This window comes from Lithobates pipiens, unplaced genomic scaffold (assembly GCF_037356315.1).
Source record: "Lithobates pipiens isolate NorthernLeopardFrog02 unplaced genomic scaffold, aLitPip1_a1.2 Scaffold_3, whole genome shotgun sequence".
Classification (NCBI taxonomy): domain Eukaryota; kingdom Metazoa; phylum Chordata; class Amphibia; order Anura; family Ranidae; genus Lithobates; species Lithobates pipiens.
The window spans coordinates 15,018,101-15,162,279 of record NW_027507790.1 but is presented as its reverse complement, the minus strand read 5'-3'; the positions used below and the strand labels follow the sequence as shown (position 1 = coordinate 15,162,279).

The 144,179-nt window shown below is 43.7% G+C and overlaps 2 protein-coding genes across 6 annotated transcripts in view; one reads left to right on the top strand and one right to left on the bottom strand.

The window, feature by feature from the left end:
* Positions 1 to 52,671: 52,671 nt before the first annotated feature.
* Positions 52,672 to 91,799, top strand: FOXN4 (forkhead box N4). The gene is made up of 10 exons (XM_077461315.1): positions 52,672 to 53,484; positions 53,813 to 53,898; positions 75,960 to 76,123; positions 76,211 to 76,311; positions 76,393 to 76,503; positions 77,913 to 78,037; positions 78,135 to 78,231; positions 81,096 to 81,303; positions 82,283 to 82,666; positions 87,017 to 91,799. The coding sequence occupies exons 2-10, from the start codon at positions 53,816 to 53,818 to the stop codon at positions 87,265 to 87,267; spliced, it is 1,524 nt and encodes a 507-aa protein (XP_077317441.1). The 5' UTR covers positions 52,672 to 53,484; positions 53,813 to 53,815; the 3' UTR covers positions 87,268 to 91,799.
* Positions 91,800 to 140,589: 48,790 nt separating this feature from the next.
* The window catches only part of ACACB (acetyl-CoA carboxylase beta), a 165,551-nt gene continuing 161,961 nt past the window's right edge, over positions 140,590 to 144,179 (bottom strand). For all 5 annotated transcript variants that reach the window (XM_077461310.1, XM_077461312.1, XM_077461311.1 and 2 more), the window contains one exon: positions 140,590 to 141,285. In XM_077461310.1, coding sequence (XP_077317436.1) covers positions 141,159 to 141,285 — 127 coding nt within the window. In that variant the 3' untranslated portion in view covers positions 140,590 to 141,158. The remainder of the gene's footprint in view (positions 141,286 to 144,179) is intronic.

Here is a 144,179-nt window from a genome sequence, read left to right as displayed (position 1 = left end):
GTGTGATTCCCACCCCAGAACAACAACCACCCCCCCCCTGTTCTCACCACTTTGTGCTCTGCACCTTCTTCCCCCCTCCCCTTTTTTTTTTCTCTCTCTACCCCTCCCTCTTTTCCTTACACCTCTCTTCCTCCCCCTCCTCTCTCCCCTCTCCCTCATTGGCCTGTCCATACACCACCCTGGCCTGTCCATACACCACCCTGGCCTGTCCATACACCACCCTGGCCAGTCCGTATACCACCCTGGCCAGTCCATATACCACCCTGGCTATATACCACGCTGGCCAGTCCATACACCACCCTGGCCTGTCCATACACCACCCTGGCCAGTCATTACACCACCCTGGCCAGTCCATACACCACCCTGGCTATATACCACCTGGCCAGTCCATACACCACCCTGGCCAGTCCATACACCACCCTGACCAGTCCGAATACCACCCTGGCCAGTACGAATACCACCCTGGCCAGTCCGAATACCACCCTGGCTATATACCACCCTGGCTATATACCACCCTGGCCTGTCCATACACCACCCTGGCCAGTCCATACACCACCCTGGACAGTCTATACACCACCCTGGCCAGTCCGTATACCACCCTGTCCATATACCACCCTGGCCTGTCCATATACCACCCTGGCCTCTCCATACACCACCCTGGCCTGTCCATACACCACCCTGGCCAGTCTGTATAGACCCTGGCTATATACCACCCTGGCCAATCCATATACCAACCTGGCCAGTCCATTTACCACCCTGGCCAGTCCATATACCACCCTGGCTATGTACCACCCTGGCCTGACCATATACCACCCTGGCTATGTACCACCCTGGCCTGTCCATACACCACCCTGGCCAGTCCATACACCACCCTGGCCAGTCCGTATACCACCCTGGCTATATACCACCCTGGCCTGTCCATATGCCACCCTGGCCTCTCCATACACCACCCTGGCCAGTCCGTATACCACCCTGGCCAGTCCATATACCACCCTGGCTATATACCATCCTGGTCAGTCCATATACCACCCTGGCCAGTCCATATACCACCCTGGCTAGTCCATATACCACTCTGGCTAGTCCATATACCACCCTGGCTATATACCACGCTGGCCTGTCACAACCCCCTGGCTATATACCACCCTGGCCTGTCTATATACCACCCTGACTATGTACCACCCTGGCCTTTCCATATACCACCCTGGCTATATACCACCCTGGCTAGTCCATATACCACACTGGCTAGTCTATATACCACCCTGGCTATATACCATCCTGGCTAAATACCACCCTGGCCTGTCCATATACCACCCTGGCTAGTCCATATACCACCCTGGCTATATACCACCCTGGCTAGTCCATATACCACCCTGGCCTGTCCATATAACACCCTGTCTATATACCGCCCTGGCCTGTCCATATACCACCCTGGCTATATACCGCCCTGGCCTGTCCATATACCTCCCTGGCCTGTCCATATACCACCCAGGCTATATACCACCCTGTCTATATATCACCCTGTCCATATACTACCCTAGCCTATCCATTTACTATCCTAGCCTGTCCATACACTATCCTAGCCTGTCCATGCACCTGTGGACCAAGGCTGATGTGAGGAAGCGAGCTGGTGTCACCACTATCTCCACCCCGCCACCTCCACTGTATACATGGGCAGGGACAAGGGGGTGGAGCCAGGGGAGGAGCCAAGGGAGGGGGCAGCAAAATGAGGTTTTGCCTAGGGTGTCAAAAATCCTTGCACCAGCCCTGATTACATACATCTCATGCATCACATACATCACATCACATATAAGTACATGGGCTGGATGCGAGCGAGAGTTGGATCAGCAGGATCTGTGTGCCAGGACAGGTAGATGTGTCTCATCTCTGCTTCCTTTCACCACTCTGCATATCACAGATGTGAAGAGGGTATAGCAGTGGAGCGGATGAGTAGGAGGGTACAGCGGTGGGGAAAATGAGCAGGAGGGATTCATAGGTGGGACAGATGAGCAGGAGGGTACGGCGGTGGAGCAGATGTGCAGGGAGGTAGAGGGGTGGCAAAGATGAGAAGGGGATTAAGTAGTGGGACAGAAGAGCAGGGGGCTACAGAGGTGGGGCAGATGTGCAGGGGGTTACAGTGGTGGGGCAGATGAGAAAGGGGGTACATTGGTGAGACAGATGAGAAAGGGGGCACCTTGGTGGGGCAGATGAGAGAGGGGGTACATTGGTAGGGCAGATGAGCAGGGTGGTACAGTGGTGGGGCAGATGTACAGGGGGTTACAGTGGTGGGGCAGACAAGCAGGGGGTTACAGTGTGGGGCAGATGAAAAAGGGGGTTACACTGGTGGGGCAGATGAGCAGATAAGTTCAGTGTTAGGACAGATGAGAAGATGGTTCAGCGGTGAGACAGAAGAGCATGGAGGTACGGCGGTGGAGCAGATATGCAGGGAGGTACAGTGGTGGGACAGATGAGAAAGGGGGAACATTGGTGGGGCAGATGAGCAGGGGGTTACAGTGGTGGGACAGAAGAGCAAGGTGGTACAGTGGTGGGACAGAAGACGAAGGTGGTACAGTGGTGGGACAGAAGAGCAGGGGGGTACAGAGGTCGAGCAGATGTGCAGGGGGTTATAGAGGTGGGGCAGATGTGCAGGGGGTTATAGTGGTGGGGCAAATGAGAAAAGGGTTAAATTGGTGGGGCAGATGAGAAAAGGGGTACATTGGTGGGGCAGATGAGAAAGGGGGTACATTGGTGGGACAGATGAGCAGGGTGATACAGGGGGTTACAGTGGTGGGGCAGATGAGAAGGGGGTTACAGTGATGGGGCAGATCTGCAGGGTAGTCCAGTGGTTAAGCAGATGTGCAGAGTGTTACAGTGGTGGGGTACATGAGCAGGCAGTTACAGTGGTGGGGCAGATGTGCAGTGGGGACAGTGATCTGAGGTGTGGAGTTGCAGGAATTGGGGCTGATCTAAAGTGAGAGTGCAAGATGTTAATTTCTAACTACTAAAGTAGTTTATAGCATTTCCTTTATAAAAAAATCCTTTTTGTGATTGAGAGTGTGAAGTTTACATTTATTTGTTATAAAATCGGATTCTCAATCTCTTTGAAAACATTTTTCGGCACACTGTTCTCAAAAGGTTGCCTACTCCTGGTGTACTATATAAAAATGCACACCAAAACAGTTCTGCTTCCTCATTTTGGATTCCTTTAGCCTCGAAAGTAGCTCTGAACTGCCAGAAATTTGGAGGCTGTAATTGCTCAATTCTCTATATGAAAATGAAAGCTGCCTGGCTATCAGGCTGATCCAGTGACTACAATACTCAAAGTGGTTCTGAAGTCAAAAGTTTTTTTATTTAAATTTTTTTTAAAAGGTGTTTATTCGTAATTTTCATTATAGACAACACAAACAAAACAAGAAAATGTCATCTACATGCTGTTGGCAACAGTAATGTTAGCTACGCAAAGCCCATCAAAAGAAAAAAGAAAAAATATATATCAGGATAACTTGCATTGGACCAATGCGGAATAGCACACCACACCTAAGACAAGAAGCCTGCTCAGTCAGTCCCATACGAAGGTACCATCCACATATACTTGAGATAGAAAAATGATGACCTTCGATATCCACCATGATGTATCAGGAGGGTTGTAAAGTTCCTTAAAGTTAGTGTTGCGCCATAATGGAGCATTCAATGCGGGGAGATCCTCTCCCCCAGATAGAAGTTTCTCTGCTGTAGACCATGTTAAAAAACAGATATCCACGGGGGAGAACTTCCCCCATAGCGATGGCTTCCGACAGTGGACTTCATCCCTGAGCCCACTGAAAAGAGCTAGCAGCAAGGAGATGGAAGGGTCTGGATCATCCTTTGGAACTAGTTATGCACATAGGTCAGCTGAGAGGCTAAGAAATAATTGTAAAAGTTAGGGCAGGCTAGATCGTCCCTCAAAGTGGAGGCTTGAAAGGAAGCCTTAGCAATCCGTGGATGTGATTTGTTTCAAATAAACTAAGATATAAGAGAATCTATGTGTCGGCATAATGATTTTGGGAGAAAAACTGGGGAGGCTCGTAGGACATAAAAAAGTTTAGGGAGAAAGATCATTTTTTATATATAATTATTATAGGCAGAGATGCCCACACATCAAGTATTTTTTTTCCATAGAGGACACTAATGGGGAGATATTCAGGGATTCGTATTCCAGAAAATCTGTGTCAATATTAATCCTCAAGTATTTAAACTTAGGGAAGATTTGTAGCTCAGATGATTGTAAATAATCATAAAGTATAGGGGGGCCTATAGGGAATGCAATGGATTTGTCCCAGCCGACTTGAAGGCCCGGGACCACTCCAAATCCCTCCACCACCTGCATGGGCCCACGGAACGAAGCTTCAGTGCCATTATGAAACACCATAGCATCATCCGCATACAATGAGATTTTCTGCTCCAGCAGGCCCCAGCAGATTCCTCCCGCCTCTGGGGATTGTTTTATAGAGATAGCCAGCAGCTCTATAACCAAGGCAAATAACAGAGGTGAAAGGGGGCAGCCCTGCCGGGTGCCACGCCGGAGGGAGAGAAGTGGTGATACATCCTGGTTCGTACGGACTCTTGCAGATGGATTTACATAGAGAATCTGGATTCATTGGATAAATTTGGGTCCAAAACCAAATCTAGACAGGGTTTCCCATAAAAATGACCACTTAACAGCATTGAATGTCTTCTTGATGTCTAATGCCACGTACACACGAGTGGAATTTCCAACAGAAAAAGTCAGACGGAACCTTTTCACCGTATATTCCGATCATGTGTATGCCTCATCTGACTTTTTTTTACAAAAATTCTGACAGACCTAGAAATAGAACATGTTTTATATCTTTCCAACGGAACCAATTCCTATCGGGAAAACCGTTCATCTGTTTACTGTTCCGATGGACCAAAAACGATGCATGCTCTGAAGCAAGTATGAGACGGAAGCGCTTGGTGTGGTAAAACTACCGTTCGTATTGGAGCTAGCACATTCCTCACACTGCTAATTCTGTGTTCTTTTAATGCAGCGCATTCTTTTCTTCTTTAGAATGCTGGAAGAATGAAGTTGTTTTGCTGCTCAAATTCACACAGAGTTCTCACAAACTTCTTTCTTCATTATTTATCCTCATCTCATGACTAATATTCTATTTTTCTAATCCCTCCACCACCTGCATGGGCCCACAGAACGAAGCTTCAGTGCCATTATGAAACACCAAAGCATCATCCGCATACAATGAGATTTTCTCCTCCAGCAGGCCCCAGCAGATTCCCCCCGCCTCTGGGGATTGTTTTATAGAGATAGCCAGCAGCTCTATAACCAAGGCAAATAACAGAGGTGAAAGGGGGCAGCCCTGCCGGGTGCCACGCCGGAGGGAGAAAAGTGGTGATACATCCTGGTTCGTACGGACTCTTGCAGATGGATTTACATAGAGAATCTGGATTCATTGGATAAATTTGGGTCCAAAACCAAATCTAGACAGGGTTTCCCATAAAAATGACCACTTAACAGCGTTGAATGTCTTCTTGATGTCTAATGCCACGTACACACGAGTGGAATTTCCAACAGAAAAAGTCAGACGGAACCTTTTCACCGTATATTCCGATCATGTGTATGCCTCATCTGACTTTTTTTTACAAAAATTCTGACAGACCTAGAAATAGAACATGTTTTATATCTTTCCAACGGAACCAATTCCTATCGGGAAAACCGTTCATCTGTATACTATTCCGATGGACCAAAAACCATGCATGCTCTGAAGCAAGTATGAGACGGAAGCGCTCGGTGTGGTAAAACTACAGTTCGTATTGGAGCTAGCACATTCCTCACAGTGCTAATTCTGTGTTCTTTTAATGCAGCGCATTCTTTTCTTCTTTAGAATGCTGGAAGAATGAAGTTGTTTTGCTGCTCATATTCACACAGAGTTCTCACAAACTTCTTTCTTCATTATTTATCCTCATCTCATGACTAATATTCTATTTTTCAAAAGCCCGATCTCCATAATAATGTTTACAATTATTTTTTATACTCATCTTTTATAATTTTTTATTTCATCAAGATTTATTTTACGATTACTTAAAAATTATTTTCTAGTGATTTCCATATAATTTGTTTTTTGGAGTGTCAAGTTACCACAATAACATTATTATCTTATATTTTTTTTATTAATCTTAAGGAGGTTGGTGTCCCTTGTTAATTTGACATTGTATTTTTAAAATGTACCTGCCTATTCACAAAGAAACTGTCCTTTTTGAAGAAAAACACATAGGAAAGCATTTTGTGCAAAGAAAATATTTATTCTGGGTAACAAAATAAAGAGGAAGTCAATACTGGACAAACTTTTGGAATTTGCGAAGCCTTTTGACCCATGGCACACATCAAGTGGAGGAGCTTGAGGAGTCCATATAATAGGGAGCACAATCTGGTCCAGGAATCCCAGAGATCAGGACCAGCAGCAGATGACATACTGTATATGTCCCTAGTTTGTGGTACTACAACAGTGTACGTCTTCTGTCAGACCAGACTGAACCCAAGCCATCACTTTCTTCTCTTCCCTGCAGACTTCCCTGCAGACTTCCCTGCAGCCTTCCCTGCAGCCTTCATTGGAGGCTGTGGCTCTGGTGGTGGACTTGTGGCACGAGGAGGAGGAGGAGGAAGAGGAGGAGGATGGGCGAGCTCACATATGTGGCTGTTCTCAGCTGGCCCCTCAACCCTTTCTGAAGGGCATCATAAATAAATGCCTCACACAGGAGGCGTTGTCTCTTCTCCAATTCCAGCAACCTGGTGGCTAGATAGCAGCCATAGGCCTCTTCAGCATTGGGGGTGCTCCTGAGGAAATGTCTGGCTTCCTTAATGAGGCCCATAGCTGAGTCCTCCGTCATTGTCCCCTTCCTGGGCCTTTTGGTTGTAAGGCAGAGGCGAGGCACCTGGGATTGGGTGAGGCTCCTACTGGGCCCAGCCACCTCCTGGCTGCCACTGGTCATGGCCTCCTCCTGGCTGACACTGGGCACGGCTTCCTCCTGGCTGCCACTAGGCACGGCCTCCTCCTGGCTGACGATTGGCACGGCCTCCTCCTGGCTGATGCTTTCCAGACCCTCCTCCTGGCTGAGCTCATCCTGTGTATAAAAAAGGGACATAGTTGTAGTTTTTGCTTCATCAATCACACATAATTTTCAGCTCATGACTTGCAAATTGAATGTTAATAAATAGAAAAGGCTATCATTCTGATCCCAGCATTTTTCAAGCTGGTCATCAACATTTTTGGCCACTACTGTCTAGTGATATGTATACATCATTTTTGGAAAAAAAATCTTTGATTTGTAAGCAATTATAACATCTAGTTAACATCATTAATATTAGGACAATAAATATGTCTAAAAACTAATATACCTGGCTCCAGCTGGGCACATCCACTTCTTCCAGGATGGAAGGCACAGGTTGTTCCTGGGAAGCCTCTGCTGGGGTGGAGGGAAGGCTGCAGGGAAGGGTCGAAAGAGATTCCCTGGCTTCAGTCTGGTCATCCAGAAACCTCAGTTTGTTGAAGTACCACAGCCTGGGGACATAAACATTCTCTGCTGATGCTCCTGATCTGAGTGAAGCCTGGATCTTATTGTGGTCCTTCTTATACATGTTCCTCAAGATCCCAATTTTATTTTTCAAAAACGTCATGTTTGCTTCGGGGATCCAAGTCTTCATAAATACCAGAAGTTTCTCCAGCGTTGCCTTCCTTACTTGTTTATTGTAATATAAACTGTGTTTGACCTCCCACAGATTCCTCATCTCTCTGTATTTATCAATAAAAATGGACAGAAATTCTGGGTCCTTAAACTGATTAATTTTTTCTGTAAGACAATACACAAGACAAAAACACTAATGTCAGTCTAAACTCTCATAATCTTATCCCAATATAGGCCTCCAACTTGAAGCAGTATAGGCCATTGTGATGGGCCAAGTTAAAATTTTACCTTCGTTTAGGATGCTTGCCACTTCCGTTTGTCCTTCCCCCACACACACAGATCGGACGTATGATGCATGTTAGCTTGATAAGACAAAAACACCAATGTCAGCCTAAACTCATAATTTTATCCCAATAGGCCTCAATCTTGAAGCAGTATAGGCCACTGTGATGGGCCAAGTCCAAATTTTACCTTAGTTTACCTTTGCTCGCCACTTCCGGTTCATTCGCCCCACACACAGATCATACGTACGACAGATGCGTGTTAGCTTTATATACACTGCGCATGTGTCAAGCTCCGCCCGCGTCGCCTACCCCTGACATTCTTTTTCAAGAATATTCCCCTCCCTGTCTCTCTTCGGTGTGCAGTAGGAGTAGAAGGCTCACTTTTCCACTAGCGAGGAGGAAAGCCTGGAGCCCCCAACATCCAGATTCAGGAGGAGGAGATTGAAGGCCACCAACATGGCCTTTGATGAAACAGTCGAAATGGTTGGGATTTTGCGGAAGGAGGATTATGATGGGAAACATGGTCTGTATACCTATCCCAATCTGCAAAAGGACGAGATCATGACGACTGTTGTCAACACCCTGGAGCACAAGTTTGGGGTACGATGGTCCAAAGACCAATTAAGGAAGCGATGGTCCGACATAAAACTGAGGGAGCCGGATCAGTATAGCAAAATAAAGAAGGTGCTCCAAAAAAGTAAGTACTTGTCGTGTGTTTCTATTACGATAATTAACTTGCATGCTGCTCCATGTGCTTTTCTTTACTGTTGTACAGTTTCAAATGGCTACTTTCATGTTCTTGGGCATAGTAATCGTTCGTAGGAAACATCATTCGTAGGAAACATTGTTCGTTTGCCAATAAATAGTATGTATTTAGCTGTTACAGGGTTATACCTACATTTTGGTCATGCTAATTTGTCCTATTAACAGAAGTTTAGGACATTGTTGTCTAGATGTCTTTGAAACTAGAATGAATTGCAAACTTGATTCAGTGTTATGTAAGGAGAGGACACTGAGCAGCTGTTTACACATCTGGACTCAGGAGCACTAGTGTGGGACACCAGAGCACATTTTTTAGGGTAACCCACACAGGTGCTCCAGTGAATACTTGGGGTGTCTCCATCTGTGAAACTTCGCCAAAAAAGGTAAGTATTGCAGCTTGGTAAAAAGGGAATTTTAATCATGTCTTCAACTTGGATCTCTTGGCAAACAGACAATTGTACACCACTTCAAAACAATGTTTCATATTCCTTTTTCTGGACTCAAATATCTGTGTGTTAAGTATAACTTTTGTTTCATTATCAGGGGAGAAAAGACTCAGACAACAGTCAGAGGATCCCAGGGACCCCCGACTTCGCCAGCCTGATTGGGAAGTTAGCCTGAGCCCTCCCGAGGATCTGGATGAAGGAGAGGTGGAGGAAGTGGGCGAGATGGGCACCCCACCAGGTGAGCGTCTGACACCCCAGCTTCAGGTTAATCTATGCATGCCTGCATATTTCTAAATACATGTTTTTTCAACAATTTTAGGTGATGTTCTGGTTGTGGAAGAGGAAGCAGCAGGACATTTCAGTAGGGCCAGAGCCCAAACCCCCATTCAACAAATCATGGCGTGGAATGGGGAGATAGACACAATGCACAATCACCTTGACATCATGCAGTAGAATAAAGAAGAAAAAAACCCTCCCCTCCGGGGTGAGGGTCCTTTGGGGGAAAGGACTTTGCTTGCCCAGACCGAAGGCTTCATCTGCAATAAAGTCCTTCCACGTTGTCCACGTCAGATGGCACTGCCAGGCCACCAGTCTGGAGACGCTGGTAAAACTCAGTCTGGGAAAAGACTCCTCCATCCTCCATCCGGCTATTCTGGGATGTTTTGGGGAGAATATAATCCCTTTTTCCCTCAAACAAATCCCGTCATGTTCTTCATTTTCTTTTTAGATTACCCCAAAAAGTTTTTGTTATTTGTACATTTTAAAAGTCAAATTTTGAATATGCACACGGTGTGTCAACATGTGCTATCTGCCATCAGGGGATCTCAATGTACGTGTTTTGTGGGTGCAACCCCTTCCTCATAACTATAGTAGGTGAAAGGAAGGGAATGCACCCCCAAAACACATCCATTGATCCCCCATGATGGGAGATAGCACATGTTGACGTTACCCATTTGGACTCCCAATTTGTGTGCATCTTCAAAATGTGGCTTTTACAGGGGTGACATCACCCCATCATCATATTTACGGCAATATCAAGACATTTTTAACACTATAATGTCTGATATTGCCTTCAGTATTTATACGTTGAACTTTGTAAGTTCCAGAGTTGTGTATGTTATGTTTTAAAACATGCCTGTTTGTAAAAAAAAATTAAAATAATAATATATTGAGGAAAAAAAATAATATTGTGAAAAAAAATTATATTGAGGAAAAAATATATAAAAAAACATATTGTGAATTTTTTTAACACATTTTATATAAGCACATGTGTGAATGTGCACAGAGTAAACATTTTGAAATACAACAATATGTGGCTTCTTCTTTCAATACTCAATACCAGTTTTGTAAGTAATTTTGTGTTTACAGTGACAATGGGGCTTATTTACTAAAGGAAAATCCACTTGGCACTACAAGTGTACTAGGATAACCTAGGAGACAACCAAAAAGAAAAGCAAGCAATTAAAAAATTCTAGATTTTATCTGAAAAAAATTTGAATTACTAAAAATGTTATACATTGCCTGGCATTGCAATGACCCTTAACTGACAATTGCGCGGTCATGCGACATGGCTTCCAAACAAAATTGACGTCCTTTTTTTCCCACAAATAGAGCTTTCTTTTGGTGGTATTTGCTCACCCCTGCGGTTTTTATTTTTAGCGCTATAAACAAAAATAGAGCGACAATTTTGAAAAAAACGCATTATGTTTTACTTTTTGTTATAATAAATATCCCCCAAAAATATATAAAAAACATTTCTTTCGCTCAGTTTAGGCCGATACGTATTCTTCTACATATTTTTGGTAAAAAAAATCGCAATAAGCGTTTATTGATTGGCTTGCGCAAAAGTTATAGCGTTTACAAAATAGGGGATAGTTTTATGGCATTTTTATTAATATTTTTTTTTTTTACTAGTAATTGCGGCGATCAGCGATTTTTATTGTGACTGCGACATTATGGTAGACACATCGGACATTTTTGACACATTTTTGGGACCATTGTCATTTATACAGCCATCACTGCTATATAAATGCAGTGATTCCTGTGTAAATTACACTGGCAGTGAAGGGGTTAACCAGTGGGTGGCAGTGTAGGGGTTAAGTGTTCCTAGGGGTGTGTTACTAACTGTTGGGGGCTGGGCTTCAATCACATGGAGCAGAGATCAGCGTCACTAGTTCCTAGGCAGAACGGGGAGATGCTGTTTACAATGGCATTTCCTCGTTCAGCCTCCCCGTGAGACGATCGCGGGTATGCCCGGACTCACGGGGGTCCCGACCAGCACGCGAGCGCGCCTCCGGTAGTGCGCTCGCGATGGCAGGAAGGCAAATTTAAAGGGTCGTACAGGTACGCCCATTTGCCTGCCCGTGCCATTTTGCCGACATACATTGGCGTGCGCTGGTTGGGAATCGGTTAAATAATTGTGCAGGATGCAGCAGCACAGGATGATATGGTTGATTTTGTAGTCCGCCATATGGATTGCTGTCAGAAACAGGTGGAACCGGCTGGCCATTATCCCAAAGATATTCTTAACAACTCTTCTCGCTCTGGCCAGTCGGTAGAAAACCTCCTCTCCTTTGGGGGAAAGGCCTCATCAGTTGCTTGCCCAGACCGAAGGCTTCATCTGCAATAAAGACGAAGGGGAGTCCTTCCACATTGTCCGCGTCAGGTGGCAATGCCAGGCCACCAGTCTGGAGACGCTGGTAAAACTCCATCTGGGCAAGGACTCCTCCATCCGACATCTGGCTATTCCTCCCCAGGTTCACATAGAGGAACTCATAGTGTGCCGATACCACCGCCATTAACACTACACTATTAAACCCTTATAGTTATAAAAGTAATGGGGTGGTGGCACAATGTGGATATGCTTCCCATCTATAGCCCCTCCACAGTTGGGAAAGTCCCAACGGTCAGCAAAATGGGAGGCCACAGTCTGCCATTCCTGTGGCGTTGAAGGAAACTGTGGAGTCAAACAAGAAAAACAATATAAGTACTTTTGCACATAACATTGCAAGCAGATTACACAAAAACATTCCTGCACAACATCAGTATAACATTTATTTGAAGGAGCATTTAAAAAGACAAAAATATAAGGCCCACTTATCAGATTCTTTACCCTCTCTGATGGCCCATTGATATAATTGTATGGGGGGGGGGGGGGGGTTTGAGGTGACTTTGGGAGCCCAAAAAAAAGCCTCTAGCACTCTGCCTGAATTTAAGAATTTAAGGACACACATTACATTTGGACACATTTTAGGGGGTGGGGGAGGGTTATACATTAACTTAAGGACACACATTACATTTGGACACATTTTAGGGAGTGGGGGGAGGGTTATAAATGAATTTAAGGACACACATAACATTTGTACACATTTTAGGGGGTGTTTCAGGGAAAGCAGTACAATGGAGCTGACAATATACATTGTTAAAGTGACTAGGCTATAGGTGTATATGGGTGCAAGATAGCATGCTGGGGAGGTTAGTGAAGGCAAATATGCATGTAGGCCAAACAAGGAGTATTAGAAAAGCTTCCAGCATGCATGAGGATAAAGGGGACATTCACAGCATATTCCAGTCATGGTAATTAGGGAATGATGAAATAAATACAATACATTAGCAAATATTAAATACATATAATGTAATGTTAAAGGATAAAACTTAAACCCTAATATAGTCCTTCTGCAGGACCTGAATGATGGCAGACCAGGTCTCTGGAATAATGATCCCCAGAGCCTGGGGGGAAATGCCTGTTGAGAACTTGAGGTCCTGTAGGCTTCTCCCAGTCGCCAAGTACCGCAAGATGGCAACTAGCCTGTGCTCCAGAGTGATGGCTTGCCGCATGCAGGTATCCTGCCTGCTGATATAAGGGGTGAGCAAAGCCAACAGACGGTGAAAAACGGGGTCCGTCATCCTGAGATAATTCCAGAAATGATTAGGATTATTCTCCTGGATCTCACGAAGCAGAGGCATGTGCGAGAAATGGTCACGCTGGAGTAACCAATTCTTGGTCCACAAACTCCTCTTTGCCCTGTTCATGGACTGGGTTTGGGTCATAGTATGAACCCCAACACCAAGCTCCCACACAGCACAAACACTACAATGAGTACGTACCCGCACCATGGTTTCAAAATGGTCGGCTCGTCAGAACAAACTTAATAGAACACACTGAAGAACAGCAAGGCCTGTGAAGAGTGAGCTGAAGATCAGTAACAAGCAGACCAGAACTCACCGAAAAACTGATACGAACTGACTACACGCACTGAAAGCCAGATACAAACCCACAAGCACAAACTGAACAGCAGTAAAACGATTGGAATAAGCTGGAGTCTGAAAAACGCGAATCATCAAACTTCTACTAACACGAGATCTTGAACTTCCTTTTTCTAGTCCTATCCTATGTGCTGTACGTCACCGCGATCAGACTTTGGTGTGATCGTGTGTACGCACAACAGTTTCCGCGGAACTGCATCGGAAAAACCTTTGGAGTTTATTCCAACGGGATAACTGGTCGTGTGTACGCGGCATAAGTCTAACAGCAGTCCGCTTTGTTTATGATATATAATATGGATATACAGAATTCTAATATTGTCAAATGTGCTCTTACCTGGCATAAAGCCAGATTGATCAGGATGCACAGCAGATAGAAAAACCTTGTTTAGTCTAAGCAAGAGCAATTTAGCCAGAACCTTAATGTCACAGGTCAGGAGCAATATGGGGCAATAAGAGCCACACAGTAACTCATCTTTGCCAGGTTTTGGGAGTACTACTATAAGTGCCTCTGACATAGAAAGTGGAAGTCTGCCCTCCTTCACAGCACCAGTGTACAGTTTAAGCAAATATGGGGCCAGAAGGTCAATATACACCTGGTACCATTCAGCGGGGAGACCATCCAAACCTTGAGTTTTATTAGCTGGAAGGGAATGGTTCGCACCCGTGATTTCCTCTATTGCCAGAGGCTTTTCCAGAAGTTGTTGATTAGTGTCAGATAACTGTGGAATATTGAGAGGATCAAAAAAGGAATCCAACAGCTCCTTGGGAGGTGTAAAGGGGCTGTATGTAATTGAAGAGCCCTATGGGCCGCTACCAGAGCACCATGAGAGGAAGGGGATGGATATTTGACAAATTCAGAGCAAGCAGAGTCAAACTCCATCTCTAATGAATGTAAACGGGCCCGATATGCAATGGGAGGCAATATGGCTAATATAGGAGCCACGAGCAACCGCCTTAAAGGCATCCCAAGCCTTAGTTACTGAGGTTGAATCTGCATTGGGCGTCCAAAAATCAACCAGATCCCACTTCACTCTCTCAATAATCTCCTCTGAAGAGGCCCATAAGGGGCTCAGTCTCCAGATCTTAAAGATAGGTCTTTGACTTAGTGCCAATTCTAGTTTCAAAGGACAATGGTCCGATAAAGTCTGAGGTAAATAGGAAACAGTCCTTACCCAAGGAAATATGGCAGAAGAAGCTAAGACATAGTCAATTCGGGACATGATTTGATATGTCATGCACTGACAAGAATATTCCCTAATATCAGGGAATTTCCAGTGCCAAATATCCACATATCCATAGGCCGCACACCAGTTAGCTAATGTTTTACTGTCATTTGACGTGGGTTTCAACCTGTCCAGTTTGGGGTTCATCACTGCATTAAAATCCCCCAACAGGATTGTGGGTCAGTGAGGGAGAGTGGCTAAATGGACAGACACTTCTATAAGGGTTGTATTCACCGGCAGGGCATGCAGCTCAACTAAAATATGTTTTTTAAATCTTAATGCATTATATGCATTAAGATAAAAAACTTTCTGTGTGTAGCAGCCCCCCTAATACTTACCTGAGCCTATCTCAATCCAGCGATGTTGCACTAGAGTCTTGGCTGCCCGGAGCTCTCCCTCCTCATTGGCTGAGACAGCAGCGGGGCACCATTGACTCCCACAACTATCAGTCAAAGTCAGTGAGCCAATGCGAAGAGAGGGGGTGGGGCCAAACCAAGGCTCCGTGTCTGAATGAACACATCGAGCAGAGGCTCGGCTCAGGTGCCCCCATAGCAAGCTTCTTGATGTGGGGGCAATCGGCAGGAGGGAGGGGCCAAGAACGCCAGCAGGGCACCTGATAAGAAGAGGATCTGGGCTGCTCTGTGAAAAAATACTGCACAGAGCAGTTAAGCATGTTTGTAATTTTTAAATAAAAAAATGAGTATCACTTTAAAGTAAAACTATAGGCAAAACTTTTTTGATTTTTGATGGGTAATATGTCAGTTTTTGTTTTATTTTTCCATCTGTGTCCCATTGGGAAGATTTCTCTTCACTTCCTGTCCTATAGCCAAACAGGAAGTGAGAGGAAACAAACAAAATAGCGAGGGTGAAAAGGGGGCACAGACATCAATAGAAACTGACAGGTGTTCTAATTCCTCTCCACGCTGTCCAAAACGAAAAAAAAGTTTTGTCTTTAGTTATACTTTAACCACTTCAATACAGGGCACTTAAACACCTTCCTGCCCAGACCAATTTTGAGCTTTCAGCGCTGTCACACTTTAAATGACAATTGCGCGGTCATGCTACACTGTACCCAAATGAAATTTTTATCATTTTTTTCCCACAAATAGAGCTTTCTTTTGGTGGTATTTGATCACCTCTACGGTTTTTATTTTTTGCGCTACAAATAAAAAAATACCGAAAATTTTGAAAAAAAAATGTTTTTTTTTGTTTCAGTTTCAAAACTTTGTAAATAAGTACGTTTTCTCCTTCACTGATGGGCACTGATGGGGCTACACTGATGGGCACTGATAAGGTGGCACTGATGGGCACCAATGTGGCACCAATGAAGTGGCACTGATAGGCGGCACTGATGGGCGACACGGATGGGCGACACGGACGGACACTGATAGGTGGCACAAATTGGCACTGATAGCTGGCACAGATGGGCGGCACGGATGGGCGGCACGGATGGGCATGGATAGGCGGCACAGGTGGGCATGGATAGGCGGCACAGGTGGGCATGGATAGGCGGCACAGGTGGGCATAGATAGGTGGCACAGGTGGGCATGGATAGGCGGCACAGGTGGGCACTCATAGGCAGCACAGGTGGGCACTCAGGCGGCACAGGTGGGCACTCAGGCGGCACAGGTGGGCACTCATAGGCGGCACAGGTGGGCACTCATAGGCGGCATCGGTGTTATAGTAATGGATGCCAATCAGTGCCAAACAATAATGCATGCCAATTAGTGATGCCCATTGTGGCCACTGATTGGCATCCATTATGGGCACTGATTGGCACCCATTGTGCTGACTGGCACCCTGGTGGTCTAGGGAGGATTATGGATTTTTATTACCTTTTCCCTGGTGGTCTAGTGGTGTCCCTGGTGGTCCAGTGTGGGCATCCTCGGGGGGGCTGTGCTGATAATCGATCAGCACAGACCCCCCCTGTCAGAGGAGCAGCCGATCGGCTCTCCTCTACTCGCGTCTGACAGACGCGAGTGAGGGAAAGCCGATCACCGGCTCTTCCCATTTACACTGTGATCAGCCGTGATTGGACACGGCTGATCACATGGTAAAGAGTCTCCGTCGGATACTCTTTACCGAGATTGTAGTTGCCGGGTGTCAGACTGACACCCCGCAACAACGATCGCCGCGATGCGCGCCCCCCGGGGGCGCGCAGCGGCTCATAATCCTAATCACGTCATATGACGTCCGGTTAGGATTATGAAACCACTTTGCCGCCGTCAATTTGTAATAGGGCGGGCGGCAAGTGGTTAAAGTGATTCTGTCAGAAAAATAAGAGAAAGAGTCCCTGCATAAAAAAGCAATCCTTAGAACTTGTTTCAAGATAGAATTAAATCTATGCTTAACCTATCTAGTGGCTCACCAATTGCGCTGTGCCTTAACCCCTTGCCGACGCTCTATAGCAAAATGATGGACACAGCTGATGACAGATCAGGGTAAAGAGCCAATCACAGTGGCTCTTTACCATGTGATCATCTGTGTCCAATCACACCTAATCACAATGTAAACACACTTGCCAGTTATCAGCATTCCTTTCCTCATGCTGTCACAGTGTGAGGAGAGGAGAGAGCCGATAACCGGCAAGTGTGAAAGGGGACATAAGCACTGATAATCAGGGCACTGATCATCAGTGTCCTGATTATCAGTGCAGCCTCAACAGTGCATATCAGTGCCAATCAGTGCCCATTAGTGATGCCAGTGCCCATCAGTGCTGCAAATCAATGCTGCCAATCAGTGCCCATCATTGCAGCCTATCAGTGCCCATCAGTGCTGCCTATTAGTGCTCATCAGTGCAGACTCATCAGCACACATCAGTGAAGGAGATTGCTAAATGAAAAAAATTATAACAGCAAGCATTCAATCATCCGCAGCACTGAACGGTGTATTCTGATGGAAGGGGGGCAGGGGACGGAGTACCACTGTCAGAATACAATAGCACAGCAGGGGAGACTCCCTGCATCCACACTGCTTGTGTGCATGCATGAATCTGAAAGGTTTTTTTTTTTTCAGTCTAATGTTTGAACAAAAAAACAAAAAATCAGTGTCAGGCCACGTACACACGCGGGGACTGTTCGCCCAACTTTGTCCGTCAAACAGTTTCGGCAAACAGTCCGCTCAAAATTAGCATGGACGGACATGGCCACACACGACGTACGAACAGTTTGCTGAAACCGTGCGCGATGACGTGAACGGCACGTACGACGGGACGAAAAATACGACGTCCTATACACTGCATTATAACTTTCGGCGTGTAAAGCCTTTCTGAGCATGCGCGGAACTTAGTTTGTCGAACAAGCATACACACGAGGGAACTGTTCGCTGAAACAAGGTTTCAGCGGACAGTTTTTCGGAAATTCCGAAAAACCTTGTTCAGCGGACTGTTCGCTGAAACTGTCCGCTGAAAGCCCACACACGAGCGGACTGTTTGCCGAAACACTGTTCAGCGGACAAAGTTGGGCGAACAGTCCCCGCGTGTGTACGCGGCCTTAGACTTTAGGCATCCTTTGCAACAGAAATTGGATTTTTTTTGTTATCCACTGGAAAATCCCTTTCTCTGAGTTCATTGAATAACACATCTGATCAGTATTCTGGACAATAGGGTTATAGCCAGGGGCAGCCCGTCCCCAGCCCAGGGTTGATGATCCTCCCTCATTTCTCCATGCCCAAGCCCAGACTCATATCTGATCTGTAAGTACAAGTGAGGGACTCATTCCTCTATATCAACAATTTCTCTATAGAATTACCCAATTTAATATCTTTTTTAACATTTTATAGACATCTTTCCTGCATCTGCTTCTGAAGAGTGGCATTACAGCCACAAAATGCGTTGAGATATTAGATACTCCCCATTGATATACATTTCTCAACTGTTACCATTACAATGCTTCACTGGATCATACCAATTTATATTATGTTTTATTGTGGAGATATGCAGCAATCAGTCTGGTGTGTTTTTATTATGCTACTATTATGTTATTATGCCATTATGCTACCATGTTACTATGTATTGTTGTGGAGTAAAGATTTCCTATTTTACTATGATTGGTTATTATGTTATCATGTTTAGCTATATGGTCATAATCACTGGTTTACTCACCAGACATTACTATAGTATTATGCTGAGATGTCTACCTGGCTGCATGTTTCATATAAAGTTCCAAATCCTGTTCTTTTATGTTTCCATATTTCAATATCGGGGATGGAGGTACATTTATTTGGCCTCATATAAAGTCCCAAACTCCTTTTCCCCTTTTCAACCTTATCAAGTTGATTATTATTTCCAAGAACAACTGATTCCAAGGACAATAATGTGATAAGAAAATCTTGACTTTTACAGGAAACGCCAAGGCTGATCCTTCTCATTCTCTCCTCCTGGGTCAGTATTTGTGCAGCATTTATTCAAATGCAATTTAAAAAAAAAAAAAAAACACTTTTTTTAATTTTAATGCACTAAAATACACTATATTGCCCAAATGTCTCATGAAATAAAAAATATGATCTTATGCCGAGTACATGAATACCAAACACGACATGCTTTAAAATTGCACACAAACGTGCAGCGGTGACAAACTACATACATTTTTTAAAGCCTTTAAAATCCCTTACAGGTTACCACTTTAGATTTACAGAGGAGGCCTACTACTAAAATTACTGTCCTTGATCTGACCTTCATGGTGATACCTCACATGCATGGTGCAATTGCTGTTTACATATGACACCAGACCGACGCTTGCGTTTGCCTGTGAGCACAGGGGGACAGGGTTGCCTTTTTTTTTAATTATTTAATTTTGATTTTTTTTTTTTATGTTTAAACTGTTCCTTTGATTTATTTATTTATTTATTTTTATCATTTTTATTGTTATCTCAGGGAATGTAAATATCCCCCATGATAGCAATAGGTAGTAAAAGGTACTCTTTTTTTGAAAAAAATTGAGTCTATTAGACCCTAGATCTCTCCTCTGCCCTCAAAGCATCTGACCACACCAAGATCAGTGTGATAAAATGCTTTCCCAATTTCCCAATGGCGCTGTTTATATCCGGCGAAACCTAAGTCATGAAATGCTTGTAGCTTCTGGTTTCTTAGGCCATAGAGATGATTGGAGCCACTCTGGTCTCCGTTCAGCTCTATAGTTAGCTGGCAGAACCACCGGCTGCATTCTCGGATTCCCTGCTGGGACAGGAGAGCTCGAGAAAATCATGGAAGATGGTGGGAGGGGGGGCATTCCCTTCCACTGCTTGTAAAAGCAGTCTAGAAGCTAATTACCCACTAGGATTTATTTTACATGAAAGTAGACCGCTGGCTGAAAAGAATGATACCAAGATGATACCTAAACCTGCAGGCATCATTCTGGTATAACCACTCAAAGTCCAGCAACATACCTGTATGTTGCTGGTCCTTGTTGGGCAAATATTGTAATGTTTTTTTTTTTTTGCAGCCTGTGGGCTGAACGAAAAAAGAGATTGATCGGTGGGTATGCCCACCATTAGAATACTGCCCTTCATCCACCCACTTCTAATGTTGAGTAATGTAATGATGAGTATACATGCACCATTTTTTTTAATCTGTGGTGGTGAAATCAATTCCAACAGCACTGGAGTCGCTGATTTACGTATCGTGAGAGCAAACACTGTTGCTGTCAAGATAAATAAATCAACACTGCAGCTGAATGGCTTACCTGCTAAGAAAATGATGGTTAACAATAAAACAAAATAACATTACAGTATAACAGTAAGACATACCATACCTGCAAAGCAAATACAATAAAACATGGTAAAAATAAAACAATTTTTAATGCAATCTGTGCCTAAAAAATATATGCCTATGCATGGGGGCAATCCACCCCTAATGTTATGAGCAAATCGCTCCTCCACCCCGGCCCCTATGCTTCGGCATATATGCTCTTTTCTTTTAACTGTGGTGGTGAAATCACCTCATACAGCTCTGGAGTCACGGCTTTACGTATCATGGGAGCAAACGCTGTTGCTGTCAGAATAAATAAAACCGTGCTAAATGGCGTACCTGCTAAGCAAATGATGGTTAACAATAAAACAAAGTAACATTATAGTATAACAGTAATGGCCCATACACACGGTTGGAAATTCCAATGGAAAAAGTCTGATCGGATTATGTTGTCGGAAAATCCGATCGCGTGTGGGCTCTATCAGACTTTTTCTGTCGGAATTTCTGACAGAAAAAGTTTGAGAGCTGGATCTAAAATTTTCTGACAACAAAATCCGATCAGACTTTTTCTGATCGTGTGTAGAGAGTTCTAACGCACAAAGTGCCACGCATGCTCAGAAAAAATTTGGAGACGAAAGCTATTGTCTACTAGCCTCTACGTAGTCCCGTCCTACGCTTTGTATGTCACCTTGTTCCGAACTATTGGATTTTCCAACAACTTTGTGCGACCATGTGTACACAAGACAAGTTTTGACCAAAATCTGTCGGAAAAAATCCGACTGAGTTTGTGGTCAGAATATCCGATCGTGTGTATGGGGCATAAGACATACCATACCTGCAAAGCAAATACAATAAAACATAGTAAAAATAAAACATTACCATTCTAAAATACAGGAACAATAGAGAGAGAACAATAGATATAGAACAATAGAGATCAAACAATAGAGCGAACCTAAGAGCGAGAACAATAGAGAGAGAAGAAAAATAAAACCACATCTATTTTTGGCTTTTTTATAAAATTTTGTGTTTTGTGGGGGTTTTTTTTTTTTTGCACTTTAATATAAACTATAAACGTTCCAGATTAGGGTCTCTCAAAATGTGATGGCCATCTAATCTTTCGATACCCTGTGTAAGTGTGACTAGGACTGTGTAGTGCGGTACCCTAAGCTAATACTCCACTACTGTGTTGTAGCGTTTGAAACAGTCACCGATGCAGAAACCGGGTTGGTCAGGACAGGAGGGACAACAAAAGCGGGAGTGTCAGGAAAGGCTTGCTGAGAGTAGTAGTCCCGTGCGTGCATTTGCGCATGCGTGCGAGCGGGCGCACGCCCATTGGCACCAGAGGCGCTATTTAAACCCTGTCATGTCAGATCTACAGCGTTTCCTGAGAGTTTCCTGTGTTCCTCATCCGTTCCTGTGACTACCCGCTTGTCTTGTGACCATCCTTGCCATCCGCCTGCATCTGGTCCCGGCTTGTCCAAGGCCTCTCTTCTGCCTGATCCTTTGGCTTATCTGCACCAGTCTGTTACCGACCCGGCTTGCCTAGTGACCTTTCATTTGCCTTCTGCACCTGTTCCAGTACTGCCTTCCAGTGTATGACCCGGCCTGCCTGACCTGCCTGTGTCTCAATCCTTGGGATCATCCATCCGAATCCTGTGAGTGCCTGTCTCCCAGCTTCAGCTTCCAATCTGCTGCATTCCACCTGCTGTTCTTGCTGTTTCAGCTATGTCCGAAGCATCAGACCTGCATACCAGCTGTTGATCCTGCTAGGCACTCATACTGTCCTGCACTCCTGTGCCTCCTGTCTGCTCTACCAGGGGCCGCGAGTCAGGACTGTAAGGGAGGCCTCCCTCTGCATATCAGGCTCAATAACCAGGTGCATGACAGGGAGTCACGCCTAAATCCTCGTTTTCTGCAGGCCCGACATCTTCTTTGGGGTGTTCTGTGGGCAGAGGTACAAGGAAGGGCATATGGAAAATGCCTTTCATGCAGCAGGCTCACTGCATTTGCGTTGGGAAGGTGGGCCATAGCACCATCTGGAAACAGAAGGGCTGTGACAATCTCTTCCTGGAATTTTAGGAAGGATCCAGTTCATCCTGAAGCTTTCTATAGTACAAAAGCATTCAGCAGAGCCAATTGGAATAAATATACAGACACTTTTTTATACTAGCGTCTGGCCTTACGGGCAATTAAGTACGGTGCCAACAACTGGTCATTGAGGTCCAACCCTCCCATGTTAAGGTTTTATTCGTGGACACAGAGGGGTTTCTCCACAACACCAGTTGCTGTAGGAATTTGGACTGTCGTATCTGCGTGAAGGGAGAACAGAACGAAAACATCCTGTGAATCCCTCCACTTCACCGCTAACAAATTATTACATTTCAAGCAGGCTATCTCCCCCCAAGCCATTGGGGGAAGCCCCAGCAATTAGATCACAAAAAGGTGACTAAAAAGTGGCACGCTTGTGTAATAATTGTCCATGTACAAGTGGTACCCCTTTCCGAATAAGGGTGGCACCATGTCCCACACAATCTTACCAGTGCTCGCTATGTAGTCTGGGCAGTTCTCTGGCTCCACGTGACTATCTCTTCCCTCATGAACCATAAAACTATATGTATAGCCTGTTGCCCTGTCACAGAGCTTATACATCTTGACCCCATATGTGGCATGCTTGCTGGGAAGATACTGTTTGATAGACAAGTGGCCAGAAAACGTAATCAGGAACTCATCAACGCAGACAACTTGATCGAGATTAAACAAGGCTGCAAACTGCTGGTTAAAGTGGTTTACAAGGGGCCAAATTTTGTGGAGTCGATCGTATCCAGGGTCACCCAGAGGACAACAGAGTTCGTTGTCATTGAAATGCGTGAACCGCAAGATCTTCTCGTATCGTGTCTTGGTCATAGAGGCAAAGAACACAGGCATATGGTGAATTGGGTCAGTGGACCAATATGACTGCAACTCACTTTTCTTAACTATGCCCATGAGGAGGGATAGGCCTAGGAAGGTCTTAAATTCGGAAACCATAATAGGTTTCCAGTCTCTGGCAAGGGTCAACTGGGGATTAGCAGCAATGAATTGACTAGCATACAAATTTCTTTGATCCACAATAGATCTATAGAGATCGTGAAGTGATGTAAAGTCAACTGTTTCCATCTGAATTCCGGGTTGGCCAGTGAATGGGGGAAGTATTGTTGCTGCAGAAGTGGTGGGCTCCCAATTTGGATTGGCAAATGCAGCAGGAAGGGCACTATGGGCTCGACGGGCCTGTGTTTGTCTTCTTCTTGGTGGCTGCGGGACACTACTTGTGCTAGCCACCTCACCAGTTTGTTGAACTGCACTTATGGGACTCGCAACGTCACCAAGTGTTACTGCAGTTCTGGATGTACGACCAGGATGTACTAGGTCGCTAGTGCTTGCCAGTTCACCAGAAGGATGAGCGGCACTAGTACTGGCTCACTGCTCCATACGAGAGCCCTGTGGTTCTTGCACCTCCACAACAGCAGAAGAACGGGGTCAGGTACGCCTGACCTTGGCAGGGACCACTACTCCGTCATCAGAGCTATCTGTCAGGGTGCCGCTGGTGTCTACTGGTTCGTATTCTGAGCCAGAATCGGACAGATGGGTGACTTCCTCTTCACTTTCATCTGTCAGGCTCAGAAATGTGTAGGCCTTTTCAATAGTGTAGCTTCGATTGGACATTTTGGCCTCTAAATTTACTGGTACACTAGTGAAATGCAAAGGAAAAAAGAGCACCTGACTATCAGCGACTGCTTCAAACGCTACCAAAAAAACTGTTAGCATTTGCAGGGATCCAGCCTGACACTTTAAATGCTGCAGTTATGTGTTTAGTGTTTTGTAAGTGACAGTGATCGATTGATACTGCACTTGGGTGGGCTGTGCTGGGCGGAGGGGCTAAACGCAGGTGCTAGCAGGTATGTGGGCTGATCTCATTAAAGATACGTTTTTGGGAACTCTAAACTACTGGGGAAGCTAGTATAGATCTGATCAGATCAGATATTGATCCGTTCAGACACTATACTACTAAGTAAGTTGTATGGTGCGTGCGTGGGTGTTATCGCTACTGACACTAATCTGACGCTGCCTGGGGCGAAGCAGACCCTGACTGATGCTAAAACCTTTATTTAAGTAATGTACGGCGCGTGCCCTGATGCTATAAAAAAATAAATATCTAACCAGCGTCACCCATGACACTAATACAGTGATCACTGGTGACAGGGGGTGATCAAGGGGTTAAACCTTTATTTGGGGGGTTTAGGTGGGGTCCCTAGACCTATCTGGGCCTACCACTAAGTACCCTAACACTGATTACTGTCACAAATGACACTAATACAGTGATTAAAAAAAAATATGAACACTGCACTGGGTGACACAGTGACATGGAGTGAAGGGGTTAACTGGGGGGGGGGGGCGATCGGGGGGTGACAAGTGTGCCTATGTGTACTGTGTCAGTGTAGTTTTGGTGCAACTTACTCTCTCTGGAGCGGAAAAGAGTTCCATGAGGGGAGATGACATCACTTGCCCTGCCTGTGTTTACACTTGCACAGGCAGGGAAGGATTTCATTTGCCAGAACCGATCACCAGGTCCAGGCCAGAAATCATTGGCCTAGGCCTGGGGTCTGATCTGTTCTGAAGCGAATCCGATCATCGCCTTGATTACCCTAGATGTTAACCCCTTCCCAGTGTCATTAGTACAGTGATGATGTATATTATTAGCACTGATCACTGTATTAGTGTCACTGGTGATGTCAGTGGCAGTTAGTCAGTTCCCCCAAGCATTAGTTAGTGTCAGATTTCTCGCCGCACTATCGTAGTCCCACTATAAGTCAGTGATCATCGCTAATTACTAGTATAAAAAAAAAAAAAATTCCAGTATCTATACCATAGTTTGTTGACGCTATCATTTTCACACAAACCAATATATACTTTTATTGGAATTTTTTTTTTTTTTTTTTTTTTTTACTAAACATGCAGCAGAATACATTTTGTCCAAAATTTAGGAAGATTTTTTTTTTTTATTAGATATGTTTTATAATAGAAAGTGGAAAATATTAGGGATCGTGTTTATATCACAAAAAATAAAAAACCCAGTGGTGATCAAATGCCACCAAAAGAAATCACCTGGTAATGATGAAGGCAAAATCTTCTGGAGCTCAAGTGGTTCAGAAAACAAGTCAGGATATGAATATAGTAGCCTCCTTGCTGGTTATTCAAGATGCATACTTCAGTGCTGCCATTTTTAACTTTTCACTACTAAACTGGAAGAAGCATGTGTACATTAGGTGTACCAACAACTGACATGCATGTTTGCACCAGATCCAGTGTACCAACAAGCAAAGAAGGAAAGATAAGGACAACTCCCCTAAACATGCATCTTTAGTAATACATCAGTTGTAGTAGCTTTTGTATTCTATTCTGAAAGATTCCTTTTAAACCTACCCTCAAGTCCCACCAATAGTTTGTGTTTAGTGAAAATTCACGGGGGTAACTTAGATAAGAGTTCTCATTACTCCCCCTGTGTATGTAAGATTACATGCATGTTGGTTCGACCCTACACTACAACATGACAGTCTTAATGCACACTACTGAAGTCGCTCCGACTTCAGAAAAGGTTCCTGTACTACTTCAATCTGACGGAGGCGACTCTCACGGAATTATCAGCTCTGAAGAGGGAACTCCACGCCAAATTTATGAAAAAAATTTGGCGTGGGTTCCCCCCTCCGAGAGCATACCAGGCCCTTAGGTCTGGTATGGATTTTAAGGGGAACCCCCATGCCGAAAAAATGGCGTGGGGGTCCCCCCCAGATCCATACCAGACCCTTATCCGAGCACGCTACCCGGCCGGCCAGGAAAGGGGGTGGGGACGAACAAGCGCCCCCCCTCCTGAGCCGTACCAGGCCGCGTGCCCTCAACATGGGAGGGTGCCTTGGGGAAGGCGGGGCCGCGTGGCCCCCCCACCCCAAAGCACCTTGTGCCCATGTTGATGAGGACAAGGGCCTCTTCCCGACAACCCTGGCCGTTGGTTGTCGGGGTCTGCAGGCGGGGGCTTATAGGAATCCGGGAGCCCCCTTTAATAAGGGGCCCCCGGATACCGGCCCCCCACCCTATGTGAATGACTATGGGGTACAATGTACCCCTACCCATTCACCTGTGAAAAAAATGTACAAAAAAAACACAACACACAAGGGTTAAAATAGTTTATTGCACAGCTCCGGGGGGTCTTCCGTCTTCGGGGGTCTTCTCGCCGGACCCCTCCGCTATCTTCTACTCTTTTGCTAGCTCTTTCACTAGCGGAGGAGGCCGGCTTTCTTCTTCAAGAAAAAATGGTGGTGCTGCGCTTCCAAGAAAATGGGACCTTACACGAAAATGTTATAGAGCTAATTATTCAGATGGAGATATGTCAGGTGGTATATATTCAAACTAGTATGGTAAAGTAGTAAGGGAGAACTCTTATCCTAATGTAGAAATTCTTCTATCAATAGTGCCTGCAACAGTGTGTACACAATAATAACTGTCACAATCCCAAGTGCAACTTATATCTCTATGATATAAAAATAGTGCTAAGTGCAAAACCACATACAGTGGTCTAACTATAAATCAGACTTCTATGACAGAAAGTGCTGAGTGCATCATAGCAAAACCAAAGTGACTGAAATATAAACAGTTACTGGCTACGTAAGCGCAAACTAGTGACAATAATAAAGTGCAAAAAATGCAAAACTACAGTGCAAAAAATGCAAGCAAGCAAAAATAAAGTGCAAAAAATGCAAACAAAGTGCTTATTGTAACACAAAATATTAATAAAAAACATATAATAATCGAACTATAGAACAAAACTCCATAAACAGAAAGTGCTGAGTGCAAAAAATTGGACTATATCCAGCTGTTAATGACGTGAACACAGTCCCGTGATGATGTCACATAAACATCTAAAGTGATTCTGTGCTGGGAAATATCTCAGAGGTTCTTCCTCCACATAAGTGATTCCACGCATAAGTGTGCACACTGGGTAATTACCTTCCCGCTATATAAAATATAGCGTATATGCAGCCTCCTCTTGGATATACCAGGAGTCCCAGGAAAGGGGGTGGAAGGTGGGGCCTCAGGGGGTCACTCTCAGATCTCCGTCACCGTATACTCCAGCAAGATGTTCCAATATAGCTTAGAGAATAAGTATAAGAGCAACCATAGTGTAGTATGTTTTTAAAAATCACTACTTTATTAAAAGGTTAAAATTACTCACAAACAAAATGGGGTAAATAGGCAGCATTAGCAGCAAAACAGTTCAGATCGACCGCTCTGGTGCGAGCGTCACTTCCGGTCTCCGTATCCTATGCGTTACATCACTTCCAGTGACTTCAACTGGGATCCTTTCTTCTTCGCCGCCTCCCGGGGGTCTTCTTCCGACTTCGGGGGTCTTGTCCCCCTCTTCGGTTCTTCTTGCCGGGCCACCGCCTATAAAAAAGCTAGAAGAAGGCGCGGCGGCCCGGCAAGAAGAACCGAAGAGGGGGACAAGACCCCCGAAGTCTTCTGTCGCCGCTGTCGCCGTCGTCGCTGCCTCCGCTCACAATGGCAGGGACTCGGCGAGCGGCGACTTATATAGGGACATCACTGGATGATGTCCCCGCCCATTATGATGTCACAGTCTCAGCATCCTCTGGGACTGTGACATCATAATGGGCGGGGACATCATCCGGTGATGTCCCTATATAAGTCCCCGAGCGCCGAGTCCCTGCCATTGTGAGCGGAGGCAGCGACGAGGCAACATCTGAAGAGAAGAAGAGAAGAACAGAAGACGGCGACAGCGGCAACAGAAGACCAGGCCACCGCCTGTAAAAGAGCTAGAAGAAGGCGCGGCAAGAAGAACCGAAGAGGGGGACAAGACCCCCGAAGTCGGAAGAAGACCCCTGGGCGGCGGCGAAGAAGAAAGCCGGGCTCCTCCGCTAGTGAAAGAGCTAGCAAAAGAGCAGAAGATAGCGGAGAAGTCCGGCGAGAAGACCCCCGAAGACGGAAGACCCCGGAACTATTTTAACCCTTGTGTTTTGTGTTTTTTTGTACATTTTTTTTCACAGGTGAATGGGTAGGGGAACATTGTACCCCATACTCATTCACATAGGGTGGGGGGCCGGTATCCGGGGGCCCCCTTATTAAAGGGGGCTCCCAGATTCCGATAAGCCCCCCGCCTGCAGATCCCGACAACCAACGGCCAGGGTTGTCGGGAAGAGGCCCTTGTCCTCATCAACATGGGGACAAGGTGCTTTGGGATGGGGGGGCCACGCGCGCAAGGCACCCCCCCATGTTGAGGGCACGCGGCCTGGTACGGCTCGGGGGGGGGCGCTCGCTAGTTCCCACCCCCTTTCCTGGCAGGCCGGGTAGCGTGCTCGGATAACTGTCTGGTATGGATCTGGGGGGGACCCCCACGCCGTTTTTTCGGTGTAGGGGGTCCCCTTAGAATCCATACCAGACCTATGCTCTCGGAGGGGGAACCCAAGCCAAATTTTTTTCATAAATTTGCCGTGGAGTTCCCCCTTCAGAGCTCTTTCTCTGATTGGCCATGGCAAAAGTCGCCTGGCCTGGGGCGACTTAAAGTCGTGTTGTAAGTCGCCCCAGGTCGTGTCTAAGCCGTGTTCAAGTCGTCTCCAAGTTGCCTCACAAAGTCGTCCTGGAAGTCGTGTCGCCCCTGTGTGAACCGGCTCTTAAGATCCTACAAACTGCTACAAAAACCTGATAGAATGTTTGCTCTGACACATAAACAACCTGACTGTCATTTGATTTTTCCCCTGAACATAGAATATCTATTAATTCAAGCTTACAGCGGCTATCCCTGATGCCTATATTGGGGGAATAAACCACTGAACAGAAAAAACTCCAACCTGACCACCTTCACCTATATTTATTGTTACCATATTCCAGAAGTCTTTAGAGAGAAAAAAGAAATTTAGACTGGCTGCTGATGACCAACAGTCATACCAACAAATGGTGGACTTAAAAACTGATTTATGGCCCACTCCTGCCCTGACCTGATGGTCCAAAGTGACATCAGTGCAAATGGGGGATGCCTAAAAAGTAAAAATAAATGCATGTTCCTAATTGTTAGATTTGATTGATCCTTTTCCTGCTCTTGTAACTGGCAAAAAGGTATTAAAGCGGTATTAAACCCAAGAGCAAGCATTGATTATATTGCAGCTTACCAATTCTTAGATGTGATGGATGTATTGATTTCATTTTCTTGGCTCTTTCTTCTGTTTTCACCTAGTGATTCAGCCAGCAGGCACACACTCTCCAGCAGAATGTATCAGTTTATATGGATGAGTTCTGGGAGGAATGATTAAAATTATCAGCTTTTATTTATTCATTCAAAACCTTTATCCCAAAAGGAAAAAAAACTTACGTAACTGATCATAAAGTGTGAGCTGGGGTATGGCTTCAATCGTTAGTATATCTAAATTTGCTAATACATTTAAAGTGGTTGTTAAGCCACTGTAACATGTATACACCATCAGCGCTGTCTCCTAATGCAGTGTCCCCCTCTGTGTGTGATTTATAAAAAAAAAATCCATAAATACCTTATTTCAGAGCTGAGATCCACGAACACATGACCGGCTGGTTCTTTTCTTTCCTCCTCTGACAGATGCAGCAGGTGGGGATGAGATCCATGATCACATGACCAACCGGCTCTCTCCTCCCGACTGATGTCAGCAGGGGAGAAGGAGAGGAGGAGAGAGCCGGTCGGTCATGTGATCATGGATCTTGGCTCTAAAATGAGGTATTTCCAGCATTTATTTTTTATAAATCATATACAGAGGGGGGCACTGCAATAAGAGAAAGCGCTGATGGTGTATACATGTTAACCACCTAACAACCGGCCCATAGCCGAATGACGGCTACAGGGTGGTTGCTTAACTGTGGGGGGACATACGACGTCCTCCCAGAATTCCGCTCTCGCACGCCCCCTGGGGCACGCACCTCAAGAGTATCCGAGGTATACTTCACGGCTGTTTATGACGGAACAATCACTTGTAAACAAAACGGCATCATGTCATGACGCCGGTTCCTCCCTCCCCTCTCTGTACCACTCGGTACAGTGGAGGGGAGAAATTGGTGACAGCAGCGCTGTGGGCTGGATCTGTAGTGCCCACAGCACTGCTCACCGACAATTAACCCCCCAATTCCCTGCCAATACTCTGCAATACCCTGCCAATACTCTGCAATGCCCTGGCAATACTCTGCAATGCCCTGCCAATACCCTGAAATGCCCTGCCAATACTCTGCAATACCCAGCAATGCCCTGCCAATACTCTGCAATGCCCTGCCAATACTCTGCAATACCCTGCAGATACTCTGCAATGCCCTGCCAATACTCTGCAATACCCTGCCAATACTCTGCAATTCCCTGTCAATACTCTGCAATACCCAGCCATACTCTGCAATTCCCAGCCATGCTCAGCCATGCTCAGCCATACTCGGTGATACCCTGCAATACTCGGTGATACCCAGCCATGCTCGGCCATGCTCAGCCATTCTCGACTGTAATCGGCCTCTGTATGTGGCCAGGCTGTGGAAGTCTCACACATGTGGTATCACTGTACTCAGGAGGAGTAGGAGAATCTATTTTGGGGTGTCATTTTTGGTATGTACATGCTAGAAATATTGTATAAATGGACAACTTTGTGTTAAAAAAAAAAGCATTTTAACCACTTCCCGCCTGCCGGCCGTCATATGACTTCCTTGACTTTGTGCAGGGATATCTGAATGATTCCTGTAGCTACAGGCATCATTCAGATATCAGCTTTTTCAGCCAGCGATTCCCTACACCATAAGAATGATCATAGCAGCTGTTCCACTGCTTGATCGTTCTTATGGGAGGCGAGAGGGGATGCCCCCCTCCGCTGCTTCTACCGACTTGCCAATACGATTGAAGCCAGAATAGTTTTTTTTATTTTTTTATTTCAGGCTTCCCAGTCTAGAGGTGAGATGTGGGGTCGTATTGACCCCCTATCTCACTGTAAAGAGGACCTGTCATGCCCTATTCCTATTACAAAGGATGTTTACATTCCTTGTAATAGGAATAAAAGTGCTAAAAAATTATTTTTGGGGAACAAAGTGTAAAACTAAAATAAATAAATTAAAATGAATAAAATTTTTTTTTTTTTTTTAAAGCGCCCTGTCCCCATGTGCTCGCATGCAGAAGCGAACACATACGTAAGTCCCGCCCACATATGAAAACGGTGTTCAAACCACACATGTGAGGTATCGCTGCGAACGTTAGAGCGAGAGCAATAATTTTGGCCCTAGACCTCCTCTGTAACTCAAAACATGCAACCAGTAAAAAATGTTAAAGCGTCGCCTATGGGGATTTTTAAGTAGTGACGTTTGGCGCCAATACACAAGCGTGTGCAATTTTGAAGGGTGACATGTTAGGTATCTATTTACTTGGCATAACTTCATCTTTCAAATTATGCAAAAACATAACTTTATTGTTTTTTTTTTTTAAAGCACAAAACTATTTTTTCCCCCAAAAAAAGCGGTCGAAAAATCTCTGCGCAAATACCATGTGAGATAAAAAGTTACAATGACCACCATTGTATTCTCTAGGGTCTTTGCTAAAAAAACATATATAATGTTTTGGGGTTCTATGTAATTTTCTAGCAAATAAATGATGATTTTTACATGTAGGAGAGAAATGTCAGAATTTGCCTGGGTGCTCCAGAACGCCTGATGGTGCTCCCTGCATGATGGGCCTTTGTATTTGGCCATGCTGTGTAAAAGTCTCACACATGTGGTATCGCCGTACTCGGAAGTAATAGCAGAATGTGTTTTGGGGTGTAATTTGTGGTATGCATATGCTGTGTGTGAGAAATAACCTGATAATATGACAATTTTGTCATATTATTTGAAATTATTTGAAAAAAAATCTTGATTGTGCAAAGAATTGTGGGAAAAAATTACAACTTCAAAAAACTCATCATGCCTCTTACTAAATACCTTGGAATGTCTTATTTCCAAAAAGGGGTCATTTGGGGGGTATTTGTACTTTTATGGCATGTTAGGGTCTCAAGAATGAGATAGGCCGTCAGTACTTCAGGTGTGATCAATTTTCAGACATTGGCACCATAGCTTGTGGACTCTATAACTTTCACAAAGACCAAATAATATCCACCAATTTGTACTTACTTTTACCAAAGATATGTAGTAGTATACATTTTGGCCAAAAATTATGAAGAAAAATTACTAATCTGCTAAATTTTATAACAGAAACGAAGAAAAATTCATTTTTTTTACAGAATTTTCGGTCTTTTTTCTTTTATAGCACAAAAAATAAAAAACCCAGCAGTGATTAAATACAACCAAAAAAAAGTGGGAAAAAAGGACAGAAATTTCATGTACAGTGTTGCATGACTGAGTAATTGTCATTCAAAATGTGAGAGCACCGAAAGCTGAAAATTGGTCTGGTTATTAAGGGGGTTTAAGTGCCCAGTGGTCAAGTGGTTAAAGTTATTCAAGTAGTAGGAGCGGAGGGGGCGGGCATTGTCACTAGCTGACATGCAGGGAGGGGAGAGGAGGACACAGGAACACAGAGGAGACAGAGAGCAGGGCTGCGGATGCAACTGACCAAGGTGTCAGGGTTCAGCAGCCATGATATACCATGGTCAGTTTACAAAGGGGAAGGTAGAAACTAGCAGGATCAGCCGGGTTTTTTTAGGTGTTACAGGGGGCCAAATGACATAGCACAAGCCCTGTGTCATATAACATGCTTTAAAGGAGCAGGATCCATTTTTGGAGGAGGTTAACATATGCTTTAATACTACCCTTAACCCCAGACTGACAATGCTGCTCTGCCTCCTATGCTAATTTCTCCAGAGTTTTGTCTCACTAATACAGGAGGTGTGTTACTAGTTAGATTAACAGGTGATGTCTACCTCCATACACATGGAGAGGACATCTACACTCTGTACTCACAAATACATGCCACAGGTCAGTCCAAGACTCAGCAGTGACGTAAGTGAAAGAAGAAACTATGTAGCACAACACACTAAAAGTGTTGAATGCTCCACCTTACCAAACCTTCTCTCCCTCATGGGCGATTTTGCGACAATCCCAGGGCTCTACATCAACCCATCCAAATCGCAGGCTCTGAAGGTTTCCCTACCCGATTCCCTTAACGACTCTTTGCAAGCACAATTTCCTTTTCAGTGGATGTTTTAGTTGCCAACAACCTCTTATATCCTCTTTGAAATGCTTGCTAGATTCCTGGGATATTCCTCAAATTTCCTGGATGGGTCGTATCTATGCCATCAAAATGTTCTTTCTCCCCAAATTGCTATACTCATTTAGGGCTCTACCTATCCCTGTTCCCCCCCATGTCATCCGTATCTTGCAATGCCACATCCTGAAATGTATCTGGGGAAGAACTAAACCACAGCTTAACAGGTCTCTTTTGTACACCCCGAAAGTCAGGGGTGGTCTGGGAGTATATGGTAAATATTGCCCACTATTATACAGCTGCCCAGATTGCCCCTAACGCCCAACTACATGCAGATAATTTGGCTGCTCTATGGACCCTTATCAACATCTTGGATGTTGACCCAACCCCTCTTTCCTCCATACTGTAGATTCCTCCCGCACACTGCCCTAAATCTCTGAACCCAGTATTGGTCCACACTCTCTCGGTTTAGAACTCCATTAAATACTCTGCCCACTTGATATCTCCCCACCTTCCTCCTTTGCCTCTTCTTAACTGTCCTCTGTTCCCACCTGGGATGGAGAATCCTTGCAGTTTTCAATGGTGGAGACAAAAGGGCCTCACCACAGTGTGTTCTCTACTCGTGGCCAAAGGAGTCTGTTCATTCCAATACTTACGGGACTCTTACGAGATCCCTGAATCGATGCGTTTTCGCTACATACACTTTGTGGAGTCTCTTAGCAGGCATCACAAACCCCCATTATTGTCTACTGCTTTTGAGACCAGTGAAAAAAATTTAGCTGGATAGCCACACTCCAAAGTATTCAACTTTATTGCAAAAATATGATTAAAATCATGGCATCTGGGCTAATGTACAGACTAACTGCACAGCCGCTGACATGTTTCACACCAGACACGATGCTTAGTGCTTAGAATCGGGTTCACGGAATACTAATCAATGAAAGATTACAGCGATTCTTGAGGATAAGTATGATAAATTCCAACTGACTTGGCAGCCCTGGACTGACTACTTTCCACCCACTCAAATCGCCTCCCGATTTTTAGATCTGTAATGGTCCCATTCGACCTATGGGGTACCCTCCCCTCTTGCTCTCTTTCCTTTTTTCTCCTGCTCTGTCTCTTTTGTAGCTTGCCCTCATGTGCTTCCCTCTCCCACAGCTGAGCTCCACCAGGGTCCAGAAGGACTGGAGGCCATGGCCACCTAATTAAATAAATAAAAAAATTCTCTCCTTGGGCCAGGCCCTTCACCAGTTTAATCCATTTGTTCTACGGAATCGGGGCTACATTTGTGGTTTTGACTGCATGATATTGCCTCGATAGTCTGGATACTGTTTGCTCTTTGGTATCTTTTGTGCACATATGACCCTCAAGCTTTAGATATTCATTCCATTTTTACAAATTGATGCTCTGCAAGTCTCGTATTACACATTTTCTATTACAGTATTAGATGGTTATTGCTCTCATTTTGCATTTGGGGAGCACAGTTTGTATAATGTATACTGCCATTCCAAGTGCATACTTATTTCATGTTTCATTTCTTTTGTTATATTGGAAAACATTAATAAAATCTCACTAAAATAAAAGTGTTGAATGCTGAATGGACTGCCAGAGGCGGCAGTGCTGGAACATGCAAGGAGGTAGAAGATGGGGGCCCCAGGGAGTTAAGCGTATAATGTCTTCTTTTGCAAGGAAGTCTGTTTACCACAAGTTTAGTGCAAGGATGAGTTACTTTATTACTGCTCTAAACATACTTACTGGAATATTTTAGGCACAGTGTGCATACTTAGCACCACTGAGAATTGTGGTATCTATGACAAATGCAAGTAACAAAGCTGATATTGCTCTGCCTGCTGGCCACACCTTCTGAAGTCAGCAAACGGCATTTAATTTTTGACATTTGCATTACCACAACAAAGAAGTATCTCCTTTTGTAATATCTATAGATATGTGAGCCATTTAAACGCAGGCTGTAATGGATACTACAACACTAGACTACAAATTCTTAAAGGGAAAGTATATTGCATTTTCAGGGAACATATATTTTAGTTATTTTTGCAGTATTAAAGTAGTATTAAACCCTCTATGTTTTTTTTTTTTTAGTTTAACACATTGAGCACAATAAAAATAACAATTTCTCAGTAAACTATTTCTTAAAATTCTTACCAAAGCATTTGCAGTATAGAATGTTCAATGCTGTTGGCTTCTGTGCTCTCAGTGCTGCTTCCTTGAACTTCCCGTCATCGCAGGACTTAACAGTGGACAGTGCAGTCTCCAGTCTGTTAGCTTATAGAATGGAGGAAGAAGGGGGAAGGGGAGGAGCAGAGGATGACCTTGCCTTCCTAGGCTATGGAGATCTGTATTTCTATTGATGCACACAGTGTAATAAGATGGGGCTCTAGTCCCTGCTTGCTAGGGTGGATCCATAGGATGCTACAAGAGAAAAGAGTCATCCTTAAACAGGAAACCAGGGGCAGCAGTCGGGGCACCAGCTTAAACTTGAATGTGGGCAAAGATCAGCCTTCCTTATGCCTCCAATACAAGTAAACAAATACAACTCAGATGTCATCTGCATGCTTGTTCTAGGTCAGTGATTCAAAGTTGTTGTTTTTTGGTAGTAAACTATAACTGCAAAGTTGTCATCACCTTTAATAAAAGGTAATAAAACAGAGTCTTAATAATAAAAAAAAGTTGTATAACAGCGCTTTTGTAACATTTAAAAATAAATATGATATGATGTTAGGCTCCATTCTCACTTGTGCGACTTGTCATGCAACTTTGGACAGTCGCATGGCAAGTTGTTCCCCGTGTTTTCCAGTGATAACCATTCATATACTGTATGTGCAACTTAAAGCAGGAGTCCGCTGTTTTTTTTTTTTTAAAAGCCAGCAGCTACAAATACTGCAGCTGCTGACTTTTAAAATAATGACACTTACCCGCCCAGCGCGCCCGCGATGTCGGCACCTGAAGCCGATCTCTCGATCGTCTCTCAGGTGCTGCCGCCGCCATCTTGGGTATGGGAATCAGGAAGTGGAGCCTTACGGCTTCATTTCCCGGTTCCCTACTGCGCATGCGCGAGTCGCGCTGCGCAATAAGGATGGTCCCCGCTGTCTCTGGGATCCGTGTGTTTCCCAGCAGACAGCGGGGGACCTTCAGAAAGGGGCGTAGATTCTGCGGAAAGGGGTGTACCTTCTGCAGATATCTATGCCGGAAGTGGGTGCAGATACATGTACTGTACAGGTACCTGCACCCCCCTCCCCCCTGAAAGGTGTCAATTGTGGCGCCGGAGGGGGGGAAGGTTCCAATGAGCGGAAGTTCCACTTTAGGGTGGACCTCCGCTTTAAAGATGCAGCAACTTCAAAGTAGTTCATGCACTACTTTGGTCTGACTTTCATACGACTTGAGGGCCATAGACTTCAATGTTAACCCAAATGCATTAAAGTTATACCTGAATATTATACAATGCAAAAGCTGTCCATTATTACTGGTTACAAAGCCAAAGTGGCATCCAAGTTGCACCCATCCAAAGTTGAGTCAAAGTTGCATCAAAGTTGCACTTCAAAGTCAGTGCAACTTGTGTGAATGGAGCCTAATGGATCAAGTGAGGACTTAGGTAAGTTTTTAGAGGTGTGAGGGGGCTATAATGCCACTGGAGCTTTTTTTTACCTTAATGCAGGGAATAAATTACAGTATAGTAAAAAAAAAAGTCTTGACTTCACAACCACTTTAAGATTTCCAACCCTTGCCAAAAAAAAAAAAACAGACTATCAATAGTAGCTATAACACAGACAACAATGAATGAGTCTCCCACATTGCCAAGAAAATGTCAGGGAAATGCAAAACAGATATTCCTGCCTACAGAACTGCTGCTGCCAATGCAAATAGTGTTATCAGTTATTCTGAATATTTTCTGTTTTGTTTTTTTTGTTTTTTATTATTATTATTTTATAGGGCAGTGGGGAATAAATAGAAGTGCCAATGCAATGAATACTTGAAAAGGGTATTTAGTAGTATCTTAGAATAAAACTGGAATACAATCATTTCTATAATCCCAAAACATTTAAAATATAATAGAAATGGTCTGTGGATACAAAATATACAATACACTAACTTACTTTGATTCTAGCAAAATCATAGTATTTGACTAGTCTCCATTCACTGGGACTACAAATTTCTACCACTTCTAATTATTTATTGACACATTTCGTTTAAACGGAGTAATGAAGGGTTAGAACTGATATTGTATTGTAGTATCTGCACTGCCCCATTTCTTGCTTGGTGTCACAAAGACAGTAAGTGAGGGAAAATCCCCAAAGAAGGGTCACAGTCAGAAATAAAAACTTAAAAGCAGGACAGGCTCCCGATCATGTGACCGATGTGAGACCTACAAAAAAGGAAAAAGGATTGGGACTTCACGAGTGCTGAAAACTCCACTTAGAATAATTATTCATACATCATAGATTTAAAAATTTAGTTTTTATTGGTAATAGAAATCCCTTAAAAATAACTCATTGTAATACCACCCCCCCCCCCCCCCCAAAAGATAGTAATTCCTCCCAAGAAATTGTGTAACTGACACTCAATATAGAGAATGAGATCACACTATTAAACACCAAGCATTGGATCATATAAGGGAGGAAAAACACAACCCTACATGTTTTGCCTTGTTGGCTTCTTCAGGAGGCTTGGAGGGGGATTATACAATGGAGTTGAGTGAGAGCAGGCAGATGCAATAAGAGCACGCAGTGCTGAATGGAAGCCAGAAAGGAGGGCCACGGATTCAGTCTATAACATAGGGGTTAACATCTCAGGCTCCAGATATATGAACAGGGAGCACTAAGAAGCTTTTGTTTAGGGTATAGAGGTCCTAGTAATAGAGGTGGTATATAGAGTGTTTTATAATACCAAACAAGATAGGCTCCACTGGTGTTCTATTACGAATATCCCAGAGTCCAAGCTGAACAAACAACTGCTGCTCTCCAAAGTACCTTCAAGAAAAGACCCACACCTCTGTGAAAGCTATTCACAGATGTCACCTCCCGGGCATTAAAACCCACTTAAAAGATCAGGTAGCAGCATGAAGGGGTTAAAGTATATCTATAGCCAAAATATTTTCTAGTTTGGGATGGAGTGGGGAGATGTTAGAACCCTTGTCAGGTTTCACTGCTATCCAGGGCTCTGTTAAAGAGATTTTTTCTTACTTCCTGTCTTGGTGGCACCTCGTTAACCAGACAGGAAGTGAGGGAAAATCTGCAAACAGAGAAACAGACAATAAAAAGCTGACAATGGTTCTAGCATCCCTATACTTATCTTAAAAAAGGATTTTTACTTTTGTCTGTGTTGCTTTTGGAGAATTTTCTTTACTACCTGTTTGGTAAAACAGTGTCACCAGTGCAGAAATTGAGGGGAAATCTATTGAATGGAGCCCTAGATAACAGTAAACCTGACAGGGGTTCTAATCCTTCCAAAACTAGAAAAAAATGCTGTGTATACAGTTTAAATCTGAATATGTGTAGCAGACTATGGTTGTTTTTAAGTAACTGCCAGGTTTACTTCCAGATCTTATATAATAAATATAAGCAGCACAGTGGTATAGTGGTTAGCACTCTCACCTAGCAGTAAAAAGGGTTGCTGGTTTGAATCCCAACCATGACACTACCTGCCTGGAGTTTGCATGTTCACCCTGTGCCTGCGTGGGTTTCCTCCAGGTACTCCAGTTTCCTCCCACACTCCAAAGACATGCAGGTAGGTTAATTGGCTTCTGTCCCAAATTGGCCCTAGTATATATGAATGGGGACCTTGGATTGTGGGCTCCTTGAGGGTAGGGACCAATGTGAGTGTGCAATGTACAGGGATAGGGACAATTGTAGACACTCAGGTTGAACTGGATGGACTGGTGTCTTTATTCAACCTTACTAACTATGTAACTATCTTTGTAAAAACAAAACAAAGCTGGAAACCAGTAACTGAACATACATGGTTGTTCTTCTTATTTTAGACCCCTTTCACGCTGGGGCATTTTTTCGGTGCATTTGGACTAAAAATAGCGCAGGTAAAATGTCTCCCCTGCAGCGCCAGTGTGAGCACCCGAGTGCTTTGACCTCTATTACTGTTCCTGTCATAACCCAAAATTTGGGATTTTGTTTCACTGTCGGTGATATTGATAAACAGGACAAGTAGAGAGGAGGCATCCTTCTATGGGTTGCAAAGACAGTAATAAAAACCTAACAGGTGTTCTAATCCCTCTCCACTCTATCCACTCTGCTTTGCAGAGATAAGAAACACAGAGCTCTTCCCTGTGTACAGAGCTCTGATTGCACACAGCCAATCAGCAGGTCCCGGCCATGAATCATTGGCTGGGACTTGCTCACAGGCTCCCGCTGTGTACAATCTGGTGCTGGCGGGAGGGCAAGCATGCATGTGCCTTAAACTCGGAAGAGGCAACAACGTACAGGTATGTCAATTTGCACGTATGGTGCCACCTGCCTGCAGTACATTGCAGGTGGGCGTTCCGCAAGTGGTTAAGACGGGCATATCATGAAATGAGTGGGCCCGTGTGCAAGATAAAAAGTGGGCCCCAAAAAATAAAATGTGTCGTGGACAAAAATATGGACGTAGCTTAAATTGCATGAAATATTGGGCGTGGCTTAAAGGGGTGTGGTTTAATAGAGTCTTAGATTAATTACATAATGCAGAATGTGGTAATGTTAAATAGGGAATGTACAGTGCAGAGTGTGAGGAGGTGGGTAGTATGTGCAGGACAGGGGTGTGGAGTGTATGGAGGTGGGTAGAATGTGCAGAAGGGCAGTGACAGTAGGGCAGTGGACGGTGTCAGCAGTTTTTTGTTTTTATTATATTATTATTTTTTACAATTTTTTCTTGTTTTTTTTAATCTTTTTTTATTTATTTTTTCACAGTGCTTCTGTGCGAGGTGGGGTCATGGACTGTGTCACTACGGAAGTGGACAGTGTCAGTAAAGCAGTGGATGGTGTCAATCGTTTTTTAATTGTTATGTTTTGTTTTTTTAAATGCAATTTGTTTTTCATTTTTTTTTCACAATGCTTTCTTTTGGGGGGAGGGGGTTGGGACTGTGGACAGTGTCAGGAGGGTGTGTGGCGAGGGGGGTGGTGTTCATAGTTTTTTATTTTATATTCTTTTTTACCCATTTTTTTTAATCATTTTTTTGTAATATTTATTGTTTTTTTTTTTTTTCAATATCAGTTAAGGGGCTTTAATGACATGTCAGGGGTCGAAACAGACCCCTGACATCTCCCCTTTGAGACAAAGAAAGAGGCTGAGGACCCAGATTCCCCAGTCCCTTTCTCAGCATGGAAGATATATGGACAAGAGACAGCAGCTCCTGTTTATTTGTAAACTGAAGCAGAGTAACACACAAGTTACTTTGCTCAGTTATTACAGGACATAGAGCGTTCAGTAGCGATCACTCTCTATGTCCAATTCAGAAAAGGAAGGAGCCAGTAAATGACATACTTACTGGCCTCTTCCTCCACTCTCCATCCTGACACATCCCCCGCAGCACGGGGCTGGAAGAGGAGGACATGACTGGAATGAGGAGGAGGAGGACAGGGAGCTGGAGAACACAGGGCTGTAGGAGAAGGACACGGTGGACATTGGAAGGATGATCAGTGTGGTAGAGGGATAGTTTGTGAGCACCGATCTCCCTGTATGACATTTCAGCTGACAGCCGTGGGAGGGAGAGGAGGAGAAGCGGTCTTAAAAGCCATGCAGGGAGATCGGTGCTCACAAACTGTCCGCCCACGACACCGATCATCATCACAATCCATGAGTGCAGTGTGGGTCACAGTGCCTCCCCCTCTGGGGCCCATGTGCAGTGAACACCCTGCACACATAGATGATACGCCACTGGGTTAAGAACATTCTATTTCCTCTTAGCGGTAAAAAAATTGTGTTTGGCTTTGACCATGGTGATGAGAAAGTAAAAAATTAGCAGGATGGAAATTTTTTTCCAAAACAAAATTCTTATGCCCTGTACACACGGTTGAAATTTCAGACGGAAAATGTGCGATCGGACTGTGTTTTCAGAAATTCCGATCTTGTGTGGTGGACTCCAGCGGACTTTTTCCGTCGGAAATTCCGACACACAAAGTTTGAGATCTGGATCTAAAATTTTCCGACAACAAAATGCAATCGTTTAAGACAATTTAAGACAAACGTTGTAGACAATTCCGACGCACAAAGTGCCACGCATGCTCACAATAAATTATGAGACGAAAGCTACTGGCTACTTTATAGTCCCGTCGTCCATGTGTTACGTCACCTCGTTCTGAACGATTGGCGACTGTGTGTATCTAAGACAAGTTTGGGCCAAAATCCGTCTGTCAAAAAGTGCCCCCCATCAAATAGTGCCCACGCATGCGCAGGACAGAGCCACACTCGAGCTGATTTGCCGATCAGCTGCAGTGACGTGACCAGGACGCAAGCGCACATCGTAGGAGACATCTATCGATGGGAGATACCATTTCACAGGCACAATTGAAACCTACAGTATGCTGATGGTCCGGTTTTGTCTGTGTTGTAGACCGGTTTTGCCTGTGTGAAAGGGCAGGTACCAACACAGGCAAAACAAGCTCTTCAACACAGCCACTAGCCTCCCTCTAGCAGCAGCGATGCACAATCTGAGAAATACTGGCTCCCCTGCTGTTTGTATAGGTTTAACTTGTGCCTGGCAAATGATATCTCCCATCGAGAGATACCTCCTACGATGTGTGCATGCGCCCTGGTTATGTCAGCCCAGCTGATCGGCAAATCAGTTGTTGTGCTGTTCCATATGGTACATGCACAGTACATACTGGGCACCATTCAATGGGGGGCACTTCTCTACAGAACACCAGCACAACGCAGATTGTCAGTTTACATTCAATTCTTTATTGAAGAATGAGCTCATCACAGTGCAACATTTTGGAGCCGCACAGGACCCCTACGTCAGGCATGTGATGATTTCTCACACAAGTTAGCAAGGTGCATTTGGGGTGCCATTAAAAATTTATTAAAGGAGGGGGCGTGGCCTGAACATGGAAGGATAGAGACGTGCACTGCCTGAGCTCCCGGCCGTCTCTCGCCTATACGGACTATTCCTCCTGCTGACCCGCACTATGCCCGCTTCCAAGAAGAAGAACCTGCACAAAACCAACAGGATTACTCGACCGCCGACTCCAGCGGCGAACTCCGGTGATCTAGAGAGGCTTTTCCACCTGTCTCAACACCGTTCCTCTGCTCCCAACATGGCGACGGAGCGCGCCCACGTGGAGCCTGATAGGGCGACATGTTCCTCTCCGGAACTAGACTCGGAGGCTTCTCGGGCTTCCATCCTTGCCCCGCACCTGGAGACACCTAGAACACCTCGGAACACCCTGGACGCTGCGGAGTCCCCCCGCCCGGCTCCGCAGTTGGATGCGGACCTCCGTCTGCTGTTACAGGCTCTCCCCACGCGAGCTGACATCACCGCCCTAATTGACAGAGTGGAGGAGACTCATCGCAAGGAGATAGCACTTGTCAGGGGTGAGGTGCGGGACTTGTCCGATAGAGTTGCGGGGGGGGAACATTCCCTCTCGGCATTGGATCTTCGGGTGGGTGCTCTAGAGGCCTCGCAAGCGGTGACCATGGACATGCTACTTACCCAGCAGCTACGCCTGGAGGAAATGGAAGACCGCAGCCGCAGGAACAACCTGCGGCTGCGAGGGTTGCCCGAAGCGACGGAATCTGAAGATCTTGCGGACACTGTTGCGGCGATCTTTCGCAGCATCCCCGGGGTGGACCTCCCTTCCCGCCTTGAGTTTGACAGGATACATCGTGCGCTGGGGCCCAGGTCAGCGGATCTCACCAGGCCGCGAGATGTAGTATGCCGCCTGCACCATTATGCTCTCAAGGAGGAAGTGTTGCGGAAATCTTGGGAGGCCCCTACTTTGGAGTTTGATGGTGCGGAGGTGCGGATTTTGCCGGACATCTCCCGTGCCACCCTCCAGAGACGTGCCATTATGAAGCCCCTACTGGATCTTGCACGGCGCTGCGGGGCAACGTATCGTTGGGGCTACCCGCTGTCCGTCACCTTCCGCAAGGATCAACATGCCTTCACTTTGCGAGCTGTGGAATCTTTACCTGCCCTATTTCGGTTCCTAGGTGCGGAACCTATCGAGGTCCCGAACTGGCTAGCGGCTCCCCCTCGCTCGCAGGGAACGGGACCGGACTCCCATCGTGGCAGCAGCGGTGATCGGCCATCCAGACTACAGCGACAGCGCCGCAGACCCAGGGAGCACTCCGGGGGGGGACCCCGTGAGCTCTGAGGTATCTTTTCTCCTTTTTTTTTTTTTTGGTTGTGGTTTTTTGCTTGCTGCCGTTCCGCCTGGCCCCCCTTCCTCCCTCGCCCCCCCTCCCGCCCGCTTGCCCCCGTACTGGCGGCGAGCTGCTCTCGCAGCACTGCAGTGACACTTGAGGGGCCTCCCCGTTGCATACGCCCCACGGGGATGCTGCTCCTTATACCTGCTCCACTCTGGGATCGGAGAGTAGGTCCCATAGTTACCCGATGCCTCTGAGACCGTTTATGGTGTGATGCCCAACAGCTTGCAGAGCTTTAGCAGATGAGCACTGACATTAGTAGACTCTGGATTTATGCTACCTATTCTAAGAGCTGTACTGACTATATCTGGGACCTAGCTGTGGAGTTTTTTATGTGGCGGGAGGAGGGTGGATGTTTTCTCTGCTTGACCCCAGGCTTTCCATCTCCCTTGGTTTGGATCCTGCACCTTGAGTTGCACACAACACGGAACTGTCTCCCCGCAGCCAATGACTTCCCTGCTATATTCAGGTTTGACGATATTTGCACTGAGGTTGCCTGGGCTTCACTGTCTCATTGCGAGATGCGATATTGGTTTCAGGATACAGCCAGTGTTGCGGGTCCTCCGCCGTTAAGGTTCCCACTGCATTCCCCTTTCCTGTTTGCTGACCCTCCAACTACGTTACCATTCTGGCGAGGACAACTTTGCTGACTACTGTATCATGCCGCTCGCAGGCTTTTCTCTTGAAGCTTTTAGGTTTCTATATTACAGGAGATGCAGCTTTTATTATTTTTGTTGTCTTGGAACTTGCTTAAACGTATTGGGTTGGAAAGTTTTACTAATGTTCCATGCAAACCGTAGATCACTGTGTTTAAATGATCTGACTCTCTAACATGCATACTGGGATTATGGGTCCATTGGTGTCTGCCCTATGCACCCAGTTACTCCAAGCCACGCTTACTGCGTCATAACTGATCGGTGAGCTCATATCACACAATGTTTTATGGCATAGCAATACAACTAATCCAGGCCTATTACGGCACAGGGTTACATGCATGGATTTGGGACTGGTGGGGATGTGTTAGTAGCTTGCTGCGGAGGTAGGCCTGAAGTTCTTCGGTGCCTGTCATTTTCTTGCATTTTTTGCTGGCTGTCCATAGACCCGTCCTCCAGTTCCACATCTGTTCAGTATGGACCATAGTTGATGCGGGGTCGGTGACCAGGTTCTCATTGCCTAGGGATGCATAGTGATGGATGGTGTGAGCAACTTTATTGAAATGTGTGGACTGTTTTGTAGATGGATCTTGACACTTGATGGTACCGGGTTCAGGTGATCTTCTACCATACACTGTCCGCAAATTCATTTCTGACTCCTTACACTGTATGAGGTTCGTCCACCACACATCGCTTGCACTGTTCCGTGGGGCCTGGCGCACTGATCCCGCGATGTGCGGGGGGGCCGTTTCTGTGCCGATACCCCGTGGGGCTGGGGCTGGTTGTTGGGGGGGGGGGGAGTGGGCGGGTGGGGGGTCCTGGGGGGGGGGGGCGGTGGTTGGGCGCAGCCGGGGGGGCTTCGGGTTGCCCTGCCCGGGTGTGCTGCGACCTGAGGCCGACCCTAACGGGGCTACTGGTTGTTCAACTGTCCTGACATGTGCTTAGTCTGTCTATTTCAACTGTCAATTTATGGTTTAGTTCTTTTATTATCTACTGTTTACATATATGTTGAATGTTTTGTGTGGTTACGCATAGTGCATTTATGACCTCTGGGAGGCGGGAGACGTGCCTGCGGAGCCGGATCTCTGGTTTCCTGTCAGTCTCGTCCCCACCCATAGGCCGGCATATTGCTCTGGGGGTCGCGCATAGTCCTCCCGGGGCCATTATATGCTTTTACTTGTTTTTTAGGGAGGAGAGGGCACTAGGCCCACTCCCGAAGTACTGTTTTTCTTTTTGTTTGTGTCTTTGCTTCTTTCTTCCGCGCTCTGTTGTCTTCCTCCTCTTTTCTCTCTCTCTTCTAAGTTCTTGCTGTCCCTGACCTCTCAGGCCCGGTTTATCCTCTCTTTGTTTTGCTCTTGCTCGCTGCATTCCTTGTCCCAGATCCTCTCCCCCTCCCCCTCTTCCCTACCCCGTCCCCTCCCCCCTCCCTTTCCCCCCCCCCCTTTCCCCCCCCCCCCGCTCTGTCCCTGTCTGCACCCTCACTTCCTCCTCCTTTGTCATCCCCGCCTACCCTTCCCGGTGTACCCCCTCTTCTCTTTCTCTGCCCTATACCTCCCCTTTCTCTCTAACTCGGTGGTCCTCCCGATTGATCTATGGCAATGCCCCGCGTGAAGATCCTGTCGCTCAACGCGAAGGGCCTCAATACGCCTGAAAAACGTCGCATGCTGTTAGCTGATTTAAAACGATTACATGCTGATATTGCCTTCATCCAAGAGACCCATTTTAAACCGACTGCACTGCCATATCTACGCAATAGACACTTCCAATGGACATACCACTCCACTAACCCGCTCGCTAAATCTAAGGGGGTTTCCATACTCCTCTCTAGTGGTCTTCCGTGGCGCTGCCAGGGATCATTGTTAGATCCCTCGGGCAGATTTGTGTTCCTCAAGGGGCTTATTGGTCAAGTGCAGGTGACTCTAGCGGCTGTATACGCTCCTAACGAACTTCAAGCCACTTTTCTGGAGAGGACCATGGAAAAACTGCAGGAATTTAGGGTTGGGCAATTGATACTCGGAGGAGACTTTAACGTCCCATTGATCCCCTCTGCGGACACGTCGTCCGGCCGGACGTCTTTGCCGATTGCTCAGCTTAAACGTATTGCGAGGACACTACATGACTCACAACTTATAGATGTTTGGAGGTTACAACACTCGGGGGAGAGGGACTACACGTTTTACTCCCCCGTGCATAAGCTTTATACTCGAATTGACTACTTTCTAATTCCCCACTCCCAATTACATGCGGTTGAAGGTTCCTCCATTGGAGTTAGGACATGGTCGGATCATGCGCCGATTTCCCTTACGTACAGGCTGACTGCCGATCCTTCCCTGACGAATAGATTCTGGCGGCTTAACGAAAGTCTCCTACAGACCCCGGAAGTCCTGGATGATGTCGCCAAAACGCTGCGCTGTTATTTCCAGGAAAATGCCCTTCCAGACTGTCCCCCGGGGGTTTTGTGGGAGGCCCACAAAACGGTGGTGCGAGGGGTTCTGATACGACACGGGGCACGGATCAAACGAGAACGCGCGGAACAGCTGAACCAGCTTCTGGGACAGCTACGCGTCGCAGAGGCCAGACACAAACACGCTCCCTCCCAACATTCTGACACTGACCTCCTGATGCTCAGACAGCAGATTACGGACCTACTACGTTTTAGGGCTAAGGCTGCCATCCAGTCTTGTCGCAGGATGACCTATGAATCCGGCGACAAGTGCGGGAAGCTTTTGGCGAGACTGGTCAAGGAACGTAGGCTTCTGACGTATGTTCCTCATGTCGGGGCGCCGGGGGGTCGGAGAGCCCATCTACCCATGCAAATCACTGAGGAATTTAGGAATTTTTACTCAGACCTTTACAACCTACGTGAGTGCCCCGTGCCCACGATCGATTTGGCTGATTACTTGAGAAAATCTCAAATGCCTTCCCTGTCCCCGGCGGCGAGGGAGGACCTGGAGTCCCCCATCACTTTAGCGGAAATTCATAAAGCTATAGGGACCATGAAGCCAGGGAAGGCCCCAGGCCCAGACGGCTATACATTGCAATACTACAAACGACTGCTGGACCTGCTGGGGCAACCCATGCTTGCCCTGTTCAACGCAATAGGGGAAGGCGGGGAGTTTACTAGGGACTCGTTAGCCGCTCACATCTCGGTGATTCACAAGGAGGGAAAGGACCCGGCATGCTGCGGCAGTTATCGGCCGATTTCTCTCCTAAATTTGGATCTCAAAATCTACACCAAGATTTTGGCTACGAGGTTAGCAGGCCAGCTCCAGCAACTGATCCATCTGGATCAGGTTGGATTTATTCCGTCCCGGGAGGCCAGGGACGGGACCACGAAGGTGCTAAATCTAATCCATGTGGTGCGGAGGGCGGGATTGCCATGCGTACTTTTAAACACAGATGCTGAAAAGGCTTTCGACCAGGTGAACTGGCCATTTATGTTTGCGGTACTCCGGCATGTGGGGTTGGGCGACGGGATGATTGTGCGTATCTCTGGGGTGTATTCCACGCCGACGGCCCAAGTGAAGGTTAATGGGGTACTGTCGAACTCTTTCTCAATCACTAACGGGACTCGACAGGGTTGCCCATTGTCTCCTCTCCTGTTCGCTCTGACTCTGGAGCCTTTTTTGGCCACGATCCGACTGAACCCTGATATACAGGGTGTAGCCGTGGGGGGTATGCAACACAAAATATCGGCTTACGCCGACGATATGCTATTTACGCTAACTAACCCAGGTATTTCCTTACCCAATCTACTCAAGGAATTTGAGATATATGGGAAGTTATCCAATTTGAAAATTAACTTTAACAAATCGGAGGCCATGGGGCTGTTGCTCCCGCCACGGTTGCTCACTGCCCTGCAATCCAGCTTTCCTTTCAAGTGGACTCAGACTGCCCTGACCTACCTAGGTACTACTATTCCCCCGGACCTTGCAGACCTTTACGCATGTAATTTCCCCCCTTTGCTGACTAAGACGCGGCAGCTTCTGGACTCATGGCAGAAGGGGACCCATTCTTGGTTTGGCAGATGCAATCTAATTAAGATGTGCATCTTACCGAAATTTCTGTACTTATTTCAGACTCTGCCGATCAGGATCCCCCCTGTTTATTTCAAACAGGTACAGGCGCTATTTACCCGTTTTGTCTGGGCCCAGAAGCGGCCTCGCTTACCACGTTCCCAATTATCTCTTCCAAAGCGGCATGGAGGTGTGGCGTTACCAGACGTTCGACAGTATTATAGTGCCTCCCACCTGAGTAGAGTGCTTGACTGGGCCCGCAACCTTCCTACTAAATTGTGGGCCCAGATAGAACAACATCAGTGTCCGGTCCCGCTGAGGTCTGCCTTATGGTGCAGGGCGGCACTACCGACGGAAGTGAAGACCCATCCGCTTATAGGCAACACTTTGTATCAGAGTGAGAAGGTGGCGCTTCAACGCTCCCTAACGACCACGTCGTCCCCCCAGACACCGATTCTAGGTAACCCTAGATTCCAGCCGGGCCTACCGTCGACGCAGTATCGTTGTTTACGTGACTCCGACCTTGTTAAGGCATCTCAGTTTGTAACACGCGACGGCTGGGTTTCTATTGGTGCCCTTATGGACCGCAGGGGTCCCTACGGTTTAGAGTTTTGGGATGCCGTGCGTCTGCATCACTTCCTCCAGTCCATCCCGAACCCCTTGGCTCACTCTAGATCGCTGACGGTATTTGAGGAGTACTTCTCTGGCACAGAACCAATCCCCCGACTCCTTTCTCAAATGTATGGGCTCTTGAATACGCCGTTGCCAACGCACCGGATCTCCAGTCTTGCGAAATGGGAGAGGGACTTGGGCTACACCTTCACGCCCGCACAGATTACGCGGGTTTTACGGTTTACCCTAAAGTCCTCAATATGCACTAAAACACAGGAGTTGAATTATAAAATCCTTACAAGATGGTACCTGACACCTAGCCGTCTCCACCTTGTTTTCCCGGACACACCGGCACATTGCTGGCGTTGCGGGGAGGACCGGGGTACGCTCCTGCATGTTTTTTGGTCCTGTCCAAGGCTCTTGGACTTTTGGACTGCAGTTCGCAATGTTGTCCAGAAGTTCACGGAATGGCGAGTCCCAAATGACCCAGCCTTCTTCCTCTTACATTTATCGGACCTGCCCCCCAAGAGATATGCGCGGTCAGTCTTGCGCCATCTTACCAACGCGGCCAAATCTTGTATTCCTCTGCTCTGGAAACAGCAAACTCCCCCTTCCGTGGCCATGTGGTTGCGGAGGGTGGAAGAAATTAACAAGATGGAGGATTTGATACTGACTGCCCAGGATAGGCAGGAAGTTTACCGGAAAACGTGGTCACTCTGGAATGTGTTTGTGTACTCGACAGAAGGTAGAGCCCTTATAGGGCACTAAGGGGAATCGGGGGGTCTGACAGGCATTCAGGCGGAGGACTCCGAGTCCCCTCAGTTTCCCTTTCCTAATCTTTTCCTTCCCCCTCCTTCCCTCATCCTCCCTCCCTTTAATTCTTCACCCCCTCTTTTCATTATCTCTTTCTTCTACTCTATCCCCCCCCCCATCTTTTTCTGCTTTTCTCGTCTTCCCCCCCTCTTTTCTTTTTCTTATGTTTATGCACTGTTGCAAGCTGTTTCCTTATACATGCGACTTACTGATTATCTACAGTGGCTGCCAGTTCGACCTCTGGATCTAGACCTTGAGTCACTTACTATACTTGGTATACTTGTGGACCCCCCTGCAGGTTTTGGCAGAGGGGGGACTCCTGTTGAGGTCGATTCCATGTTTATGATGTATTATGTAGTTGGTAATCGCATTGCCTGTTCCTATGCTGTACACTATGGAGGCTGAGACCTTCACTGTCTTTGTTGTCACTTTTTATTTCTCTTTTTTCTTCTCCTGGGGAACTTACCCCATGTATGTGAAAACCTTGAATAAACTTATATTTGCAAAAAAAAAAAAAAAAAAAATTTATTAAAAAGGAATGGCATCACAGAAAACCTATACTGTAGGCTAGGTTCACATCTATGCATGTGATTGATGCAGTTTTTTAGGGATGTTTTTCATGCACATTTGTTGATGAGTTTTGTGGGGTTTTTTTGGGATGCGTTGATGTTCCTAGGAGGAGGTGTCTGTTGTCATGCAGGAAAACACACTACAAATGCATGCTTTTCATGTATTTTTTATGCAATTCCATTGAAGTCTATGGAGCCAAAAACCCACTGTGCTGTGTCAAAAAAATCTCTCCATGTTTTCAAACAAAAAACACTTAAAAACAGATTTTTACAAATTGTCAGTGAATTTATTGGCGGTTGGCAACTCTGGCACAGTAGCAACCAGCTGTGAAGCCGCAAGGCTTCACTGCCGGTGATATGTCGAATACTGTCCCCCATCGGATAGTGTCCGCCCTGTACTGCGATTGCACAGTGCAGAAGACAAGTAGACGCCGAAGGTCTCCGAAGATGTACAGGTTCAAGCCCCACCATCCAAGTGGACATAGAGTTAGAATAAAAAATAGCCGAGCGAATCGAGGCCGTGCCCCGAAGTGTGGCGAGCGAGCCCTGTTACTATGTGCTACCGTATGTCCACTTGGATGGTGGAGCTTGCACCTGGACTCAGTGTACACGCACCGTTCTTCTTCTGAGACTTTCGGAGTCTCTTTCTCCTCCGTACTGCACAAGCGCTGCACCTGCGCATTACAGGGCGGACACTATCCGATGGCCAGACACTTTTTGACAGAACACCGGTTTCCCTTATAGGCAATGGCGGCGGCAGCAACGGAGAGCTGATGGAAACACTGGCTGGGGTGCTGAGACCGCTGGATTCCAGGACAGGTAAGGCTGCTTTCACACTGGGGCGGTATTCAGGCGTTACAGCGCTAAAAATAGCGCCTGTGTAGCGCCTGAAAAAAACCGGCCCCTTTCACTCCAGTGTGAAAGCCGGAGGGCTTTCACACTGGAGCGATGCGCTGGCAGGACGGTGAAAAAAGTCCTGCTAGCCGCATCTTTGGAGCGGTGAAGGAGCAGTGTATTCACCGCTCCTAAACCGCTCCTACCCATTGAAATCAATGGGACACCGCGGCAATACCGCCGGCAAAGCGCCGCTGCAGCGACGCTTTGCGGGCGGGTTTAACCCTTTTTCGGCCGCTAGCGGGGGTCAAAACCACCCCGCTAGCGCCCGAAGACCGCCGCTAAAGCGCCGCTAAAAATAGCGGCACTTTACCGCCGACGCCGCTCCCGCCCCAGTGTGAAAGCAGCCTAAGTGTCCTAATATAACAGTCAGCAGCTTCAGTATTTGTGGGGGGGGGGGGGGGGGTGCTGGAGCTCCTCTTCAACTATGTATTGATCCCCTGCAGTGGTTCGTATAGGGTAGTGCCTGCGAGAGAAATGCGATGTGGGAACCCGTACAGGAATGGCGCTGGTTCCCGCATCCCATATGTGTGAGCCCTGGCTAAATGTGAACGGGACTCGGGAAATATTGTTATACGGACTGTAATGCATCTCTGTAAATGCGCGGCCTGTGAACCTAGCTGTAAAAAGAATGCGCATTTCTGTTCGCTGTGGAAATGCACTAGCTTGCATGACACAAATGTAAGGGGGCCTTGATGTGGGGGTAGAAATAAGAAAATAAACAAATGGGCGCACCAGCCTTGTGCATGTGGGGAAATATTGTTATACAGACTGTAATGCATCTCTGTAAACGCATGGCCTGTGAACCTAACTGTAAAAAGAATGCGCTTTTCTGTTCGCTGTGGAAACGCACTAGCTTGCATGACACAAATGTAAGGGGGCCTTGATGTGGGGGTAGAAATAAGAAAATAAACAAATGGGCGCACCAGCCTTGTGCATGTGGGGGTACACTGTTATAAAAGGTGGACTATGCCTTGAAGAAATGTGAACACAGTCTGAGGTGAGGAACCATCCAGCTGACTGAACTCGGGTCACATCCAAGGACAAAGCCTTCCTCGTCCTCCTGTCACCTGCACACAGCTCTCTACCTTTCCAGTAATGAGCAGACATCACCGTGCACACACACAATAGCACTTTGTTTTCCTTGTGAGTGTGTAATGTGTGAGGCGCCTGCTGTCCCTCCCTTTCTCTATTCCCTGGTGCTGCCGCCATCTGAGCAGCCTTTTCCCGGGCTAGAACGCGGGTAGAGCGGCGGGCATGGACAGCGCGGGTCGGGCGGGCCAACGGCTGCTCACAGCTGATGAGGAAACAGTGAGGACTGAGCTGGACTCGGGCTCACACCAGCACGGAGCTCCTCACCGCCCGCCCGGACATTACACCGGCCAGCTACAGCTCAGCGAGGGGAGTCCTCCAGGGAAGCCAATGTATCCCCTTCACCTCAGTGAGAGGAGCAGCAGGGCGCACAGGGGACAAGAAGCTCGGCCTCTATGACACCCAGGAGAAGAAGCTTTGCTCCAAGGCAGTGAACAGCAGCAGGTGGCCCGATTCTCACGCCCGCCCGTGTGAGTTTTGTTTTTATACTTCACAAAGTGCCGTGTCTCAGCAATTAGCCGTGAATAAAGTACAGACATTGAAATACAAGCGTCTCCGTGTACTTCTACAACACGGCGTCCCCTGGGACCAAGCCCCTGACACTGCGACACTAATAACACGAACAGCCCGAGAGCTCCGTGCTAGGAACCGGCCGCAGCAAGGAGAGCATGAAGACAGCACTGCCCTGCTACTGACCCAAGGGGGAGCAGTGCGCATGCGCCGAGCTGGACAGCTCCTGAGAGGGAAATTTAAAAACGGTTTGGGAGCAGATAGACATCTCATTACAAAGAAGAGAGCAGTGCCCAGGGAGCTGATCAGCAGCTGCACATCCTCTGCCTCCCTCACCCAACGACACAGCAGCCTGCCTTACCAGTCTTAGGTATTCATATATCACCTCCATAGGAAAAAATACTGCAGTGTTCTGTGCAACATGGGAATAGCCATACCACTGCTTATATGTCATATTGTTATAACATCTATATTTCATCTATCTATCTATCTATCTATCTATCTATCTATCTATCTATCTATCTATCTATCATCTATTTATGTCAGATCTATCTATCTATCTATCTATAGATCATCTACTCCTGTCTGATCTATCTATTTATCTATCTAACTATATCTATCGATCATCTATTTATGTCTGATCTATCTATCTAACCATGATTTTATATCTAATCATCTTTTTTATGTCCCCATTTAAGGAGATGATAGACAGTGACATCTCAGGAATGATGTCTGGAATTATCAGGACAACGGAACATACCCACCCTACAAACCAGGATTACAGGTAAATCCAATGATTATATGATTTTTTTTTTTATGTTATTACAGCTACTTACATAGCGCTGTCAATTTACGCAGCACTTTGCATCTATATATTGTACATTCACATCAGTCCCTGCCCTCCAGGAGTTACAATCTAAGGTCCTTAATGCCTGGTACACACGATGAGATTCATCAGGCGAATGATCGTCCGTTTTTTTTTTATGCATGCTCGTCTCAGATGGAACCTGAAGCGTTTACTAAAGTCACGAAAAAGTCTCATACGACAGAATAAAAATTCGGAAGTGATGTATTGGGGTGGATTTACTAAAACCGAAGATTGCACAATCTGGTGTAGCTCTGCACAGTAGCCAATTAGGTTCTAACTTCAGTTTGTTCAATTACACTTTGACAATAAAACCTGGATGCTGATTGGCTTCTATGCAGAGCTGCACCAGATTTTGCACTCTCTGGTTTTAGTAAATCAACCCCAATGTGTTGTAGTGTATTTGTAATTGCATTTTCAAATGACAACTGTACCGATTAAATGAAAAACTGTACGATCTGGCATCGTACAAAAAAAAAATTCTTGCTTGTCCGATCGGATAATATTGAATGAACTGTCCTGCTCGGCTCTTGAAAGCTCTGTACTAACGATCTGATTATCATACGATCTATTCGAAAGTGGTATTTTTCGTACGATTTTATGATTGTGTGTATGGGGTTTCACTCATTCATACATAAACATACTGGGCCAATTTCATTATTCACTACACATTGACCAGAGGACACGTAACCCAAGTATTACAGAGCCCACCTACTAACTGAGATTTTGGTCTAAAGAGCGTTAACAAGGTATTACAGTATTTTCACAAGAAAAATTACTTTTTCCTCTTTGTTTAATGAAGATGTCTATGCCAGGGATGTTATGAGCACATCAGCTTCTGCTGACAGTTACCTAGTTATGTCCTTTCAAAGTGTGTGATTTTTGCATGTACATTTTTTCTATCATAAAAAAAAACAGGATTTCAGAATAAACCGTACACTGTTAATGCAGGATAATATTCTTAAATAATGTTTTCCCCCCATTCTTATAATTCATAATTTTAAGTTGTTAATTGCAGATGCATTGTCAAAAATCTAAAATAAAATTATTATCTATTAATACAGTGCAGACAATTTAGATAGCAGTTTTCATATACTGTACATTCACACTAGGGCTTGCCCTCAGGGAGCTTACAATCTATGGTCCCTATATCATATACTAGGGCCAATTTAGGCATGAACCTACCTACACAGCAGCATGTATGTAAAATATTTACAGAGAAATTCATAAACATCACAAAACATCCATATCTGGCTATATTATGGGTGTATAAAATATTTGTTGGTTATTTGTATTGTTGTGTGCATATCTACCCTTATTGCACACAGCTGATTTGATTTTTTTAGTAAATATTGCAGACTGATTTTATTTTATAAAATATTCGTGTTGATATAAACCTTTTCCCATGCCAGCAGAATCCAAATACAGATTGGCAGTACTAATAATTGTATTTCCAGTATGTGATCTTAACGTGCTTGTGCTTTTTCAGTATGTCAAAAATGTCATCTTCTCTTCACAATCCTACAAATGGGCTGATTTCTGAATGCATTAGAAGGATAACGGGGCATTGACTGTAGGAATTAGTACATTCTTACCTGTCATGCGACCTCATGCATTGGGTAACTGAAACAAAAAAATCTCATTGGTATGTACAAGATGTTGTTACAGTTTAGCAAATACTATATCCAGTACATCAGAGCTGATTATAATTTTAGCATTGTTATTTTAGGAGACAACTTGCATAGGAGAGCATTTATACAAAAAAAAGAAAGAAAGAAAGAAAGAAAAGCATACAACAGGGCAAACAGTAGCTTCATTGCATTAAGTGTATACATTTAGCAGGGCTTCTAAAGTAGCATTTCTAACTGTGATTTTGTTGCAAATTAAATGAATGTGTAGATAAATGTCTATTTAGAATGATTTGTTAAATAAACAGATTTTATCAGGTTTAGGGTGGCAAAAATTCATAGACAAAAAGCATAGAAACATAGAAGAGTGACGTCAGAAAAAAAGACCAAGTAGTCCATCGAGTAGTGGGCCTCATTTTTTTTGTATATATATATGATAGATAGATAGATAGATAGATAGATAGATAGATAGATAGATAGATAGATAGAGATATCATTTTATTTCAACTTTTTTTTTTTGAGTATAGTCTGTCCCAAGCATGTTTGAATTCACTTACTGACTGACTTAAGCCCCATACACACTATCAGCTTTTCTGCTGAATTTTTCCTTCAGATTTACCAAAACCATATAATATGAGGTCAAACCTGAGGAGTTTCAATGTGTACGCAATCAGGCAGGCCCTTGTACTACATGGTTTTGGTAAATCTGCAGACAAAAATCTGAAGAAAATTGTAGTGTGTATGGGGCTTTACTCACTGACTGACTACCTCTACTACTTCAATAAATTAATACTTTCTAAGATTACTTTTGAACTTCCCGTGTCTTTGAGCTGTACATTGTGTAAAATATATCCTGGAAAATATATTTATGTAGAATTTTCATGTGGAATATGATGACACTGACTTATAAATAGGCTGTAATATTCACGTACCTTTTTATTACATTGCTCGGTAATTGTGTCTTTCTTGCTTTGCTGTTTTTTACAAGAAAAATGGAACAGGTTCAATATCTTTTGTAAGAACTCCTTCATTGGAAACAGTGTTAATTTTCGCAGCAAATTTCGATTTAGTTTTAGTCTTAGGACTAAAATGGCATTTTAGTTTTAGTCCCATTTTAGTTTTCTACAATTGTTTTAGTTTTAGTCATATTTAGTCAACTAAATCTCAAGTACATTTTAGTCGAATAAAACTAATTTTAGTCATCTAATATCGAATGGGTGTAATTAAATTGTAATGCATTAGTTAACATTTTTCTACAATTTCCAAACTCATTATATACTGCTGGAGTGAAAAATCTAATATGTTATTATGGCATTGAGGTATGAACATGCACTACAAACCAGTGTTAATTTTGAAGTCAAATTTCAATTTAGTTTCAGTCTTAGTCTTTTGACTAAAATGCCATTTTACTTTTAGTATCATTTTTTTTTTGTCTTTTGACTAAAATGCCATTTTAGTTTTAATCATCTCAGTTGTTTTCGTTTTAGTCGTATTTTCGTAGACCAAATTAATATTCATTTAGTCGACTAAAATGTTTTCGTCAACGGAATTAACACTGATTGGAACAGAGTGTTGGTGGCACTCCCTGGTCCCTATGCTTTAGCAGTACATTTATTGCTCAGGCATTTTATTATTTTTACTCAGCTATATTGTTGTCATTAACCTAAAGGCATTTGGTGTGAAACAGCAAACTTCTGGTCAAATTTAACTTATTCCACTATTTCTTATTTTTATCAAATTTGAACTTCCCTTGGTATTCCCATATAGTAGTAAACAGTAGTAGTAGGCCTCCCTCACATTTATATATTTCATGCTTTATAAGTAGAGGACGGGCAGATGCCAAATTAAGTACATTGTGATGTTTCTTTTGGAACACATTTTGTGGACATCAAGGTTTGCCTTCATTTCACCGTTGCTAGTATTTCTACTGCAGCTGTGAGCCATGTTGTTGATCGATTGTCCATTTTATACTGAAGGGTTTATAAATTAAAATTATTTTTTATGACAACAAAAAAATAGACATAATTGTATTTCAGGGCCCAATTATGCTTGGCTTTGGTAAGCGGTATATTGCTTCTATAGCACGATTTCATCACTTAATATGGTGTATGTGATGTAATTTGCTTTTTTTTTAAATTGTTATAATTCTAATTTCATTTCTACCAATAAACTGGGAAAGTGTATGGGTTACAAAGCTTGAGCAAATCTAAATGCCTATAACAAGTTGTAGTGTGTCAGGTTATTGGCATCGGTGGGAGTTCAATTTTAGTTTAGGTTCTGATTTTTCTTTTTACAAAGTTCAGTGTTCTAAAGATGCTAGTATCATCTCTAAGCCATTGCATTCTGTTATTGGTTCAAGGCACACTATATGTGTGGAATTCAGTGGCATTTAACTTTTGCTTTCAAAAGTTTTTTTATTGAAAATTTTAACAGAAAACAAAACCAACAGTAGAGGAAAAGTAGAATTTTATAGAAATTGTTAGCATAAAGTCATACAAGGATACATATCCCAGTCTGAAAAAGTTCAGGTAATCCAAAAACAGCATCAGATGACACAGGGGGTAGAAGTTATACCTATAACCATACCATACAATTAAATCACATCGCAAAGGACCAACAAGATAAAACATGAACAGTCATTGGAAAGCTCAATCTTGGCATTTAGCTTTTATACAAATCGGATATAGTGGGGTGGACATCAGAAAACTGGATCTGTTTCTAGTCTAGTTATAGGTCTTAGTGACGCTAAAACAGTAGCTAGTGTCTCCTTCCCTTTGTACTGGCCATAGTTTACTTGGTATCATTTCTTACTGCATCACAAAGAATGGTTTAAGAGAACATGATACCAGTAGTTGGCTCTGTAATGCCAGGGCAATTGAGTAGAACTTGGAATTTACTTTTTTGATATCTTGCCACTGCAGTTCCCAGGTAATATAAGAAGTCATCAACATATTGAACTTGCCATCAACCATGTTAAACTATGATAGTGGATTGAGGTGGGGTTGACTTTTAAAGTGAACATCATATCGTTTTATATGTTTGTTTTCATGTGTCTAATAAAAATATTAAAACATGGCATATTTTAAACATGCAATTAACTTTGGTTCTATTGGTACTTTTTTCTTGCACAGCCCATTAGTATTTAGCGCTTTGTATCTGGGTGGTTTGCATTGTATGCATGATATGGAAGAAACTGCATAGTATGGTGTTTTCTTCTCTGTAAACCTGTACCCACATTGTATTTCTTCTGCAGTAGTTGTGATTGTTCCTGAGAGAGTGGCGTAAATAATGGCAAGTTTTTTTCATGGGGCCTGACAGAGAAAAGAATAGAGCTGTCACTTTGTATGAGTGCTGTTTACACTTGCCCTGTCACCATAGCACATAACGGGGCCCGAACATCGCTGCGGGGTTGCTGTGCAGTCCCACATTACATCGCCAAGAGAATGGCTCCCAATTAAGAGAAGGACTGTGTGAATTTGCCACTGTGTGGAGATCTCTGGGAGAACATCTCTTGCAGCAGTCAAAGCATATTTAGGGAATGGTTACTCAAGCTTTAAATGATGTCACGGCAGTTTCTGTTAATAACTGCTGTAACAAGCACAACCTATCTTATGCTACATGAAAAGGGATCTGGTCTTTGTCCAACTTCATAAACTTCAGTGGAAAAATGCACTGTGATGAAATGCTCGTTCATTCTTATTTACTGATTTAGTCAGAAGCCAGTTAATTACAATAGGTCTGAATGATAATTAAGTTTGCATGTGTGTGCTAGTGTATGAGCAAGCAGAAACAGACCTTTTAGCTGGGCAATTGCATTACTAATTGTACAACTGTGAAAGAGCCTATTTGTAATCTCTGCAACAGGGTTCTCTGCTTTCATCTTTTGCTACTGTCCCTGAGATCATCCTATTAAAAAAAAGTGAAAGGGAAAATTGGCTTGTCAGGTAAAGAATTTTACAAGATATTACTGGGGACTGAAATTTCAGTATGAGTAGAATTAAAGCAATATTAAACCCAAAAACAAAAATTTATGAAATTGCAGCTTACCAATTCTTAGAAGCGGTGGCTGCATTTGTTTCGTCTTTAATTGTTTAACTGGCATTTGTCTATAGGCTGGCCGGAACATTCGTCTTTCCGGATGGACGTCATATGACATCCTGCAGCATGATCTGTCACTGGCTTTGTCCACCGGATACAGCCAATGACTGATCACTGTACTTGGCCACTGCCGGTATCATGTGATCATTGTGACCAATCACAGCAGATCACGTGACAATTGTACACCATGGATGGTGTACAATTGTGTTGCTAGCTGTGATTGGTCACAATAATCACATGGTACAGACAGGGCCAATCACAGCCCATTTGTACCATGGGATCATCTGTGGCCAATCACAACAATGCACACTGAATAAATCTATTTCATTCAGTAAAAATGGTTGCTGATAACAGTGATATTCCCTGGTATAAGCAATCCCAATGTGCTAAAAAAAATCCCGATCACTTCCTATGGTAACACTGTACTGCTTTGGTCACAGTGTGTTAAAAAATGTGAAACAATGTAATAAAATTAAAATTGAATATTATTATTATTTTTTTTTTTTTCCATACTGTTACCAGTCAGTGTCCCTGATCACCACCACATCAGTTATATGATGACACAGTACTGCACTGGTGACGGTATGTAAAAATAAAATAAAAAAAGTTTCAACTGCAAAAAAACTATCATGCCTCTTACTAAATACCTTGGACTGACTGATTTCCAAAAAGGGGTAATTTGGCGGATTTGTGTACTGTCCTGGCATTTTTGGGCCTCAAGAAAGGATATAGTCTGTGAGAACATCAGGATTGATCAATTTTCAGATATATACCATAGTTTATGGACTCTATAACTTTGATACAGACTAAATAATAAACACAGATTTTTATTATTTTCACCAAAGAAATGTAACAGAATACAGTTTGGCCCAAATGTATGAAGAAAGATTATTTGCAAAATGTTATAAGAGAAACAAAGAAAAACAATATTTTTTTTTAATTATTGGTATTTTTTTTCATTTATTAAGCAAAAAATTAAAAAAAACCCAGTGGTGAATAAATACAACCAACAGAAAGCTCTGTTTCTGTGAAAAAAATGATACAAATTTAGTTTGGGTACAGTGTTGCATGACCGCACAATTGTCATTCAAAGTGCAACAGTGCTGAAAGCTGAAAAGGAAGGGGGTGAAAGTGTTCAGTATTGAAGTGGTTAAGCTTTTTTCCTTTATTTTCATCTGGTCTAGTCAGTAAATCTTTTATTTTTCAACTTACTTTAAAGCAGAACTTCACCTAAAAAGGGAAGTTCTGCTTTTCCTCCTCCCTCTTCTACCACTATTGGATGTTTAATTTTTGTTTTCTTGGAGCAGTTTTATTTCTGACTGGTACCTAGTTTTACTGCATATACTAGGCTAAGAACCGTTAAAAAGTTTAAAAAATCTGGAATGTTTGCTGTGACTAAGACCTGATATGTTTAACCAGTAGACAGGTTGCCTACTGTGAGTTAGCTAGCCAGCTCGGCTGCCCAAATCAGGGAGAAGGTGTTAATATCGCCTTCTCTGGGTTTGTTTGTGAGCTTTTTTGGGGTCCGCCCTCCCATCCTATGTATTATAAAAGGAGAGAGGTCCGGTTCCCCGTGACATAGAAACTATTGAAGAAGAAGACGGTTGCTGGGACCTGTTGTCCGCTACAGGGACGCCAACTTGTCAGGACAACATAATTCTGCACACTACCACTCTGGATCTCCCAATTATGGACTTTACCTATAAGGACTCCACCTTTGCAGGTACACTGAGGTAGCCAGGGTTAGTTAGGAGAAGGACATTTGCCTGTCATGCGGTTTTATTAAAGTCCCATCAGTAAAGTTGTTTCAACTGCTTTGACCCTGGTCTGAAGTCATTCAAAGGATGCATGTTGGGTTCTGTCGTATTCCAATCAGCAGTCCCTTGCACTACATAGTTGAAGGTAAATCTAAAGGAAATTGAACAAGAAAATTGTATAATGCATGGCCAGCTTAAATGTTTGATTTCTCACATGACCGCAGCCTGCACCTGGTAATGGGCATTGTTAAGCAAGGTGTTACCCTACGTACATGGGCAAGGTAGACCTGGCCCACACACCACAATCTTTTGATGGCCATAGGGGGGTTCTCCAGTTTTTTCAGTTCAAGGGCCACATTATATATGTTAGAACATTCAGCAATTAGGTTCATAACTGGACTAGAGACAAATGGATGTAACAGTGGTAGCTATGCAAAAACACAAATCAGTATTTTCAAAGTTTTAAAAGTAAACATTCTGCCTAAGGCTCGGTTCACACAGGGGCGACTTGTCCAGGCGACTTCGCCGCCTGACAAGTCGCGCCCCATTCTGTACTATGAAACCGTTCTAATAGGAGCGACTCAAGTCGTTCCGACTTAGAAAAAAGGTTCCTGTACTACTTTGGGGTGACTTCAGGCGACTTGCATTGACTTCTATACAGAAGTCGTTTTGCAAGTCGCCGCTGATCGTGTGCAGGTCGTGGCGCTGCAAGTCGTGCCACCCCTGTGTGAACCGAGCCTAAGTTCAGTTAACACAAGGTGCCTGCTTTTAACCTGAAAGCCCTCACTATTGCTCTGAAACAAAAGATTACATTTCTCTGACATTAGAGCAGTTTTTTGTGTAAGAGCTCATTTACACCAATGTGATTCATTGTGGTGCATTATGTGGCGCTTTAACGTGCGTTGCATTAAGCATTCATTTAAATAGGCTGACAAATGCACCACAATCCTACCTACTTCACTTTTGGTAACACTGTGAACTGTAACGTACAGAAACGCGTTATTGTGCATTGCATTGTGCTATAGGAAAGATGCATTTTGAAGGTACGTTAGGGTGCCATTCAGTATATTGCAAAGGTGTGGTGTGAATGGGCCCTCCATAAAAGTAATAGCAGGCACCTTGTGGTACCTAATCCAATGCTGGCCAAGATTCAAGTGTCTGAAAATTACTTTCAATCAAAAAGCATTGTTTGATACAAAAAAATAAAAAGATTGTTTTGCTCCAACTGGATTGGGTTTTCAACTAGGGCCTTTATATTACTTAAAAAATAATAATAATAATAGGCCCATCTTTTCATGCAAGAACGTCTGAAAGAAACATGTAATTTTGTTTTTCCATGCATTACAGTTCATCACAATGGTGGAAAATCCTGTTCTGTGCATTCTTCTAGGCCTGGTTCACACCTATGCAGGTTGCAGTTTGCATATTCCAGGTGAATTTTGTGTTTAATACACATTTTTGATCCATTGAAGTCTATGAAATCAGAAAAAAGTCCCTGGCCCTTTCCATAAAATGCACAGATGTGAACTACATCCATAGGAAACCATGATAAATGGACTGTACTGTGTTTCCGCGAAACTGAAAACCCACTAAAAAATGCATAGGTGTGAACCAAGACTAAGGCTGGATTCACACCTATGCAGTTTTAGTGCTTTTTGCATTTTGCAGATTTGCACTACAGTCCATTTAACATGGTTACCTATGGAACATGTTCTGTAGTGCAAATCTGCAAAATGCATAGGTGGGAGTCCAGCCTTAATCTTGCTTTGACTTTATTAACGAACTGAATAACAGTCACCACCCTCTGCTCAGAGCTGGCCAAGAACTGAGCGATCAGCAGCCATGTGATCACTCAGTTCTCGGGCTTAGAGCCTGCAGGGATTATAGATGTTTGTTTTTTGTGAATCTCAAACTTCTCTTTTAAATAAGAGAACCATGTCAAACCATAGTTGGCCTTATGCAAAAATCTAAATGCTCAGAGAAAATATTGTAATTGTACAGGCTTACTTTTAAAATGTTTATTTGTCCCTGAAGAAGTTGTACCTACTCTCGCAGGACTTTTCCTGACGTCCTACCAGCGCACAGCTGCAGTGTGAAAGCTCTCGGGCTTTCACACTACAGACAATGGTGCAGCTGTTTTAGGGTGGATTGCAGGCGCTATTTCTAACGCTATAGCGCCTGCAAAATGCCCTTGATATGAAAGGGGTCTTAGTCTGATAGCTCAGTTGTGCCGGGTGGCCAGAACCCATCTAAAGTTTGCGGGCCCATTTAGATCCATGAGCTGTGTTGTGGTGCATTAACAAACACATGTTAACATGTGCTGCATTAAGACAGCCCATTCATTTTATTGGGCTGCCAAAGCACTACAACAAGACATAATTTGAACAGGCACTATTTTGTGTAAATTGTAATAATACTATGCATTGTGATGTGCTGCAGGGAAAGTGCATTGGGGTGCATTGTATTAGTGCGGTGTGACAAAAAAAAATGACAGCTTAAAAAAACTCGCCATGCCTCTTACTAAATATCTTGTATTTTCCTGACATTTTAGGGCTGCAAGAAAAGAGATAGGCCAATAGTATATCAGGATTGATCAATTTATGACCAATAGTTTGTGGAACTTTCACACAGACTAAATAATAGACAAAAAAAAACCCCCCAAAAAAAAACAGTGGTGATTAAATGCCACCAAAAAAAAGCTCTAGCTGTCTCAAAAAATAACAATTTTGTTTGGGTACTGTGTTGCATGACTGAGTAATTGTCATTCAAAGTAGTGACAGCACTGATTGGCCTGAGCAGGAAGGAGATGAAAGTGTCCAGTTTTGAAGTGGTTAATGTTGGGATCCATTTGGATGCCTGACTGGCAGCTGGCTCAGCCTCTCGGCGCTCCGCTGTGAGTCTAAGCCAACTGTTTCTGCCCCCTGCACAGCCCGGTGCTAGAGGGAGTGCTGAAGGGGCAGAGCAGAGAGCTGGGAACTGACAATCACCATGAGGGCTGGAAAATGTAAGCTGCTTGCTTTCTGGATTTTTTACCTCTGACTATTCTAAATAAATGGACTTTATGCTGTGAAGGAACTGGGTCACAGATTGCATCTGTTTCAAGTGCCATCAGCGCCCCATCCCCTTCACCCAGGTGTGCCCATCAGAGTCCCCCCATTTCAACCAGGTGTGCCCATCGGAGTCTCCCCCTTCACCCAGGTGTGCCCATCAGAGTCCCCTCCTTTCACCCAGGTGTGCCCATAAGAGCATCCCCTTTCAGAGTGTGCCCATAAGATCCCGCCTTCATCCAATGTGTGCCTGGCAGAGCTCCCCTTACATCCAGTCTGTACCTGGCAGAACTCCCCCCTTTCATTCAGTGGACCCCCCAACTTACAAACAGCAGGACTGGACATATCAAGTCTAATACTGTGAATTTTGGAGTAGAGCATTCACATAATTGGTTGCTAAGATGCCGGGGGATGGGGTGATCTGTATTTGGGAAGGTCACGGCTGTTACAGCTATTGCAATAGCTGATCCACTCCCGTCCAGCCAGGGTATTTTTTATGAAGAGTTGCTGAAGGCCAGATAAAATCTTGTACTGGGTCGGATGTGGCCCACTGGCTGTAGTTTAGAGAGCCCTGTGTAAGTGCATTGGTGTATCAGTTAAAATCAATGGTGCTGCACCACAGTATGTGGTTGCAAGAATGCATTATCCTGCGTGTGTTTTACTGCAATGCATATCTTCTGCACTCTGTGTTATCTCAAGGAGTCTAATCAGTCCTGCCAAGTTTTTACCTTAGACCACATAACCCTTCCCCACTAAGTTATGGAGAGAAGAGGGTAAGCTATTCTGTAGTTTCGCAAATTAGCACTATGCAGCTGGGTAGAGCGGACAACATGCCTTTCAATTTCAGGGAGGAAATTAGGAGCTGGGTGCAGTGCAGTTTCTGCCAAGATCAACAGGTGTTTTCTTTACTTGCAGCTTGAGGGATAAAGCATTGGGAAATTTTGCATGTATTGCACATGTGTACAACATATGTTCTTTTTTTTTCCTGTTACCTACACTTTTTTTTACAAAAGGAATAAAAAAGCTTACCTTACAATTGTGCCCCTTTTCTTCATTGACCAATCAAGGCTGTCAGTCAGTGCTCCGTCCCCAGCCCTCATCACCTCTGCCACTACATCTGGGACCCCGTCATCCTATTTTAATCATTGGGTGACCTCTGATGTAACTCCTGCATATGTGCACAGCATTTCGTTTGTCCCCGTACACCCGGCTTTACACTTCATCTTACAAATGGCGGAAAGAGCCAAAGTGTACAGTGCACAGCACGTATCTAATGCAGTGTACACAGAAAATGAAAACCCACTAGAAGTGAGAAGAAGCAGTTTTGTGGCAGAAGAGATTTCGCCAGTCTAATCTCCCAGTAGACTACATTCTAGCAGTTTTTATATTGTAAGTTTAGTTCCACTTTAAAATGGTGTTAGCCAGAGTAAAGCTGGCCATAAATGGTTCAAAATTAAGCCAGTTCAGCAGGGAACAGACTAATTTCAGACCACATGTGGGCATCCCTGTTCGATAGAGTGTTCAATCGACTTCTGTTGAACAGGAATGTTGCAGAACTTTTGTTGATCAATGGCTGCAGCCACTGATCAATATAATCTGATAGGAGAAAGTCCCTGCTGTCAGAATACCATGTCCCGGTAGGGGTGATTCCTCCATCCACCTTATTTGTGTGGATTTAGGAATCTTTTTATTTTATTTTTTTCTTGAGTCCACTAGCTGATAAAAAAATACAAATCTTTGGCCAGCTTTGGTCTTTATTTGTCCTGGTGACCCGTCACTGGGACTAAAAGTAAGGTATAATTAAAAATTTTGAGTTGCCACCAGAGTAAAAATAGTAGAAAAAGCTTCCAATGCGTACACTCATTCAAATAACAACCAAAAGATTTACCTTATGTTGAATAGATTTCCTCCCACTTTGTGTTGTGTCTAGTTGTGTCTACATGACAAGAAGTACCGGTAAATGAATATCTTTTGAATGGGACCCTGGTGTGAAAAACAAACTGACAAGGGTTTTACCCATTACATACTCTAAATCTAAAATAGAAATAGTTTTGGCTCTAAACACGTCCATAAGATGTCCATCTAAGGCTACCACGTCCACACAATAGTAATGCTTCTACACAATTTCACTGCAGAAGGAACAGTGTTGTCATCCTGTTAAAGTTAGTGGAAAAATCTGTTGGCAGGATCAGTAGGTAAAAAAAACTATGTCATAGGGAAGGACAAAAACTATAATGCTAATAGACAGCATCATACATGTACTTTTGCCCATAGTTCCAAATTTAAAGTACCACATTGTAGAACTAAAGGCAAAAACTTTTTTTTCTTAATTTTGGATAGCGTAAGGGAGGAAAATTAACCCCTGTTCGTGCCTGGGCACCCTTGTTGAAAAAGGCTGTTTTAATACATTGATCTAAAGTTGTCTTTATTGCACACAGAGGGTTGAATTTGGAATGGTTGTTCAGATCCATTTTGTGTATTACTCTGATCCTTATTGGAAGCAGTGTGTTGGTGCTGAAGTATTGCCAGCTCTGCAAAAGCTTTGTGGTGCTTCCTCAAAGCCAGACTTTCCAAGCGGCTCTGGAGCTGTGAACAATTTCTTACACCCCAATTGGGACACTGGATTTTGGTGCAGCAAAAATCTATGGTTTGTTAGCTTTATTGGCAGTACATATCCTATTTTGTCCTTTCTTCTCAAATCAACTCTCTTTTCGGTTGAGACTGCATGCACCAATGTTGTATTACTTGACTGCTTTGCTTGTTGAAGTTCGGCTAAACTTGGAGCATCTCTGAAATGTGTAGCTCCCACTGCCATCTGTCAAATCCTGTGATGAGGGAGCAGGGGGCAAGCCCCAGTCATGTTGACTTTGGTTATGGATCTCAAGGTGTGTCGTATGTGTTATTGCGATTTGGAATTGTGGGCAGAACTGCATAGATTCTTCTGGCAAATCCCAATTGCCAAGTGTGAAGGGCTTTAGCTGAAACTTATTTTTACACATATATTCTGTATTGTATTGCATTGTATTATGCTACTACAGGTCAAGCATATGGAGTGCTCTTCAGCAAGATCCTGATTCCAGGATCTAAACAATTTAGCAACTGGGTTAAGTATTGAACCACAATTGTCACTGACAGGCCAACCAAAGCCACTGGAAATCCGTGCTCCCCAATGTGCCAGACCATAGTCACTTCCAAAGTAGACTGATGTATTGAGTACTGGCCGGTCACTTGCAGACAGCAGCCCTCATGTTGGACATGATGGGTTAAACGGGGTACCTTTTTATGGACTTCTTCACATCCTATTAGTGGCTATGCATTTTAGAGTATTTACAAACCTGCAAAAAATGCATTTTTCCACTCAAAACAAATGAATTTAGTCTTTAACACACATGTATTTTATTAACAGAACAATAGGATACATGGATGCCATTCTTGTGTGAACCCAGCCTACAGTCATGTAGTTGAGCTTATTTACCTTGACAAGTGCTCAGGTCTACAATGGTACAAATTCACCTATTCACCAATGTTTGGATATAGTATGTGTTTAATAGTTTGAGATCAACCTTATACAACATTCATCTTTCTCTGATATACTGTACCAATACCAGGGTGTGACAGAATAGTCCAGAGTACCCACTAAAATCTCTTAGGGTGCCCAGATACGTGGGTTGAGGACTGCATGATCAATTGGATCTGGTGACAATCTTATCTCTTTGGGGATTGAGCAGATAACCTACAAGAGCTCTTGGTAAAACAGACATGCAAGAGGTTAGAAAATCTTGACTAATCGCTGTTTTTTTTGTAAAATTTGTTGACCCAAAGGTTTGTTTCGTCTGCATCCACAGTTGTCTGGATGTCAAATTAGTGACTTGGAACACTCAAAGGCCTCCCACCCTTAAAATCATGTGCGAAGACTGCTGAGAGTCCTATGAAAGAGTTTTTATTTATTTGTTTTTTTGAGAATTCCATAGTCATGAAGCCTCAATCACACAAGCTATTTATAGAGTAAACATTATTATGTCCTCAGCCCCCTCCCCCCCCAAAAAAAATTAGTGCCCTCTGGCCCTTATACCAGTTTCCCTTGCCCCCACAGTAGTGTCCTCTGTCCTCCATCCTGCCCTTGGCACTTCAGTGTCCTTTTCCCCCTTTACAAACACACAGCACTAAGTAGCACTCCTAGCCTAACAGCTTGTGGACAGCAGAGTGGAGAGCAGGATGCAGCAGAGAACTGGATGGAGGGTGGGAGCTACTGCAGTTAACTTTTTTTATTGACAAGCTTGTGATTGGTTGCTAGGATGCCGGGCCAACAATCACCTGCTGTTGAACCTGAAAGTTTAACTGAGGCAGCTCTGCTTCTGCCCTCCTTTCAATACTGTGCTGCCTCCCAATATCTGCTCTGCAGTGCAGATGAGAGTGGTGGAAGCAGCAGAGGGGAAGGATCGGCAAACAGGCAATGTTTGCGATTTACCCATCAGCTGCCTGCAGTCCACGGGTAGATCGCGACGGGTTGCCAAACAACACTCTATAGGATGATCTTATTATTCCTGATAATACCTAATTACCATGGACACCGTCAGACTGTAGGCCTCCGAGAGAATCGTTGCCTCTATTGGTCACAGCAACTATACAGACGTGGGGCTCCTACCTAAATAAAGGGCTATTATCCCCAAGCCACTTGACACCATTATTTGGCAACTATGTACTCCTCCCAACCTCAACCCAGCCACACTTCCTAACAGGGACCATGACTAACTGGACACATCGTTAACATGCTCTAGTTCAGACTACCACGTGCCCCCACTAGATGCAATCAATAGGTCACACACAGACTTTCAACATCCTAACATCGACTGTTATTTAGGGAGTCTTTCCAACACGCGCCACATTTTCTTGTTAAATGGGAAAAGGAACTTAACATCTTTTCAGATGACATAGACTGGGACAAAATACTGATATCACAAAACCTCTTTATCCTCCAGAGCCCAAGAATGCAACTATAAAATCCTATCTAGGTGGTATCATTGTTCTACAATTTTACACCACATGAACCCATCTATCTCCATGGCATCTCTATTATATTGCAGATGCCATTCTGCTTTAGGAATAATTACTCACATTTTGAGGACTTGCCTAAGAATGACCCCTATTTGGGTCAAAATCCTGCAAATACATCACAAACTGGCAAGTGATAAGATACATAACACCCCTCAACATACTCTACTCTACTTGATTTCTGGTTCATACAAACAAATCAAACCACTGCAAGAACTATTATCTCTGAAAACGGGTGACAACTCGCTACTCCCTTGTTAACGGATTGGGCATGTGCGCTTGATGTCAGCTCTGAAACGGAAAGAACGGACTGTGTGGTCTTATTTCAGACTATCTCTGAATTCACGACATACCTTTAATGAATGTCCTATAGATAGTGAGGTTCGCTCATCTTAAGCGAGCCAGTATGGGTGGATTCCTGGTTGTGTTCGGCGCTGAATGTGCTTATCTATCGTTGCTAATCTTTGTCTTAAAAATTGTATTTATTGTTAGTTTATTTTTTTTCTTCTTTCCCTGCCTCCCTCTCTTTTCCACATTGATCTTCTTCCCTCCTTCATTCCTCCTTCTTCCATATTATATAACAATGGTGTTTTTCCTTTTGACTTTCATCCTACTATTTTCTGCCTCTTGAGTTGTAACTCTCCCCATCTAATATGAATCTGAGTATAACCACATAGGGCAGCGATGGCAAACCTTGGCACCCCAGATGTTTTGGAACTACATTTCCATACAACTACACTGCAGAGCACATGAGCATCATGGGAAATGTAGTTCCAAAACATCTGGGGTGCCATGGTTTGCCATCATTGACATATGGGGATGTGTGTGTGTGTGTGTGTATGTTTGCATATTATTTATATTATTATTATTCTATAAGATTTACATAGCGCCAACAGTTTGCACGGCCCTTTACAATATAAATGGAGACAATTCGATACAAGAGGGTTAGGATATATATTATATATCTCATATTGGACATATGTGAAAATAATAAATGTGATTGTTGATTGTGATTGTTATATTACTGGACTTAATTTTAGTAGTATAGTGAAAGTAAAGTGGCACTTTTCAGAAGCTGTAGAATATGACTGATAATAGAAAGAGGTATTCCTGCGCCAACTCAAATGTTAATGGCTAGCGTACTGCTGCATCCACTGAGGGAAATATCTGAACCCAAAAGAAATATGAGATAAAGGTATAGTGATGCGCTGTACATACAAATTTAAATTTATTTGTAGGTACAGCGCACCACTATACGTTTATCTCATGTAGAATATGACTAGTTCATATAGGGATAAGAAACATAATAGATCAAACTAGGGGCAAAATTACACGTGTTTGGTAATTAGTGCTTCTGACAGCCCAAAGAACTTGTTCTTGCCCCATAAGGTAGACCTAAGGCTACTTTCACACTGAGGTGCTTTACAGGTGTTTTAGCACTAAAATTAGCGCCTATAAAGCGCTTCTCCTGTCACTCCAGTGTGAAAGCCCGAGTGGTGCCCTTGCAGGACGTATGTTAAAAAAGTCCTGCAAGCAGCATCTTTAAGGCGCTTTAGGAGCCGTGTCTACACCGCTCCTAAAGGGCCCCTGCCCATTGAAATCAATGGGCAGTGCCGCCAAAGTGCCTGCAAAGAAATTCGGCAGCAGCAGGGGTTAAAAGTGCCCTGCTAGCATCCAAAAAGCATTGCGAAAATTACGGTACTTCTCCCAGTTAGATTACTGACTCATGCACAGTAGCCCCCGGTTCACACTGAATGCGGTTTTGAAATCGCACTACTTCAGCACCATTTTAAAGTCTTCTGGTCAATGCGATTTCATGTGTGGCTTGCCTATATCTATGTAATTTTATGCACAGATGTGAATGCAATTCACACATGTAATCGCCAAAAATAGTGCAGGAGCCTTTTCAAAGTTGATGCAAGACGGTCCCATAGCCAGAAATAGTGTGTGACTTGTCATGCAACTTGTCAAATTTGATCTGTCAAATCGCATGGCAAGTCACACCGGTGCAAACAGGGGGCTAAAATAATTATTCCAATTTCTTTAGGAAAAGATAATCACATGATTGTTTACAGCAGCACCTTGGGTAAATTCCTGGAACCAACCGCAAGCCTCTACGTCCCCTAAATGACCTGATTATTTTGTATAAATGCTTGAATTTGGTTGTATTTCTAGAACTGGGTTATATGTACCTGTATTTAACTGATACGTTTCTAGCTGACAGCAAAAAATAATATAACTGTGGGAATGGCCTCGGTACCCTTATTGTACCCTAGCTAGATCTCAGTGAGGGAAGCCAGTACATTGCTATATTTGATTTGCACATGTACATTTTCAGTGCTATATAACATACACTGTGCTTTGCATACTGTACATTCACATCAGCCCCTGCTCTCAAGGATCCTACAATCTAAAGGTCCCTATATCACATACATACTTACATACACATACTAGAGCCAATTTAGATTGGACTCAAATAACCTACCAGCATGGTCTATGTTACCAGCAATGAAATGTAGCCCATAGCAACTAACCAGATTTTATTTAATGGACTCAGATTAGTAAACTTGTAATTCTAATTGGTTGCTGATAGTTACTTCAATTAGTATATTTATTTATTAATCCAAATGTTGAGTTGAATCAGTATACATATATACCCAAGTAAAGAAAAGCTGTGGAATCTATTGAATACACTGCCCCCTGGTTTCTCCTGATATACGTGTCACTTTTCCCTATAGAGAGTATGTAACAAATACAAACAATACAATTCTTATCATCAGTTGAGCATTACAGAATGACTGAATGGTTAACCAAACCTGCAGCCCAGCTGATATGAGCAGCATATTGGTATAATGAGATTATAGCAGCGGTAGTGAAAAAAGCAGCTTTATTAAGTAACATTTTGTGATCCTGTGAGCTCTATAGCAAGCATTGCCCTGTTATATGTTAACACAATGTTTGATAGTGCTTTACAGGCCTGGAAGGAGGTTTGCCACATGACAGGAGGTATTCGCACAGGGTTTTGACTCTTCACACCACTCATCCGACCTTTCGATTCAAAATAAGAAAAATCACGAGCTCCCTCTTTCAGGCCAGTAGGCACCAGGCGGGTGGCAGATGGCACGTTTTTGTGCGTTACTTGTCTGCTGTCATTCAGCTAGATTAATGCAGGGTCTGTAGAGAGGGGTAAAGAAGAGGGGGAGGATGATGAAAAAGAGAAACAATTAACCTAAAAACAAAACAATAGAGACACGTGTCAGTCGGCTCTAGCCGTTTGTGGACACAATGGGCAATCATTCAATAACAGAACCAACTGTTGCAAAGCAGCCAGGCCTGCCCAGCTTTCAAATGATGTTGTTTGATCTAGTTTGTTTATGATTCAGCCAATGAGAGAGCAGGAATAAAGGTCAGCCGTGTCCTCTCGCTCACACTACAGCCTTTTTATACTGCAAAATTGCAAAGGGATATTATGTCCTGGAACAGAGAACACTCATGCTACAAAACCACTTTCCCTGATGACTGATCACAATCCAATCTAAAATGTTTAGGCTGGCACTACATGACCTGGAGGAGGCAGGGAGAGGTTAGAAGATGTGTTTTAGCTCAATACATTACTATTCTGATTGAATAGTTATATGCTCTTTTTAACAATGTAATTCTGTATGTTTTAATGACTCACATTTTAATTAAAGGCAGATATACCCCAGACTTCAATGCTTCATAGCAAATACTTCTAAAATTGATCATGCAAAAATGCTCAGGTGTGTTTTGTTGCTTTATGATGAATCAGTATATTATACAATTTGTCCAGTCATGTTCTATAACGCACAGTTACATCTGCTTATTAATCATTTGTATTGAAAGTGTAATACTAAAAGAACCCCAAAAAAAATCTAAACTATAGATTAGAAATGAGGATTGTGTTCCATGTTTCCTTATACTGTATGAAACAATACACTGTTGATGCATTCTCAAGACAATTATTATTAACAGAGTATAGTGAACCTTTTTATGATGCAATTATACAGCAACAACCATTCTGGTAGTAGAAAAGAGGCTAATTAATACAAATACAGAAAATCGTTTAAATATGTATAGCACGGTTATATAGCAAAAAGAAGAAGAAATAGGACAGAGAGCCCTGCCTTGTGTAAACTTGCATAATGTAAAATTGAGCTGAGAGAATTGAAAGCCAGAGCAGCAGGGATCTTGAACTTTAGTTTTGAGATCAGGTTGAAATAGTTTCCAAGGGACGGTGAACAAAATAACCCACCAGTATTGTGAAATATTAATAAAAATATGCTTATAGTATATGACAAGCAAATGACTACTTGATATTTTCATATATATATATATATATATATATATATATATATATATATATATACACATACATACATACATACATACATACATACATACATACATACACACACATACACAGTGCCTTGAATAAGTATTCATAACCCTTGAAATTTTCCACATATTTAAAAACGTAAATGTATTTTTTGGAATTTTATGTGATAAGCCCCCTTTACTCTGATACTAACTAAAATCTAGTGGAACCAATTGCCTTCATAAGTCACCTTATTGGTAAATAGAGTACACCTGTGTGTAATTTAATCTCAGTATAAACACAGCTGTTCTGTGAAGCCCTCAGAAGGTTGTTAGAGAATCTTAGTGAACAAACAGCATCATGAAGACCAGGGAACACACCAGACAGGTCAGGGATAAAGTTTAAAGCAGGGTTAGGTTATAAAAAAAATATCCCAAGCTTTGAACGTCTCACGGAGCACTGTTCAATCCATCATCTGAAAATGGAAAGAGTATGGCACAACTGCAAATCTACCAAGACATGGGCGCCCACCTAAACTGACAGGCCGGGCAAGGAGAGCATTAACTAGATAAGCAGCCAAGCGGCCCACGGTAACTCTGGAGGAGCTGCAGAGATCCACAGCTCAGGTGGGAGAATCTGTCTACAGGACAACTATTAGTCGTGCATTCCACAAATCTGGCCTTTATGGAAGAGTGGCAAGAAGAAAGCCATTGTTGAAAGAAAGCAATACGAAGTCCAGTTTGTGAGAAGCCATGTGAGGGACACAGCAATTATGTGGAAGAAGGTGCAGATGAGACCAAAATTTTACTTTTTGGCCTAAAAGCAAAATGCTCTGTGTGGCAGAAAACTAACACTGCACATCACCCTGAGCACACCATCCCCACCATGAAACATGGTGGTGGAAGCATCATGTTGTGGGGATGCTTTTCCTCAGCAGGGACAGGCAAACTGGTCAGAGTTGATGGGAAGATGCAGAGGCGTAACTAAAATGTTCAGGGCCCCAGTGCAAGAAACCATGAAGGGCCCCTACCAGGGGCGTTGCTAGGTCTCCAAAACATCTCAGGCCCATAGCAGCGAAGTAAAGAAAACCATACACTTGAGCGGGCATACACATGTATATAATATACGTGTGTGTGTGTGTGTGTATATATATATATATATATATATATATATATATATGTAATATCGTTACATATCTGTAAACAAACTTTCTCTGAACTTTCGACCATCAAGAACGCGGTGACGTACAACACTATGACGAGCCGAGAAAATTAAGTTCAATGCTTCCGAGCATGCATCAAATTGTTTCCGAGCATGCGTAGGAATCTTGCATGTCGGAATTTGTACAGACGATCTGAACTTTTTCCGACCGAAAAATAGAGAACCTTCTCCCAATCTTTTGCTGTCTGGAATTCTGCCATAAAAAGTCAGATGGAGCATACACATGGTCAGAATTTATGACCAGAGGCTCACATCCGGCTTTTGCTGGCAGAATTTCTGATCGTGTGTATGGGGCTTTAGAGTCTGCAAAAGACTTGATACTGGGGCAGAGGTTCACCTTCCGGCAGGAAAAAGACCCTAAACATAGAGCCATAGCTACAATGGAATGGTTTAGGTCAAAGCATATTCATGTGTTAGAATGTCCCAGCCAAAGTCCAGACCTAAATCAAATTGAGAATCTGGGGCAAGACTTGAAAATTGCTGTTCACAGACGCTCTCCATGCAATCTGACAGAGCTTGAACTATTTTGCAAAGAAGAATGGGCAAAAATGTCACTCTAGATGTGCAAAGCTGGTAGAGGCATAACCAAAAAGACTTGCAGCTGTAATTGCAGGAAAAGGGGGTTCTACAAAGTATTGACATATTTATTTGTAAAAAATTCTTAATTTCCTTCCACTTCACAGTTATGTGCCACTTTTTTTTTCCAAGGCACTATATATATATATATATATATATATATATATATATATATATATATATATATATATTTATAATTATTTTTCTAAACATGATTGGTTTCATTTCAATATTTTTATTTCCCTTTTATTCTCAATGCTTGCAGACTTACAGCTTCAGATGCTTCACAAATGCGAAATGATGACCTTCCTAATGACTTACAGTCTTTGTCATGGCTGACTTCTGTGGATGTGCCCAGGTTACAACAGATGACCGGTAACAGGATGGAGTACAGTCTTTCTTCACAGAACTCGGTCATACAACAACCAGGTATATGGAGTGTCACAGTAGTAAAATCTGATCCGGCTGTGTTAAATGATGCCTGTTATGTGACCTGTTACTTTTTTTTATACGTAGGTCAGATGGCCAGCACAGTGCCCGGACAAATGATTCATATACCTGTCAGCTTGCAGCAAAGCATTCTTGGTCTTAATACCATGAGTTCACATGGATCAAGTGTAAGTGGTAATATGTTGCAACTGCATCATAGCAAATGTAATTTGTATGTACACAGTTATTTATATTTTATTCTTCATTAGATGAATCAATTCAATCTGAGTGGACATCTGTCTCCTAGTATTCAATCCCAGCAGCCTCTGTATCAGCCCCATTCTCAACAAATCTATGCACTGTCTCAGGCTCCTCAGCAGGTGAGTTGTTTTACTTGTAATAATTTATGATTGCCCCTTTAAACAGAATCTGTCTGGACTATAATGTGGAAGCTCTCACTGATGCTTTTGAAGTTGTATAGCATTGGTCTCCAAATTGTGGCCCGGGGGCCAGATGCGGCCCTTTGCTTGCCTATATTCAGCCCTATAGGTACTATTCCTGCCTCTGATAAAAGGCACTTTTCCACCCCCACAGACACCAGCAATGGGGCACCATTCCTCCCACAAATGCCATTGGCATTTACTCCCGGGGGATTTTCTACTCACACTGGCCACAGCCTAGCCCCCTCGAAGTCTAAAGGACAGTAAACTGGCCCATTGCTTTGAATGTTTGGAGACTCCTGGTGTATAGTCTTGCACTGTCATCTTTATCTGTGCTTCATTACACTTAAGGAATTTACTGACCCGGAATTAGCATATGTTTATTAGGTGTCCCAGCACCTGATAATGCATGTTTGATCCAGGTCAGTGACTCACCAAGAAGTGAAGCATGAATCAGGATGACAGCCCTGAGGTCTGCACACCCAAAAATAAATCAGCAATGGTAGCCCCAATATTTTAGTCCTGACAGCTACCATTTAATGAACTTTCAGACCCTTTGAAAGACCCCACTTCACCTATAGCCTGCACATTGCAGTCTTGACTTATTTCAGCACAGATCAGTTGAGAACTGGCTAATTATTTCCTGTCTGCCCATCTGGTATGTAGTTAATACCTTTTCTAAAATGACACGCTTTTGGGTAAAAAAAAGGTTCAAGTTTGTTTTCTGATGCATCATTATGCATTAAAGGGAATATTTAGACCCCTTTTGCACCACACCGCCCATAGCGTGGGCAGTAAAACGCAGCTATTTTTAGTGGCGTTTTTACCGACGGATTTGCAGTGCTAGCGGCCGAGAAAGGGTTAAAACCGCCGGTAATATGCCGCAATAGCGGCGTTTTGCCGGCGGTATTACAGCGCTGCCCCATTGATTTCAATGGGGAGCAGCGGTGGAGCAGCGGTAAACACACCGCTCCTTCACCACTCCAAAGAAGCTGCTGGCAGGACTTTTCCCTGACGTCCTGCCAGCGCACTGCTGTAGTGTGAAAGCCCTCGGGCTTTCACACTACAAACAATGGTGCAGCTTTTTTAGGACGGATTGCAGGTGCTATTTCTAACGCTATAGCGCCTGCAAAACGCCTGGTGTGAAAGGGGTCTTAAGGAAATGACAGCACATGTCAATCCTAGCAAATTTATAGGTGGCTTTGCTTACCAAGTTTAGTTAATTCTCTATATTATTTAGGTTTTAACTGCATACTTTATTTTATAAAGAACTTTAATATATCAATAATATGAAATTTATATTCGTCAAAGCTAACTTATTGTATACAATTTTTGCCATTTGTTCCTAGTGTTCTCCTGGGACAATGTTTAATAGCTCCTACAGGCCACAGCCGTATGCTCAGGCACGCCTGACAGCTCATGCTACACAGGATCTGCACCCTAAAAATTACCCAAAACCTATCTATTCATACAGGTACGTGAACTTCTCTTTGAAGGTTATTATGCATTGTCATAAGTTTGTACGTCATTGATGTGTTTTCTTATTGCTTCTTATTGCTTTTGTGTAACAGTTGCCTTATTGCAATGGCCTTAAAAAACAGCAAAACTGGCAGCCTGCCTGTGAGTGAAATCTACAGTTTCATGAAGGAGCACTTTCCATATTTTAAGGTATGGCAATCTAGCTGTGTAACAGTGGTTTGGTTTCAGACATTTGTTCATGTTTACTAATCAGTCTGTTGCTTAACCCTTTTATGGTAAGTCTATTGCTATAAAGTTACTTAGAACCCCCAAACATTATATCTTTTTTTAGCAGATACCCTAGAGCAGTGATGGCGAACCTATGGCACGCGTGCCACAGCCGGCACGCCAAGCCCTCTCTGTGGGCACGTGAGAGAATCCTGTACGGAGGTGTATTTCATGAACAGCTCCCCTCCCCATCGAACTAAATTTCCTACAAGTCTCTGGGGCAGGGGTGATGTGTCTAGGATGGGCGTGGATGAGATGAAGGGTTGCTCTGGGTTGGATGGCAGGTGGAACATGTGGTGGGGATTAAGCCAATGGGGGGCTGTGTCTAGGATGGGCGTGGACTGGATGAAGAGTCGCTCTGGGTTGGATGGCAGGCAGAACATGTGGTGGGGAAGATGCCCAATCACAGGCCGTTCTTGAGCCCAGGAACTGAGTCACAGAATCACTGGCATTATACTGGCATTATACAGGGAAGAAGTGTAGAGCTGCTGGGAGTTTGCATTTGACATGCAATGAACTGCACAGCATTGTGGAGTGAACTGCATTGGTAAAGCATTATTGCTACAGTTGTCCTTGAGTGTTTCCGTTCTGAAGGATGTTTCCTGGACATATAGGACTGTGAATATAGTCAGGAATGAGAGATTTTTCCAAGTAGTCTTCTGCTACAGCAATGCAGAGCAACCAGTACGTCTTCAGCTGGAGTAGAACTACAGATCTCAACATACCTTGGCAACCAAACAGTGCATAATGTGTGCCAGCAGGGCATGGGGGGACTGGAAGTTCTGCTGCAGCTGGAGAGTTGCTGGTTGCATGTCACCCCTGTAACAGGATTTCTTTATCATCCAGCCGGTGCTTCTACTGAACAACTAGTCATTTAAAGTGCACCTGCCGTGCAACTTGACTGTATTGAATATTAATATATAGTTAGTAGAATAGTGATCCTGGAATTTGATTGCACAATGCTAGCACAACTTCCAAAAAATTTAACTTTTGTCAAAATGTGTTCTAGTTTTAGATCTTCTTGTACAAAACACTATGACTACATAGTGAATGCACAACGGTTTCTGATGTGTCCCATGTTCACCCCCAGACATCACAGCACACGCTCATCAAGTTCTGTATATGTTGGCACTTTGAAATGAATACGTTGGTTTTGTGTTGCAGTTTGGGCACTCGGGCTCAAAAAGGTTCGCCATCACTGCCCTAGAGAATGAAATGGCGATTGTTGCAATTTTTTTTTGGTCACACGGTATTTGAGCAGCAGACTTTCAAACCAATTCATGGGTTTTCATGAATTAAAAAAAAAAAACAGTAAAGTTAGCCCAATTTTTTGTATAATATGAAAGATGATGTCACGCCGAGTAAATAGATACCTAACATGTCATGCTTTGAAATTGCGCACACTCGTGGAATGGCAGCAAACTACGGTACTTAAAAAGCTCCATAGGCAATGGTTTAAAAATTTCTACTGGTTACCAGTTAGTCCAGTGCTAGAATTATTGCTCTCACTCTAACAATCGCAGAAATACCTCACATGTGTGGTTTGAACACCGTTTACATATGTGGGCCTGACTTACATACTAAGTAATATACTAGAGATTAATACTAGAGATTTTTTAAAAGTGATATCATGACATCGCTTCCGGGTTACTAGATAGGAGACCCGATCGGAGACGATTCTGGCTTCATTCATGTCTTCGACCAGCCGGCGGACGTGACGGCTAGCTGCTCGAGCCTCCCAGTGGGGCAAGAGAGCCGCGGAAAGCGGTAGGAGGGGGCTTCCCCTCCCGCCCCTTAGGATAACAGCCTAGCGGCATTTTAGCCGCATTGGTTGTTATCACTAAAAAGCCAGCTGTACAAACGGTAGTTGGGGGATGCCTGCAGCTGCAGGCATTACACCGGTATATCCCCTTCATGCAGAGAATGCAAATTTGCATATGGTCAGCGTGAAGGGGTTATAGTGGTATTAAACCTCATTCGTGAAATCTGACCTGTGCATATATATATCTGTAGTGTTTGCTTATCTTTCTCCAAAGCCCGGAGTCCCGTGCCTTTCTTCTGCTTCATTCCTCTGTTATCAGCATGATAACTCATGACAATTTTACATTAAAAGCAGCTGGAAATTTGTGTCTGGGAGGGTGCTTAGAGATAGAGAAGCAGAGAGCTGGTCTATTCACACCAGAGCTCTGCAAGTTCTTCTTTCATCCGCCTATGCGGCGGGGGTGCCTTTTTTTACAATCATCACACACGCAGTGTAAGCCCAGACTCCCTTCCCATAGCTGAATGAGGAAACAACATTTCTAACTCAATGTGCACTTTCTAAACAGTGTAGAAAGCTGGGAGGATTTGTTTCATCTCTGTGTATCATCTGAGGCTATTCACTCAAAACCAAAGATATTTATTTTTGTGATTTTGTCAGACGGCGTGTATTTGATTTTTGCATGTATTTGATTTTGTCCCATTTCTACAAAAATCACACTATTTTATCAATATAATTTTTGTTACTTGTATTAAATTAAAAATGGTATAATGAAAGTGTTCACACAAGTATCTTTTAAAAACGGGAATTTCATTTCAATATGTAAATATCTGCATAACAACCAGTCAGTTTTTAAAGACAGTCATAGTATTTAATTTAAATAGGTTATTAGCAAGACTAAGTAGGTGATAGAGGCTTTAGTTTAAATTCCTGTACTTGGTTGGTTTAGAATATAACTTTTTTGAATGTTGCTATTTACAATGAATAAGTTACAGTTTTAACAACTATCTGTTGTACCTCATTTCAGACAGCCCCAGACGGCTGGAAAAACTCAGTTCGGCACAATCTGTCCCTTAACAAATGCTTTGAAAAGGTGGAGAACAAGCTGAGTGGATCCTCCCGCAAGGGATGCCTCTGGGCATTAAATCCAGCTAAAATTGACAAAATGGAAGAGGAGATGCAGAAGTGGAAGAGGAAAGATCTGCCAGCAATTCGTAGGAGTATGGCTAACCCAGGTGAGAAATTACAAAGCAGGTCAGTTGGATAGAATTGGTTTACTAAATTCTTATAATGTATTAGTGTAATGTAGTCAATCTGTATATACAGTAAAAAAATATGCCCCTTTCATTTTTTTTTTTTATCAGCTAAGTTCTGTAGTAAGAGTTAAAAAAAAAAAAAAAAAATGCCAGCAGCACATAGCAGAGTAGGACTGTAGCTGTAACATACAGGTTCTCCTGTGGTCCAACACACCCCCTGAACACTGCTCTAATTAACATGGCTCTGTTCTCTAAGGGCAGTGTTCGGGGGGGGTCAAAAAGCTGGGTTTTTGTGACCTTCATAGTTCTGTAAGCACACTAGCACAGGTTTTAACTCTCGCTGAAACACTTAGCCCAGCCTTTCTCAACCTTTTCAACACAGAGGAACCCTTGAAATAGTTCTCCGGTCTTGAGGAACCCCTGCGAAAAATGTATAAATCTACAACTCATGATACATTAGTGTGATGGTCAGTGGGAGGAATTGTCCTTACACTTGTGGTCATTGGGAAGAATTTTCTCCTTAAAGATAGCTAAAAAGATCAATGGTGTCAGTGGGAACTTATCTGAGACGCAGAAATTGCCCAATGCTAAAGGAACCACTAGCAACCTCTGGAGGAACCCTAGGGTGCCATGGAACCCTGGTTGAGAATCACGGACTTAGCAGATAAAAATAAAAAAGATATAAGAATGTTCAATTGAGCTTTAAATACAATATAATAGTGCACAGCATTATAGTGTGATGGCAAAGGATCTATTTGCAAACATGCATGTTCGCTTTGCGCAAATTTGCATGTTTGTTCCTATAGAGGGAGTATTCAGCATATATCCCCTGTGCCAGACTCTCTCAGTAGAAAACAAAAGCTGTTTTCGTTTGCAGTCAGACTACTAAAAAGTACAAATTAGTTTGTTTTAAAGTTTGTCTATGTAACCTGACAACAACGTTTTCCCTTGTTTGTAGATGAACTGGATAAACTGATTATGGACAGACCTGAAAACTGCAAAGCTCCATCTAAGCTGACAGCCTCAGAAACACCAACAATGACAAATGTTGGGAGCATTCCTGGAAGAGTGCCTATTACTCAGCTACAGCCCCAGCCAGTCATGACATTATCCTTACAGTCCATACCTTTACATCATCAAATTCAGACTCAAGCAAGAATAGCATCAAGTTCTCCTGCTCCAGCCCAAAGTCCTCCACTCCACATGCTACCACAGATGACACATAGCCCACTGCACCAGCACATAATAGGCAGAGGTTCATCTGACTTCCTCGGCTTTACCTCAGACGTGAACACAGAGGTGGACTCGCTTGATCCCAGCATCATGGATTTTGCTTTACAAGGTAGGATAACAGTGTGAAAAGATTGTAACGATAGACAGACATGTTATTACAATGACTTTAATAACATTTAAAGGAAATCTATATTCACTGCATACACTTCAGTTTTAGAACATCGAAAAAGTATGCATATTTATTCCTTCATCAGGAGAAATTCATATTTTGGGTAACTTTATTCTTGTATAGGAGAATTCAGTAAAGACACACAAAACAGGATAATGATGAAAGCAATAATGAAGCCCACGATGGCTGGGAAATGATGGCTACACCAGCAAAGGGGATATAAAGTCTTTCAACAAGCTGGTAAAGACAGTCTCATCGCAGCAGTGCTCAGACCAAAGTGAAATTTCTCAGCCATCATGGGCTTCTTTATTGCTTTTATCGTTTTTCTGTTTTGTATGTCTATACTGAATTTTCCTATATAACAAATAAAGTCACCCAAAATATAAATCCCGCCTCCCATATAAACCCCTTACCTACTCTTTCTACCAGATTTTTTTTGCCTATTAAGTCCAAGGGGGCCACCCCATCTGCATCTTCGATGCATGCTTTTTCCTGTATTTATAGGATGTTGGCAGTTTGATACACTTGATTCCCAATAATATATATGTTTTTCAGTTTTAGAACATCAGCATTGGAATAGCTTTACAAACAATATTTGTTTTTGACAATCCAATATAAGCAATTCCACCTCCTCTTAGCACAACTGTATTCAGAAGGCAGGCTCTTTGAATTCTGTGACACGGCCGTGCCAACTAATAGGGTATAATGAATACATGTCACAAAATTCATGGTAGTAAATGTGTGGGGATTTTCACAAAGTTCACAGTTTTATAGGAGGAGGCTAGAAATAATTGAAATCCAAAGTGGAAATGAATATATGATTTTACATTTTGACCATAGATACGCTTTAGTAATAGTCTGCTCTAATCTCTGATAAACTACCCTGCTATTGAGAAGGGGAAAACCTAATCAATCCACAGACTAATACGCTTTAAAGTGTGAGTTCCCCTTTACAGTGACCTTACACTGGGCCCTATCCCCCCCAGTCCAGCTGTGCCAGTGTCCCATGATCCCCCACTGTCAGGCACCGGGACGCCGATTCACCGGTCTGGTAATTTGAAATCCCCACGGCTTCATCTCCTATCCATACCTCTCAGCGTGTATGAACAAGAGGCATTCTAATTGGTCAGCACTGTCACCTGGACAGCACTGACCAATCAAAATCCATCTAGCGTGTCTTGTCAGTGCTACGAGGAGAGAAAGCCAGGAAGATTTAAAATCCCCAGACCAGTAAAACAGTGTCCCAGTGCTCGGCAACAGGGGATCGCAAGATACTGGTACAGCAGGACTGGGGGGGGGGGGGTCCAGTGTAAGGTCACCTTATGGATTTTCTGTAAAGGTGAACTTGCACTTTAAGCTTTTAAAAAAAAAATCTTTTCAGAAAAAGAAGCTGCCATCTAGACTCTGTTTGCAACTGCCATGGTGTTGATCAGTTATGACACCAGCCATTTTATGGTTTGATAGTTTGGTTGAGAGCACAAGCAAATGTGTCAGTTGGCAATCCCGACATGCCTTGAATGTAAATGTTTTTTGAAACTGTTAAATTGACGAATTTTACCCATAACAACTTACTTCTTGCTGGAGGCTGCCCCATTTTGCTGAAGCTCAGAGCCCCCAAACAGCAGTAAATCATAAAATGGAACTAAAACCATTGAAAAAACAGTTCCATTCCTGGAATGCTGGGATTGCTAACTGTCAGATTTGCTTGTGTCCTCAACAAATTGTCAAACCATTGAATGGCCAGTGCCCTAAGTGATCACATATGCAGCACCATGACAGTTGCAGTTTAAACAGAAGCAGCTTCCTTGGCTGTAAAGGATAGGAGGGTTTAAGTCTGCTATAAGGCTATCAGCATATCGACCTCTACAAACTCAGTAGTGCCTAAAAATTCCTTAAAATGGGAGAGCAACTGAGCATGTGCAGAGCGAGACAGCGTATTAATGGATTTTAAACAGTATAGGCACTTATTTTTTATGTTTTACATTACAGCTATTCCTGCAAAAGGGGCCAGCCTGAAGTGATCTAGCAGGACTTAATTTTCTGACTAAGGTTCCACTTTAAATCTGACTAATTGCTGTGAGGCAACAAAGTCAGTTGTTACTGAAGACACGTTCACACCATACGTGCATGAAAACTGTGCATATTTCACTTGCAGAGACATCAGATTACATGCATGTCTGTTATGCACAGATTGACATCCCATCCTGTGTCATCATTCTGTCCCCACCATCACTGTCCGCCATCCATTATTATTATTATACAGGATTTATATAGTGCCAACAGTTTGCGCAGCTCTTGTCCCCACCATCACTGTCCGCCATCCATGTCCCCACCATCCCTGTCCGCCATCCATGTCCCCACCATTCATGTCCTCACCATCACTGTCCGCCACCCATGTCCTCACCATCGCTGTCTGCCACCCATGTCCTCACCATCACTGTCCGCCACCCATGTCCCCACCATCACTGTCTGCCACCAATGTCCTCACCATCACTGTCTGCCACCCATGTCCTCACCATCACTGTCTGCCATCGTCCCCCTGATCACTGCCCTTCACACACCGCCATTGGGTTACCTGCATCTGTGCCTAGCATCTTTGTCCCCCTCACAGCATACCTCAGTTCTGTTCCCCGCTAGTGCCCTTCCAGAAACTTACATGAACAGCACTATCCCAGCCACAGGGGGAGAAGGCAGGCTCTATGCTCACAGAGAACTGCTCTGCATTTCCTCCCACTTCCTGTCATATGAGAGGCATGCAGACCGGTGCAGTCTGTTTTGTCTCCCTTCCAGTGCGGAGCAGTGAGGGAAAATGCAGACAGGCTGCATAATCCTGCACAGTTCTGCTCCCGACATTACACCTCCGTTTTGGTGTGAAAGGGCTCATAGGAAACTGATGTTTGCTGCAGATGGTGTAAATAAGCCCTTAGTGTGCTTTCACACCACACCTCCCATTGCGTCCGTGGTAAAACGCCGCTATTTTTAGCGGCGTTTTACCGCCGGATTTGCGGCGCATTTCGGCCGCTAGTGGATCGCTTTTACCCCTGCTAGCGGCCGCGAAAGGGTTAAAACCGCCGGGAATACGCCGCAATAGCGGCGTTTTGCCAGTGGTATTACAGCGCTGCCCCATTGATCTCAATGGGGAGCAGCGGTGGTGGAGCGGTAAACACACCGCTCCAAAGAAGCTGCTGGCAGGACTTTTTTCTGATGTCCTGCCAGCGCACCACTGTAGTGTGAAAGCCCTTAGGGCTTTCACACTACACACAATGATGCAGCTTCTTTAGGGTGGATTGCAGGCGCTATTTCTAACGCTATAGCGCCTGCAAAACGCCCTGGTGTGAAAGGGGTGTTAAAGTGGTTGTAAACCCTTCCATATACCCAGTGAAGTGACTGGCCCGGGTGCAGAAGGTTTTTTATTTGAATGCATTCTACGCATTAAGATAAAAAGCCTTCTGTATGAAGCTGCCCCCTTAATACTTACTGAGCCCCCTCTTGATCCAGTGATGTCCACGAGTGCCTCAGCTGTCCTGGACTCCCTCCTGATTGGCTGAGACACAGCAGTGGCGTCATTGGCTCCTGCTGCTGTCACTCAAAGTCAGTTAGCCAATGAGGACAGATAAGGGGTCAGGGCCAAACTGTGGCTCCATGTCTGAATGGATACAGGGAGCTGCAGCTCGGCTCAGGTGCCCCCATAGCAAACTGCACTCAACAGGAGGAAGGGGCCAGAAGAGCCAAAGAAGAACCCGAGAAGAGCAGGATCTGGGCTGCCCGGTGCAAAATCACTGCACAGAGCAGGTAAGTATAACATGTTTGTTATATTTATAGAAAAAAAACTAGACTTTACAATCACTTAATACTGGCCCCATTTGCAGGTAAAGCTATGTTAAACAATAAAAATAAGTGCCTATATGGTTTAAAATCCAGTAATACACTGCCCCCCCCCCTTCTCTGCACATGCTCAGTTGCTTTCGGCATTGTGCCTAAAATGTAGATACTGGTCTGCTGATAGCCTACAGATTTACTGCTGCTCAGGGGCTCTGGGCTTCAGCAAAATGGCAGCCTTCAGCAAGAAGAAACAGGAGCAATACTAGAGGCGATTTACTGCACACACTCATTTTAGTAGCATATTTATTAATGTTGAATGTATGTTCCTTGCTAAAGAACATTGTTTTTAATTGAGTTGTTATGGGTAAAGCTCAGCTTTAAGACACCTAAGATACTTAAAACAGAGCCCACAGCCCACATGTTATTAGTAATATATCAATACTTATATATTGTATTTTTCTTTTCAAGGTAACATATGGGAAGACATGAAGGATGAAAGCTTTAATCTGGACACACTAGCTGCATTTAGCAACTCCCCAATCCAGCTATCAGACTGTGACTTGGGGACCATTGGTCTGACACCAGTTTCTAGCAGCAGTGACCACTCCTTTACAGACTTTCATGTCACCAGCCTGTACACCACATATGCAAATTTGGACAATGTGACACCTTCCCAGTGTGTGGCAGGACAGGGCAATAAACCCATTGCATTGCTATAGGCCTACTGGTCTACTGCAGATTGCGCCGGAAGCAGAATGTGAGGAACTAATATGTGCATTCACTTATTTTCTGCACGTTGCAAGCGCTGCCTTTATTATCTGGCCATCAATGTACATTTTATTTGTATCTGTCTCTACCATTAATACGCCATTCGGAATCAAAGTGGGCAAGCAGTACAGGATTTCTGAGAAGCAGTTTATTTTCCTGGGATGTTTGCTACAATAAAATGTTTCTGGTGATCTGTGAAGATGACTGTGGATATCCAGTGTTCTGGTATGAAAATGCAAGCTGCACTGAACTCGGTATGGTTAATTGTTGCCAATAGAATAGAGATAAATGTGACTTCAATAGCACTCAAAATGGTATGATTTTTAAAATTTAGTTTTCTGTCAAAGAGCCAATAGAGCAAGTTGCAGAGCAGTTGTGATTCCTGTCTGACAATGTACAATTTGATACATTGTAACTCCATTTCACCTGATACAATAATAATAATTACTGTATATTTGTCCAGTTTTACTATTTAGGGGTGTTTTGTGCTAGTAAGGTTGTCATTTCTACTGGAAAGAGCATAACACTTGATTTGTTCCCACCAAGCAAGAGGAATTCCTAGGAAACGCATGGAGCAAATTATGGGAAAGGGCAGCATGCACCACTGTAATAATGTGTTCTTAGTCCATGTCTGTAGGAAATCAAAATCAGTTGCCAGAATTGAAGAAAAACTCATTTATGAGAAAGCATTGCTCCAAAATGAGGTTTCAAACACTCGTTACTTTTATTTCCAAATTCAGGTGTATGTAGTAGAAGGTTTTTTTTGCAGTTTGTGCTCCCACTAGGTAAATTCTATATTCTATAATTCTCCCAACCTCTCTATTGGATTGTGACCAGAACAAGAATCAAGGGGAAAACTTCCAATAGGGGCACTAGTTCTGGGCACCCTGGTGACAAGGGATTCCCTCATTTTGGAAGAATTTCCTCTCATTTCCTGTTTTGGCTATGGCACGGAAAGAGAAATTTCCCCAGTGGGGCACAGATGCCATAACAAACTGACATGGTTTATATCCCTCCCTTACTCTATCCAAAATTTTTAAAAGAAAAATGTGCCTTTAGTTCTACTTTAAATAGAAAAAACTAAAGTGGTTGTAAACCTTTACATACAGTGCCTTGAAAAAGTATTCATACCCCTTGAAATTTTCCACTTTTTGTCATGTTACACCCAAAAACGTAAATGTATTTTATTGAGATTTTATGTGATAGACCATCACAAAGTGACACATAATTTTGAAGTGGAAGGAAAATGATAAATGGTTTTCAATTTTTTTTACAAATAAATATGTGAAAAGCATGGCGTGCATTTGTCTTCAGCCCCCTTTACTTTGATACCCCTAACTAAAATCTAGTAGAACCAATTGCTTTCAGAAGTCTAATTAGTAAATAAAATCCACCTGCATGTAATTTAATCTCAATATAAGATACAGCTGTTATGTGAAGCCCTTAGAGGTTTGCTAAATAACCTTAGTGAACAAACAGCATCATGAACATCATGAAGGCCAAGAACACATTACACAGGTCAAGGATAAAGTTGTAGAGAAGTTTAAAGCAGTGTTTGGCTCTAAAAAAATATGCCAAGCTTTGAACATCGCACGGAGCACTGTTCAATCCATCATCCGAAAATGGGAGTATGGCACAACTGCAAATCTACCAAGACATGGCCATCCACCTAAACTGACAGGCCAGGCAAGCAGAGCATTCATCAGAGAAGCAGGCAAGAGTCCCATGGTAACTCTGGAGGAGCTGCAGAGATCCACATTTCAGGTGGGAGAATCTGTCCACAGGAAAACTATTAGTTGTGCACTCCACAAATCTGGCCTTTATGTAAGAGTGGCAAGAAGAAAACAAACATGTGGAACAAGGGGCTCTGGTCAGATGAGACCAAAATTGAACTTTTGGCATAAAAAACAAAATGCTAAGTGTGGCGAAAAACTAACACTGCACATCACCCTGGACACACCATCCCCACTGTGAAACATGGAGATGCAGCATCATGTTGTGGGGATGCTTTTCTTCAGCAGGGACAGGGAAACTGGTCAGAGTTGATGGGAAGATGGATGGAGCCAAATGCAGGGCAATCTTATAAGAAAGTCTGCAAAAGACTTGAGACTGAGGCGGAGGGTCACCTTCCAGCAGGACAACGACCCTAAACATACAGCCAGAGCTTCAATGGATTGGTTTAGATCAAAGCATATTCATGAAAATGGCCCAGTCAAAGTCCAGACCTAAATCCAATTAAGAATCTGTGGCAAGACTTGAAAATTTTGTTCACAGACCCTCTCCATCCAATTCCAATCCATCCAATCTATTTTGCAAAGAAGAATAGGCAAAGAAAATTCACTCTCTATACATGCAAAGCTGGTAGAGACATACCCTAAAAGATTTGCAGCTGTAATTGCAGCGAAAGGTGGTTCTACAAAGTATTGACTCAGGGGGCTGAATACAAATGCACACCACACTTTTCACATCTTTATTTGTAGAAAACATTTGAAAAACATTTATCATTTTCCTTCCACTTAATAATTATTTGCCATTTTGTGTTGGTCTATCTCATAAAATCCCAATAAAATACATTTACGTTTTTGGTTGTAAGATGACAAAATGTGGAAAACGTCAAGGAGTATGAATAATTTTTCAAGGCAATGTATACCGAGTGAAGTGGCTGGCCACAAGTGATACACAGAGATGAGACGAATCATCCTTCATAGGTTGTACCTGTTTATCTGCAGTCTTCTCTTCTCCAGATCCACTCACCTACACTGATCAAAGGTTATTTTTCAGCAGTAGAAGGCAGGGGGCAGGGAACTGACATCACACATTGCATAGCTAAAGCACACAGCTTCAATTTAATCTGACAGCTAAATGGAGGGAACGGACCCACCCCCTCTACACAGAATCAAGGGGAAACATACACAACTGAGGCTGTCAGTCCTTTACTGTGTACTGCAGGGAGGTGAGGCCATTGCCCAGGATGCTGTGGAGTCGGCATAAACTGTTATGAGTGACTCATGCAGATAGCAAAGGGAGGAGACAGCACAGAGAACTGATACTTGGTGCTTTAGATTTGATCAGTTATATTCAGATAGGAGGATTTAGTTCCACTTTAAGCCTTGAAATGCAAAAAGAGCACGTTTTTTTTTTTTTTTTTTAAATCTGACCATTAAACACATGTATGCATTATCATTAAATGTTACGTTTTAAATTTTCATTACATAATTCGTGGTCATTGGTAAAACACCAAAGCCTTGAGCCATAGATTAATAACAGCCATTTAACTACAAACCATGCAGAGAATTCATGTTTACAGTCATGAATAGAATTACCTCACAATGTCCTCAGACAGTATTGTGGTGTATTTTACTAACCTGCTACACAGGTAATAAGTGATGAAAGCAAAGTCATTAAAGGGAAGAGCATTATAAAACATGCATAGCTACTTTTAAAAGACTGAGAAGCGCAGTCTATCATTTTTTTTTAAATGAAATACAAACCTGGTGATTTTTATAAATTACATTTAATATTAAGCAAATGAAGGATCCATATTTTAATATTTCAGCCAAGGAGTATATCTGTAATAAAGGCTAGCTATGTCTGTTTAAACATGAACTCCAGGTAAACAGCTAAATACACAGTTGAAAATCATATATGTGAATTATTTTGACAGCCACGAGATTCACCATTCACCCAGTCTTGTGAATCATATGCAAATGCTAAGATGCAAAGCAAGGGAAATGAATACCCTATTTCCTTGTGTAGCTTCCAGTGTCACCTTTCCCATTCCAACCTGCTTGTTGGACAGGAGATCAGCATCATCATCTCTGTCCAGTGAGTAGGCAGCTGAAACAAGAAGCTGAACCAGGAATTCACAGTGTGGCAAAGGTTTTTGGCCCAAAGAAATACCTAAAAATAACAAAATAATATACATACAATATATTTAAATCAGTTGTGTATCAATCAGTTTGCTTAGAGTTGTGATTTCATGTTCTTTATAAGGCTGTGTTCACATATATGTGACTTGGATGTGGGGGTTTCTCCGCATCCAATTTGCATAACAGGCGAGTGTGACCGGCTCTCAGTGGAGAGCGACTCACATTTAAAAAGGGTCCTGTGCGTGTTTGGACCCAATTCAGGTGCTAATTCAGGCAAAAATTCAGACCTGAATTATATTAAACAGTGAACAGACACACACCGGACCCCAGGCACGAACCCGGCCTTATACCGTGACTTGTTCTGTATCATTGTTCAAATCACTATACATTGCTTAATTACCAACTGTTCCTCAGCCTCATTTGTAGGTTAGTAGTGTAGGATGCATTTTTTTTACATTATGTTTTTTATATGTAATAATATTGTATTAGGCAGTATTATCTGTAAATTTATTTATATTTATTATTTTAAACAGACGTCTGTAAATTAAGCGGTTAATTATTTTTGTTACTTGTCTCTTCAGTTCTTTGTTTAGTAAAGACCTCATTTAAAACTGGGAATGTTTTTTTTTTATTCACTTTTTGACTAATAACATATTTCACACAGGGGTACGTTTTATAACTACTATTTGGGCTGGCAACAATGTGAAAACAAAGAAGAGCTTGGCTATGTAGCCAGGTAAAATAAAGCCCGGACAGGCCTACAGAACCTGCTGCCTCCACCAGAATATGGGGGCCTAAAATAATTTTTTAGTGGTACAGTAAGGGACACAAGATCCATAGTCATTAGGTGAAAATAGAAGGCCTATTGGGCAGTGGCAAAAAAAAAAAGTGACGGGAACAACCCCTATAAAACCCTCCCAGTCAGCTTCTATTTTTTGCTAGTGCCCTAAGGTGGTGGACCTCCTCTTTACTGAAATAAGCTTACCTTCTTCATATGGAGGTTTTTATTTTGATGAGGATAATTCTTCTGCCAACCTGACTCTTCTATCAAGATTTCTGCTGGACCATAGCCATTGTGACTCCTACTGCAGCTTCCAAATCAATTGACTGTAGCTTCTGGTCAGAGCCTTGGGGGATTGTCACCAGACTCCACCGGATTGAAGAAGCAGGACTAGCCTGCTGGCAGTGCAACATGTGAAGTTTACCAGGGGGTGCTTTACAGGTCCAGGGCCTGCCAGCAGCAGAGCTGTGTGTCTGAAGACCCCTGCGGGGTTATGCCCATCGTGAAGGGCAAAGAAAGGATAGGGTACATCCTCCTGTTAACCCTGCCTGCAGAAGATTTAGCACTGAGTACAGGGCAGAAACCCTATTTAAATGATCAGGTCCAGGGTGGCTTTTTATCTCCTAGACCCCCTTCAGATGTGTGGTTGCTAGCCCACCTTTTCTGGTGGTTGTGGCTGGCATTTTATATTTTGACATATTTTCTTTGCAGAGCTATAACCTCTGCATGGAGGGTCTCAGAGTTAGTGGCCCTAATGTACAAGAACAATATTGCCTTGAAGCCTAAAGGGAACTCTTCTTTCCACCTCAGCCATGACACTGTCCTTCTTTCCTGATATCTTGCTCCAAAACAGCGACATGGTATGTGCTGCAGGAGGACTGTTCAGCTACTGACTCTTTTAGGCAATTGGATTTACATTTTATACTTCCTAGGGGTTCCTGTAGGGGTCATGTATGGGGGTCCGATTAGTAACGTTTTCTTTCAGCAGGTCCAAATCGCATATTTGTGCAAAGACTCCTTTACATCACAGCCCCCTTTAGATCACAATCCCATCCTTACATCAGTGTCCTCAGTCCCCCACTTCATTTCACAGTTTTCCCTTCAGTGTATTGAATCCCCTTTTATTCACAGCAGTGTCCTTCTCCCCACAGTACTGTCCCCTGCCCCCTTCCCACCACATCCCCCTCCTTAAACACACACAGCACTGCCCTCTCACCCCCCAGTAGTGTGCTCTACCAATTCACATGGTACTGACCTCCTTAACATCACTCCCTGAATCCTTGAGAAAGTGCGTCGGTAACATACTCCTCCATGGCTTTGTCCCCCAAGACAGACAAAGGGTAAACCCGGCATGGATGGGGTATGGCACCAGGTTGAAGCCAATTGCGCAATCATATGACCAGTGTGGAGGCAAACTACCGGCTTGACCTTTGTCAAAGACATCACTGCGGCAGGGAGGAGAGTAAAGAGGTGCACTAGGCCTTACCCACTTCCTGAAAACATGTTTTTCTGCATTGTGGCGACCAGGAAAGAACCTCAGCGCAAAGCCAATGAAAAGAGGGATCATGCCTCTGTAACCAAGGATAACCAATAACCACCGGGAAATCTCATGGTGAAGAGCTCCTACAGCCATGGTCAAGGGAGCAGTCTCATGAGTCACATGGGCATCTCTCATCAATAGCCTCAATGGCAAGTGGAGTGGCACGAAGCTGCAGCGGAATTGAGTGCTTAGACATAAAGGCACCATCAATGAACAGGCCTGCAACCTCAGTCGATTAGAGCCTGTATCTCGATGGATGACTCAGACCAAGAAAGGGTCACTGGAACCAGGGGCTTATCCTTCTGGATAACTGGGGACGAAACAATGCCACCTAAGGTCTGTCACCTACAGGACCTCAGCTGCAAGCGTTCTCCCAGACAGGTAGAACAAGACTTCAGGAAGGGACCTGTCCGGCCACAAAAGGCACAATCTCTGCCTCCTCCTAAAGACACAGTGATCCTTAAAGCGGAGGTTCACACAAAAATTGAATCTCCATTTTTCGTCTAAGAAGGGTATTTTTTCGTCTTTTTCTGTCTAAGCCCTTTTACACACGGTCGGAGAATCTGTCGGAATGAGTCTTATCGGACCGTGTCGTCAGATAATCCAACTGTGTGTGGTATGCATCGGACTGATTCCGTCCGAATCTCCGTCCAACCCAATTTTCCAACATGTTGGAAATATTTCCCGACCAACTGGGCCAGGTGGACCTAATCCGATCATGTGTAGAGCATTTTGATCGGACCAAGTGCCACGCATGCTCAGATCAAATTCCTACATCAAAGCTATTGGCTACTAGCCTGAATGTAGTCCCATCGTAACGCAATTACGTCATCACGTTCTGAAAGATCGGATTTTTCGCCAACTTGGCCCAACCGTGTGTATGCAACAGTTTCGGACACAATCCGTCGGACTAAATCCGACGGGCAAAATCCGACAGATTTGGTTGGCAAAATCTCCGACCGTGTGTACGTGGGCTTAGAAAGGTATTTGCACCCACTTCTAGGCATAGACTCCCGCAGCAGTCTACGCCTCTTCACGTCCCACCGCGCTGTCTGCTGGGACACACACGGGTCCCAGAGACAACAGGGACCATTCGGATTGCACAGCGCGACTCGCGCATTCGCAGTAGGGAACTGGGAAGTGAAGCCCCAAGGCTTCATTTCCTGATTCCCGGACCCTTACCGAAGATGTCGGTGGCATCATCTGAGGACCGAGGGACGGTTCGGCCTCAGGTGCTAACATCACAGGCGCCTGGAGTCAATGGGAACAGCAAACCTCTCCAGCTCAGTGGGTATGTCTGGGGCTGCTATCTCACCTTTGATGGCATCCGAGAAACCAAGTGAAAAAGCAGCCACGAGGGCCTCATTGTTCCAAGCATCTCTGCTGCCAGAGTATGGAATTGGCGTAATCGGCAAAAGTTTTCGTACTCTGTTTGATGGACATGAGGCTCTTGGCAGCAGAAGTGGTGCATGTGGGAACATCAAATACCCTTTTAAAGGAAGCCACAAACTCAGGGTAACTCAGGACGATAGAGTTTTTGTGTCTCCCATAGAGAGTTTAACCAGCCCAAGGCTCTTTCAGAAAGCTTACTTTGCTTCTATCAATGGGAAACGCCTAGGGCAGCATCTCAAAGTATATCCCAACCTGGTTGAGAAACCCTCTGCATTGAACTGGATCGCCCCCAAACCCCTGGGAAGTGGAGACACCTCTTATAGAGGTAATATTCGAGACGGGTACCTGCACAGAGACTGGAGCATCAGCAGGGATGGCCTGCAACACAGGTTGCACCAGAACAGCCTCAGTGGGAGGATCTAGGTGAGCAGTGCGACTCAGGAGCATCCGTGCAACTCAGGAGCGCCCGTAACGCTATGACAAACGGATCCATGCAGTGATCCTGCTCGTTCAATCTGGAAAAAATATTACCAACAAGTGTATTGCTTGCATCTTCTGAATTTATGGCCTTTGCCTAATGTCAAGAACCATGAATCAGACTGAGACAGAAGTGCAGTAAAAGTCATACTATTTAATAAAATGGTATAAAAAGAGCAAATGTAGTCAAAACATAGCCATAGTTCTGTAGCCAGGACGGGTAGTCAGAACTAGGGATGAGTTGAACACCCCCAGGTTCGGTTTGCACCAGAACATACCGAACAGGCAAAAAACTTGTCAGAACACACGAACACGAATAATCAAAAGTGCTAAATTTAAAGGCTTATATGCAAGTAATTGTCACAAAAAGTGTTTGGGGACCCAGGTCCTGCCCCAGGGGACATGTATCAATGCAATTTTTTTTTTTTCAAAAAACTTCAGTTTTCGGGAGCAGTGATTTTTTTTTAATGCTTAAAGTGAAACAATAAAAATGAAATATTCCTTTTAATATTGTGCCTGGGGGGTGTCTATAGTATGCCTGTAAAGTGGCGCAAATTTCCCGTGTTTAGAACAGTACCACAGCAAAATTTGATTTCTAAATTTCAAACTGATTGCGGACTTCCCTATGGCTTCCCTATGGATTGCGGACTTCCCTATGGCTTCCCTGTGGCGTTAGAGGGGGCAGGGTCACCCAGTTACGTCCCCGGGCGACCCCGCCCCCTCTGACACCACAGGGACTTCCTTATGGCTTCCCCGAGGGGGCGAGGTTACCTGGTTACCTAAACCGGTGGCCCCACCCTCAGTTATATAAGAACTGTCACAAGCCAAGACACATCAGACATCGGGAGCTTTCCATGGAGGCGGGTCAGTTGCAGATTTTTTTTTCTCATTTTTGGTCTGTCACTGTGTGAAGAAGATGACATCGTGGGACATTTTTATTTTTTTATTTTTTAATAAAGGACTTGTCCCCAAACTGTGTCTTGTCGATTTTAACATTTTGATACTTTCTTTGTGAAATGGTAGGGGTACATTTGTACCCCGTTACATTTCACACAGGAGGGGAGCCCGGGATCTGGGGGTCCCCTTGTTAAAGGGGGCTTCCATATTCCAATAAGCTCCCTGCCCGCAGACCCCCACAACCACCAGGCAAGGGTTGTGGGGATGAGGCCCTTGTCCCCAACAACATGGGGACAAGGTGCTTTGGGGGGCTACCCCAAAGCACCCTCCCCATGTTGAGGGCATGTGGCCTGGTACAGTTCAGGAGGAGGGGCACTCGTCCCCCCTCTTTTCCTGCGGCCTGCCAGGTTGCGTGCTCGGATAAGGGTCTGGTGTGGATTTGGGGGGGGGCCTACGCCATTTTTTTTTATTTGGCACAGGGTTCCCCCTAATTTCCATATAAGAACCGAAGGGCCTGATATGGATTTTAGGGGGACCCTCACTCAATTTCTTTTTTAATTTTGGTTCGGGGTTTCCCTTAATATTCATAACAGACCCAAAGGGCCTGGGAATGGACTGGGGGGGGGGGGGAGATCCCATGCTCTTTTTTTCAATGAGTTTTATCTATATTGCCGAGACCCGACAATTCATTACAGCCGCAATCAGTTTTAAATTACAATGTTTCCTTTAGAAATGTCATGATACAGTCCCTGGGGCAAGACCCAGGTCCCCAAACACTTTTTATGACAATAACTTGCATATAAGCCTTTAAAATTAACACTTTTGATTTTTCATGTTAGTGTCCCATAGACTTTAACAGTGTTGAGGCAGCTTTCGAATTTGCCCCGCAGAACATCCAAATAACCAAAGTTTGGCCCGAACTTATGCTCGGGCCTAACCATTTGCCCATCCCTAGTCAGAATAAGCCAGAGAAACAGGAGTCCAGAGATCAGTGAAGTCGAGTGCAGCAAACAGGCTCAGGAACCAGAAGGGGAGTCAGCCAAGCAAAAGTCTTTCACAGTAAAACACAGCAGAGTCTGGATATGTTGACCAAGGCGAAGGCACAGAAGATCTGATTGATGCAGTTTAAATAGCTAGCAGAGCTAGCTGACGTGCAGGAAATCAAGACCAGGTGAGTCACTGTAGAATGAATAGTGCTGGCAATTAACCGACAGCTGAGCACAGAGCTCTAGAAGAAAGGGATGAGCCCAGCCCTGACACATTGCATGCTATTATTGAGCTTATGCTTACCAAAACCCCCAGATCCTTCACCACCATTGATTCCCCCAGTTGTACTCCCCCTAGTATGTATGTTGCATGCATATTCTTAGCCCCCAAGTACATAACTTTACATTTATCAACATTAAACCTCATTTGCCACTTAGTTGCCCAATTAGACAGAGCATTGAGGTCGGCTTGTAAACTGGTGACATCCTGTAAGGATGTTATTCCACTGCATAACTTAGTGTCATCTGCAAAGACAGAAATTATACTTTTAATCCCAGACCCTAAATCAGTTATAAAGATATCAAAAAGTAAGGGTCTCAGCACTGAACCTTGGGGTACACCACTGATAACCTTAGACCATTCAGAGTAACAGTCATTAACCACTACTCTCTGAATTCTGTCTTTTAGCCAGTTTTCTGTCCATTTACAAATTGATCTCTCCAAGCCTGTAGACTTTACCTTACACATGAGCCGTGTGTGGGAGACGCTTTTGCAAAATCCAAGTATACCACGTTCACAGCCACCCCTCTGTCCAAGGTTTTACTTACCTCCTCATAAAAAGAAATCAGATATGTTTGACATCTTCTGTCTTTCATGAATCCATGCTGTCTATTGCTTAAAATATTTTTTTCCAGCAAGAATTCGTCTATGTGATATTTTATTAACCACATCAATACTGGGCACTTTCGCCCCCTTCCTTTCCAGACCATTTTTCAGCTTTCAGCGCTCTCGCACTTTCAATGACATTGCGTGGTCATGCTACTCTTTACCCAAATGAAATTTTTATCATTTTGTTCAAACAAATAGAGTTTTATTTTGGCTGTATTTATTCACAACTTTTTTGCGATATAAGCGAAAAAAAAGGAAATTTAGGAAAAAAAAATATTTTCTTCTTTAATTCTCCATTCTCCTTTAATTCCGTTAAGCGTATAATAATTGGTTTGTGTGATCACGGACATATGTACGCAAATGATCATGTACAGATGTGTGCGGGTGATCATGGACATATGTGTGCAGATAATCATTGGAACATGTGACTAGGTTGGTGATCCATGAGTAAAAAGCTGTAAAAAACAGCTGATCACCAGCCGGCTGCAGCGATCTGCTCTCCTCTCCTCACCGACAACTTCCGTGTGAGGAGAGGAGAATCGATTGCCTAGCAACCGGCTCTGTGTTTACATCACATGACGGCTGTGATTGGACACAGCCGTCATGTGATCATGTGATCAGGAGGGCCAATCACAGAGCCCTCCTGCCGATCGGAGATGCACCGTGTCCGGGTGACACGAGCACATCAGGATCACGCTGCTGCGATCCCCCTCCTTCTGAAGGACGTTCCTGAACGTCCATTCAGAAGGAGAGAGCGCCCACCCAGCTGTATATGTACATTGGCCGGGTGGCAAGTAGTTAAACTCTCCAGTATCCTCCCGACTATAGATAACAGGTCTATAGTTACTTAGTAAAGACTTTAATCCCTTTTCAAATAAGGGCACCATATTGGCCCTGCGCCAATCCAGTGGTACCATTCTAGTCATTAACAAGTTCCTAAATATTAGAAACAATGGCCTTGAAATGACAAAGCTCAATTCTTTTAGGATCTGTGGGTGGATGCCATCTGGTCCAGGTGCTTTATCCACCTTTATTCTGTCTAAATATTTCTGGACCATATCACTTCTGAGCCATTGTGGATTATTTGGGGCTGTGTCACTACCACCCACATTGTGGACATGAGCCCCCCCATGCTCCTTTGTATACACAGAGCTGAAGAAACTATTCAATAAATTTGCCCTCTCTTTGTCCCCAGTAACCCACTCTAGATTATTTTGTAGAAGGCCTACATGCTCAGACCTGACCTTTTTACTATTAATATCTTTGAAGATTTTTTGGGGGCTTATCCTACTATCTTTTGCAATCTGTCATTCGTTTTCAATTTTTGCATCGTTGATATCCTACATATCCTATTATATTCTTTGGAACATTTAAATGATGATAGCATTTTTTCATTTTTATATTTTTTAAAAGCTCTTTTTTATTATTTATAGCCATTTTAACTTTGGCCATGAGGTTTTGCTTTTAGCCTTTTAATCTTATTGACCATGGGAATATACTTTGCAGTGAGTTTACATACAGTCACTTTGAGGAATTCCCCTTTCTGCTCTGTGTCCATTGATTTCCTCTCAGTCTAAATCCTGGAAAGCAGACCTCATCCTTAGAAAATTTGCTCTCTTAAAGTAATTTTTTTTTATCTTACTCGTATGCAGTGGCGGCCCATGCGCCCACAGTGCCATCCATGCGCCCGGCCCCTTTTGGGACGCCGGACGCATGGATTCCTATGGTGGGGATAGTACTTTTTGAAGCACCTGATTAGAGCCAGAGGCTCTAATAGGCTTCAACTGATCCCACCCAATTGTGTGACAATAGCAAATAAATTTATTTTCAAACTAACTTTCCTCCCCCCCAGTTAGGAGACAGGGCGGCAGACCTTTTTCCTGATTGGCCAAAGCACCAGGCTACCCTATTGGATGCCTGGCACTTAGGAAGAGGAGCGGAGGAGACAAGCGAGAGGAACTGCTGCAGTAAGTCGCACATAGGGGGGTGCTGCCAGAGCCGCGTGGAGGAGGGGTGCTGCCAGAGACGCGGGGGGGTTGGTTGCTGCCAGAGCAGCAAGTAGGCGGGGGTTGGTGGGCACAGGTGGCTGCATATGACGGGCACAAGTGGCTGCATTTGATGGGCACAAGTGGCTGCATATGATGGGCACAAGTCCCAGGGCTGGCCTTCCTTTTCTGTGAGCCCATACCACTCCCTCTAACTGTGTTAACCCATCTTCCTACCTGATAATCCTGACTTACCCCCCTTCTCCCTCCCCATTAACCCCACTAGCCACCTGCTTAGTGAGCAGAGGACCCCTTTCAAGGTTGTCAGTCCTGCCCAGTGTTGCAATTTGCTTCTCCAGATCTCTAATGCGAGCTTCCAGAAGGGCAACCTGCTCACATCTGTCGCAGTGGTATCCATCCTGGAGCTGTTGCTTTATTGTTGTATACATCTGGCACACTGTGCACTGCACAAAATCTTCAATCCTGATAACCCCCATTTTCCCAGTTACAATAATAATATTACTAACAGGAAATTTCAGATGTTACTTACAGGTTTGAAGACTCCTGTTATAACCTTCTGTTTTAAACTCAGTTTTTTAACTCAATGTTGAAAAAGGGCAAGGACAAGGGCCTCTTCCCAACAACCCTGGGTGGTGGTTGTGGGGGTCTGCGGGTGGGCTTTAACAAGGGGGCCCCCAGATACCAGTCCCCCATGTAAAGGAGTATGGAGTACATTGTTCCCCTACTCATTGTCTTTAGTATTAAGACGTGAGCTGTGCTTATGAAGTTTAATAATTTTACCATCTAATTTTTCCATTGACAGTTGTTTCTAATTTTAAATCCCAGCATAGATCCAATAAATGATCTTTATTGATTATACCATGAGCAATAGTTCTTTACTACTGGTCCCATTGAGCGCTGCATTTTTGTTTATTTTTGCTGTCTACTTTTTTTCCAACAGTTTGCAGCCGCACTGGTGTCCAGTTATTCCTTGCATAATTGTTATGACATAAGTTTCCAATGACTGACAGTTTTAGCGCTTTAGAACTCTTCTTGTTTTCTGTATGAATAGTTTGGTGCATGTCCACTGTTGAAGAAAAACCTGAAAAGAGTGCCTTCTCTACCGAACCACTCAATACAAGGACAGGAGAGACCATGGTCCTGATAATCATCAGGCAAGCAAGTGCTGACAGGTGGAACGCCAGGACAACTCAGCACCTTACCACCAGTATGTTCTCTAGGGGCAGAGAAAGGCATACTTTGAACCATGATTAGTTGGGCTTCTAATAACAGAAGGATTGTGTAGAGGTCAGATTACCCTGCTTTTTTTTTATTTGACAATCAGCCGAACACCTGTCCTAAATCCTGATTCCCCCTGTCGCTGGAGCAAGGAATTCCTGTAGCACGATCTGAGATGAGAAGAATGGATGCCCTTTCAATTATGGCCTTAAGTGCTTGCCCTAAGGGCCCAAGCAACCAAGATCAAGGCTGTACCCATTTCAAAAGCAGAGAACCAAGCACCCAAGACATGTATGGGTGATAAAATCCACAAAATACCAGGAAGCATCCTTGCATGAAGCTCTTGCTGGCTTCTGGATGATGTGTTGGCTTTCCAGTTTTTCCTAGACTCCCAGCCAGGACTGCAGAGGCTAACCTCCAGTGGAAACTGACTCTTGCACTGAAGACTCCTCCTGACTCAGACATTTACCTTGTGTTAGGAGCCAGACTATCCACAATCACAGAAACTTGTTGTCAATTTAAGCTTCATCTTCTGTGAGCAATGCAGTGGATGAGTACTTCCTTGAGTGACACATCTTCTAATAGTAAAATCATGTATCTGGCCAATCCCATAAGGGACGCACCAACCAAAAGGGGCGACTCCACACTCGATACACCTTCCTCTTCACAAGGGCATAACTGACATCCTGCTATGAAAACATAATTTTTACTCCATTCTCCTAGAATAAGTTTTAATTCAGTCACCATAGGGAAATTGCTAACCTGTCATTGGAGGTTATTGAAATACTCTCACTGCTTTCCTTATATCTTAAGGAATTTCACCAGCCTTAAAAGGGATGGACATAGGTTATCCGCATTTGCATCGTCTTTATTGAAAGAGTCTGAAGAAGGTTGGCTGGCCTAAGAAAGCTGAGACCAGTTACTGGTTTTGGAAAGAAAACTGGACCTTGCCAGAATACATGACCCTTTCACAAGGTGAGTATAAACAGCTCATTTAGAGTGTCTTGACTACATGCTTATTGAATTTTGACAATTGTGTTCAACATCATCATAATCACCGACTGCTTGAACAAAGCAGAATCTGTATAGTCATGCTTACTTGCATCTTCTTTGGAATAGTCTGAGGAGGGTTGATTAGCCTGCGAAGGCTCTGAGACTAGTTGATTGGTTCTAGAAGGAAAACTGTCTGTTGCCAGAATAGATAATCCCTGCACAGGTTGAGTGGAAACAACTCTTTAGAGTGTCTTCACTATGTGCTTAATGAATTGTGACAACCTTTTGGTCCTCAACATCCTAATCACTGACTGCTTGAACAAAGCAGGATTCATACCACCATGTTCATCCGCATCTTCCTCTTTGGAAGAGCCTGAAGAGGGCTATTTGCCTGGGAAGTAGATGGGCACTGTCCCCTACCTTCTCTGGTGGCGCTGGTATTTTTTGGGGTTGACATTTGTTTTTTCTGCAGAAACAGAAGGCATGCAAAAAACATTGAGCTTGTTTAATGACTAGTAAGCAGCATTCCAATGCCTCATCCATAAGGAAAGTTAGTATATCAGTAATAAGGCAAGTGTCCACATCAGCCATAATATTGCACTGCTTCCCCACTGAGAGTGATTTACACCTCATATGGCACACCTAGAGACCAGCAGAGGGGCTCCCTGATAGATGATGCATTTAGCATGTGAACATAAGGACTAGACATGTGCAAAAGGAAAAAAATTGTTTAGTTTTGTTTCGTTTTAATTAGTTAATTAATTAATTTTGTTTAGTTAAATTCGTTAAATTCATTTTTTGGATTTCATTTCGTTTTCTACTGAATTCAAAAAATCGGTCGCATTTGCATATATTTCAACCAAATTCGAAAATATTTCTACCGGATTCGAAATGATTTCAACATGATTCGAAAATTATTTCAACTGCATTGGAAACTATTTCAACCAGATTAGAAAATATTTTGCGACCCGACTTTAGGGCCATGTATCTCGGGGTCACTTGGTGCTAGAAACCCCAGATGTTGTAGTTCTAGTTATATTGTGTTTGCATACCAAATTTGGTGTTTCTAGCTATAAGTGATCCCGAGATATGTGGCCCCAAATTCGGGTCGCAAAATGTCATTCTCTGCTGCAGAAAAGTGCTTGACATTTTGCGACCCAACTTTGGAGCCCCGTAACTCGGGGTCACTTAGAGCTTTTCTTTTCTACAGCAGAGAATGACATTTTGCGACCTGACTTTGGGGCCACGTATCCCGGGGCCACGTAAAGCTAGAAACACCAAATGTTGTAGTGCTAGTTTTATTGTGTTTGTATACCAAATTTGGTATTTCTAGCTTTACGTGGCCCCGGGATACGTGGCCCCAAAGTCAGGTCGCAAAATGTCATTCTCTGCTGTAGAAAAGTACTTGGCATATTGCCCATATCTGGGGTCACTTGGTGGCAGGTGACGTGGCAAGTGGACAATCCACAACTTGTCCATGTGGCACTCATGGCCGGTCACATGGCACTCGTGGCCGGCCACGTGGCATGTCACGTGGCACTCGTGGCCGGCCACTTGGCAATCGTGGCAAGTCATGTGGCACTCGTGGCAGGTCACGTGGCAAGTGGACAATACACAACTTGTGGCAAGTGACGTGGAAAGTGGACAATACACAACTTGTGGCAGGTAACGTGGCAAGTGGACAATGACAAGTATGAAAAGTTGATGTGACAGATATATATAAGTAAGTAACTAACAATCATCTTCCAAAATTTCTAATTCAAATAGAAAAGATTAGAACAGAATAGAAAAAAAATATAATTTAATAGAATAAAATAGAAAGAATATACAACCATCTTCTGAAATTCAAATTTGAATAGAATAAATTTGAATTTCGAAAAGTATGAATTCAAATTTTTAAATTAATTAATTTAAATTTGGATAGAAAAGATTATAATAAAATAGAAAATAGACTAGAAAAACGATAGAACAGAATAGAATATATTAAATTTAATCTGTTCTGTTCTATTGTTTTTCTAGCCTATTCTTTTATATTCTATTAAAATCGAAATCATTATATACTAAATTAGAATTTCGGAAGATGGTGGTTTTATAATATATATATATATATATATATATATATATATTTCCGACATTCGAATTTCGTATAGAACGAATTTGAATTTGAATAAAAAAGATTAGAATAGAAATAGAGAATAGACTAGAACAATAGAACAGAATAGAATATAGATACTATCTATTTCATTTAAAAAAATTTTTGCAGATTACCATTTGTTGTAATAAGATCTCCTGCAGGCTATTAGCATCTATTTCATTTTTTGCAGATCTCCTGCAGACTATTAGTATCTATTTAGTTTTTTCAACAGATCTCCTGCAGACTATTAGCATCTATTTCATTTTCTTTGCAGATCTCCTGCAGACTATTAGTATCTATTTTGTTTTCTCACCAGATCTCCTGTAGACTATTAGCATCTATTTTTTTTTTTAGCAGATCTCCTGTAGACTATTAACAGCCATTTCACTTTTTTTGCAGATCTCCTGCAGACTGTTAGAATCATTTTCATTTTCCTTTTTTGCAGATTACTATTTATTTCCATCAGATCTCCTGCAGTATATTAACATCTATTTCATTTTTTTGCAGATCTCCTGTAGACTATTAGCATCTATTTAATTTTTATTTTTGTTGCATTAGAACATCCATTTCCTTTAGTTCAGCAGATCTCCTGCAGACTGTTAGCATCTATAAAAAATTTTTTGCAGATTACTATTTATTTCCATCAGATCTCCTGCAGACTATTAGCATTTATATAATTTTTTTGCAGATCTCCTGCAAACTAGTAGTATCTATTTAATTTTCTCATCAGATCTGCAGACTATAAGCATCTATTTATTTCTTGCTGGTCTCCTGCAGACTATTAGCAGAGAGATATAAGTGGTGATGTCTTTCTTGTTGTCTCTTCCTCATACCTTCCTCCATTCATAAATGAAATAGATGCTAATAGTCTGCAGCAGATCTGCTGAAATAAAGGAAATGGCTGCTCTAATGCAAAATAAGAAAAGAAAAATGAAATAGATGCTAATAGTCTGCAGGAGATCTGCAAAAAATGAAATAGATGTTAATATACTGCAGGAGATCTGATGGAAATAAATAGTAATCTGCAAAAAAAAGAAATAGATTCTAACAGTCTGCAGGAGATCTGCAAAAAAATAGATGCTAATAGTCTAATAGTAACAAATAGTAATCTGCAAAAGAAATTAAAAATGAAATAGATAGTATCTATATTCTATTCTGTTCTACTGTTTTTCTAGTCTATTCTCTATTTCTAATAAATAAATGGGGGGTGGGTTGCGCTATGGAACCTTAAAAGTGAATAAAAGTGTAAAGGTAAGAGCAGCCTCTATTGATTTCCACCCGGGGGTGGAAAGGTGCAGAAACAAAGGGAAATAATAGATGTGGCGCTATACCTATATGTGGGGGTTACCAATAGGTTGGTATATAAAATATGTGAACAAAAGTGTGCTAAATGTGTTAGTCAATTTTCACATGTGTGAGAGTAATTCCTAACGTGCTGGTTAGTTTTGGGCAGAGATAATATATATTTACCAGCGTGCTGGTTCAAAAACCAAAATTATGAAAAAACAAAAAACAAAAATAAAAAAATATATAAAAAATATCCAAAAAATAATAAACACAAAATGCACAACAGTTGCAATAGATCACGGTATGGCAAATCCTGTGACTTTCTTATGCTATACTTATCTCTATAGCAATATGCAATGCTAAAGTGCAGGTGCGAATAAATTCATATGAAACAGAAAGTTGGGACTAGGTGTGGTACCTGGTAAAATGACCGTGAGAAAAATATAATAAAGTGCCACAAAATAATAAAATATCACAGTGGTAGTATAAACTGGTATTAAGTCTGCTAGTGATGCTATATAAAAATTAATAAAATTAATATGAAACCTAAATACCATACACATAAAGCATAAATGTAATAAAATAATAAAATAATATAATGCAAAGGATTAGAAAAATAGAGATAGAAATATGCAAAAAACGTGCAAAAAATAGTGCAAAAGATGTGCAAAAAATGCAGGCAAATTGTAAACATTAGACGTGATGAATCAAGTCTCTATTAGGTGGCGGAAAAATCCGCAGGTGCAAAAAGGAGGGGAGTGATGTTTTCCAATCGTGTTCTTCACATTCGGTGGCTTAAAAGGGTATTAAATTATTATGCTCTCACCGGAAGGAGGACCCCATCCGGGGTGGATCAACTTTCACAATATTAGCTATTGTGCGGCTCTCTGGCTTCCTTCAGCTGTAAAGGTTAGGGATCCCTCGTTCCTCCGTGAGTGCAATATGCCACGTTTATATAGAGTAGAGAAGAGGCACATCCATAGTGTGATACCGTTTTAAAAATTTGTTTATTGCAGCAAATAGGTAAAAAATACTCACAAACAAGTAGTTTAAAAGTGCGGTAGTGTGTACAGCTTTAAAATTCCCGCTCTGCAATCTCCGTCTGAGCTCGAGGTGTACGCTGCCTGGCCACGCCCTGCGCGTTTCGTCACACGGACGTCATCATCAGATGACGTCCGTGTGACGAAACGCGCAGGGCGTGGCCAGGCAGCGTACACCTCGAGCTCAGACGGAGATTGCAGAGCGGGAATTTTAAAGCTGTACACACTACCGCACTTTTAAACTACTTGTTTGTGAGTATTTTTTACCTATTTGCTGCAATAAACAAATTTTTAAAACGGTATCACACTATGGATGTGCCTCTTCTCTACTCTATATAAACGTGGCATATTGCACTCACGGAGGAACGAGGGATCCCTAACCTTTACAGCTGAAGGAAGCCAGAGAGCCGCACAATAGCTAATATTGTGAAAGTTGATCCACCCCGGATGGGGTCCTCCTTCCGGTGAGAGCATAATAATTTAATACCCTTTTAAGCCACCGAATGTGAAGAACACGATTGGAAAACATCACTCCCCTCCTTTTTGCACCTGCGGATTTTTCCGCCACCTAATAGAGACTTGCTTCATCACGTCTAATGTTTACAATTTGCCTGCATTTTTTGCACATCTTTTGCACTATTTTTTGCACGTTTTTTGCATATTTCTATCTCTATTTTTCTAATCCTTTGCATTATATTATTTTATTATTTTATTACATTTATGCTTTATGTGTATGGTATTTAGGTTTCATATTAATTTTATTAATTTTTATATAGCATCACTAGCAGACTTAATACCAGTTTATACTACCACTGTGATATTTTATTATTTTGTGGCACTTTATTATATTTTTCTCACGGTCATTTTACCAGGTACCACACCTAGTCCCAACTTTCTGTTTCATATGAATTTATTCGCACCTGCACTTTAGCATTGCATATTGCTATAGAGATAAGTATAGCATAAGAAAGTCACAGGATTTGCCATACCGTGATCTATTGCAACTGTTGTGCATTTTGTGTTTATTATTTTTTGGATATTTTTTATATATTTTTTTATTTTTGTTTTTTGTTTTTTCATAATTTTGGTTTTTGAACCAGCACGCTGGTAAATATATATTATCTCTGCCCAAAACTAACCAGCACGTTAGGAATTACTCTCACACATGTGAAAATTGACTAACACATTTAGCACACTTTTGTTCACATATTTTATATACCAACCTATTGGTAACCCCCACATATAGGTATAGCGCCACATCTATTATTTCCCTTTGTTTCTATTCTCTATTTCTATTCAAATCTTTTCTATTCAAATTCTAATTCATTCTATACGAAATTCGAATGTCGGAAAGAAATATATATATATATTATAAAACCACCATCTTCCGAAATTCGAATTTAGTATATAATGATTTCGATTTTAATAGAAAAGATTTTAATAGAATATAAAAGAATAGACTAGAAAAACAATAAAACAGAACAGAATAAAATATAATATATTCTATTCTGTTCTATCATTTTTCTAGTCTATTTTCTATTTTATTATAATCTTTTCTATCCAAATTTTAAATTAATTAATGAAAAAATTTGAATTCATACTATTCGAAATTCTAATTTATTCTATTTGAAATTTGAATTTCAGAAGATGGTTGTATATTCTATCTATTTTATTCTATTAAATTATATTTTTTTATAATCTTTTCTTTTTGAATTAGAAATTTTGGAAGATGGTTAGTTACTTACTTATATACATCTGTCACATCAACTTCTCATACTTGCAGTGTACAGTGCAAAAAAACACACACATCTTATTTCATTTATATTTATCACATCAATGAAGTTGTCAGCATGCCTGATTGAAGAAGTCACGGATGTCGATCGCAAGGCAAGTACATATGCTGTATGTCATTGTCCACTTGCCACATCACCTGCCACAAGTTGTGTATTGTCCACTTGCTACATCACCTGCCACAAGTTGTGTATTGTCCACTTGCCATGACACCTGCCATGAGTGCCACATGACCTGCCACATGACCAAGTTGTGGATTGTCCACTTGCCATGTCACCTGCCACAAGTTGTGCGGTTCCTAGCACCAAGTGACCCCCGAGATATGGACAATATGTCAAGTAATTTTCTGCAGAAGAGAATGACCTTTTGCGACCCAACTTTGGGGCCACGTATTTCGGGGCCACTTGTAGCTAGGAACCCCAAATTTGGTATGCAAACACAGTAGAACTAGCACTACAAAATCACCAATTGGGGTTATTTAAACCAAATTCGAAAATATTTCTACCGGATTCGAAATGATTTCAACATGATTCGAAATTATTTCAACTGCATTTGAAACTATTTCATCCGGATTCGAAAATATTTTGCGAGCCGACTTTAGGGCCACGTATCTCGGGGCCACTTGTAGCTAGGAACCCCAAATTTGGTATGCAAACACAGTAGAACTAGCACTACAAAATCACCAATTTGGGTTATTTCAACCAAATTCGAAAATATTTCTACTGGATTCTAAATGATTTCAACATGATTCGAAATGATTTCAACTGCATTTTAAACTATTTCAACCGGATTCGAAAATATTTTGCAACCCGAATTTAGGGCCATGTATCTCGGGGTCACTTGGGGCTAGAAATCCCAAATTTGGAGATGTTGTAGTGCTAGTTCTACTGTGTTTGCATACCAAATTTGGTGTTTTTAGCTATAAGTGGCCCTGAGATACGTGGCCCCAAATTCGGGTCGCAAAATGTCATTTTTCGAATTTGATTCGAATTTCGTTTGAATTCGTTAGCATTGTAATTCGGTAATTCGGATGCATCCGAATGTCCGAATAATGAAAATTCATCCGAATTTCGATTCGGAACGAAACGAAATGCACATGTCTAATAAGGACCACATCCCAGCAGAGCAGGGTGGACAGCCCAAAATTTATTCAGGCTACGTAGGAGGCATGTCCAGATTCCTGGACCCTGTCTATTCACATGGTGAGTGGAAACAACTCATTTAGAGTGTATTGACCGCGTGTTTAATGAATGTGACAGCATGTTAGATGTCATCATCGTTATCCCTGGCTGCTTGGAACAGCAGGATTCATACAGTCATGTTCATCTTCTCTATAGAAGAGTCTAAAGAGGATTGTTTGCCTGGGAAAGCTTGGAGACTGCTCATTGCCAGAATAGGAAACCCATTCACAGGGTGAGTGGTAACACTCCTTTAGAGTGTATTGAACATACAGTATGCTTAATGAATATGACAATCTGTTAGGTGTCATCGTCTTTATCCTTGGTTGCTTGAGCAAAGCAGTATTCATATGCCCCGTACACACGAGTGGAAATTATGCCAGTGAAAGTCAGATGAGAGCTTTTGGTCCGAAAATGCGACCGTGTGTATGCTCCATCGGATTTTTGCTGGTGGAATTCCAGCCAGCAAAAGACTGAGAGCATGTTCTCAATTTTTTGGTCAGAAAATGTTCTGATCGGAAATTACAATACAATTACAATTCCGACACGCAAAATTCCTACGCATGCTCGGAAACAATTCAACGCATGCTCGGAAGCATTGAACTTATTTTTTTTTGGCTCGTTGTAGTGTTGTACTTCGCCGCGTTCTTGACGGTCGAAAGTTCAGCGAACTTTTGTGTGACCATGTGTATGTAAGCCAAGCTTGAGCGGAATTCCGTTGGAAAAACCATCCAAGATATTCCAGATGGAAATTTCGCTCATGTGTACGCGCCATTACAGTCACGTTCATCTGTATCTTGGGTTGATTTGCCCATAGGGTGAGTGGAAATAACTCCTCTAGAGTGTATTGCCCACATGTTTAATGAATGTGACAACCTTGTAGGTGTCCTCATAATTCATACAGGCCCAATTTAAGCGGTGCATGATGCCTGCCAAACATATTCCCATATCAGTGGGCAGATGATGAAATTTCGTACTTGGGATTACACTCACCAAATCTTCAAAAGGGCTCTTTGCAGCTAATTATGCCAAGCTCAAACAAATGCTTCTTAGGGAAACAGCAGATCTATCCAAACATAAATTCTCATGGTCAGCAAGGCTCACAGCATTTAAAATGCTTGTACTCCCTAAACTTTTATATATCTTCAGAACTATGCCAATTCCCCTCTCTAATGCCGCATACACATGATCAGACTATCCGCCGGATTTAGCCCGGCGGACAAACCGCCGGACTTTGAAACGGAGGTCCACCGGACTTTCCGAACAAGTGGACCTGCCCACACACGACCAGACTTTTGAAATGAACGGATTTGCCCACACATAGAGGAAAGTCCGTTCATTTTGAACTCGGCTCCAGGTAGACAGGACTAGCCAAGGAAGTCAATGTCGCCACCTTCGGCGGTGAGATTGACACCTCGCTAGCCCTGTCACCTGGTATGGACTTAAAGGGGAAGCTCTACGCTGAAAAAACGGCATGGGGGTCCCCCCAAGGTCCATATCAGACCCTTATCCGAGCACTCAGCCCGGCCAGTCAGGAAAGGGGGTGGGGACGAGTGATCGTCTGCTAAAAGAGGAAGGTCTTGAGTTTTTTCCTAAAAGCCAGGTGATTTTCTTCCAGGCGGATGTTGATTGGTAGAGCATTCCATAGCCGAGGCCCTTGGACAGCGAATCTCCGATCACCCTTGGATTTATACCGGGCTTTGGGCACAAGGAGGAGGTTTTTGTTGGCTGATCGAAGACTGCGGTTTGGTGTGTAATGATTTATTTTCTCCATTAGGTATTGTGGAGCTTCTCTATGCACGCATTTGTGGGTGAGGCAAAGGGTCTTGAACGTGATCCGATTTTTTACGGTTAGCCAATGTAAGCTCCTCAGTGAAGGAGAGATGGATTCCCAGGGTTTTTTTCCTGTTATCAGTATTGCCGCCGTGATTTGGATCAGTTGTAATCGCGCAAGTTGATATTGTGGTAATCCTATGTAAAGCGAGTTTGCGTAGTCCAGTCGTGAATGAATGATTGTTCCAACTACCACTGCTTTGTCATTCTTTGGGATAAAAGGGATGAGTCTGCGAAGCATGCGCAGCAGATGGTGAGATCGACTGACTACAGATCCTATTTGCGCATCCATTGACATTTGTGCGTCTAAAATAACCCCGAGACTCTTCGCTTTGGTCTTTGGGGAGATAGTCTGCCCAAAGACGGTTCGTGGAGACCAGGAGGTTTTGGTTGCGGGCTTATGATTTGGGTGTAAGATAAGAAGCTCTGTCTTTGATTCGTCCAGCTGGAGGGAGTTGGTGGTCATCCAGTCCTCTATTGATTTGAGGCAGTTTTCAAGTTGTTGTTGGTGATCTTTTTTTCCATTGATCCGGAAATAAAGTTGCGTGTCGTCAGCGTAAGAGTGGAAGCAGAGATCTGAGCATCTGATGATTTGAAGGAGTGGGCGAATGTAAATGTTGAAGAGAACGGGTGACAAAGGAGAGCCTTGAGGGACTCCGCAGGTGACTGCCCGAGTTTCGGAGAGGAATTTTCCTAGTTTCACTGTCTGTGACCGATTTCCTAGGAAGGACGCGAACCATTGGAGATCTATGTCTTGGACTCCGGCTACTTCTGTGAGGTGGAAGAGTAGAGTATTGTGATCTACTGTATCAAACGCTGCACTTAGGTCTAGCAGTACGAGGAGACACGGCTCTCCGTCATCTGCTGCTTCGAGGGCGTCATCCCAAATCTTGAGGAGAGCTGTTTCTGTTCCATGACCCGGGCGGAAGCCTGATTGCAGCGGGTCCAGGAGTTTGTGAGTATCCAGGTGAAGTTGTAGCTGATGTACTACAGCTTTCTCCATGATCTTAGAAATGGTGTTGAGGCTTGTAATTGGCCTACGGTTGTTTGGATCCTGAGGGTCCAGGTTTGGTTTCTTGAGTAGAGGTTTGACGATGCCTTGTTTGAGGATGCTGGGAACAATCCCTTCGTGGAATGATTGGTTTATGAGGTGGGTTATGGTTGGAGCCACGATGTCGGAGCATTTTTTCAGTAGTTTTGTGGGAATAGGTGAGGTACTGTCACGCAGTTTATTAATGATGTTTTTTGCGGTGTCTACGGTAATTGGGGATAGTGAAAATTTTGGCGGTTGCGGTATGTTGGTGCAGACATCCTCTTTATGTATTTGCTGGCTGAGGTTGGATGTTTTCTTCTGACAAATTGTTTTCCTGATGGTTTTGACTTTATCGATGAAAAATTCGACAGTTTGTCACAGTAATCCTGGGATTCGCTTTCTGGGGGTTCTAGGCACACCGGATTCATTGATTGATTAACCAGTTTAAACAGTTCCCGTGGTTGGTTTGCGGCCGTTGAGATTGTATATGAGAAGTGGTCCTTTTTGGCTTTGAAGATTGCTTTCCGATAATTCTCTGTGAGACCTTTGTAGTTAAAGTGGTTTTCCTCGGTGGGATTTCTTCTCCATGTTCTTTCCGCTCTTCTGCGTTCTTCCTTTGGTACGGAGAGGGAGCTATTAAACCATTCAGCATTTTTCTTTCTGATGAGTGCCCTGCGTTTTGGTGCTACCGAGTCTGCTGATTGCAGTAATGCCTTGTTCAGGGAGTTGAGTGTTTCCTCCGTAGAGTGGTTTAAGGTTATTGTAGATATCTTTTTGGACAGAGTGGTTTTGAAAGCTTCGGAGTACAGTTTTTTATGCGATCTGGTCCAGTGCGTTGTTACAGGTTTCCGTTTTGCGTTGGTGATGTTGGTAGCGATTTTGAATTTGATGGCGTGGTGATCCATCCATGGCAGAGTTATGTTGTCGAGTATGTTGACGTCGATGTTCTGTTTGAAAATGAGGTCCAGGGTGTGTCCTGACCCATGCGTGGGAGTCTTCATCAGTTGCTGTAGACCCAGTTCTTCTAGTTGATTGATGCAGGCCGTCGCGATGGGGTCTTTAGGCTCGTTTGAATTGAAGGTTGAATTTGAAGGTTGAATTTTAGGGTGTGCATTGCAAAGGATTCCGTGAGGGGTGAAAGAAGATTGGACTTTGGTCCCGGTGGTCTGTAGCACAGTAGAATATGAGTGGTGTCATGGGGTGTTGGTTGAAAATGTAGCATCAGGGTTTCCATAAAAGGCACTGGGTTCTGAGATGATGGTTTAGTGAGATCCAGGTGACCTTTAAAGATAACTGCTAGGCCTCCTCCTTTTTTCCCTATCCGGTGTTCGGTTAGGATCCTGTAGTTTTCTGGCACCAATTCGGTGAGGATGGTGTTGCAGTCAGAGGTTAACCAGCTTTCGGTGATGAAGAGGCAGTCTACATTGTTCTCGATGATGAAGTCGTGTACTTCCAGTCTATGTTTGACTGCAGACCTGGTGTTAATCAAGGCGCAATCTAATTGTAGTGGTCGAGTAGATGTCTTCCTGTGGTTGGGAGCTGCTTGTCGTCCGGTTTTTAATAGTTGTTCTCTTTGAAGTATTTTTTGTATGGAAGATGGCAATGTGGTGTTGATGTTCCTTAGTCTGTGCAGAACTTCAGCTGAGTATTTGAAGTAGCACATGGTTTGTGGATGCTGTTGATGGTACTATGGGCCTAAGATGATGATCCTGATCAGGGTATTGATCCTGAGGTGGGGCTAGGTATCAGACTTGCCGCCGTGCTTGAGGCTATTAGCGTGCAAGTTGATCAGGGGATGCCTATATGGATGCAGAAGGAGTTGTTGTATTCGGTTGCTGGCTGTTCCAGCTACCTTTACTTAAGGTGAAGGTCTCCGCTCAGAAAAGAAGTCTGGCTGTGATCTGGAATAGTCGTCCTAGGATAGCGTGAAAAATGGAATGGAGGCCGGAGGTAGGGGTATGCTAACCTACGGTTGTTGCTGATTGTTCCAGAGGAAGGCGAACTACCCCCTGACAGTAGCAGCCAAACGCACCAGTGGGGCAAAAATTCCTTCCTGACCCCCGTAGGCGGTCGGACGGAGTCCCTGGAACAATCGCTGGGGGGGGGGGGGGGGGAGTGGAGGTGCGAGCTTACCTGGCTGCGGTGGTCCCCGTTAAACACTCTGGTTCCGATGAATCTGGCTTGCTGCCAGCCTGACGTTTCCGGAGAGCTGTCTGGTTGCCCCTTGCAGTGGGATCTTTTAAATGGAGGGGAGGATGGAGGTAGGATAGATGTTAGACTCCTGTCTTAACTCCTGTTTTCAACTCCTGGTTATTAACTCTCCACTTTAGTTCAAAAAATCCACTTGTGTTCACAAAATCCACATGCAAGCCACCATCAGGGAGCAAGCTCCTGGAGGAGTTTGTATAACTACCTTTTATACACCTGTGAACAATTAACCCCTCCCCTAAATTGGCAGGAAGAAAGAGGGAGAAAAAAAAATGCTGTTTAAAAAGTGTCAGAAAAAAAGGTCTTTTAAAAACTGCTAGCAAATGTATCAAATAAAGGAGGGGAGAAAATAAATAAATTGTGTTTTATTAAAATTTTTTTCACCAGGTGAATGGGTAGGGGTACATTATACCCATACTCATTCACATAGGATGGGGGGCCAGTATCTGCCCCCCGCCTGCAGACCCCGACAACCAATGGCCAGGGTTGTCGGGAAGAAGCCCTTGTCCTCATCAACATGGGGACAAGGTGCTTTGGGGTGGCGGGGCCACAGGGCCCCCCTTCCTCAAAGCACCCCCCCCCATGTTGAGGGCACGCGGCCTGGTACGGCTAAGGAGGGGGGCACTCGCTCATCCCCACCCCCTTTCCTGACCGGTCAGGCTGCGTGCTCGGATAAGGGTCTGATATAGACTTTGGGGGGACCCCCACACCGGTTTTTCAGCGTAGGGCTTCCCCTTTAAGTCCATACCAGGTGACGTGGCTAGCGAGGTATCAATCTCTCATTGACTTCCTTTGCTAGTCCCGTTTACTTGGAGCCTTGTTTAAAATGAACAGACTTTCCTCCGTGTGTGGGCAAGTCCGTTCATTTCAAAAGTCTGGCGGACTAGCACACAGACGGCCGGATTGTCTGCCAGACTCGCAGTCCGGCGGACAATTTTTGAGTCAAAACTTCTATCTAAGTCCGCCCGGAGCCCACACACGGCAGATTGTCCAGCGGACCATAGTCTGATCGTGTGTACGCGGCATAACTCCTATATCCACTCTCTTCAATCTATCGTTTCCCACTACGTTTGTCAAGGGAAAAAACCTAGATGTAAACATAATGTCATTATTAAACACAGGTCCAGAGGTGGTATGGTCGACTTAAAAGACTACTATTTAGCAACAATCCTTTCACAACTAAAAGATTGGCTATCGGCCAAACCCACGACCCTCTGGGGGGGACATAGAAAATAATCTAACCCCTGGTGACAATATTAAGGATTGGTTATTCCCCTGTCTCACCAACCACACTCACTTCAACCACTACTCTCCTACCATCAGAGCTTCTATTAAAGCTTGGAAGACCTTGCACAATCTTAAATGGCCACACCTACCAACTAAAGTTGTCCGCACTACTCTCCGCACCACTACTCTCCGCACCACTACTCTCCTACCATCAGAGCTTCTATTAAAGCTTGGAAGACCTTGCACAATCTTAAATGGCCACACCTACCAACTAAAGTTGTCCGCATCCCACTATCTACACTCACACACCTCACCCCAGACTTACACATACCCACTTGGCTAGCCTCACAGACTTCCCATGTATTGGCTCTTCGCTCCATGATTAGCAACAAATCCTTTCCTCAAATCAAGAAGGAACTTGACACACCCAAAACAGACTACTTCACCTACCTCAGTTTAAAATCCTGCTTGGCAGCACACCCACGATTGGCTATGATACTCCCCGTTAAAATTTGGAACTTCCTCTTTAGTCGATACACTCTCTAAAGGTACTTTAGAGGTATTTTACTCCTCGTTCCAAGAGAAAACCGTATTTCACAAGTCTAAACCACTAACTGACTGGGAACACGATCTCCATGAACATTTCACAGACTGTCAGTGGCAGACAGCTATTGCTGCAACTTACAAAGCTACCAACTGCACTTCACTATGGGAAGTGGCGCATAAAACCACAATGTGATGGTATTTAACACCCCTTAAAATAGTGAAATTTCACACATCAGCCTCAGCTTTATGCTGGAGAGGATGCAACCAAACAGGCTCTCTACTACATATCATGTGGTCCTGCCCATCTATTATGGTTAGACATGGAGCTTCTCCTTCAAAACATATTGCAATTACCATTATCACTAACGCCCCAACTTGGCATTCTAAATTTAACCATAGAGACGTTCCCTCCCAAACTTAGGCCCGTCGCTTCACATATACTCCTAACAACTAAATTACTCATAGCCAGGAAATGGAAATCCACAGAATCCCCAACCAGCTCGGAAGTCATCTCTCTAACATGTTTAAAAATATTATGTGGTGCTACCTAACTACAGAATAAATAATTAATAAAAAAATATATAAAACTGCATCAATATCAAATAATATGTGCAATATAAGCAAATTCACAATGTGCAATAAATTATTAATAGTGCAAAAAAAGAGAATAAAATCTCATAAGGTGCAATAAAACACTTAGTTGCAAGCCAGCTGTGCAATAATCATTAGGGATGGCCTCTCTCTCCGCCTGGCGGTCGGTTCATGGCGTATTTTGCGTGTTCGTGATTCGCCAAACCGGCGGACTATTGGCGCTGTTCGCCCGGCGGACATATGCGTTTACAGTGTGAAAGAACTTTGACCCATGATGACACATCCATCATGGGGTACAGGACAGCCAATTGAGACATTTCAGCACATGGACAATTGGACATTCCCCCTACCTTCTAAATAGACCTGATCTGGTGGCCATTTTACATTCTGTCTTATGTCCACAAAGGTCCTTTTAAGGACTGGTATAGGTGTACAATATATAGGGTTGTGGTGCACTGCTGTACTGCAGATTACTGCTCGTTTCTGCAGCTGTCTTTTATCAGTGTAGGGACTGAGGGACAGTCTGCAATTCACTAGCTACTAGGTCCACAAAGGTCCTTTTAAGGACTGGTATAGGTGTACAATATATAGGGTTGTGGTGCACTGCTGTGCTGCAGATTACTGCTCGTTTCTGCAGCTGTCTTTTATCAGTGTAGGGACTGAGGGACAGTCTGCAAATCGCTAGCTACTAGGTCCACAAAGGTCCTTTTTTTTTTTTATAATTGTCATTTTTATTAATTTTCAAATCAAGTACAATGTAATCGAGCATTAGAATAATCAATAAACAGAAGTGAATATAGATCATAACACAAACAGTGACTACAGAAGACAGAGAATAACGTCCATATATGCAGGCACAAGGGTGGTCTGCATAACCAAATCATATAGAATGATTAATAAACTGTTTACTAAAACCAAAATGTCGTTTGACAAAAGGCCGTAGGCCAAAAGGAGACATAGAAACATAACATTCACATGGTCATCATGGTGAATCTGAGGGGGGGGGTAGTTTACCAGGGATAGTACATAGAGAAGGTAATTAGGAGGGGGGGGTGAGAATAGATGACAGAAAGGGGATATTACATCTGGTAGCTATGATCATGAAGGGTGTACAGGCAGGGGAGCCCCATAGCCCGACCGATCCCAGGGCCCCCATACCTTATCAAATTGGGGAATCAAGTCATGCACCGAGGCTGTCAGGTATTCCATTCTCCGAATATCAGACACCAATTGAAGAAGTCTAGGCCATGGGGGAGCTGCGCCCGACAGCCAGCACAGCGGGATAAGCCTCTTAGCTGGCAATAGAATATAGGAGACCAGCCTGTTTGTATTTTTAGGTAGGCCAGAAACAGGAAGACCTAACAGACAGTGTAAGGGGTCGATTGGGAGGGACATCCCTGTCACCTCCACCACCAATAACCCCACCGATATCCAAAAGGGACATATCAGGGGGCATTGCCAAAAAATATGAAATAGTGACCCAATGTCAAGCCCACAACGCCAGCAGCGCAGCTAAACTGAGGGGTCATATTTGTGGATGACATCGGGGGTCCTATACCAGAACATGAGGATTTTAATTGCCGTTTCCCTTTGCGTAACACACTTAGAGGATTTAAAGGTAGAGGACCAAATCCTATCCCAAGTCTGTAGGGTGATAGGTTTGTCTAACAACCGAGACCACCTACCCATATACAGATGTGTAAGTTCATTAAAGGGGGTCGACTCATGGAGGATTCGGTGGATAGAGGAAATCAAATGTAGTTGGTGGGGACCCTGAGCGCAAAGGTGTTCAAAAGCTGTGGGGTTATCAAGGATTAAAGACGGAGACTTGGAGCTAAAGAGGTGCCTAACCTGTAGATAAAAGTAAAATGAATGCTTGGGGATGTCATATTTTCCACGTAAAGTCTCGAAGGCATGAAGCCTATGCGAGACAGGGTGTACCAGGTTCCTAATTTGGAAAAGAGGGGGATCTAGCCACGGGGAAATTCTACCCTTTTTGATGCACTTCTGCCACAGGTCCAGGGTAAAGGTCATTGGGGCCGTACATTGACGTCTAAGGTTTGGGTGTAGAGGGGATGGGGCGCCCCAGATCAAGGAGCATGGGTGAACCGGATATAGGACCCCCTTCTCAATAGCAGCCCACTGACTCGTGGCACTAAGAGAGGACCAGGTGGTAATGATTCTTAAATGTGTAGCATGGTAATATTTCATGATATCCGGAGCCCCCAAACCTCCCCGATCCCTAGGCGCAAACACCACTGAACTGGCAAAGCGGTGAGACCTATCAGCTCAAATACATTTTAGAAATCGTCTTTGGAGAAGTTTAAGCTGTTAGGCCGGAATGGCCACAAAGGTCCTTTTAAGGACTGGTATAGGTGTACAATATATAGGGTTGTGGTGCACTGCTGTACTGCAGATTACTGCTCGTTTCTGCAGCTGTCTTTTATCAGTGTAGGGACTGAGGGACAGTCTGCAAATCACTAGCTACTAGGTCCACAAAGGTCCTTTTAAGGACTGGTATAGGTGTACAATATATAGGGTTGTGGTGCACTGCTGTGCTGCAGATTACTGCTCGTTTCTGCAGCTGTCTTTTATCAGTGTAGGGACTGAGGGACAGTCTGCAAATCACTAGCTACTAGGTCCACAAAGGTCCTTTTAAGGACTGGTATAGGTGTACAATATATAGGGTTGTGGTGCACTGCTGTGCTGCAGATTACTGCTCGTTTCTGCAGCTGTCTTTTATTAGTGTAGGGACTGAGGGACAGTCTGCAAATCACTAGCTACTAGGTCCACAAAGGTCCTTTTAAGGACTGGTATAGGTGTACTATTTGGTGTGCAATATATAGGTGTGTAATACACGTATAAAATACTTGCACATACAGAAAGCATAGTATAGTGCATTTCCACTGTGCAGCATTGTGACTGCTAAGCGGTTCTGCAGCGATACTACAAAGAGTAACAAACGCAATAAAAAAAAGTATTATAACTGGTGTGATAGACCAGTAGTCCCCAAAAACGACAGATTGAAGCGGGGTGTTATATACCTTCTTCCACATACATACTCCACTTCTCTAGAGACTTTTGTCACAGGGTCATTTAAAAAATTACAGGCAGAGGAAGAGGCAGGCCCTTCCGCAGGGGTGGTAGGGGTAGGGCAGGAGCAACAGGCTTGAGCCAAAGTGGCAAATTGCAGAAGGCGCATGCGATTACATCAAAGGACGCACCAGACTTGGTTGAGCGGCTCACTCAGCCTTACTCTTCTGCACCCTCCTCATCCTCACGATCCGCACCCTCTTCTTCACTCTCTGCTATGTGCAGTGCACCCCAAAGACACTACCACCAACACCACCACCACCATATACCTTCCGCTTGAGTCACAGGAATTATTTTCAGATCCATATCAAGACATTTCCAATGCGCAGCCACTCTTGGCATTGGATCAGAAAGAGGAGGTAGCAACAACCGCCACTCAGCAGTCTGACGACAGTACCCAGATCGGCCCAAGGAGGAGGTTGGTCCCCGGTGTTACCTACTCCGAGATCTCTAATTATAGTGGTGGGGAAGGTGATGTCGATGATGACGTGTCTAGTGATGTCACGTGGGTGCCCACAAGAGAGGAAGAGGAGGGGAGTTCAGCGGGAGATATGGACCAGCAGCTAGGGAGGAGAAGCAGGAAGAACTTACATTGTACAGGAGGGACAAAGCAGACTGCTAATGTATCAGGAGCGAGGCATCAACCATGTACGGTCACATCTGGCGCTCCCAGGACGCCGGCACATGGCTCTGCAGTGTGGGCTTTTTTTAACGTGTCCGCTGCTGACAATAGTGTTGCCATCTGCAATCTTTGCAGTCAACGCATAAGTCGCAGTAAGCCCAAAACTCACCTAGGGACGACCGCCTTAAGAAGGCACATGAGCTGCCATCACTGAGGCCAGTGGGAGCAACGGAACACACAAAGCCACACTCCAGGCTCTCACCGCCCAGCCTCGTCTTCTACTTCTCCTTCTCCTCTCTCCTCATTTGTCCTCCACTCCACCTTCCATCATGCCATCCTCACATTTTTCTGGAAAAAGGCAGGCTTCCGTGGGCCAAATGTTTGAGTGTAAAAAAATGATGACGCCAGATAACCCTCTTGCCCAACGGTTGACGGCTGGTTTTTCAGAACTGATAGCCTGCCAACTACTGCCATATAAACTGGTGGACTCGGAGGCCTTTCAAAAATTTGTGGCCATTGGAACACCACAATGGAAGGTCCCAGAAAGGAAGTATTTCTCACAGAAGGGCATCCCAGAGCTATATGGCCATGTTCAGCGGCAAGTGAATGTATCTCTGGCACATAGTGTCGGTGCCAAGATACATCTGACCACAGACACGTGGTCTAGCAAACACGGGCAGGGAAGGTATATCACTTTTACTGCCCACTGGGTGAACCTTCTGACGGCCGTCAAGCATGTAACCCGTGTAGATTTGGTTTTACCGCCACGGATTGCCTGCAGGCCTGGCTCTTTTTCTCCTCCTACTCCATCTTCCTCCCTCTCCTCCTCGGCTGACTCCTCCTTTTCCTCTGCTAGTGTCTCTTCCGCTGCGCTGCCCAAGCTCCCCAGAACCTATTCGACATGCCAGGTGAGACGTTGCCATGCTGTGCTGCGTCTGTTGTGCCTGGAAGCCAAGAGCCACACTGGCCCTGCACTCTTTTCAGCTTTGCTTTCACAGGCAGATCAGTGGCTAACACCGCTCAATCTGACAGTTGGTAAAGTGGCGTGTGACAACAGTGCCAATCTGCTTAGCGCATTGAAACAGGACAAAATTATGCACGTGCCATGCATGGCACACGTCTTAAACTTGGTCGCGCAGTGATTCGTTGTCAAATACCCTGGGGTCCAGGACATTTTGTGGCAGGCAAGGAAAATCTCAGCCCCTTTCAGAAGATCTTACACGGCCATGGCTCGCCTTGCTGACATTCAGCAGCGACACAATCTGCCGGTCAGACGTCTTATTTGCGATTGCCCGAAGCAATGGAACTCAACCTTCTATATGCTTGATAGGCTGCTCCAGCAGAAACGTGCAGTTAACGTCTACCTGTACGAACTCTGCGGCAGAACAGGTTCTGAGGAGCTTGTTTTTTTTCACCATGCCACTGGCTGGTCATACGTGACGCATGCAGACTTCTACGCCCATTTGATGAGATCACCAGCCATGGCGCCATCAGTGACATGGTACCTTATGCCTTCTTTATGGAGCGTGCATTGCGTCGTGTCATTGATCAAGCCGTGGAGGAGCAGGAAGATGAGAAAGTCGCAATGCTGGATGAATTCCCAGGGGGGGCTACTCTATCTGAGTCAAGTCAACAGGAGTCTGAAGAGGAGTCAAAGGAGGATGGTTCCGGGGCGGATGAGGAGGAGCAAGAAGAGTATGCTTTAAACCTTTCTGGGATCCCTGTTGTTGTGCATGGATGGGGAGAGGAGAACGAGGAGGACGACATTATCATGGATGATGAGCAGGAGCCAGGCCACCACACCGCTTCCAGTTTAGTGCAAATGGGGGCCTTTATGCTCCAGTGTTTTAACAGGGACCCCCATATAAAAAGCATAAGGGTCAAGGACCAGTACTGGGTGGCAACGTACTTAGACCCCCGGTACAAACACAAAATGGAGGAAATGTTACCACCGTCACAGAGGGCTGTGAGAATGGAGCATTTACAGGCCTTGCTTAGAGAAATGCTGCATTCTGCTTTTGCGTGCGCTGGCAGAGGAGGAATTCCCACTCCCAGAGAAAGAGTTGCGGGTACCAATCCAACAACGCCTGCAAGAAGAGGGCGGTTTGAAGATGTGTTGGTGACTTCTGATATGAGGTCATTCTTTCAGCCGACCTATCGGCAGGTCTCATCCGGATCCAGCATCAGGGAACGCCTAGACCGACAGGTGTCCGACTACATCGGGTTAACGACCGATGTGGACGCTCTGAGGAGTGATGAACCCCTGGACTACTGGGTGGGCAGGCTTGACCTCTGGCCAGAGCTTGCCCAATTTGCAATGGAACTGTTGGCTTGCCCCTCGTCCAGTGTCCTGTCCAAAAGGACGTTCAGCGCAGCAGGGGGATCATGACCGATAAGCGCACTCGCCTAGCTCACGACAGTGTTGATTACCTCACATTTCTAAAAATGAATGAGGCATGGATCTCAGAGGAATTCAACACATGTGACCAGTAGACCATGTATATGCATAACTATATAAACGATTTATTTATTCGAGCACACGGACCTTTTTTCTACCTTTGGCTCACTTCCTTGTACAAAAAAAGCACACCGTATTAAATGCCCGTACCCTCCTGTTTGAAGAGGTTGAGCGGTGTCATATTTTTGGGTCCCGCAGCGAGTTGCTGGTATCAGTGCTGCTGTCAGTGCTCTCTATCTCAGTGATGGTGTCAGTGCTCTCTCTCTATCTCGGTGCTGGTGTGGTCTCAGTGCTCTCTATCACGGTGCTGGTGTGGTGTCAGTGCTCTCTATCTCGGTGCTGGTGTCAGTGCTCTCTATCACGGTGCTGGTGTCTGTGCACTCTATCACGGTGCTGGTGTCAGTGCTCTCTATCTCGGTGCTGGTGTCAGTGCTCTCTATCTCGGTGATGGTGTGGTGTCAGTGCTCTCTATCTCTGTGCTGGTGTGGGGTCAGTGCTCTCTATCTCGGTGCTGGTGAGGTGTCAGTGCTCTCTATCTCGGTGCTGGTGTCAGTGCTCTCTATTACGGTGCTGGTGTCAGTGCTCTCTATCTTGGTGCTGGTGTCAGTGCTCTCTCTCTATCTCAGTGCTGGTGTCAGTGCTCTCTATCACAGTGCTGTGTCAGTGCTCTCTATCTCGGTGCTGGTATCAGTGCTCTCTCTCTATCTCGGTGCTGGTGTCAGTGCTCTCTATCTTGGTGCTGGTGTCAGTGCTCTCTATCTTGGTGCTGGTGTCAGTGCTCTCTCTCTATCTCGGTGCTGGTGTCAGTGCTCTCTATCTCGATGCTGGTGTCAGTGCTCTCTATCACGGTGCTGGTGTCAGTGCTCTCTATCACGGTGCTGGTGTCAGTGCTCTCTATCACGGTGCTGGTGTCAGTGCTCTCTATCATGGTGCTGGTGATCATCTCCTGCACCCTCTTCATAGCCTACCCTGACCTTTCCTCTCCTCCATTGCCTTCATGCGCTCCTGAGTCCTGAATTGTTAAAATTTCACAGATAAAAAAAGAATACTTGTCGTTGTCGATCCCAGATTCACTTCATACTTTTGTTATGTCAGTGGCCATGTTGTGGGACTATGTGTGCACAGCTAGTATTTTGTGGCTGAAAATATGACCTGTAGGTTTTTAAGATTCGCCTGCCATTGAAGTCAATGGGGCCCGCCGCAAACTTTGCGATTCGCAAACTTTTGGCCGCGCTCGCAGTTCACGTTCGCGAAACGTCACGTCGGAAGTTCGTCCATCTCTAATAATCATGACTGTGAAATCCACTCAAATAAATATGCTAGAAAAGTCCACGTGTCCCAGCAAATATCTAAATAAATAATTGTGCCATCCAAAAAATATAAAGGTTCAAATGGTGAAAGTTCAATCTCCGTGCAGTGAAGGTCAGGATGTACAGGACACCCAAAGCTGTGACAGTTCACCAATATTCATCACTTCAGTGCTCAGTGCACCCCTTATTTCCTCCAGCCTCTCACCTCAGAATCAGACCACTAGGGGCCATACAGGGCTGTAAATATACTCAAACTCAGTCCTCCTTTTTTTCTCCCATGGTCAGCTTGCCATAATTGTGAGTAATCAGCATACATGAGATAAGAAAAGAGGAAGGGGGGCTCCGATAGTGTAGTCATTTTTTTTTTTAAATCAACTTTAATAAAAATATCCACACTTACATATAGATGACAATTTTATACATTATCGTTTTTAGGTGCGGCCACCCGCGGGGCGCCACGAATCTCCCCTCTTGTTCCCCTGGGGGAAACTCCACACACTGTCATTTCTTGTAAGTCTGTGATCAATACCCCCGTGAAGCCCTCCCCTCTTTTCCCCTCCCCCCTTCTAATTTTAGTGGGTGGGTAGAGTGGGCCAAAACATCATGGCAGCAGACCCGGGATCACCCTCTGAGAGAAGGTGCAGACCTCTCTTATATATCCAAATGAAAGTCTCTGGTTGAATTGTAACGATTCGGTGGAATTGGTAAATATTACATGAGAACACTAAGAGAAATAATGATAATTACCTAACTCTTTGACAAATTTTGAAAGTCTTTTTTCTTTTGATTACTTGCAGAATACATGATTAAGTCGCCGCTTTGCTTTTGTTCTGTTCCCCCCTGAAGAAGACCATAACCCCTAGAAGGTCGAAATGCATCAGGGTAGCAGGGGTGTTTTCTATTTTCTAAAAAATGTTTGTAATTGTTCTTATAATGATTTTTTTACTAAGTGATGTATGTATTTCTATCCACTGATATGTTGAAACAACATGTACCAGAGCTTGTATTTTAATTCATGATGGCTATAATGCCTTTCGGATTAATAAAATAAATATACTTTTTATACATCCATTTCCTTTTTCCTCTTCTGTGCTCCAGTCAAAACATTAAGTTTCATTTCTGCTCTAAAGTTTATTTTCACCAACATGTAATAAAGTTTATTTTTCCTCACCTTTCTTATATTTCATCAAACAAATGGCAGCTCTAAGATTGATATATAAGGGGGACATATAAGATATTACAGTCAAAACTTGGGGGGGGGGGGGGCACTAATAATTTTCACCACTAAATCATACAACTAAAAAAAATTAAATAAATATATATAAATGTACACACTCACACTCTGGTGCTGCCTGGTGGGTATTAATGCTAGCGTCGGTACTGCTGGTGCTGGTGGGTATTAATGCTGGCGTGTGTACTGCTGCCTGGCTCCTCTGAGATGTGGAAGTGTGACAGGAAGCTGCAGCATGCGGCTGCAGTAGAGAGCAGAGCCCATGCTTCCTGTATCTGTCACAGGCGGAGTGCATTTCATATCATTCCGCCTGTGAAGAGCCGAAACTACACAGAAAGCATCGGCTCTGTTCCTCACAGTGACAGCTGACTCACACTGCCTGCTGCTGAGTCTCTGACTGATATCGGGACTGATCACGCAGCACTCCGTCTCTGTGAGGGAGCCACACCGCACAGTACTGGCACAATGCGGCAGCGAACTTTGTGACACCTGAATGATGCTTGGCTGGGGTCACTGGGCAGGTGGGGCCCCCGGGCAACTGCCCAGCATGACCATGCGAAAAGACAGCCCTGTGTACGGCCCAAAGCACATTTTGCTTTTTATTATTCTGCCTAAAACACACTGACACCAATTAGAAAAAAATAAAACAAAAATACTGGCCCTGACCCAAACACTAACCCTGTCACTGACCTAGATCAAACCTTGGTATTTTTTTTTCTTTTTGATTATTATTATTTTTTTCCACACACACACACACACAGATACAATGCATCTGTCCCATCCATTCGCAGAGACAGAAAACGGGCAAGATTTACAGTGACTGATCACTGTGATAGTCAATTAGAGGCTATCAGAGCGATCAGATGACTAGGAATCAGATGTACCGGGTCCCGAACGTTAGAACAGGGCCCAGGACTCTCGTGAAACCCTAGTCTCAGTATTTTTTTTCTCTACAGCACAATTTTATATATTGCATAGTTTACAAACTCTTTGAGAGGCTGACAGCTGCTACAGCTGGACAGTGCACTGAGCAGTACAAATGTATTTGGCAGTATGCACACTGTAGAATGTCCAGGATGCAGAAAATCGTCCAGGCAATTGTCCCGGGGTGCATACTATCCCTAAATATTTGTAACGTTAGGTGCTCCGTGCTGCCACAGCATCTGTGCCCTCCTTCCACAGTTAAACACCAGAACCCTATCCACCACCTAGCCACCACCTATCCACCAAGGCTAAACATCCTGTGTGCATGGGGCCTAAAAAGTAGCATCTCTGCAGAAAAAAATAATAATTGTGACTTACCTGTAAATTCAATATCTTTGGAGTCCAGTACAGGACACAGGCTGGATATTCATAGACCATGTGTTATAGGCTGTTACCTTCAGATTATTAGACAGTGGCAAAGATTTTGATGACACATTCTCATAAACCTATCCTACTCCGCATGTCCTCAGTTTTGTAGCAAGCAACCCAGAAATAGAAGCAAGAGTATCCTGCGTTCTGTATCATACTCTGGGATATGGAAATTACAGCTAAGTCAACATTTCTTTTACCATGGATATTCATAGACTCTGGGCCTTTCCCAAACAAGGAACGAGAAGGTGAGAAGTTGAGAAACAAGTCCACAATAACAAGGGTGAACATACCCAAATTCAAGGTGCCATTGCTAGAATTTTGCCCCTGAAAGCTGTGTCTGCAGAAGATTGGTCCACCAGGGGGAACTTTGAAAAGGTATAGACACAACAGGTGGTGGCCTTACAAAGCTGGGTGACAGAGGGTAATGGCAGAATGCCCCGGGAAACTCTTACTGATCTGGTGGCATAAGCATGTAATAGTGCAGTAGGAGCAGTGTCCTTTAGATTGTAAGCTTTTGCGATAGATTTTGAAGCAGAATGTTTCTTGCGAGGTCCGGAGGGTATGATGGATAGGGAGTCTGTCTTCTCGATAGGAGTTGTGGTTTTGAGGTTGGCTCTGATTACATCCAGGCAGTGAAGAGCTGTTTTGTTTTGGTGCTATGGAGCAAGGCACAAAGAGTAAAGGATGATGTCTTCATTGTAGTGGACGGCAGATAACTACCTTTGGAAGAAAGGATGGTCTTGGGTATAAGACCATCCTTATCCATGTGAAGGATGAGGAATGGCTCCTTACAAGCCGAGGGCCGTTAGCTCAGAGACATGTCTGACAGACGTGATAGCAACCAAGAAGACTAGTGTGCAGGAGAGATCTACAAGTAGTTCCCTGATGAGTTCAAAGGATGGTTTCTGCAGGGCAGAGAGAACCAAGTTGAGGTTCCAAGGAAGCACAGAGTGCTGTAAGGGAAGCCTGATTCAAAATACACCTTGAGTAAAGGTTTGTGCAAAGGAGAGCAAGACCGGCAAGTACATAGTCTGCATATCAGGAGTTTGGAGACAGGCAACTATCTTTGGTTATTACCTTTGGTTGAGTTTAAGTAATTTTTTTTTAAATGTCTGATTTATTTCATTGCAATACTTGCTTGCCATTTGTTTTCTGTGGTACGTTTTGGAAGCTGGTGTGATTGCTGGTCCAAAAAACTTGATTTGTGCTCCTCAGTCTCAGATAAGGAGGCTGTCTAGGCCAATTAGTTCTGTTGAGCTACCTTGCAAAAAGCCAACTCTTTCTCAAAGATTGCGCATGAGAAGGGCAGTGTGAACAACTGTTGGGTCTGGAGAGGACTGTGGACCATGAACATGTAGCTTTTGGTTTGACACTACATAATTCTTATAGCGTTCTTTCTGAGCTCGAAGCAGATACAACAGTTGCAAACATAGCTGCTTCTGAGAATGGCAACCCTTCTCTGCACAGAAAGAAAGTCCCTGGGAAAGAAATTGCTTCGCCAAAAGTAAAGCCTTGTACACAAAGGCTGAAGACTTTTGGCCCATGTGTGCAGATTAATAGACTTCCAGCAGAGGTAGTAAGACAGTCAACAGTATGTGGACTCAAACATATTTCTATACTTAGACAAAAGGACCACTTTTTTTTCTGCCGTCACTCTTCTATGTAGGTTTTTGGAAAAGAATGGGCAAGGCTGAAACCTGTCCTTTCAGTGTACTTAAAGCCATGTTCTGGTTAAGCCCTGATTGTATGAAAAGCAAAAATGCAAGGCACCAAGTATTCTTTGGGATTGAAGTGTCTGTGTTCACACAGAGCAAAGAAAGATTTCAAGCTTTTATAGCAGATCTTTCTGGAAGTGGCTTTCTTTGCTGTTAGCAACATGGGAATGACCAACTCAGAAAACCCCCTGTCGCTAAAGTAGATGACTGAAAGCATGATGGAACAGGGAAGCCCTGAGACAGGAGGTCTGGCCTGTTTAGGATAGGTCAGGTGTCATCTCCTAGCCATCTGAGTATGTTTGTGTACTAGGTACTTCCCAGCCAGTTTGGTGCAATGAAAATCACTGGTTTCTTCTTTTGCTCTAACGTTGTGGAACAGTCGTGTCATGAATCTGCAGTAATGTTTCATGCCCTGACTGTCCGCTTACCGCTCTGGTCTGTTTATCAGTTTTAGGGACCATGCTCTCATATCTGTGTCAGCATGGCTCTACTCTGGCCTCTAACAGGAAACACTATTTTACCCGATGCACTGCAAGCCATTTGGGTGTTAATCGATCGGTTGTCCAAGATGGCTCATTTGGTTCCTCTTCCTTTTGGAGAGCCTTTTACAAATCCCTCAAGAGTATCTTGGATTTTTCTACTCCTGACCACCCTCAATCCAATGGACAGACTGAAAGGGATAATCAGGAGTTAGAGGTCTTTCTCTACACTTTAGTCTCTGCTGATCATGAGGAATGGTCCTCTCTACTCCTGTGGGTAAAATTCTCTCACAATAATCATTTTAACATCAGTTCTCAGAAGACATGCTTTCTCACAGTTTATGGAACACACCCTCAGCTCCCACTTCCTATGACCTGTTCTCCGGACATTCCAGCTTTGGCTACAGTTCAAGAATCATTCAATTCTATTTGGGGTGACGTTTACCATTTCCTCCGGGCAGCTGCTGACAAATTTAAAGGTTTTGCCAACCAACACAGGTGTAAGCCGCCTTCTCTACAGCCTGGAAACAGTCTGGGTTTCCACCAGGAACATCAAGCTCCAGGTTCCTTCTCTGAAATTTGCCCCAAGATTCATTGGCTCTTACACTATAATTTTTAAGTTAAATCCAGTTTGTTTTAAACTTCAGATCCATAAAAGCTTCAAGATCTCTAACTCCTTTCATGTTTCCCTTCTAAAGCTTTTAACCCTCAATAAGTTCTCTCGTCCTCTCCCTACCTCAGTTACGGTCTCTGAGGATAATCGGGAGTATGAGGTTAGTCAAATTCTGAATTCTCTGCTCTGTAAAGGTGTTCTTCAGTACCACGTGCATTGGAAATGTTTTGGTTCTGAGGAGAGGTCTTGAATCCCTGCATCCTCATTTTGAGGAGGTTTCACTTGAGGTTCCCCTCCAAGCCTGGGCCCAAGCGGGGGTGCAGGAGGCCTCCTAAGAATGGGTGGGGTACTGTCATGAATCTGCAGTAGTGTTTCATGCCCTGACTGTGCTTACCTCTCTGGTCTGCATATCAGATTTAGGGACCGTGCTCTCACACCTGTGTGTTTAAGTAATCTTCTTTCAGCATGGCGCCACCCCAGTCTCTAACAGGAAACACTATTTTACCCCACGCACTGCAAGCCAGCCTTGCATGAGCAACAATTGTGTGAAGGCTTCCTTGGGCAATTCTTGTTGTGTGCTCTACGTTTGATTCCCTTGTACCGACTTTGGTTTGTTCTCCTGACTATCCCTGCTTGCTTGTTGCCCCAACTTTCGGCTCATTCTTCTAACCATCCCTGTCTGCTTGTTGCCCCTACCTTTGCCTTGTCCTCCTGACTATTCCTTGTTGCCCTGGACTGCTGCTTCCTCTACATCCACAAGAGCCAGCCGTGAGCATGAGCTGGGAGAGCCTGGGGGCCCAAGTCCATCCTCCCCATCAGAGGCCCTGGTGAAATCCCGCTGGCTCTTAGACTCAATGCCCTGGGGAATCTTATGCTCTAACTCCCTGTCCAGGACCGTGGCTAAGACCCTGTGTAGCTGCTTCTCAGAACCATCGACCCTCAACAGTCAGCGGTTGGATCCACAACCTCCACTGTGTCCTCCTAGTCACTTGGTCCTACAGGTGACCTGACAAACAGAAGCAGCATTTGCATGAGAGGAAAGGCATATATTAGCCTCAACCGAGTCCAGGGAATTATAGGTGCTAGAGGATCTTTGGTCCTGTTGAGACTGCAGGACAGGATATCCAAGTCTGTAGTCCCCCATCTTTGACATATGTTAATAATGAGTGCAGGGCTCATTTGCTTTGCACCAGGTGGTGACGGCTGAGGTAATTCCCCTTCCAATTGTCCGCTCCTGGGATGTGGACAGCAGAGATCACTGGACAGTGTTTCTCCGTCCATGAGATGATCAGGTTTGCTTCCTTCACGGCTGAGTGACCCCTGGTACCCCCTTAACCACTTTAAGACCGGGCCTATTTTTTAGATGTGGTGTTTACAAGTTAAAAAAAAAAATTTTGCTAGAAAATTACTTAGAACCCCCAAAAATTATACATTTTTTTTCTAACATCCTAGAGAATAAAATGGTGGTTGTTGCAATACTTTCTGTCACACTGTATTTGCGCAGAGGTCTTACAAGTGCACTTTTTTTTAAAATACACTTTTTTGAATTAAAATATAAGACAACAGTAAAGTTAGCCCAATTTTTGCGCCTACTCGTGGAATGGCGACAAACTTTTACCCTTAAAAATCTCCATAGACGATTAAAAAAATTCTACCGTTGCATGTTTTGCGCTACAGAGGAGGTCTGGGGCTAGAATTATTGCTCTCGCTCTACCGATCACGGCGATACCTCACGTGTGGTTTGAACACCGTTTTCGTATGCGGGCGCTACTCATGTATGTGGTTGCTTATGCATGCGAACTCGGCGGGACGAGGCGCATTTAAAATTTTTCTTTTTTCTTACGCTCACCGACTGACATAGCTCCTTTCTTAGACCATCGGGTTGTTACGCCACCTTCAGGAGAGGACTAGGCAGAGCATGTTAAAATGTTAAACTTTTTCCCCCCCTCATTTTAACTTTACTTTTTATTTTTACGCTGTTTTAAAAAGAAAAATAAATCTGTAATTTTCATTCCTATTACAAGGAATGTAAACATCCCTTGTAATAGAAAAAAAGCATGACAGAGCCTCTTAAATATGAGATCTAGGGTCAAAAATACCTCAGATCTTATATTTACAATAAATGCAATAAAAAAAAATATATTTTGTCATTTAACCACTTGACCACTGGGCACTTAAACACCCTTAATAACCAGACCATTTTTCAGCTTTCGGTGCTCTCACATTTTGAATGACAATTACTCAGTCATGCAACACTGGACCTATATGAAATTTTTGTCCTTTTTTTCACACAAATGGAGCTTTCTTTTGGTGGTATTTAATCACCGCTGGGTTTTTTATTTTTTGTGCTATAAAAGAAAAAATACAGAAAATTCTGTAAAAAAATGAATTTTTCTTCATTTCTGTTATAAAATTTAGCAGATTAGTAATTTTTTCTTCATAAATTTTGGCCAAAATTTATACCACTACATATCTTTGGTAAAAATAAGTACAAATTGGTGGATATTATTTGGTCTTTGTGAAAGTTATAGAGTCCACAAGCTATGGTGCCAATATCTGAAAATTGATAACACCTGAAGTACTGACGGCCTATTTCAATTCTTGAGACCCTAACATGCCAGAAAAGTACAAATACCCCCCAAATGACCCCTTTTTGGAAAGAAGACATTCCAAGGTATTTAGTAAGAGGCATGATGAGTTTTTTGAAGTTGTCATTTTTTCCCACAATTCTTTGCAATATCAAGATTTTTTTTACTTTTTTTTTTTTTTCACAAAATTGTCATATTATCAGTTTATTTCTCACACAGCATATGCATACCACAAATTACACCCCAAAACACATTCTGCTATTACTCCCGAGTACGGCGATACCACATGTGTGAGACTTTTACACAGTGCGGCCACATACAGAGGCCCAACATGCAGGGAGCGCCATCAGGCGTTCTGGAGCACCCAGGACAATTCTGACATTTCTCTCCTACATGTAAAAATCCTCATTTATTTGCTAGAAAATTACATCGAATCCCAAAACATTATATATGTTTTTTTAGCAAACACCCTGGAGAATACAATGGTGGTCGTTGCAACTTTTTATCTCGCACGGTATTTGCGCAGCAATTTTTCGAATGCTTTTTTTTGGAAAAAAAACTGTTTTGTGCTTAAAAAAAAAAAAACACAGTAAAGTTAGCCCAATTTTTGCATAATGTGAAAGATGAAGTTACTCCGAGTAAATCGATACCTAACATGTCACTCTTCAAAATTGCACAGGCTCGTGGAATGGCGCCAAACGTCGCTACTTAAAAATCCCCATAGGCGATGATTTAATTTTTTTTTTACTGGTTATATGTTTTGAGTTACAGAGGAGGTCTAGGGCTAAAATTATTGCTCTCGCACCAACGTACGCAGCGATACCTCACATGTGTGGTTTGAACACCGTTTTCATATGTGGGCGGGACTTACGTATGCGTTCGCTTCTGCATGCGAGCACATGGGGACAGGGGCGCTTTAAAAAAAAAAATATATATTTTATTGTTCATTTTACTTTATTTATTTTAGTTTGACATTTTTTTTCCCCAAAAAGAAATTTTTTGATCACTTTTATTCCTATTACAAGGAATGTAAACATCCCTTGTAATAGGAATATGGCATGACAGGTCCTCTTTACAGTGAGATGTGGGGTCAATAAGACCCCGCATCTCACCTCTAAGCTGGGAAGCCTGAAAAAAAAAAAAAAAAAAGATTCTGGATTTGATAGTATTGGCGAGTCGGTAGAAGCACCGGAGGGCGGCGGGAGGGGGGGGGGGTGTCTATGGCTGGGTATTGCAGGGTATCACCGACTATGGCTGGGTATGGCTGGGTATATCAGAGTATGGCTGGGTATCTCAGAGTATGGCGTTGCAGAGCATTGCAGGATATTGGAGGGTGTTGCAGAGCATTGCAGAGTGTTGCACGGTATTGGCGGGTGTTGCAGAGCATTGCAGAGTGTTGCAGGGTATTGGCGGATGTTGCAGAGCATTGCAGAGTGTTGCAGGGTATTGGTGGGTGTTGCAGAGCATTGCAGAGTGTTGCAGAGCATTGCAGGGTGTTGCAGGGCATTGGCGGGTGTTGCAGAGCGTTACAGAGCATTGCAGGATATTGGAGGGTGTTGCAGAGCATTGCAGAGTGTTGCACGGTATTGGCGGGTGTTGCAGAGCATTGCAGAGTGTTGCAGGGTATTGGTGGGTGTTGCAGAGCATTGCAGAGTGTTGCAGGGTATTGCAGAGTAATGGCAGGGTATTGCAGAGTATTGCAGACTATTGCAGAGTAATGCAGAGTAATGCAGGGTATTGCAGAGTAATGCAGAGTAATGCAGGGTATTGCAGAGTAATGCAGGGTATTGCAGAGTAATGCAGAGTAATGCAGGGTATTGCAGAGTAATGCAGGGTATTGCAGAGTAATGCAGAGTAATGCAAGGTATTGCAGAGTAATGCAGAGTAATGCAGAGTAATGCAAGGTATTGCAGAGTAATGCAGAGTAATGGCAGGGTATTGCAGAGTATTTGCAGGGAATTGAGGGGTTAATTTCGGTGAGCAGCGATGTGGGCACTGCAGATGCAGCCCACATCGCTGCTGACACCGATCTCCTCCCCCTCCGCTGTTCCGATCGGTACAGAGAGGGGGAGGGAGGAACCGGCGTCATAACATGACGCCGGTTTGTTTACAAGTGATCACTCCGTCATTTGACGGAGCGATCACGTGGTAAACGGCCGCGACGAGCGGCCGTTTACCGCGATCCGTGATGCGCCGGGTCCTGTGGACCCGGCGGTCACGGACGCTCTCGAGTGCGCGCCCCAGGGGGCGCGCGAGAGCGGAATTCTGGGAGGACGTCATATGACGGCCTCCCACAGTTAAGAAACCGCCCTAAAGCCGTCATTTGGCTATAGGGCGGTTATTAAGTGGTTAAAAAATAAATTTAAAAAAATGCCCCTTTAAGCGTTATGGGCAGATGTGATATTATGATGTTGCTTCTGCCCTGCAGTGTCATGGAGACGGGTGGGGGCTATCTTCCCCTCACTCATTTCCATGTCAGCCAGGGGACAGACGCAATCGCCTCCGCCGCTGCCGACGATAAGCAGTGGAGGGCATCGGATCAGGGCGGGAGGGGGGCCCCTCTCCCGCCATAGATAAAAGTGATCTTGCGGTGAATCCGCTGCACAGACCACTTTTATCTTGTACCGGACCGCCGGCCGAACACGGGGATACCGGGGTTATGGCAGCTAGCTGCTGCCATAACAACGATATCCGTCCCCAAAATAGGGACATACATCGGCGTGTGGCAGTCCGGAAGTGGTTAAAGATTGATGTAGGCCACAGCCCAGACATTGTCATCTGTTTACACCCTGATTGGGTGTACCTGAATAAAGGAGGTACACTGGTGCAGAGCCATCCTTATTGCTCTGAGTTCCAGGATGTTTTTTGGGAAGCTTCCTCTGGTGACCATGTTCCTTGAACTGCGAAGGACTGAACACTCCTCCCCATCCTGAAAGACTGGCATCTGTTATCACCTTTCAGCTAAATCTCTGAAAAGACTTCCCCAATGATGAGGCTGGGTAGACGATCCATAAAGCTAGGACATTTCTTGCTTGGCTGGATAGGAGGCTGGTTGGGTAGAGGGAATGAGCATGCTTTTTCCATGTAAGCAAGATGTTGTATTGGAGAGGTCTCAAATTAAATTGGGTGAGTGGCACAGCCTTGAAGGAAGCCATTATGAAGCCCAAAGCGCTCATGCAGAAATCTCATAGAGAGTTGTTGCTTTCATCCCAAGTCCTGAGTGTGGGTTCTAAGAGAGAGAGCAGTTTGGTTTCTGGAGGGAAGTGTTTTGCTTGATTTGTATCTAGAATTAGGCCCATGAATTCCAAGTGAAGAGAAGCCTGGAGAACAGATTTTTGGAAGTTGATCACCCAACCAAAAGGCAAAATTATCTGAATTGTCTTGTTCAGATAGCCGGAAAGGGAGAGGAGTCCTTCAAAAAAAGGTAATCTAAATTAATTGTGACCTGGATGCCCCTAGTTCTTAGAATTTGTGTAGAGTCTGGGATCAGAGGTTAGGCTAAATGGCAGTATGACAAACTGGAACACATTGTCCCCTAGTTCAAAGCACAGAAAATGTTGATGAGATGGATAAATGGGAATATGCAGGTAGGCATCTAAAATGTCTATGGATGGCAAGTATTCCCTAGTCTCAGAGAGGCAATAACTGTCCTTGTGTATTCTAGGTGAATATGATGATATATATTTCAGAATTGTAGGTCCGCCATAGGACAAATACCCCACTGGGTTTTGCTACCATGAACAGATTGAATAGAACACACTGAATCTGTCCTGTAGAGGTAATAGAACAACTACTCACTGGTACAAGAGATGGTTCTGGGCATCTGAAAATCTGTTTGTCTTTGGCCGATTTTGGCTGTTTTGAAAGAAGAAAGGGATGAGGTAGTAAAGTTTGGAATTCTATTTAGTACCCCTTTGAAACAACTGATTGAACCCACAGGTCTGGAACATCTGTGACAGAGACAGGCAAACTGTAACAGATGTCCCCCCCCCCCACCACCAGGGCCGGACTTACTATTGGGCTTGACTGGGCTCAGTCCTGCGCAGCCCTGCCAAGATACATAGCTGAACCTGTCACTCAGAGAGCCACTATCAGCTGCTAGGAGATTTGGAACAGTGAGAGAAGCGGGGGCGGGGCTGTGCTGTGAACAGTAGGCGGGGCTGAGGAAATGTGTAACAGCGAGGGCTGGAGGAGCAAGTCTGTGTATTGTGCAGCAGACCGAGTGTAACTCCCCTCCCCCTCTCCAGCCCGCCACATTTAACTACACAGATGTTGAATGGGGGAGCTGGGAGGGAGATAAACAGTACCTGAAGCCCAAGGAGGACATAGCAGAGGATGGTACGACTATGGGAAGATCCTGCAGCACTGAGCACACACATCATTCTGGCTGAATGGGAAGAAGATGGTGGGGAGTGCTGCACAGTCACATGTAATGCTGGCTGGACAGTGTCTTCCAGAAATGTGTCTTTAGTGCAATGTTACTGATCAGCCTCCCCCTCCCTCTGTAATCTTTGTTTTTTATTTATAGCTGCACACTGTGATCAGATCTCTGGAAGACCCTGCAGCCCCTGGCATTCTGTGTCCAGTGAGGTCACACTTGGCTGATTGTTAACCATTTCAGCTCAGCTATTTAGCCAGAGCTCTGTGTGTGCTGCAGTTTGATGTTTTTGTGAAGGATTTCCTGCTGATTCAGGCTAGAAGTTTCATAGACCCATTAACTGTTTACTGTCCTCCACTAATCCTGACCAGATCACTGTTTGTAAGAAAAATGTTCTTTTGGAAATTAAATGTGCTGCTGCCTTGTCACTTGGTTGCACTTTTCAAAGAAGAATTACTGACTTGATCTTGCAGAACCAGTTTAAATAGAGTGTCACAGTCCTGCAATACTATATATATGTACACTGAGTTCAACCATATCAGCAGTCTCTGACCATCCCATGCACCGTGACTGCAGTCTCTGACCATTCCATGTACCGTGTCTGCAGTCTCTGACCATCCCATGTACCGTGTCTGCAGTCTCTGACCATCCCATGTACCGTGTCTGCAGTCTCTGACCATCCCATGCACCGTGTCTGCAGTCTCTGACCATCCCACGCACCGTGACTGCAGTCTCTGACCATCCCATGCACCGTGTCTGCAGTCTCTGACCATCCCATGTACCGTGTCTGCAGTCTCTGACCATCCCATGTACCGTGTCTGCAGTCTCTGACCATCCCATGTACCGTGTCTGCAGTCTCTGACCATCCCATGTACCGTGTCTGCAGGCTCCGACCATCTCTTGTACCGTGCCTGCAGTCTCTGATCATCTCTTGTACCGTGTTTGCAACTCACATCACTCATTATACAACTCACATCACTCACACACACAGCCTACATAGGCTGTATGTGAGTAATATGAGGTGTATATGTGTGACATAGGCTGCATATGAGTGACATTATACACACATACACAGAAAATGTTCACACATATATTAATGTGTCATGTGGGGGGTCTTGTTGCGTCACCTCCCTAAAATTCGTTTTTGCAGGTTGGGATTAGGGATGAGCTCCGGCGTGTTCACACACTATGTGCAGAGCCCGCCAGGAAGTCAGCGCAACGCAGCACACATCCGGGCAATGTCTCACTGCCTGTGATTCACGCAGCGCTGCGCCGACTTCCTGGCGGGCTCTGCACGTGGAGTGTGCGAACACGCTGGAGCTCATCCCTAGTTGGGATGTCTGTGACTGTGAGCCGAGCCAAGTATACTCGGCTACTCTCGGCTCCACTTGGGACTGTGAGCAGACCCGAGAGCCGCAAAGATACACAGGACTCTGTATCTCTGCGGCGCCATTTTGAAACTTCAAGACTGCAATGACGACAAGGCTGCAAATGACACTGACAAGGCTGCATTGATGGGCATTTAAATGTAAGGTTGTTTTTCCTCAAACTTCCCTACTAAACTTTTGGTGTGTGTTATACGCCAGCGCGTGTTATACGGTAATGTATAGCAGGTAGGGCCCGAAAGTGGCTCAAGCTCAGGGGCCCCGACCACCCTAAGTCCTGCCCTGCCCACCACTCTTAGAAGTGAGGATGCCCATTGATTAGGTAGAGGGCACTGAGGAAGGAATTGGTCGGTTTTGTGAGCTATGTCTCACAAGGGCTGAATCTAGGCTTAAAAGTAGAAAAAGAAGCCTGGGTAAAGTGTTGAGGTGCTGTGTATTTTGAGAAGGTAGAGGCCATTGAAGCAGATTTTGTAACTTCCCTTTGTGGAAGAAGGGCCTTTCCTCCTGTGACATATTTTATTAATTGCCTCACCTAAGAGACATATTCGTTCAAAGGGCATACATATGAGGCACTTTTTACAGGCAACTTCAGCTGACCAAGCTTTGAGCCACAAGATTCTGCATGTTAATGGGAAGAAGGGCCATTCTGGAGATTTATGTCATAGCTTGTTCTAGGGCATCCACAAAAAACAGCAAGGCAGAAGGCAATTGCTCAAAGTAAGGACCTGAAATACAGATGCTGTTGTTCATTGGCCTAGTCCAGTTAGCTGCGGTTTGGGAGACAGAAATTGCAGCAAAGCTGGTTGCAGAGCTGGGCCTGCGAGATTAAAGAGAGCCTTTAAAAGTGTTTCAAACTTTCTATCAGCAGAATATTTGTATGGAGGAACGTCTTCAATAGGAACAGTAAGATGTTTAACCACTTAAGTACCAGAAGGTTTTACCCCTTCTTGACCAGGCCATTTTTTGCGATATGGCGCTGCTTTACCCTGACAATTGCGCGGTCGTGCGACACTGTACACAAATAAAATTCATGTCCTTTTTTTCCCCACAAATAGAGCTTTCTTTTGGTGGTATTTGATCACCTCTACGTATAAACAAAAAAAGACAATTTTGAAAAAAAAAAAATATTTTTTATAAAACATACCCAATAAAATAAAATGTAGTAAATCTAAATTTCTTTATCAATTTAGGCCAATATGTATCCTGCTACATATTTTTGGAAAAAAAAAAACCCCAATAAGCGTATATTGATTTGTTTTCTCAAAACTTTTAGCATCTACAAAATAGGGGATAGATTATTATTTATTTTTTACTAGTATTGGCAGCGATCAATGATTTTTAGCGGGACTGCGACGTTGTGACACTAAGTGACACTTTTTTGGGAACCAGGGACACCAATACAGTGATCAGTGCTAAAACCAGTGACACAAACACAGTGATAAGTGCTAAAAATATGCACTGACATTGTACTAATGACACTGGCAGGGAAGGGGCTAACACCAGGGGCAATCAAGGAGTTAAGTGTTTTTCCTGGGAGTGTTTACTAACAGTATGGGGGGATGGACTGACTGGGACAACACAGAGATCCGTCTTCCTGCTTAGTAGGAAGACAAGATCTCTGTGTACTCCCCTTTTAGAATAAACATCTGCCTTATTTACATAGGCAGATCCCCGTTCTGGCTGTGGGGAACAATCGCGGGTGGCCGGTGGACATCTCGCTCGCCAGACCCGCTGATTGGCTCCGCCACTGGCCAATCAGCATACGTGCCCACAAAGGCCAGTGCACGACGCGACATACGGGTACGTCGTTTCACACAGCCGAGCCACCTTGCCTCAGTACAACTGCGGCGGGTGGCCAGAAACTGGTTAAGACATGGTCTACTACCGGAACAGGCCACTTCCTTGTGAACTTCTTTTCCGCTGGATAGCGCTCGGCAATGATTTTTTGGAGGGGTGAAAACGTTTTCTGGATTGACCCAATAATCACAAGTTGCCCATTCTATTTGTTCAGGAGCATAAACACAATGGATGAGAGAGAGAGGTGGTTAACAAATTTCACGGTGTCAGCGCTTAATAATAACCTGTCCAATCTGAAAAAAAGAATCTGTTATTTAAAAAAAATACAACAGTTCACTGTATTGGAGAATATTTTAATCAGGGTTGTGTGCAGGTGACAATTTCCTGAGTAATTGTAATGCCAGGCAAAATACTGCTATTGTCTTACCACTCTCATATTTTACATCTCCGCTGTTCTTCAATCATTAGCATGTTACATAAATAGATTATAATAGCACCATCAGATTACTGTATTTGTGTGTGTAATAAAGGTTAGATTAGAACCTCTTAGAAATGGCTAAACTGATCCCAGAGCTGAATAAAAAGCCATACAGGTGGGCTCAACGTGCATCCTAGAATCAATGAACTGTTATGGACAAATCGTTCATCAGTTATGCAGCACAGTTTAAAAAAAAATAACACGTGATGGGTACAGTTATTGAAAACAAAATTCAAAATATTCGCCTTCTTCAGTAAAACAAGTGGTATCAGTCTTTGTTCAGATGAGTCACTGAATGCTTCTTTGTACAAACAGCTTTCTTGAAAGGCACTTAGTGGCATCACTTGTTCTTATGGACGGCAGGTTGAATACTGTCCTTACAGCAGTCTGTGTTTATTGGAACAAAATTTCTCTCGGATTCTGTCAGCTGGAAGGACTATTATCCATAGTTGATAAAAGCCCCGTTAGCTGTGCTCTTTGTGCTGGTGTAATCTGCTGGGTCATATGGACAATGCAGTCCATGGTTACGTCAGGATTGGCTAGTACCAGGCTGGAAAATAAGATACAATGAGCCAAACAAAGAAAAATATTAGAGATGAGCTAAACATGAAAGTCATTTAGGATGCATCACTTTGAGGTGTTAATACTGGCATGATGACTATGCAAAATACTTGATATCATGTTACAAATGGGCTGAATTATTAAAACCAAAGAAAAGAAAAGAAGCACAAAATTGAGTTGTTTGAAGCATCCAATTTGTTTTATTACTTTCCTTGCATTTTAATAAATAATTTACTTGTGGAATATTGCAACAAATATGATACATTCTATACCAGGTTTTACAAGGTATGTAGGTATTTTATATATACAGTGGGTCAAATAAGTATTAAACACGTCATCATTTTTCTAGGTAAATATATTTCTAAAGGTATTATTGACATGAAATCTTACCACGTCTGTAACAACCCATGCAATTCATACATACAAAGAAACCAAAATAAATAAGTTCAGAAATGAAATTATGTGTAATAAAATGGAATGACACAGGGAAAAAGTATTGAACACAGTAACTGAAATGTATTTAATACCTCGTACAAAATCCTTTGTTGGTAATAACAGCTTCAAGATGCCTCCTGTATGGAGAAACTAGTCGCAATCATTGCTAAGGTGTGATTTTGGCCCATTCTTCCACAGTCTTCAAATCTTGAAGGTTCCGTGGGCCTCCATTATGAACTCTGATCTTTAGTTCTTTGCATAGATTTTCTATTGGATTCAAGTCAGGTGATTGGCTGGGTCATTCTAGCAGCTTTATTTTCTCTCTTTGAAACCAATTGAGAGTTTCCTTGGCTTTGCGTTTGGGATCATTGCCTTGCTGAAATGTTCACCCTTGTTTCATCTTCATCATCCCGGTAGATGGCAGCAGATTTTTATCAAAAATGTCTCGGTATGTTTTTCCATTCATCCTTCCATCAAGGATATGAAGTTTGCCAGTACCGTATGCTGAAAACAGCCCCATACCATGATGTTCCCACCTCCAAACTTCACTTTTGGTATGGGGGTGATTTTAGGGTTATGTGAAGTGCCATTTGACATTGCCATTTTGCCTCTAAACATGATGTGTATTATGGCATCCAAAGAGTTCAATTTTGGTCTCATCTGACCAGACTATATTCTCCCAGTATTTCACAGGCTTGTCTAAATGTTGTGCAGCAAACTTTAAACAAACTGCAACATGCTTTTTTTTCAGCAACGAAGTCTTGCGTGGTGAGCGCAAAACAGTTGCACCTGCTAATTCCAGGTCTTTCTGAAGCTCTCCAAGTGGTCCTTGGCTCTTGGACAACTCTTCTGGGAATTCTTTTCACTCCTCTGTCAGAAATCCTACGAGGAGCACCAGGTCGGAGCCGGTTTATGGTGAAATTATGTTCTTTCCACTTCTGGATTATAGCCCCAACAGTGCTCACTGGAACACTCAGAATATCAGAACTGATAGATTTCAGCTGGTGTCTTGGCTTTCCATGCCTTTTTGCACCTCATGTGTTCAATAAGTTTTTCCCCTGTGTCATGCCATTTTATTACACATAGCTTAATTTCTGAACTTATTTGTTTTGGCTTCTGTGTATGTATGGCTTGTTACCAACCCAACGGTGTATGTGGGGTTGTTATCGACATGTGATGAAAATTTCATGTCAATAGCATGAATATATTTACCTAAAAAAATGGTGACGTGTTCAATATGTATTTTACCCACTGTATATCCATATTTTATATACATTCATTTAATTATTAACCACTTCAGCCCCAGATTTACCTCCCCTTCACGACAAGGCCATTTTTTGTGATACCGCACTGCATTGCTTTAACTGACAATTGTGCGGTCGTACGACACAGTACCCAAATAAAATTGATGTTCTTTTTTTCCCACAAATAGAGCTTTCTTTTGGTGGTATTTGATCATCTCTGTGGTTTTTATTTTTTGTGCTATAAACAAAAAAAGACTGACAATTTTGCAGAAAAAAAAATATTTTTTACTTTATGCTATAAAACACAAAAAAGGTTCCAAATAAATCCACGCCAGAGAAATTATGTAACCTAAAAAAGCTGCTATGCACTGTGCCAAGATACAAAAAAACAAAATATATAAGTAGAAATACATAAATGACAACAAGCAGTACTGCAACCGTGGTGATTGGTAGTAATTCTAAAGTAATTCTAAAATAAACCCGGTGACACCTCATATGCTCATATCCTGCTTACCAGATGCACTATCTGAACTTATACTATAAAACACACCCATTAAAAAAATTTAACACATCAAATTTCTTCATCAACTGGACTGGCTACAAGAACCTTGGAAACAATTGTGCACATATTTATTTTTAGGGCCTTCAGGAGGACAGGATGGACGGGGGGTGCCCGCTTCAGCTCAATGAAATTCGCAGGAGCTCATTAATGCTCATTTTTTTCCTTCCCAGTTCACTTGCACACTCTTGGGTTGAATGTACACCTAAAATTTGGTTGCCAATTGGTTATACCTTAACAGCCGTTTATTATATGTTAGATGCCGAAAAAGCAAGCAGACACCTCACTTCTTACCAGTGTTCAGTGTACTCATGGTTATATTGACATTTAAAAGTGTCTGTAGTAGTTCCCACAATGCAAGATTACTTTGGAAACTTCAGAACAGAAAATATAAGACCCAAAATATTTTTTCTGGTAAATACAAAAATACTTAAAGTGGTTGTAAACCCTATTACACCACTATAATAAGGCTTACCTGTAGGTACTGTAAAGATCTCCTAAACCTGCACGGTTTAGGAGATATTTACCATATATGCTTGTGCCAACATCGTCTGCACATGCGCACTGAAAAACGTCTTAATCGTGCCATTTCTAGAGGGCCTGCGCCGTGACCTGCGGCTCCCGCACACATGCATGGGAATGAAG

Bases quoted from the DNA above. Each gene is read 5' to 3' on its own strand.
- FOXN4 (XM_077461315.1), top strand. From the start codon at position 53,816: ATGATAGACAGTGACATCTCAGGAATGATGTCTGGAATTATCAGGACA. The intron at 78,038-78,134 runs GTACGTGAACTT...TTTGTGTAACAG, and splicing joins AAACCTATCTATTCATACAG to TTGCCTTATTGCAATGGCCT. The intron at 78,232-81,095 runs GTATGGCAATCT...ACCTCATTTCAG, and splicing joins AGCACTTTCCATATTTTAAG to ACAGCCCCAGACGGCTGGAA.